Here is a 143,636-nt window from a genome sequence, read left to right on the forward strand (position 1 = left end):
CATTTTTAGTGCTATTATGAGTTTCATCTTTATCTCCACAGGTTTATTCACTAATTTTTATTTTTCTTATACGATTAATAAATATTCATTTCATCAAATATGGAAAATATTGTCAAACCAAAAGAAAAAAATTAAAATCACCTGGAATCCTACCATCCAGGAGAAACACTTGGACATTTTGTATATTTTAAAACATACTCTGTTTTAGTATATCAGGTCAGTTATTTCCTCAAAGACCACATCTCTAACTTGGACAGATCTTCATGTACAAAAGGAATGTCCTTGAGATTCATGAATCATAACCATCAAGATTTAACAATGTGGCACTAACGGAGAAACTGGAAAGGACCAGTGCTAGCTCAATTTCAAAACACAAAATTCCAAGCTGTGGATTTCAGCTGAAGATTCAGACAGAGTGAGGTTAACTTGAAAAAAAGCAATACCACACCATTAATGACACAGTTTAAGGGACAACTTCCAATATACCTAATTCACATAAGCATTTTCTGCAATTAAAATATTTACATTGATGTCAGTAAATCCACATCTTTAAGGGTAGGCTGTGAGTGATTTTACATATATTATTATTATTATTGATAATAAGTTCACGGTAATTCACCTTTAATAAGATTCTGACTTTTCAGATTCTTCCTGCTGTGGGAATGCAATTGGATTGTGAACAGAAGTGGAAATGTAATTTATTTTTAAAAACATTTATTTTAAAATTCAAATTCCAAATGTTTCTCAGAGAGCCCAAAGATGATGTAATTTGTTTAAAATGGGTTTCTGACTCCTTCAAAGATATTTGCAAATTAACAGTCTTGTGTGACTAGTAAGCTTTATAGCCTCCTAAGCCAATTTAATTACTTATGTGATTTTAAGAATTATAGCTATTAAATATTAATTTTACAATTTAAATTAATTAGTAACATTAAATTGACTTATTAAAAAATTAACACATAGGTCCGTTTATTTAATATTTCAACAAGCAAAAAAAAGGGAGGAATTGTCTTAAGGTAAAATATAAATTTGAAAATAGTTATACAAAATTTCATCAGGATAAAAAAATTAAAATGCTTTGGATGTGCTAAGAATAGAATTAATCTCATGACATCAGAGTAATGTGAAGCCACTTGTTAAAAAATAAAATCTCTTACTAATTTTATTAGCTATGTATCCTATAAGCATTTGTCACACAAATATTATGTGGAAAAACTCTGTACAGGGTGCTAAGGATGCAAAGAGAAGAGAAGAGCTCCTGCTTCCAAGGAATTAGGCAGTGAAACAGGGAAGGGAGCATTACAAAACAATTGTGGCAAGTATGCTAATCAAGCTAAGTACAGGGCATTGAGGGAGCATAAAGAAAATAATGTTGCCTTAAGTCCATCCCCTCAGCCAGCTTTTTCTGTAGACTAAATAATATAGCTTGCACATCTGTGGCATTTTTAAAAGCATAGATAGATGTCTCTTTAATAAAATTAACAACCATCCATAGCATTTTTGTTTCATAATATTTTTGAGTAAACATATAAAAAAGTCAATGACTGTCATAAGGATGATTCTGTATAATAAATCAGCATACACATATCCAATTTGTTAATTTAATAAGGAACACTCATAAAAATGGAGATCCATTATTATGTCTCCTGAATTCTTTTTTTTTAAATACACATATTTTAAATGAGAATGAGTAACCTGGGAACAGTGAGTAGGTTTTAGCCCAGATTGATCGCTAAAGACTATCTGGAGTGCCATGATAATGGGAATTCTAAAGATGTCAGGACCAAGTGGGAAAGGATGTGGTTATTGATTGTCTATACATGCCGTGGGCTCAGGGAAGTGGAATATTGACGCCGTGCACTCCCTCCCTGGAGTAGGTTAACAATAGAGATATTACGTGATTTGGTATCAAGGACATGGAAGCAAGCAGAGGGAAGGGAGTGCAGCACATTAAAATTAAATGATGGTGGGAAAATTAGTTATGAACAGGTATTGAGGGATGGGTACTCCAGTAGGACACTATTACCGAGGAGGCAGTTCTCATGCATGAGGGAAGGAAGGCAACGGTGGAGGGACGATGGAGTCCTGCTGAAGACCAGCTCCACTTACCCCTCATTTACCCCCTTTCTGCTCAACCCCCAAATCATGAGGAGAAACAAAGACAAGACTGGAGGAATAATGCTCTGTATTTGGGTGGGGTAATTTTCATGAGTCACCCTTTGGGGGAGAAAACAGCTTTTTACCTACACAGATCCATTGTGGTCATAGATTTTAAGTTTCAGGAGACTTTAGGGCAAGAGTAGGGGACAATATAGTATGCTGTGCATTTATATTCAAACCTTTAAAAACTGGCATGAATGAGTCACAGATTTAATAGCAATCTAGATTTAATCACTAATAGATACAACATTCTTGTTGAATATAGAGTCTAATTAACACTAGTAGGTTAAATGGTAAGACCTATTTTTAGTGTAAATTTTTCCCTAGGCATAACCTATCAAGCTTGACATTTCCTGTCTCTCTGCTCCAATGTTTTCAGTCCCTTCGCTCATGCATTTTTATGCATACAAAATTGAGGTTGACAAAAATATTACTCCCACTTGCTTTCTTTCCATAAGCATGTGTATATGTGTGTTTATTCAAACCTATGGAGGCTCTTAGACTCTTACAACATTTTGAAAGGGTATGCATCACGTCAGAAATAAATGTCCAAAGTCAAAGTATGATACTCACTTCAAAGCTTTAATTATTGCATAGTAATCAGAATGTCAAGAATATCTTATTTGATCTGAACTCACTCCTAACATCTATTTTCATGATATCTATTGATTGGTTAAAAATCACTGTAGTTTCTAAGGAAAAAAACAGTATATATATGTATATATACATTTACACATATATACTATTATATATATCAGTATTATGTTATATATATAACAGTATATGTATGTATTTATATATATATATGTGCAATGCCGCATTTTATAGATGTGTGTGTGTGAGCATCCATTTAATCCCCAATTATATAAGTGGGGCATTGCTATTCTTTGAAATTCATATGTGGCTTCTTATGTTAGGAATAAAATTACCACTTGATTACTTTAATGAAGTCTTTCTTAAATTACAATTATAGTGTTAGAAGTGACCTCAGATGGCTATTTTCTGAACTCTATATCCTTGGAAGAAAAATGAAAACCAGCTCTTCTATTTGCTCTAGCAGGAGTATGGTGAGCCTCACTGGTGGTAGAGTGCGGTGGAAATCCCCGAGCAATGAGGTGGTGGGAAGATGAGGGCCTGCATTTGTGAAATGGCAACAGAAAGGGAGTGCAAAGGACTACAGTGAAAATAGTTGCCCAGTTTTGGCCACTGATTGGATTTAAAAGTGGGAGCTATACTGAATCAAAATAATGACACTGAGGCCTCATGTTTGAGTAACCAGGAAAACACGTAGAATTTAAATATATATATATCTTTATTGACTTCAGAGAGAGGAAGGGAGAGGGAGAGAGAGATAGAAACATCAATGATGAGAGAGTCATTAATCGGCTGCCTCCTGCAGGCCCCAAGCCCACAACCCGGGCATGTGCCCTGACTGGGAATCGAACCTTGATCTCCTAGATCATAGGTTGATACTCAAACTCTGAGCCACGCTGCCCAGGCAAAACACATATACTTTTAAAAGAAATAAGCAAAGAGATTATTTTGTGGAAAATTAGATTTCAGTTTAGACATAAACCATAATTGGTTCCCTTAAATGTGGAGTTCTTGGGAAAGAAACACAAATCTTATTCCAAAAGAGTGAAGATTTCCGTAAACCTCTAGCCGATCATGAAATCATAAAATGTTTGTAATGGCATCTTGACTCATCTTCTCTTGCTCCAGTATATCTATGACAGTTGCTCAAAAACTTACTTCTCTTACAAACTCTCCCCAGCTTTTAGAACACCCAATTCCTTGTGATAGAATAGCTTGGAGGCTGATTAAAAGGAGACAATAGTAAATAAACCTTATAGCATGGGGTCTTATTCTAAACACTTTACATATATTATCTCATTAATTTTCAAAACAACTATGTAAATTATGTGCTGTTATTATATCAACATTAAAAATAAAAAAATCTGAGGCATAAAGAAGTTACACACTCGAGGTCACTCAGTGAGTTGTGGAGCTGGAGTTCAGCCCAGCTTTAGAAGGCCCACTTTTCACCACTATCTCTATTCTCTTTCTAATGAGCGTACTATCTTCGTTTTTCGAATGGGGAGACTATCGGAGGAGAGCTTGAGTCACATGCTAGCCCCATCACCCCTAATGTTGAAAAGACACAACCTGGTCAAATTTCACAGCTCAAAGTTTGGAAAGTTAATTGCTGTGTCGAGTCAATCAGTGAAGGGGATGCACAGTCAGTACGCACTGGTTCTGCTGGACTTTTTCTTTGTTTGACTGGGCAATTGGGTTTAAGAATCCAAAGAACAATAGGAAGTGATCTGATGCTCCCTTCCCATATAGTTGACTTTGTCCTCCACAGTGTGTGAAAATATATATATGGGAGTGCCTTGATTCACTGGTGCTCAAAGCTAGTCAAACATATAGACAGATTTGAAAGTGCTGAATGTCATGGAATTGAACCTGAGCCTGGAATAGCTGATTCTAAGAAATCTTGATTTTAATGACCAGAGCCACAGTATGATTGTAATAATGGATTAAAACAAGCAAACAAAGAATGACATCCTGCTCACTCTCACCCTCTAACTTTGGTCTTCCTGCCTACTTTTTGCAGGGGAATAGAATGTAGGAGATTGGCAAGAGAAAGTTGATAATCAGGAAGTCACAGTTTCAGAGTAATCAAAGATATGTCACCACATTTATGAATATAAATTGCAGAGTGTGCAGAGTGACTCAACCTACACTAGGCAATTTGATTTTCATAGTCACTCTTTTAAGCACATAGAAAATATTTTTATCATCTCTAATTTAGAAAGGAAGAATATGGAACTCAACAAATTTAAGTGACTTGCCCAAGTGAAGAAAGCTATTAAGTTGGACTTTATCCAGGTCTTCTGAATCCAGTTGCTGTGCTCCTTTGACTATAGCCTTGGGATTTTTAATTAGGATAGGCAGTAACAAAACAACCCCAAATCTCAGTAGCTTACTCCAGAAAGCTTCCTTCCTCACTCCTTATACGGCCCGTATGGTTTGGCAGGGTATTCTACTCTACATGGGGAGCCCCGAAGATGAAGCTTCTCTACCTGGAGCTACCCATCTGGAACTTGATGTCTCCTCAGTTGCTGCAGCAAAGGGAGAGAGGGCTGAAGTGTCTCATACCAGCAGTTAAATGCTTCCCCCTTTCTTCTCACAAGCCGTTATTCAGACATAGTCACATGGTACAAAGTCTCAGCCTTCTGTGAGCCCAAAACGGGTGGAGATTTGGATGTGAGTAAGCGTGAGAAGGCTTGTGCTGTGGTGGCCTTGGGTGAATAATATTCACAGGTATGAAAATGAGCATTAAAAACCATTTTGAAATGACTTTTCATACCCGAGTTTTCTGCAATTAATTTTGATTTCTACAAATGATAGAATCACGGAATAAATTTTATTTAAATTCAAGACACATCATGTATACTAGCCAGGAGGTGAAAGAGGGCCTAAAGGGGATAAATAGTGATGGGAAAAATAAAATAAAATCATAAAATAAAAATTAAAAAAAGAAAACCTTCCTTATACTCTGGGAAACGACAGCCTGGATTGTCCTGAGATTACTGGCAATCCTTGTTTAGAAACTGAGCTTCTAGGTGGATCCAACTTAATGTCAAAACAGAATAAATACACCCAGACAGGGTAGCTCGGTTGTTGAGCATCGACCTAGGATCCAGGAGATTGGGGTTCGATTCCCAGTCAGGGCACATGTCTGGGTTGTGGGCTCAGTCGCCAGTGGGGGGCAATCAGAAGGCAGCTGATCAATGACTCATCATTGATGTTTCTATCTCTCTCCCTCTCCCTTCCTCTCTCTGATATCAATAAAAATATATTAAAAAGACAGAATAAACATAGCAGCAGATGTGCTTATTAATTAATTAATATTTTTTCCTGTTAGCAAAGCATTGAAACTCCCAAGATCTATATTACTTCAGCTAGGTAGAGCTGTGCTATATTTTGTAGCTAGAAGTATTGGGCAATTATAAGGAAGGGTTATCATTCAGTATTGCCTTGCACTCTGGAAGCTTGAGAGAGTAGCTAGGTAAATGACCAGAGCAATTTTATGTCTTAGAAATCAAAGGAACAGTATGATTTAATAGAAAAAGGGTGAACTATACAATCAAATGTTCTTGCTTTGGCTCTTGATTGTGCCATTCACTGAGCCTCAGGCTGGTTCAATATAAAAAAGATATAAACATTAACACCTGCCTTACTGGGTAATTGTGAGAAGCCAATGGGATTTTTTTTAAATGAAAGCACTAAAATAAAACTTAGTGGCTATTCAAAATTTTTTGGTTTGATATAGAGGAAATAAATACATAAATTCTAGGACACATGGAAACCAGGGCCGGACAGTTAAAAATGTGGCCAGAGAAACATTCCATTCTCAAGTTAGTTTTTCTCTTAGTTCTGTTGCTGGTATTCTAAACATGCTATACTCTGTTCTTCCTTCCTCTATGCAGGTACAAGAAATTTTATGGCTAGGAGCAGTGATCACTTTTAGAGCCATTTTTTTCTGGATCTTATTTTGCATAATCAGTGAAAATCCCAGGTATGTAGGAAAAAAAGAAAGGAATAAGCTTTAAGTTTTTAAGCATGCTGAAAGGATGAAATAGTTAAAGTTATTTTGTCCTGAAACATTCACCTATAAAGATGTTCCACATGATCACTATGATGAGATTAATCCATTTTAAGGAAGATATAGTTCGCATATTTGTCTCCATCAAGTAACATGAAATCTTTTAAATAAAATGTATGTGGGTAGGATCCTGCAATGTAAACTGTAGAGGTGAACTGGATCAAATGAATAAGTAATTTAAATAAAGAAACTAATAATTCATTAAAATTAAACTTTACTAAATAAAAGATGTGACCAGTGTTGCAAAGCAATATGCGGCGCTAGAATTTTAGTTCAAGCTAATGGGGTGAAGAACAAATATGGAAAACCTGTGTTTTGGGGTTATAAACATTGCTTTATATGAACTAATTGCTTCTGAAATATTCTCATTTTCACATTTTTTCTAGAACTGAAATTTTAACATGTGCCATTTTTAAATTACCCAACCAACCAGAGGGTTAGAGATTTTCTAGAAATAAAGTGCTTCTAAAAGCAGGTAGTAACTCACATCTCCAGCCCACTTAAGGATATTTTCATATGGAGAGATTGTCATGGGCAAAACTCAACCTTGCTGTATCTCTCCTCTCAGCTGGATTTGTCCATTTGTCCATTCATTCAGCATATATTTGAGATTTTTTTAATTTTAATTTTTATTTTTTGCCAGGCACTCTTCCAGCTTCTGGAAATGCAGCAGGGAAGAGGATGGAAAGGGAGGGTGGGTATGGGGACCTTTCAGAGACAGAGCTGAGTGAAAGAGACCTGAATCAATCAGCCATACAGAATGGAAAGTGCAAATTTGGAAGCACAAATTGCATTTGTGTCTGGAAGGAGAATGTTCCACACCAAAGCCCAAGGTCAGATTGCCCTTGATGTATTTGAGAAAGAAGCAAATATGGTTACCTTGGCATGAGGAAGTGAAAGCTAGGTCCTTGAAGCTAGGTCCTGGAGGGCCTCATAGATCGGAACGAGAGTTCTGGGTTCACTTTGAGATATAATGGCAGCCACTGAAGTGTTTGGGCCAGGAGAGAGGGGCACAACTAAATTTGTGTTCTAAGGACTCCCCTGGCCAAAATCTGAAGACTGGACTAAAGAGATTTAAGGTGCAGGCAGGGAAGCCAGTTAGGAGACAACTGCAGCAAGCCAGAAGCCCACCTCCGTATACCAAAGACATTAATGACTGTGATTTAAGAGGCAGATTAAGATGCAAAATTGTCTAAAGTCTGGAAGCTCAAGAAGCCTGGTTTTGATATGGCTGAACTTGGTGACTCTGTTTGATTACTTGCTTACTACTGTTTGGGGAAGTTAAGAAGTTCTGAAATCTTTAAATTCTCAGTTCTGTGTATCAGTGAAATAAAAAGATACCTGACTTTCCCTCCATATGTCATTGTGACCGTATCAAAGGAGCTGATGTGTAATAAAAGCACCGGGTAAACCATAGACTTCAAAGCATGGTGCTCTTCAAATGCCGGGGGTTATTATGAGTGATTATTGGTCCCGATTTGATTTTTAGCAAAGAACTGTTTGTTTTCTCTAGACTGGTCAAAGAGAAACCCAACATTATTCTAAAGTACAATTAAGTCTTGCTACCTATTACCCCAAGAAAAGTAAGTGGAGTCTGAAGATGATCATCTAATATCTTTTTTGTTTTGTTTTGTTTTTTTCCAGAAAAGGAGCCTTTCCTTGAAAATTGGGAGGCATAAAATTGACCATTAGAAATACTTAAATCTGGTGGAGTCACTTTTAAAAAGTATCTTTGTGAAATGTCACTGTTGTTATCATAACAGCCACGGTCATTTCACTGACTATATTGAAATGATAGCTGCATTTCAGAAACTCAGACTTCTGCCCATGTCTGGGCATCCACCCTCCTGTCCACACAAACAACAAAGCTCATAAAACGGTGCTCCCGATTTTGAAGAATTTATGCTAATTGCCTTTTTTTGAGTGACGACAGAACCCATAGGATATTTCTCCCAATCTCCCCATCCTTCCTTTCATCTTATTTATCCACTCTCCTTTTTTCCTCTCACTATATTGAAAATATTAAGGCCTACAGAAAAGTTAAAATGAATGGTTAAGGAATTCCAGCCTATTTCTGAAGAGCTCTGATCTATTAGGGTGTCCTTTCCTCTGTATTTGACTAATTATTTCCTCATAATTAGATTCAGCCCTTTCTCCAAGCTCGCCTCCCTCAGATCTTCTTGTCACGGTTTCCCAGGAGATGACTCTACAATCAAAAGCCTTTCATTTCAGGGGAGAAGGGAAGGAAAATCATTTTTAAAATGTTGCTCTTCCCTCCCACCAAGCCTTTTTTAGATAGCACCACAAAATATTCTTTGCAATCACAACTACTGTTCATGGAGATTTAGATTTTATAAAATACCTTTAATATATTATCTGTTTTTAAAAAATATAAACATACAGAGGCACAAACTGAAGCATGTACACAGAAGTTGGGGGTAAAACCAGATAATTAACCTTTGTCTTTCAATATTCATTCAGTTTTTTTCTACTGAATCATAGTTGCCTAGAAAAAGTATGTTCATATAGTTGCGAATGTATGCTCACAAAGGATTTAATATTTTAAATCAGATACAGGTGTATCTGCCCTGACACAGATTAGGAACAGAGAGGAAAGGAGGTCCTGTTAGGGGGTGGCTGCACTGGGTTGGAATTCCTGCTCCTTCCCTCACTAGCTTTTTAATACATTCTTGTTTATTCAAAAAGTGCTTATTGGTCACTTATCAAGTGATGGGCATTATGACAAAGACAAGTGCCAGAAACAGCTAAGCCTCTCATTTTCTAGATTAGAAAACAGGAAAAGCAAAGCAAATTACGTAAGTGTAGGAAGTGAAGTCAGGAGAAGGAAATAGTCCTGAATTCCAGTTTAATTCTCTGTCCATATGCCATCCTGTGGTTCAAATGTTAGTCAACACCGGTGGGGCAGAAGTAGACTTAGAGATGCAAGTACGCGAAACAGTTTCTTCTTGTATGATTACATATTAATTATTGTGTGATTTTCAAAATGAACAACTATAAACCTACTTTTGCCAAACCTCATATACTAATTTTATATTTTAAAGAATATATCTTTTGAAAAAAAAAAATCTGTAGAAGGGCTTATTTCTTTAAATTTCTATGTAAAATTTAAAATAGTTATGGGATGTTTGGATCACCATATATTCCTAAACAACCACAGGTAAATAGTGGTTAGAAAATAAAGCTAGAAATAAAAATGATTTTAACAGATATCATATTAGTGGTGACTGCTATACATACACGTTTAGAAGACTGCAAATATGAGATATATAGAGAGAAACCATTGCCAGAACAAGAGTAAAAGCTATCAAGGCCATATAAAATATATCCAAGGATTTTTTCTTCATAACTTATAAGACAGAAAACCAAGAAAGGGGAAATACATTGTAAATTTTTGTCGGTGAAATGTTCTACGTTATAATCATCAAAGAAAAGACTGAAAAGTCCAACGTGGTTAATTAAGTAGTAAAAGCAAGGTGTAAGGAATGTCAAACAGAGCATGAAGTAAATCATATAGTGAGATTTATCTTCACCAAATCTTAAACATTTTAATACAGAGAATCTGTTCATCTTTAAGAAAAATGTTAGCATTTATGAGAGTACATTTCATCTGGCCATTTAATTTTCTAAAGGAGACATTAGTGGCATGTTTATTTCCTTGCACACAAATCTGGATGTCAAGGACTTTTGAAAACCTCAAAACATAGGTATTTGGTAGAAGACAAATGTGTGTGTGTGTTTTATTTTTTTGGCATAGTTCTCCAAGTGTTTGATTTTGCATTTTTTTAAATTAAAGCAGTAGCACCAGACTAAAATGGACACATCAAGATTTAATAATAAGGTACACTTTTCCAGCTGTGCATTTTACCAGACCTGTAATTCTGAGTCATTCACATTTTTCCTAATCAAAGAAGCACCTATGATTCAAGCCTATTAAAACTGGTCAACATCGCAGCCGGGCGTAGCTCAGCAGTTGAGCGTTGACCTAGGATCCAGGTGATGGCTGTTGGATTCCCAGTCGGGGCACATGCCCGGGTTGCAGGCTTGATCCCCAGTTGGGGGTGTGCAGGAGGCAGCCGATCAATGACTCTCTCATCATTGATGTTTCTATCTCTCTCCCTCTCCCTTCTTCCCTCTGAAATCAATAAAGATATGTTAAAACAAAACAAAACAAAACTGGTCAACAGAGAGAATATTTTGAGGCAAGAAGATACCACTTTTGAAATGTACGTGCTTCTGTTCCCATAACAACTCAGAACCTGTGCACAATCTACAAATAGAGTCAGGAGGTAGGTGGGTATATAGGCAGATAGGTAGATAGGTAAAGATGCCCTTGCATTACAGGTAAAATGTTATGCATAAAAACTTATTTCTAGATAATCAGTGGGAATTTAAACTATTGAGTGAAATGTGCCAGTTTAAAAACTTTTTAAAGTTAGTAGCATAGCAGTTTCCAGTATTTTTCAATTACCAGCAATCAAAGAATGTTCTAAATAAATTGACAAGTCATTCCTCAAATTCTTTTTTTTTTTTTTTTTTAATGAACCAGCTTTATTGAGGTATGATATATAAAGAACTGTATATTTGTAATGAGTCTGGGTCTCTTAACTTATAGTATATTCTAGAAATGCAAATTTGTGGTTTAGAAACTCTGCTGCCCTTATCTACTATATCTTACTGTATTTTTTCCTTAGAAGACAGAATAAAATGCTTTCCTCTAATTTCTGTAATTATTTCAATACAATGGAGCCCACAGAGCCACCATTTGGGTCCTGCTATTGACACTTTTATCTTAAATGCTACTGCTTTTCCAAATGCAAGGCTAAAAATAAAATTAAAAAATAAAACTTATTCTATACTGTAGGTTTACCAGAAACTTACTGACTTGCTTAGAAAAGGCTTTCTATTTCTTTTTGGGTTTTTTTGTTTGTTTAATTTGAAATTTTTGACTGATATAACCTTGGAGGATCCTAGCCAAGCTAAAGAAACATTTTGTTTACAATAATAGTGAATGTGCTTTGTGCCAGTTTTTTCTAAATGCTTGACATTTAGCATCTCATGTAATGCACAATAATTGTATGGAGGCTGGTGACAATGATATACACTTAATACACAGGGAAATGAGACTAAGAGGGAAGTAAGTACTGTACTCAGGATCACCGTATACAGTGGGTAGAGCCAAGCTATGAACCCAGGGAGGCTGGCACCAGGCCTAGCAGCCTCGCTCTAACTGTTCCATGATACGGATTGAAGCCAAATTAAGTAGCACTGTGTTAGTTACTAACAATTTTTGTTATATCTAGGCTCTTGTATTGGTTTTGTGGAATTATTAGGCCCTTCAAAAAGGAGTGCATAGCTCATGGACACAGACAACTGTGTGATGAAGGCCAGGGGAAGGGGGGAAGGGGCTGGGTGGAGGGAGACATCTGTAATAGTGTCAACAATAAAAAATAAAACAATAGAACTCATGACTTAGTCATGTATCGTGTTTGGAAGCATGAAACAGCAACAGATCTTGACTGGCATGTGTTTCTTCTCAGTCCTATAAAAATTTATTTGTGCCCTGGCCAGCGTGGCTCAGTTGGTTGAGCTTCATCCCATGCTGCAAAAGGTCACTAGCTCGATTCTGGTCAGAGCACATGCCCAGGTTGCCGCTTGGTCCCCAGTAGGAGGAGAGCAAGAGGCAGCAGATCTGTTTCTCACATGGATGGCTCGCTCGCTCTAGAAAATCAATAACATTTAAAAAATTTATTTGTGATGTGACTCCTGTTGCTCTCACTTTATCGCAGCTCTTTCTCAATGTCTGCAGAATCATTTTCTTCCACGTATTCAAATATAAGTGGTCTACAGCAGCGATATTTCAACCTTTTTCATCTCAAGGCACACAAACTAATTACTAATATTGTGTAGCACACCAAAAATATATAATATTTTTTGCCAGTCTGACAAAATAAGTATAATTTTGATTCATTCACATGGGATGGCTATTTTTGTGTTGGCTGCTGTCTTTATTTATATAATTATGGTGTTAATCTCTTTTTAAAATTTTTTTTTATGTTTTTATTGATTTTAGAGATGGGGGAGGGGAGAAGGTTAGAGAGAAACGTGGATGAGAGACAAACATCCATTGGCTGTCTTCTGCATGCTCCCTGTTGGGAATCGAGCCTGAAACCCAGGCATGTGCCCTGACTGGGAATCGAACCAGTGACTTCTTGGTTCATGGGTTGATGCTCAACCACTGAACCACCCCAGCTGGGCTATTATTTTTTTTTAAATTTGTCTTTATTGTTGAAAGTATTATAGATGTCCCTTTCCTTTCTCCACTGACCCCTCCTACCCCCCCCCCAGGCCTTCACTACACTGTTGTCTGTGTTCATGGGTTTTGCATATATGCATATAAATTATTTGGTTAATCTCTTCCCACCCACCTGTTCGTCCCCCACCTTCCCTTTAAGATTCATCAGTCTGTTTTATGCTTCTATGTCTCTGGATCTATTTTGTTCCTCAGTTTATTTTGTTCATGAGATTCCACATATGAGTGAGATCATGTGATACTTGTCTTTCTCTGCCTGGCTTATTTTGCTCAGCATAATACTCTCCAGGTCTCTACATGCTGTCTCAAAGAGTAAGAGTAAGAGATCCTTTTTTAAATTTTTTTTTTATTTGACAATCTAAGGGAAAAGAGTCAGTGCCCCTGACTAAATAGTAAGGTATTACAGATTTTAAAAGTTCTTGCGTCACACTGGTTGAAAATCGCTGGTCTACAGGATGTTACTTTCAGGTCTCTTTTTCATCATTTTGAGTAATATGAGCCACTCAGCATCAGTGGCCATCTGTGTTCATTAATAACTATGACTTCTAGTGGCTAGACCATGCTTTATTATTATTTTAAGCATGACCAATTTTTTTAATTAAAACCTTTATGTTGACATAATTGCAGGTGTCCGGCTTTTCTCTGCCCCTTGCTCACCTCCCCCGGCTCATGCCTCCCTCTCCCTTGGACTTCACCAAACTATTGTCCAAGTCCATGGAGTATACACATATGTTCTTTAGCTAATCCCTTCTCCTTCTTTATCCAGTCACCTCCGCACCTCTCCCCTCTGGCACCATCCAGGCTGTCCAACATATCCATGCTTCTGGTTCCATTTTGGTCATCAGTTTATTTTGCTCATTAGATTCCACATATTAGTGAGATCATGTGGTATTTGTCTTTCTCTGCCTGGCTTATTTCCCTTAGCATAATAATCTCCAAGTCCCTCCATGCTGTCTCACAGGGTAAGAGGTCCTTCTCTTTTACAGCCGCGTAGTACTCCATGGTGTAAATGTCCCACAGCTTTTTTATCCACTCATCTACTGATCGGCACTTGGGCTGTTACCAGATCTTGGCTTTTGTAAACTGTGCTGCTATGAACATCGGGGTGCATATATCCTTTCTGATTGGTGTTTCAGGTTCCTTAGGATATATTCCCAGAAGTGGGATCACTGGGTCAAACAGCAGCTCCATTTGTAATGCTTTGAGGAAACTCCACACTGTTTTCCACAGTGGCTGCCCCCGTCTGCATTCCCACCAGCAGTGCACAAGGAATCCCCTTTCTCCACACCCTCGCCAGCACTTGTTGTTTGTTGATTTTATTGATGGTGCCAATCTGACAGGTGTGAGGTGATATCTCGTGATTTTTATTTGCATCTCTCTGATGATTAGTGAGCTTGAGCCTTTTTTCATATGTCTAGTGGTTGGACATATCATTGGTGACTATGTTCTCCCATACAGTGGGCTCTCTTTTCATCTTGTTGATGGTTTTTCTTTTTCTGCGAAGCTTTTTAGCTTGATGTAGTCCTTTTGTTTATCTTTTCCTGAGTTACCCTTGCCCTCAGAAATATATCAGCAAAAATATTGCTGCAAGAGATGTCTAAGATTTTACTGCTTATGTTTTCTTCTAGGGTTTTTATGTTTTTGTGACTTATATTTATCCATTTTGAGTTCACTCTTGTGTATGGTGTAAGTGGGTGCCTATCTCTCTACCTTTTCTATTTTCCCAGTCATTAAGTCCTGTAGATTTTATTGCTCCAATGCTTTTTACTGTGTTGCTTCCTTCCCATTCCTTTGATTACTGATGTACTTTATGTCCTTATATGCTGATATGTAGACTGTTGTAATAAGCCCTACTTGGTCGTCATTGATTTTTTCCCCCTCAAGCTGTTCCACTTTCCACTTTAAAATCCAATATTCTTTCTAAAATGAACACTCTCCTTGATGTTGCTTACATGTTACAGCCTCTGACAATTCCACATGCCCAAGGAAAATGGCCTGTCTCCTTGATGTGATGTGTGAGGTCTCAAAGCAATCCTGCCCAGCCTTCTTGCTCACTTCCTTGACATCACCTCCTCTCATTTTATATTATAGCCACACTAATATACTTTTCTTTCCCCAAACATGCTATCTTTTTCCCATGTAAAAGAAAAAACAAAACAGACAGAAAACCTGATGTCCAATCTCTCTCTGCTCTCTCCATTTATTCAAAACAGAATAGTCATATCTTTTATTCATAATATAAATTGCAATCCCTCCATAGAAGAGCAGCCATTGGTAGGAAAATTTCCCCCTCTTCTCTGTTGAATAGCCCTCTGTTCATCTACCTACTGTTGCAGTTGGCAAGCTGATTTTTCCCCCTTAAATTGTAGCCTGCCCAACCTAAGGTTTTTTCTCTCTTTCTTTTTCTATATTCATCACAGATATTGGCCTATAATTTTCTTTTCCTGTAGAGCCCTTTTCTGGTTCAGTATCACAGCAATATTAGCCTTCTAAAATAAATTTGGAAGTGTTCCCTTATTTTCTATTTTTTGGAAGCATTTGGTACTAATTCTTCTTTAAATATTTTACAGGACTCACATGTGAAACCATTCAGTATTGGACTTTTATTTGTTAGGAATTGTTTGGTTACTGATTCAGTGTTCTTACTTATAATTGTTCTGCTCAGATAGTCTCTTTCTTCATGATTCAGCCTTTGTAGGTTTTATGTTTCTAGAAGCTTATGTCTTTTAGGTTGTTCAATTTGTCTGTGTATAGTTGTTCATGTGATCCTTTTTATTTCTTATGATCCTTTGGATTTTTACAGTATTAGTTGTAACATTTCCTCTTTTATATTTGATTTTATTTATTTGCGTCTTCTCTCTTTTTTTTTTTTTTTTTTTTTAGTGAATCTAGATATAGGTTTCTATATTTTATTATTTTAAAAATACCTCTTAGTTTTATTGATCTTTTCTACTGTCTTTTTTGTCTCTATTATTTTCAATCTTATTGTTATTTCCTTCCTTCTACTAACCTTGGGCTTCGTTTGTTCTTTTTCTAGTTCCTTGAGGTGTAAAATCACATTGTTTACTTCAGATCTTTCTTGTTTCTTAATGTAGGCATTTGTTGCTATGAACTGTCCTCTTAGAACTGCTTTCATGTGTCCCAAAGCTTTGGTAGGTTGTATTTTCATTTTCATTTGAATCAAGTTACTTTTAAATTTCTCTTTTGGTTTCTTCTTTGACCCACTGATTATTTAGTGGCTTAGTCTTCATGTATTTGTGACTATTTCAATTTTCTTCTTGTACTTTATTTCTGGTTTCATACTGTTGACTTTGGAAAAGATGCTTGATATGATTTCTATTTCCTTTAACTTATCAAGGCTTATGTGACTTAACATATGATCTATCCTGAAGAAAATTCCCCTGTACACTTGAGAAATACATGTATTCTGCTGTTTTTGGATAGGATGTCTGTAAATGTCTGGTAAATCTACCTAGTCTAACATGTTGTTTATGTCCAATGTTTTCTTACTGATTTTCTGTCTGGAAGATCTGTCTAGTGAGGAAAGTAGGGAATTTAAATGCCCTCCTATTATTATATTTCTGTGTCTTTCTCCCTTTAGATCTGTTAATACTTGCTTTATATAAACCTAAGATAAACAGTATATGGTATTAATTGTACAGATTTTGTGAAAACTTCCCTGTAAAAATTTTTTTCAGTAGATAGTAGGCAAGCAGCAAATATTACCAAGCTAAAAATGATTGAATAGTAGAAAAGAATTGTGATTTGTATGGAATTGGAATATATTTAATATATACGTCAGAAAGTAACTTTATACAATATAAGATATTTAGTTCAGATGCCATAAAACATCAGAAAAGGATACTTGCATCAATGTAAAAGCAGTAATTTATTCACATAATAGCAAAATCTCCACATTGTTATAGAATTCTTATTACTACACTGAAAAGACATGCAGACATTAATTTTCACATTATAGATCTATAACAAAACTGACATTTTAAGGTCAGAAATTCTAATTGAGTCTTGGGCAAATGCAAGATGCCTTATTGAAAAGAAGGTGGAATAATTAATCTTGCAGATAAAGTACCTGATGTTGGATTAATAAAATCAGAGTATCAGTTTAGGGTAAAGGTTAGTGAAAAAAAATAAAGATTTCTTTTCTCTTTAAGATTACTGTTACAGACAATTTTGATGCCAATATTTTTGTTCAGACTATTTTCTGTATTATTCTGCTTAGGAACTTTAGTTAATTTATCTTTCAAATTTCAGTCAGTGTTTTTTAAACTTCAGCATGCATATTAATCACTTGGAGATATTGCTAATAATATAATAAACTGATTTGGTAGGGCTAGGGTAGGGCCCATGTTTCTGCTTTTCTCAAAGCTCCCAGATGATTCCAATGCTGCTTGTTGGAAGACAGTTTAACTTTAGAGGACTTAGGACGGTGGTTCCAAATTTTGTTGGGCATTGGTATAACCAGAGAATCTTTAACAATTGCTAGTGCTGAACTACAAAAGCAAAAATCAACAAATTGAGACTACATCAAACTCAAAAGCTTCTGCACAGCAATAGGAACAATTAATTAAATGAAAAGTAACTTATCAAGGGGAGAAAATATTTGTAAACTATATATCTGATAAAGGGTTAAGACACAAAATATATAAGGAACTTGTACAAGTCAATAAAAAGAAAACAAACAATCCAATTAAAAACTGGGCAGAGGAACTAAATTGAAATTTTTCCAAAGAGGACATACAGATGGCCAACAGACACATGAAAAGATACTCAATGTCACTAATCATCGGAAAATGCAAATCAAAACCATAATGAGATAGCATGTCCTACCTGTAAGAATGGCTGTCATCAAAACGACAACAGCTGACAGGTACAGCTGAGGATGTGGTCAAGAGGAAACACATATGTGTCATTGGTGGGAATGTGAATTGGTCCAACTACTATGAAAAACACTGTAAAGAGTTCTCAAAAAATTAAAAACATACCTACCGTATGGTCCAGCGATTTCACCTCTGGTTATAGACCCAAAGGAAATGAAAACAAAATTTTGAAAAAAGGTATATGGACTCTCATGTTGATTATAGCATTATTAACAATAGCCAAGATATGGAAACAACCTAAATGCCCAGAAACACATGAGTGGATAAGAAAGATATGATGGAATATTCTTCAGCCAAGAGAAAGGAAGACATCCTGCCATTTGCAAGAACGTAAATAGACGACACATTAGGATAAGTCAGAGAATGAGAGCACTATATGATATATCAAATGTGCTCAACAGAAAAGATGGATCCATTTTAATTGTAAACAGATACAGATCCTAAATAAAATATTTGCTGGTTAAAAAAAATACTAGTGTCTGGCTCTCACTGCAGGACATTTTTATTTAATTTATATGGGATTTACCCAGTCATTGCGATTTTTAAAATTCCCAGATGTTTCTAATAGGCAGCAAATTTGTGAAACCATCAGTTTAGAAGATATTTAAAATGATTGCATATTTATTTTCTCACAAAATAAGTTAATTCTTTATTTTGGTTATTTTATTTTCATTTATTATATTTGTAGTATACCTATGAATCAATATGGGGATTAAAGTATAAAATATGAACTGATCCATGAAATTTCATCCCAAATCTGTATAAGTGATGAAAATAAATATGATAATCATGGCTCTTTTGTACAGAATGTATAGGGAAATATGTGTTAATTTAATAATTAAAGCTCTTGGCCTAATAAAAAATATTACATAAGTCTGCACATACACATGCACACACAAATAGTTGTTGATTGCAAGTTACAGGAAAAGGAACAATTTCTTCTTATATCAAGTTACTTTCAGGCATTGACAGCCTTACCTTCTCTCCATCTACCGTCTTTTTCTCCAAGTGTTTACATCGAACTTGAGAGAAACAATTGTTTCAGAAGTAGGGGGCTAGAGTAGCCTCCAGAATGGGCACTAGGGAAACCTAACTCTGAGTTGTGATGGAAGCCACTTCCCTCCTCCTATTTAGTTTTAGTTTATGGATGCTACTTAATTTATGGCAAAAAAAAAAAAAAAAGGAGGTATATCTGTGAGACGGTTCCGATTGCAAAGATTTTACAGGGCTAGGGTTGTGGATTTGGAAATTCATGAATGGATTTCACATACTTAAATGTGTGTGTGAATCACCAAGTTTTAAGAACCACCACTTTAGAGAAATAACTTCATTCAAATGCCATTTTATAGACAAGGAAGTTGAAGTATAAGAAAACCAAATGCCCATTTCTGGTAGAAAGTTAATCTTTCTATTCAAAAATATTTGCATGAATACTTACAACCTACGGGATTTATCTAGTTGATTACTCCCATGTGAACATTACCAGAGGACCTTATAAAAATAAAACTTCACTGTATTATAGATGTTCAATCTTTTTGTTCCCTCCCATTTCTTATGTTTGTAATTCTTCTAAAGTTCTGGTTTGTTTTCTTTCAACCAAATACAGAGTTTGTTTTTTAGGGGGAAAAACATGCTTTAATGCTAAGAGTCCAAATCTGCTTGCTCATAATTTTTATTTTATTTCAAAAGAGGTCATCAATGCATCTAATATTTAGGCTAGTCTGGGTGACCAACAGGCTTTAATATTACACAGAAGGGCTTTTCTCTGATATAGTGTGCAGATGTGGCCACTATTTTTCAAGATCTTACCAACAAATGCAAGTGTACACAACTGAGAGTAGGAAGTGAGGCAGGGAAATTGCTATTATGATTAATTTTTGCTGTGCTTTTGCTCTTTTTTTCATCAAGAATAAATACAAGAAAGGTCAAGTGAGGACATCAAAACATCTTGACAAAGCCAAACATGCCATCATTAAATGAACAACAAATTAGAAATTAAGCATCAACTCTTTAAACACAAGTTTTAAATAAAGTGTGCCAGCCATCATTCATGCTTTGTTGTTGTGATATCAATGTCTCAACCATATAAGCAATTTAAAAAATATTCTCATGATAAAAATGAATATAAAAGATTGAAAGTATATTCTAGGAGAGGGGACTATTCACCTGTCCTGAATCTCTATCAATCTTTAATTATATCTGTATAGAACATGTTTATTTTCAGAAATTGTTTGGAAAACATTTTTAAGCAAGGCAAATGCACTTGTCTCTCAGGACTTCTAATTGAAAGTCACTTAGAACATTTGATAAGGTTATAACACTTCAGTGATGTACTTTGCTAAACTTTAAATTTCTTAATTCTGAGCACTATGTTTCACAAAATATAAAAAGTAAAAATAGTGATTGCAATCTATTCAGGACCCTGTCTTTGAGAGAATGCACTGAGGAACATTGCCAGTCATGATGTCCCGCTCGAGTCAATGCCAGAGTGCAGGGTGCAAGACCCATACATGCTTATTAACTCACTTTGTAAAGGAATAAATAAATTCATTTGCATTCTGCTGGGAACACATTGGCCATGTATATTTAATGCTATATATTTAAAGGGATTAAACTAATCTATGGTTTTACTGTCAAGCATATTGGGTTTTCTTTTATTTTACTGATTTACCTCTATTAAACTTCAAAGTTTGGTCCCTAATTTTATGTGAAATACCAAATTAAAACTCCAGTTAAATAACAGAAATATTTTAGAATTCTGAGTCTCTTTCAATTGCCATATTTGCATTCAAATAATGTTTTACATGTTAGCACAAAAACCAGTCAAGGATGTCTAAATCCACCCCAATTCTCATCAGGACTAGAGATCTAAAAAAAATTAGATAATCGCTTTGTTGTCTTTAGAGGAAGATATTCGGCCATTGGTAGAAAATGTTTTCTATACATGCACAGTGTTTTATTTCAGAAACACTTTGTCTGAATTGCAAAGGCCTAAGAACTATTCACTGCAGAGGTGTGTGAGGATGGTAGTTAGACATTCTCAACACGCATAACATTAGTTCATTCTCGGTGTATAGAAAACAGCTTTTAAAGAAGTTACTTTTCAAGGCCATAGAAAAATTAGATAGACTCATACTTATTTTAATTTAAATCCATTGGTATTTTAGGAAATACATAAAGTTTTGGCATATTTGAATAACATTATACATAAACATGAGAACGATTCCTGGATGAGAGTGGAAAATGACAAACTTTGTGGGTGTTGCTCTGTCACAGACTTAACTGATTTTCCATGATTTCTGATCTGTGTGATCTTGGAAAATTTATCCAAACTTCAGGTGCCATCTCAGAAAATGAGGAAAGATAACAGCAGCTTCGTTATGGTATTATGAGAATGAAGTAACATACGTCAAGGTCTTGGGGCAGTATACATTCAATATATATAGCAGTAGTCATGTTATTGTTATCTCGCTATGCAAATAGGGTTACAAATGTGAGTATGCAAAACAGAGCTCATTCTTGTACTATTATTTATTATTATTTTCCATACCAAAGACTGCAAACCTGCTTTTGCCTCATCTTGTAGTTATATTATTGTTATTAATGTGGTTACGGTAACACAACTAGAATGATTGGGATTCGCTTTATAGATGCTGTGATGAAGGACAAGAAGAAGGTACAGATGTTGGTGATTCTACCCTTCCACTGGCAGCCATGATTCTGAACACTGACACCAATGCTTCTTATCATTTGATAGAAATATTGTGATTGACATTTTATTTTCTTATTTATTAAATAATGTGATTGACACATCATAATCTCATTTATATCCCTCACGAAATTTATATGGAGTTAATATTCAGAGGTGGGTCTAAAGCATTGGTGACTACCTCAGTTTCAAAGAGCGAGTGACCAATAAAACTGAAATCAAGTTAAGAGTCCCTCCATGAAGCTGGTGTTACTCTGCTATCAAAGCCATACAAAGATATAACAAGAAAGAAAATGACAGACCCATATCTCTTATGAATGTAGATGAAGATTTTATCCAAATATATCCAATATATTTAACAAAATGTTAGCAAACTGAATCCAGCGATATAGTAAAGGGGTTATATACCATGGACAAGTGGGATTTATCCCAGGAGACAAGATTGGTTAAACTCCATCACTGAGTCTAATACACCACAGTAACAGCAACACATGTAGAAACAAAGTTGACAAAGCCCAAGATGTTTTCATCATGAAGATCTTCAACAAACTAGAAACAGAAAGAATCTTCCTGCGTTTGACGGAGAGCACCGATGAATGTCCGCAGCTCAGGTCATGCTTAAGTGGTGAAAGGCCACAAATTTCCCCCGCAGGTCAGGAAGACGATGAGGCCCTCTCCGTACACCCCAGGCAGAGGGCGTAGACTTGAAGACTGGAAACTCCAGCGACTCTGCACACACAGATGTGCGAGGGCCAGGAATGGGCTCTGCAACGTTTCTGCGTGTGAGATCTACATGAAAAAACTAGTCTTGTTTCTGTATACTAGCGATGAATAACCTGAAAATGGAACTCACAAAACAATCCCGTTAACAATAGCATCTGAAAGAATAAATGCAAAAAAGACTGATGTGTTTCAGAGGGAAGGGGGAGAGATTAACCAAGGAACTTACATGCGTGCACGTATAGCTCAGCAACAGACAGTGGTGTGGGGAGGCCTGGGCAGGAGCAGGAGTGGGGTGGAGGGGGTCAGTGGGAGAAAAAAAGGGGGGCATCTGTAATACTTTCAATAAAGATAATTTTTTAAAAAGAATAAAATGCTTAGAAATAAGTTTAATCAAGGACTTGTAAGTTTTATAGATGTGAAAATGTAAAATACTGTTGAAAGTAATTAAAGAAGCCCTAAATTCAATTGAAAGGCATCCCATATTTTTGCATTGGAAGACTAAATACTACTACTATTACAATACTGTGAAAATTAATCTACAAATTCAGTGAAATCTCTAAAAATTCCAACCACCTTTTTGCCCACCTTTTTTCAGAAATGGCCAAGTAGATCCTAAAATTCACATGGAACCTCAAGGAATCCTGAGTAGCCAGAACAATATTAAAAAAGAACCAAATTTGTGGGCTCACACTTCTTGATTTCAAAGTGTACACAAAGCTACAGTAATCAAAGCATCGTTAGACTGGGATGAGAATAAAAATGTAGATCAATGAAATGGAATTGAAAGCCCCAAAGAGAATCCATACATTTATGGTTAACTGATTTCCAACAAGGGTGCTAAGATCATTCAATAGGAAATAAAGGTTTTAAATGGTTAAATGGCTATAGACTTACTGTGTAAAACCAAAGTAATCAAGGCAGTGTGGTACTGGTACAAGAAAAGATAAAACAAAAATCGACGGGACAGAATAGAAACCCAGAAATAGAGCCCCAGAAATATAATCAACTGAGATATGACAAAGGTGGAGGGGAGGGAAAACAATTGCTCAAAGATAATCTCTGAGGCTGGAATAACGGGGCATTTATATGTGAAAAACAGGAATCTGGACAAGGCCTTACATCCTTTACAAAAATTAACTCAAATGTTCCACGGCCCTAAATATCAAATGCAGAACTGTAAAACTTCTAGACGATAACAGCAGAAAATCTAGATGACCTTAGGTATGTCTAAGACTTTTTAGATACAACACCAAAGGCATGATCTATGAAGGAAGTAATTGATGGACTGGACTTTGTTAAAATGAATTACTTCAGCTCTGCGAAAGGCAATTTCAGGAGAAAGAGAAGACAAGCCACAGGCTGGGAGAAAATGTCTGCAAAAGACACATCTGATAAAGAACTGTTATTCAAAGATTATAATAAAAAAAAAACTCTTAAAACTCAACAACAAGGCAACATAAAACCTGATATTAAAAAGGGCCAAAGATCTTAAATGGGCCAAAGACCACACCAAAGAAGATACACAGATGGCAAAGAAGCATCTACAAAAACGCTCTACATCATGTGTCATCAGTGAAGTGCAAATTAAAACAATGAGGCATCACGGCACACTTATTAGAATGCTGAATTCTAGAACACTGATAACACCTACTGCTGGCAAGGATGGGGAACAACAGAAATTCTCATTCACTGCTGGTGGGAATACAAAACGGTACAGCCACTTTCTTCTAAAACTAAACGTAGTCCCACTATATGGTCCAGCAATCCTGCTGCTTAGTATTTACCCAAAGGAGTTGAAAACTTATGTCCACACGAACAACTGCATGTGGATGTTCCTATCAGCTTTTCTCAAGGTTGCCAAAACTTGGAATTAACGAAGATGCCCTCCAGTAAGCAGATGGACAAAGAAACTGTGGTACATCCAGATAATATAATATTACCTACTGCTAAAAAAAGAAATGAGCTAAGACATGGAGGAAACTTAAGGCCATATTCCTAAGGGAAAGAAACCAATCTGCAAAACCTACACAGTATATGATTCCAATTATATGACACCCTTAAAAATGCAAAATTTTGGAGAAAGTAAAAAGATCAGGTTTCAGAAATTCAGAGAGAGGAAAGGCTAAAATAGGTGGAGCACAGAGGAATAGAGTAAACCCTCCACTTTGTGTACCTTGATTTAGCAAACTTTGGATTTAACAGACAAAATTCCCAGTCCATATGTCATATGTGAAAACACCCTGTTAATTTTAAAATGCTTTTAACCAAGATTTGTTTATAATTAAATTAACAGGTTACTTTTATTATTCACTGTTACTTTTTAACAAATTTTAGCAAATAGGCCATATGTTAGAAAAAACACTATAGTAATTTTGCTGACATAAATATTTCATATCTACAATCATAGTCTACACATTTAAACCCAAGGGTCACGACTAGTAAACAATGTTCAGTGAATGATTAGCACGTGATCACAGCACTAGCGATGATTGGTTCTGTGGTCACATGGTGTGACTTTCTGCAGCAGTTTTTTAAAATTTTTTAAAATTTATCTTTATTGTTGAAAGTATTACAGATGTCCCCCCTTTTAACCCCATTGATCCCCTCCACCCCACATCCACCCCACCCCCAGGCTTTCCCCATACCAATGTCTGTGTCCATAGATTATGCATATATGCATATAAATTCTTTCATTAATCTCTTCCCACCCACTCCCCCACCCCACCTTCCCTCTGAGATCCCTTAGTCTGTTCTATGCTTCTCTGGATCTATTTCGTTCATCACTTTATTTTGTTTATTATATTTCACATATGAGTGAGATCATGTGGTACTTGTCTTTCTCTGGCTGGCTTATTTCATTTAGCATAATACTCTCCAGTTCCACCCATGCTGTCCCAAAGGGTAAGAGATCCTTCTTTCTTACAGCTGCATAGTATTCTGTGGTGTAAATGTACCATAGCTTTTTTATCCACTCATCTAAGAGGACATACAGATGGCCAAGAGACATATGACAAAATGCTCAGAGTCACTAATCATCAGAGAGATGCAAATTAAAATCATAATGAGGTATCACCTCACACCAGTCAGAATTGCTCCCATCAACAAGTCATCAAACAACAAGTGCTGGTGAAGGTGTTGAGAAAGGGGAGCCCTGGTGCACTGCTGGTGGGAGTGCAGACTGGCGCAGCCACTATGGAAACAGTATGGAGGTTCCTTCAAAAACTAAAAATGGAGCTGCCATTTGACCCAGTGATCCCACTTCTAGGAATATATCCTAAGAACCCTGAAACACTAATCAGAAAGAACTTGTAAACACCCCTATGTTCATAAGAGTGCAATTCACAATAGCTAAGATCTGGAAACAGCCCAAGTGCCCATCCGTAGATGAGTGGATAAAAAATCTCTGCAGCAGTTTCAATGTATGCCAGCTGATGTTCCACGTGCACTAAACCACACCCCAATTATGTGCATTTGTTTACTCGTGGTGACTGGTGAATGCACATATTTAATAAACCTGTTCAGTATAAATTAAAAATTACAGTAATGCATATAGATAACTTTTCTGCGAAATTAAACTTTTCATACATACTTAATTTTAATTACATAAACATGTCTACAAAAGTAAAAGCAGGTAAACTAACAAATTTGCCAATTTTTTAACACATGCATTCAAAAAACCTACTTTATTATGTAATGGACTTGTGGCTTTAACGGACACCCCCTCACCCGAATTAGGGATTGAGATTTTGCTGTACTCTGTATAACAACATAATGGTGGATACATGCTATAGATTTGTCCAAACCCAGAGAATGTGCAACACCAAGAGTGAACCCTAATGAAAACTATGGACTTTGGATGGTTAGATGGGTCAGTGTAGATTTATCAATTGTAACAAATGTACCACTCTGTGTGTGGGGCGGGGGGTTGTTAATGAAAGAGCCTGTGCATGTGTGGGGCCGGTCATATGTGGAAATCTCTGTATTTTTCCTCTCAATTTTGCTGTGAACCTAAAACTACTCTAAAAATAATAAAGTTTTTAAAAATAGAATTGTTACTTTTAGAGACACAATAAAATAGATAATTTATTTTAGATGGAGCATCAGATCATGTGTCTTAATGGTTACATGCTAAACCCATCCGTTACTACTAACAGCAAATTTCTGTTATCTCAACCAAGTATTATTACTTTTAAGGAAGAAAACTCAGTTAAATGAGTTCAAGGAAAAATAACACTTATGAAAAGAACATAGGGATATCTCAGTGAACTCAAGCCCAAGGGTAAAGTAGGATCTCGGGGGGCCAGGGGCTGGTGTCCGGAAAGGCAGGTATTGCACTTGCACCCCTCTTCTTGGGAGGCCGTCCTTCACGGTGGCCCAGGGTGATGACTTTCTCAGAGGAGGGTGCCTTGAATAGGAAACCATCCCCCAAAGTTACAGTCTGCACTTTAGGACTGCGTTGAAACTTATCTTTTTCTCCTCTCTCTTATTATTTTTCCATTTTAACCACTTGCCATTATTAAAAAGAAGAAGAACCTTTAGGCTATGGGAGGAAGTGAATTAATAGAGTAGCACATTAGACAAAAAGATGAAGTTCTTTCTAGGCTAAAGATTTAATAATAAGCAACAATATATTCATAAATTCAGGAATTTCCGTGGTCTTATATAAACCAAGGTGACACATATTTGTAATTTTTCACAAAAGATTCTGTTTTTGAAAAGGAATCCTTCCCTTTAATCCAGCTCAGGTCTGCTAAAGAGGTGGTGAGTGACCTGTGGCTACATGCAAAGTGCTGTCCTGAGCTCTGGCGATACAACAATGCATTAGACCACATTTATGCCTTTCAGTGTATAGTATGAGCAAAAACATTTACACCTGAGAGAACAGAAGGAGACTGGTTTGTTTTGGGGGAGACGTCACCTTGAGCATAAAAATTTTACCTGCCATTCTGCTCTTCGACATTACTTTAATAGAAATGTTTTAAATATATGAAACTTATATAATTCTACAAATGTGCTATTTAAGAATCAAAACTTTGTAATATATTACTACTAATAAAGTCAGTCACTGATTATACTAATTTGGAGGGGGTTACTATGGAAACAGAATAGAGAATGCCAAAAAACACACCCCACCATATATCTAGAATTGAATCATGACAACTCTGCTCGGGGACTCTGGCGCTCTCCAGCTCCGTGACCTTGGACAGCTAGTGAACCTCTCCGTGTCTCACCTTCTTCGCCTGCAAGGCAATACAGCGCTTCGTCTCGGTTTAGTTAATGCTCGTAATGTGCTCAGCACAGAGCTTGGCCCCTGCAAGCCCTCAATGAGCGCCGACTGCTCGTGTCTCACCACCAAGTCACTTGCTTCCGTCTGGTACCAACTGTCTCCCAGCCCTTCCATAATCGGAATTCCACTCTCATTCTCCAGTCTGGAGCTTAAATAATATCCTCCGGATAGTCTTCTTGACCCCGCTTTGATAGAGTAGACGTCTCTTCTTGCTCCTCCAGTCCTTTTTAGGTGCACATCTAAGGGCATTTGCTTTACTGAATTAAATCACTTGCCTACTCATCTATGCTTTTCCTGAGAGAGAAAAAAAATACACAAAAAAGCAAGTAAGAGAGGAACGGTGCCTGTCTATGCTCACCCTGGGATAGAAATAGAGCAGGAGTTTCATATATTGTTAAAGGAAAGAACCATGAAGGGAAAATGTGAAACCTTACAATACAGGATAGAAGGCAAGAAGGAACAGAGACAACCTTATCTGAAATAAGATATAGTTAAAAGAGGGTGAAAGGAAGATGGAAAGAAAAATAAATAGAAATGCTTTGTAGTAATTTGCAACAGATGAGTTTGCTAATGTCCGTCTGAGATATTTAGGGCAGGAGGTTATTCCTTCTCAGTAACCCACGCAAGAGTCTCACCTAATAGTAACAAGTTATCAGAAGTCCTTTCCTTCTTTATCTGAAAATTAGATTTCCAGCCCCCCCCCCCCAATGATTCAGGGACTTTTCCAGAAAGATTTTGCTCAAGGCTGTATTATAAGAAAATGCGGTACTTAAGGCCTAGGGATATCAGGTAATTTCCAGGAAAACAAATGTATTTTTGGGGAGAATAAATAATCTCAGTAGAGTCCTTACTGAGAGTGCTCAGACTTGAGTTTGGTTTCATTCTGACAGATAAGAAGGAAGGATAACAACTTCCTTTCAAAAACCAGAAAGTCAACGGGGGACACCTCTCTGCTTCTTTCTTCAACTTATTCTTCAAAATATACAGAGAAACAAAACTGAACTTCAAACATACCTTTTCCATGGAGTCAGCCTTCCTTGGGCAAGTAATAAAACCAGATGCCTGCATTCTGAGTGACGCCCATTCAAACCTTTGAATAATACTCGGTTCCCCCTCAATTCCCACAACCGCTACTTTCCTCCCGCCAGCAGGAGCATTATATTAGCCTGCTACCTAGAGTCCTTATCTTTTGCCTCGCCCTTCTCAGATCCATCCTTCATGGCACTGCCAGAGGTCGTAAAAGCCCGACCTTGCTCACTTCCCCTTGCTTTTACCCCTACACACCATCTCTTCTCCTGCTTCTGAGTCTCCACGCAATGCTGCTCTGCCTGAACACCTGCCACCCCTGACCACTTAGTAATCTCCTCCTGAGCGTCAAGGGGTCAGCTCAAGATTGACTTTCCCTGGAGGGGAGCTATCCATTTTGGTTTTCTCCAGACTGAGTTAGGTGGTTTGTCATATTCCCATGACACTGTGCATCCCTCTACCCTAGAAATTCACAGTGATTCTGTCACCTAATTCACCAGTGGGCTGTGAGATCCCTGAGGCTGGACTGTATTTTAGTGATCTGTATGCCCCAGCTCTTAGCTAAACTCCTGGGCACATGGAACATACTCCGAAATATTTACTGAAATGGACCCATAATGTTGTTACAGAGCTGCAAAAAAATATGGTATCACATCAGGAATAAGAATGTAAAATCTGGGCCAGCCCATATAATCTGAGGTCTCTGAGCAACCTAACTCCAACTACTGCTAGAGAGAGAGAGAAAAAAAAAATAGTGCTGAGTGTTATTTTCCTTTTCTTTGTCATTTTTAATATATTCAGGTTAGCGAGAGAGCTAAAATAAAAATGGCAGAAAAAAATTAAGCTGGGTAGCTAAACAGAATTACTCAGACTATTGTGAGCTACATTTTAAAAAATATTTTAACACTCAGAGTAATTGATATGTATAGCAAATAATATTCACACCACGAGAGCACAGAGTTTTACATTTTGTTCAGCAAACATTTTCCAGATCACTTTCTATATAAGAGACACAGTTCTAAAAATATCAGTTCACTTAATTCTTGTAACAGCCTTAAGAGGTCATCACAGGACCAATTTGGAACTTTCTTTACTGACTTGTGATAATGAGCTGACTCCTTTTTCCAACATCCAGGGGAAAGAGTTTACACTGAAGACAATAGTAACATCTACAGAACTAAAAGTCTTTTTCAAATGTCCTAAGAGGCATCAAAGGATCTAAGGGAGGAGATCACATGGAAATGGGTACTGCAATAGTTATCACCTCTAATGCACTTGCAGAAGATAAAACAAATAATAAATTGAAGTTTTGAGCGGGATTTTTGTATGGCCTTGGGGCACCACACATTTAAAATAAATCACCTGATAAATCACAGACAGAAGGCAATAGGATACTCAGAGGATCAAGATAAATCCAGGCTTGTCACAGCATAAAGCAGATAACAACAGAATCTTGCAAATGGCCTTCTTATTTACACTCTGAGTAAAGAGTGATGATGAATTGCAGATGGAAGACTTCAAAAGAGCAGACTGAAGTGCACACAAGTTGAAGTGCTACAGAGTGAAAGCTAAGGGCGCTGAGTCCCTAGTGAATAGCGTACTGGTCCGCATTGATGAACAGTCAGTGGCACGGGATTTGCAGACATCAATGATTATAGATTGGTACTAAAGTGGCAGCAACCTTTCCCATTTTGAAAAGAATAGTACATGGGGGAGGAAAATACAGATATTAATAAGTCAGAGGAACACCTATACCACAGGATAACGTTAGCAGAGTTGTATCAATGAACTTGAATGAAGCTGCCGGATGCCTGCTTGTCAAATTTACTGATGGCTGGAGGTCTGGAGAAATGGCTCATGCTTTGGATAATAGGGTCAGCATTGAAGAAGATCTGGTTAAACCTCAAATTAACAAATATATGCATGTATCAGTTGGATATCCTATTTGTATGTCACCTCTTCACAAGGACCTTTTTCCTCCTCTTTAACTGAATTTATTCCTCATATGGCCTTTGGGTTTCTCCACTCACCATCAAATGACCCTGTTTGGTTTTCAACATAGCACTTATCCCTTTTTGAGGTTTTTCTTATGTTTTTATTAGTTTATTTGCTTTCTTCCTAACTTCACTGGAAAGTAAAATGCGTGAAAGTAGTAACTTTAATTAACTTGTGTCACAGAGTGGAACAGGGGCACTAAGTAAATATATGTCAAAAAAATTAAAATGCCTATTTATTCCCTTCTCTTAAAAACATATTTGACTAGAGGGAAATGAGTAAACATCACAATAGTAATTCTTGAGAAATATGATATCTGTAGAAGCACCAAGCTGGAATCAGAACTGGGTGGTTTTGCCACCAAGTGGTCATTTGACCTCTGGTCAATCATGTAATTTCTTCGGGAACTGTTTCCTTATTTGTGAACAGGAGTGATAATAGCCCCTCAGAGGTTTTAAAATAATGTATGTAAATGAATTTTATAAACTGTAATGTAGAAAACAAACGTGAAGAATTATGATTGGGGGTCAGGGTAAAGGGGTGACTAAATGCTCCATGTGAACCCTCCAATGTCTTCTGACTTTTTAAAAAATAATTAGCAGTGAACATTGGTTGCATCTAAATAATAGTAGACATTTTGTACTCTCAAGACCCAAGCCAGATTATTGTATTTCCTCTTAGCTGCATATTAGGAAAGGTATTGACAACTGTTTCAAGGGAGACCAAGCAAACATAGGTTGCAGAGAGAGTGTTATTTGAAAAACAATGGAAACAATTGAAAAAGTGAGAGTAGGGAGCATGGAACGGGAAGGGGACTGTGACGGTTATTATGAATTTGTGCAAAATTTGTTCCATATAACACCAAGATGCAAACTATCTTGAATTGGGTATAAAAGACTCAGAAAGACAAATGTTGGTTAAAGACCTTGTTTCAACATAAGGAACAGTTTTCTAACCTTTAGAGCAGTCCCATATGGTAGAAGTAATAAATTACGCTGGTCACATCTAAACTAGGTAGACACAGATCAGCAGTGTTATCAGGAGGCGCCCAATACTAAGCTGAAGTTTAGCCTAGATGATTCCACAGTCCTTCCCAAGTCCAAGGGTATAGTCACTCAAATGCAATGTTCCTATCATGCTTATTGAGAATGAAAGGATCCTGAACTCAGACTCAGGCAAATCCCCGAATACTTCCCTTAGAGACCAAATCAATTAATGAGAGGATGACAGGTGGAAGCAGTCCTGAGTCCATGGGAAGGATGGCCGGCGGGGTGTGGTAATCACCCGAGAGAGCACTTCTGCTTATGCCACGCCCGTCCTGCTGAGGATCTGCAGCCGCTGTCCGGTGTGTCTCCTTGGCTTGACAACAGTAACTGTGAGCACATTTAAGACCCTTAGCGTCCCTTAAGGATCCGCTGCTGCATTTCACATGACACTTGCTGTTGCACATACAAATTCTAACTGTATCTTCAATAGGGTCTCATGTCCAGTTTTGAGGAAGAGATGCCTTAAAGATGCAGCAAGTGCTACACTGGCAAAGCCAAACGCACGTTAAAATGTTTCCCTGAAATGACTTTTGCGGAGTCCTGCCGGGGAGCACAGCGGCTCCCCCTCATTACCTCTGTGTTTACGTTACAGAGACAAACGCAACAGTGTCCACCCTGTGTCCGCAGACCTACCCGTGTGCGGTTTATAGAAACTGCAGCTGAGAAGCGCAGGAGAAAGAAAGTAGCAAAGCCGGAGATTGGACCCAGAGAGAAACAGGTAAACATCGTTTTCATTACTTTCCCCCCTCCCTCCCCCTAGGGAGGCGGCTGCGGTGCGGGCTCAGTGCTGGAATGAGGGGGAGCTGAGCCGAGCCGAGCCCAGGCGGCGGCTCCTCGGGTGTCACCGCTGCAGCCGCCGGCGCCGGGTCCCTAAGTCCCCGCGCCTCGCTCCGGGTGCGAGACCGCCCCGCACAGCCAGCCCCGCACAGCCAGCCCCGCACAGCCCGCCGCGGCGCCGCCGAAGTTGCGGAGCGCAGGACTCCGGAGGCATTGGCTCGTCAACTTTTCACGTCATTCGCTGCTCGGGGCCCCCTGGTCGCCTCTCCGCGCCGCCTTTCCCACCGCCAGTGCCCAGTGCTCATGGGGCAGGGCAAGAGCAGCCTGCAGCACTGAGCCGAACCGGACTCGAGCCCGTGATGTCCGGCACCAAATCGGACGACTCACCCCCTTGTCGCAACTGGTCCTCGGAGCTGAATGCAACTCAAGAGCCCTTTCTGAGCCCCACCGACTATGACGACGAGGAATTCCTGCGGTACCTGTGGAGGGAATACCTACACCCCAAAGAATATGAGTGGGTCCTGATCGCCGGCTACATCATCGTGTTCGTGGTGGCCCTCATCGGGAACGTCCTGGGTGAGTCTGGCCCCCGGCCGCCCTCCGGGGGGCTGCCACGTCCCCTTCGCCCCAGAGGCTGCAAAGGCTCCGCGAGCCTCCCTCCCCCTGGGATGCAAACAAAGAGGTCGCTGCTCTCCGGGTGGGGTTTTCTATTTAATAAAAGAAAAAAAGTTTTCTGATTGTAGGAAGCAGGAGCGAGCCCTGGGATGGCGATTCCTTTTTTTTCCTGCGGAGAGAAGCGGGGAACCGCGTTCCCCTCGCGAGCACCTGCGTTACAAGTGCCAGCAGGGGGGCGGCGGCGGGTGGCTGTCCCAGGTGGCCCCTGAGTCGGGGAAAGGGGCATCCTTTGTGCGGCGGGGGGCAGGGGCGCTGGGGAGAAGTGAAGCTGGCAGGGTGAAAGGCTGTGCCTCTGAGCAGCAAGCTGCTTGGGCTTTTGAAGTCATTGAGGATTTGGGGGCGGGCGAGGCAGGGTGCCCTTTGGCGACGAGGTTTAAGCTCCGTCTCGGGTGACAATAAAAGGGCAGGGAGTGGAGACAGAGGCGAGGCTGGGGGTGCGCTCAGGCACTGAAGCTGAATGACAGGGACCATGCTGGGAGCAAGCAGGAGGGGCATCTGAGAAAAGTGCCAAAGACACCCCAGCCATTCATCCATTCATTCAACATTCATTCATCCGTACACGCGACCAATATCCCCCCCCCCCCCGCCCCCGAACATGCTTGTTGCCACGCGTTGGAAATATTTGTAACTGGTTTTGTTTTGTTTGTTTGTTTTTCTCGGAAAACGAGACCAAGCTTAATGCTAGGCTGGCTCTATTTGTCCCCGCCTAGGTTTGCATGCAAACCTCCCCACTCCCCATCTCCGCACAACTCCTGAGGACTGGGGAGTGGCTGCGATGGAGATATGGTGGCTGTGGCGGTGCAGTTTATTAGAGCAGCTGGGAGATCCACTGAAAAGAGCTTTGGGAGGGCCTTGAGGACTTAACATGAATTGTGAATGGGCCGAGCATGTACCTTGATGAATGGAGAGTGGGAGGCGGTTCATATGTAGAGGGCGGTGTGGAGGGAATCTCTACTGAAGGGAACAGGAGGAGATGGTGGAGGCTCCGAGATGCTCTTTTGGTTATTAAAAAAAGGGGGTGGGGGAAAGAGGGGTACGGAGAGAGGCTGGGAGGCTTCGAAGCCCAAAGCAAATAATTTGTAGCTGCAATGGAGGGTGATAAGGAACTTACCAGGCTTCAGCACTACCCTCAACCTCTCCCCACGCGTGTGAGTCTGGGCAGGAGGCACTCAACATAGCCTCTGGGCAGTTCAGCAGGCAGAGCTGCCTGCAGTGTGTGGCTGCGAGGCGTTCTGGAGAAAGTTGGAAGATTGGTATTTGATAAGAGAAATAAGACCCCTGTGAGAACTTTAGTTCCCTCTTCTGTATTATTTTAGACTATTTTTCTTTCTTTCTTTCTTTTTTTTTTTTTAAGGTAAACCTAAGGGAATCTTTTGGGGATGCACCTTGAAGGTGGAAATACACATGATCGGGGCTCTTTGTTACGAGGATGCCTCTGTTAATAGTAGTGCCTTTCCTGTTTTCTTCCTTCTTGGGATTCATCCTTAGGGTTACAACTGTTAAGACACATGACCACTAGTATAGCAACATTGCACTGCGTGATGCCAACACTTAATCCAGATTGAAAATCTGTTGAGTACCTAATGAACGCCAGACCCCTTCGTATACACCCTCCCCCTCAGACCTCAGAGGAGCCCACATTTGACAGAAGGAGCAAGATTTAGAGAAATGAAGTGACTTATTAAGGAACATGATTCGGATTCAATTCCATTTTGTCTGACCTCATATCCAGAATCCTTCACTGATATTCCACACTAGAGCTAGAAAGCATATAGAGAATGGGTTCCTTACTCCTGATTATCTGCAAGCCTATTAAATGTGCTTCCTATTCGATTCCGTACCTATGTTCAATTCTAATGAATTACCACAAGGGGTTAATGGCTCTGTTATTTTCTCCAACAAACACCTATCCATAGAGAAATGTTATTCCATTGCAGCAAAATTTTGACATGTTTTGCAGGAATGGTTACACATCATAACTAGTCCCCTTCTCTGATTTTATTTCAGACTTAATCTCTGATAAAATTTGCTCCTCTATGCTGTTATTTCATTTTGGCTCTGCATGGACCTGGGATGCTTAATCTTTATATCCTAATTGAATAGTTTAGGGGTGCCTGCTTGAGAGCCTGGCAGTGTCTTAATCTCAAGAAGGAAACACCTCTACAGTAAGACAACTCATTTCGTTACCTAAAGGAAGGGGGCACTGTCCATAGATTCAAGTGCTGAAATGGCCAATTCCATTTAGCTTAAAAAAGAAAGCTTCACTCAAAGCACTCTGCTTTCAAGATACTGACAGCTATTTTGTTTCACACTGAACCTCTCTGGCTGAACTGAAACTCATTTTTACTGACATATTCTGAAAGTTGATGAGGTTAAGTTTGACATTTAAACAAATGAGCAGTGTCATTACTCACAGACAACTTCCTGCTCTTTGATGTCACTGTCAAATTTGCAAAACAGATTAGATTGAGAATTGCTTTTTGCCCCTCTGGTATAAGTAATTTTATGCCGAGAATGGCAGGACAAAAAAAAAAAAATCACATTATTCTGCAGGATAAAGAGGCAACATTAGGTTTGAAGGTGAAATACCACAGCGTAGGTAGCAGATGTAATCGCTGACCCTTCAGGTCCAGTCACCATTTGCACTTGCATGAAACTGACTACTTGGAAAATCTCAACCCTGTTGAACTTACAATATAATGTACCGGTTGGAAATCATTTCTGCCACAGTGTCCTTCTGTAAAGTGATGTAACAGAATGACAAATTCTTGGTCATCCAACATTATTTTCCTTACTCCACAGTTCCTCTCTTTCATTATATGCACTTTCCACTATCAGGTGATTTTTTCCAGAGATGGAAAGCAGTTTCCTGGAAAAAATGTGACAAAATTCATTAAAATAAGGCAAATATTACTCCACATGGAATTTCATAAGTATATGCATTCTAATAAAAGTCACACTCATATTTAATTATAGAATTTAAGTCCTAAGGGGAAAGGCAAGACAGGGTTCTTTTTGGAAGCAGTGTTTTTCCAGTATCTTTAAAATGTTGCCCCATAAAACCTATTCCTATGTGTATCTTCTATGGTAGCCAAGTAGATACATCCAATTATTTGACCAGTACATTTTGAGCAATATTAAGTTTTTAAAATTAATGTGTTTGGGGAGAGAGGGCTCTTGGGGACACTCAAATGAAAATATTTGATGTAATTCCTACTTTTTTGAGTTGAAACTGGATGGAGAGATCGGTTCTAGTCAGTCCAAACATTAAACGTTTGGAGGAAGTGGGCAATTCTCTGGCTCTATTCTGCAATTAACGATACCTTAATTTTTACCCGAAATGCTTCTGTTTTTCCTGTTGTTGTTTCCACATGAAAATTAAGAACATTCAACAAATGACCTGAGTCCAGCTGTGTTTCTTGCTTCTTGTGTGACCATTAGCATGTTATTAAACTCTCCAAGTCTGGCTTTTCCAGTTGAAAAGTAAGAGTGATAATGCCTACCTTGTAGAAATCTGATGAAGATATAATATAAAAATATCATATGTATAGATATATAGAGAGGAGTATACACACACAAATACATATGTCTGTGTGTATGTGTCTGCACAGTAGGTGTGCATGTATATATACCATATGTAGGGTGGGGCGAGAGTAGGTCTACCGTTGCTCATGTGGAAAATAATATAATAGTAAATAATAATACAAGAATAAACTCTGTGTTTTGTGTGCTTACAACTGTAAACCCTACTTTTGCCTCACCCTGTATGTATGTATGTGTGTGTAGATAGATATATATATATATTTTTGTTGTTGTTCCTCAACACAAAGTAAACACTAAATGCCAGTGTCTATCCCTTCGTTCCCACTGTTGAAGTTTCCCCCCAGTGTGGTTTGCAGCCGTCTTCTGCCTCCACGGCCAGTCTGTGGTCCTGCAGCTCTTTACGGCCTCTGCTCTAGCTTTTTTCTGAATTGAGCACTTTACTAAAAGGTATTCGTAAAATGGATCTAGGTTTTTTCTCAATTGAGCATTTTGCTAACAGCTATTAGTAAAATAGACTTGGCACATGTTACTCTCATTTTCCATTCCAGCCCCCCCCCCCACAGGTGCTTAGTGCCTTTATACTGAGTAATTAGCAGTGCCTTCCCACCCCTCTGTGAAAGTCCTTCCTACCAGATAAGTGCTTCTGTCTCTTTTACGGGTTCAGTTTGCCCGCACTGGGTCCCATTCACAGAGCTTTTGAATTGCTAGCTGGTTGGTCTCTCACCGTTAATGTCTTAGATAGAACCCCCCCACACACAGACACACACACTCGGGTAATAATATGCTGACTTAACTGCGTTAAAGCACACTGCCCACCAAGGGTTTACCCAGTAAGAGTTAAGCTAAGCTGGGTAGGTGGGATGGGAGGAGTATCCGTAACAGGGTTGCTCCGCACAGAGCAAACCTGATGTCCCAGAGGTGGAGATGGCAGAGTTAGAAGTTCTCAGTGCTCCTAAGCCTGAGGGACATTCTTTGCTGCTGCTTCTAATGCCCAGTTGAGCTCTGTGGGTGTGTCAGCCCAGCCTTTCCTGCCCAGGAAGCGGGAGAGGTTAGACACAATACATCATTTCTCTCCCCCACGACTCCGAAGGAGTCAGGAGTAGTGACTGCTAAAGGTCATTTTAACATGCTCAGTAAGCTTGAGGCGTGTGTGTTTTTAGTTACAGAATGTGAAACATGCTTATTTTGAATAAGAATGAAAGTGGTGCCTCTATGTTTTTACTAAAATTATAACCACTTAGTTTTACTGTGTAAAATAATTCATGGTTTTGACTTGAACAAAATCTCGGTGATAATTTTTTCAATGTCTGTCTCATAGATAACAGCAACGTTTATCACGAGCAGACACTAATGGAATAACACGTGCTACTGATAATTTGAACATAATGGAGTCTTCCTATGTTTGAAAAAAAATGTATGAGTAAAGTGAAATATCAAAATAATACCAGCGCCCAGCCAGCCGTGGCTCAGCGGTTGAGCATCGACCTAGGATCCAGGCGATCGGGGTTTGATTCCTGGTCAGGGCACATGCCCGGGTTGGGGGCTACAGCCGATCAGTGACTCTCTCATCATTGATATTTCTATCTCTCTCTCTCCCTCTCCTTTCCTCTCTCTGAAATCAATAAAAATGTGTAAATAATAATAATAATAATAATAATATAATACCAGTTAGCAAAAGACGCCCAATCGGACACACAAATGCAGTATTCCGGTTTTATATTGTTCTTCATTTTATTAGAGCATGCATATGCATTTTATATATTTATATGATTTTAATTATTTCACATTTTAGAATATATTTCCAAATCCTAATGTACTGCAGTTATTTTAGCATTCCAAAGTCCCTGAATTCTCACTCAGCTCCTTAAATTTCAGGAGTATCACCACTGGTGTTATTTCACTGATGAAGGATCTTTCCACGTTTCTTCTTATAGCATTCTGACATATCCCACACCGAGTAATGCTGGCCCCAGTAAGGAATGGCTCACTAGTAGGTTCCAGTCAATGTCATGTGATGAAGGAAGCTGAGGGTGTTCATTTCCAGCTCCTTTTCTCACTGCAAAGGAAAATAAAGAATATTTATTGAGTACTATATGCCATGCTCCACAAAGTATGTATTGCATTGACACCTCATAACAAGCTTTTACCGAGGAAATTACTAGCATTTTTTATAAATGAGAAAAGGGGAATTCAAAAAGCTATTTTAACTAGTTCCAAAGTTTCATCATACAGTAAGTACAGTAAGTTGCAGCACTAGGTTTCAAATACAAATTTATCGGGTTCCATGGCCGACTTGTGTTCCATTATTTCATCCTGTCTCTCTCCTTTGCTTCTAATTCCGATTAAGAAACACAGAAGAAAGGAAAGTGGAAACGATACTGAGGCGTGCCCTCTGGACAGTTTACAGAGCTGTCCTGGCATGTTGCCGTGGCATTTCTCTGACAGACCATAGCTGTGAGCTCATCTGATAAGCTAATCAAGGTCAGGCTACAGTCACTTCACAAGAGAAAATTTCAAGGTAAAATAGGTGCTGCCAAAAATGCTTTTGCCTGGTCAAGGAGGTGACTCATTGGATAGATGTTAGATAATTGTGGCTAAGGATTGTTTTGTTATTGGAGGTGCCCTGTTTAGACATAATTGAAGAGTATCTATTATTCAAGATCTCACATGATCTAAAGATCTAGTTTTCTTTTTAAGTTTTCAAAACTACAAATGCATTTTATTTTTCTTCCTATGATATAATTAATGTTAACTTTTAAGAAATTATAAGCTTCTTTTGATTTGACTAAATCAATCTTTATATCACACAATATTGTTCCTAGCGTATAATGGTGTTACATATCTCCAGAGTCACTACCCATCACACCAGATATGAAATGACCTTTAGACACTGGCAATAGAACATTTTGAGATGCTACTACATGAGATACATGACATATATGACCAGTATTTTAATAGATGACTTATAGGAATGAATTTGTTTATTTCACCTTTGTTTTCAATGAGAGATGAACTCTTAACCAAATAAATGGATTTTATATATATTTAAAATAGTGTTAAGTTTCTTGCCAGCAAAACTTTCCCAATAAACAAAAAACAACCTGTTCAGAATAAGTACGCACTGTATTCTTTAAAATATTTTGGGATTATTAACATTGAGTCTTTTTCAGTAATTTGCTTTCAATATCAAAAACATGTGAACAATGTTTACTATCTATACAATATTTTACCCTTCAGAAGACATTGTTACATATATTGTCTCATTTACTCTTTGTAACACTTGTATCAGGTAGGTCTTAGTTAGTAGAAAAAACTTTCAAGTACTCAAAGTGATTTAAAATCACCTTAAAATAAAAGTTTGAGGACATGGAAATATCACGGGATTGTGTGTGAGCCCAGGAAAAGTTTGCCAGGTTTCTGTATTAGAAGAGGCCAAGACAAGGGAAGCTAACTACTTTGGTCTGGCCTTCAGCTGTGATGTCTTTGATGCCTGATTTTGGCAACATTCTTTATTCAGATACACATTAACCAATTCCACACACTTGGCAAAAAAGAAAATAAAAGAGAGTTTCTATGTTTTAATGTATAAAACAAGAAGTCACTTGCAGTGGTTGAACGTCAACCCATGAACCAGGAGATCATGGTTCGATTCCCAGTCAGGGCACATGCTCAGGTTGTGGGCTTGATGCAGGAGGCAGCCGATCGACGACTCTCTCTCACTGATGTTTCTCTCTCTCTCTCTGTCTCTCCTCTCTTTCTCTCTCTGAAATCAATAAAAGCTTTAAAAAAAAAAAAAAAAGTCACTCTCACAAGTTCTAGAATACTTGAAGTCCTTTCAGTCATCGCAGCCTCCTTCTGTAGGCATATCTTTATAAGAGCTTTATTAGTTTGAATAGTCTATACCATACTAGCAAATAGACCCTGAATTCTCATTGGCTTAGCATCACAAAAGTGTATTTCTTGCTTATTTAATATCTCATGTGGGTTGGAGAGTCTGCTCCATCCAATAACTCATGGTCCAGGTGTCCTCCACGCTTTACATCCCACCTTGCAGGTGGCCTTCATGGTGACCAGCCTCAAGGTGGCTCCCAATGTTCCTCCATTTTCTGGTCATCACACCCTTGTATAGTTCCTTTCCACAGTGTGCCAGGATTGGTCTGGGTGACTGACACCATATAGCAGGAGTGATCGTATGTCACTTTCAAGGTTACATTATAAATGATCACAGCTTCTGTCTTGAGTCCCCACTCTCTCTCTCTTGCTCTTGGATTTCTTGCTCTAAAGAAAGTAAGATGCGTCCTTGTGAGCAACCCTTATGGTAAGAAATTGAAATATCCACCCCACAGCCGTAGAGGAAATATGGCCTTCTAACAACCCAACGTATGATCTTGAAAGCAAACCCTTCAGCCAGATTGAGTCTTACGGTAACTGCAGTTGCAACTTGACTGAAACTTAATAACAGGCCCTGAGATAGAACAAGCTGGCTAAGTTTCTCACAGATTCCTGACTCTTTAGGAGCTGTAAGATAATACATTTGTTGTTTTAATTTTTTTTTGAATTTGGGGATGTGTTTATACAGTCTCTTAAGTTGTCATGGTAGGAGAAGTGCCAACTAGAAAGAAATATACTGGCATTTAACTACCTTTGCCCAAAAGCTACACATGTTCATTGTACCCATGATTATTTGGCTAAAACCAATCACATTGTATCACCCTAACTGCAAGAGCGGCTGAAACGTGTAAAGGAGCCCTGTATCTGTCGTAGGAACCACACAGCAGTTAAAAATTTTTTCGACTTGCATAGACTCAGAACAAGAGAACTTAGAGGAATCATGTACTTAATGGCATAAGGCTAAGAGAAGCTGATAGGTATATCCACTTTACATTTTGAATCTCTATCGATAAAAGTAACTTATAATATTGGGATACTTTGCTAAGTTGATTGCTGTGCTAAGAATTTGGGGTACAAAGATAATAGAAACCAAGGAACCTACACTCTCGTTGGAGAGACAAACATATTCATAGATTATTTCAATATAATGTGGCAAGTGCTCGGACAGATGGTTATAGGGTGCAGATGGTTATAGGATGCAGATAGTTATAGGGTGCAGGTGGTTATAGGGTGCAGGTGGTTATAGGGTGCAGGTGGTTATAGGATGCAGGGCACTTCCTTCCAATTGGCCGATTAGGGAAAGATCCAGGAGAGGCTGACACCTACATTGAGTTCTAATGCATAAATTCAAGTTACACAGGTAAAGAAAATTGGGTAAGGATGTTCTAAGCCGAGGAAACAACATAAGCAAAGTCAAAGTTGCGTGAAATAACACGGGCCACGAAGGGAGTGCTGAGCAGCTGGGTGAGTGGAGTGTAGCTGCAGGAGAGGAGGGTCTCAGACGGCCGGGGCCCAGAAGGCCTGGTGCACCGTCCCGGAGGCCGAGGCCGGCCTTGGCCGTGCAGTTTCAAGGGGGCCTGCAGAGGTTTTAAGGAGAGCGCTGCCACCGGTTTGCATTTTCCATGACAGCATTCTGGGGGTAACGTAAAGAATCAATCCCCAGTGAGGGACACTCGTGAAGGTTTACACTGGAGCTTGAGTCCTGTGTGGGCTCATTAAATCAAGCCTCCTTCAAGGAAAATGAGTCAGTAATAAAAGACAATCGAAATTCTCGGAATCATTACTTCGATGAGGTTCCCTACATGCTGTATAAGGAAGGAAAGGAGGAAAGAAGGAAGTGAGAAAATGAAGAGAAAAATGAAAATAAAGGAAGGGGAAAGGAAGGAGACTGAAATATAGGAAAAACGTTTGCCATTTTTGTCTTGCCCAATATTTAAATTTTAGAAGAAATTTCTGTTTAATCTTTCATGTTATTTTCCTGAAAAATGTATGCATGAATCTTACATGTCTTGGCTTTATTAATATTTCCAATACTCTATACAGATTTTACTAAAATCATTTTTATAATAACTTATTTGGGGGGGTTTCAGAAAGTTACTATACTCCTAGCCACCCATCATTTTGGCCTTTAGATCATTTTTTAACCTCACACTGAGATGCAAAAGATGAAGAATTCGAGATATTTAATAAATTTTTTTATATGTTCCAACGAAGTCGCCAATTCTTCCTCCAACTTACTTGCAATTTTCTAAAGATTCTCATTTGAAAATTTATTCTAAATGTCATTTTTATCATTCAAATAATCATTGGAGATATCACATTGACCCCAGGTCATCCTTAAGGGAATTACAGGGAACATTTCTCTGCAAGTTGACATGGTAACACTTCAAAATTTCTAAAACTGTGGTTAGCTTAAAAACTTTATACAATGGAGTATAGAGATATTGTATTATAAAGTTAAACACCTGAAATTTACATAATGTTATTAACCAGTGTTACAGCCAATAAATTTATCTTTAAAAATTAAAAAAATATATATAGAAAGTTCTAAAACTGGAAATATATAAATACATATTTTTTTAGAAAAACTTTTATTTGCTATTTCTAGTTCACAATGGGAGTACAATGGGGATTAAATATTGTAATATTCTTACCTAGATTTTCAGTGAGTTTTTCTTTCTACTGAGTGACTTTACAGTGAATTTATAAAGGACACAGCTGATAACCATGTGGGGCCTTGTTGTTATCACTCTATTGCTAGAAATAGGTTTAGAAATGCACTATCTATAATAATTCATTTCATCAATTCATAATGAATTTGATGAGTCATCGGCTTTGGTAGAGAACTGTATTGCTTACAAATATCATTTTGAAGCCAATGTGTCTTTCTTGAAATGTACAGATTGTGCTAGTCTTTCCGGATAGAAGTGAGAAGGTGTGGTTAACTGCTTATGGGGCCATTTTCTCACTGGGTGAAACCGAGTCAAATTTTCCTGATGATAAAATAGCTTAGAACTTAACCTCTCCAAGTAGGATACTTAATATAAAAGTTCCCCAGTTTTAGAAAGCTTTAAGAAAATACATTAACAAATCTCACTAGCTGGTGCAGGAAAGGACTTCATAATTATTGGGACAGTTACATGCTTAGGCTTGATTTACATTTAGACACAGGAAGCCTAGAAAGACCTTGTTCTTTAGAGTCATCAGAGATGGTGATGGTGACTCATAGATTCCTGAAATTCAGGAACCCTGGTTTATAGATTTATGTGTCTTATTTTCCCCAGGCATAATGAACTTTGCAACTAATCACTGAAAGGAAGCCAAACTATCTCAGAGGAAAATGGGAAGAACTTATAAACTCATAAACACCAACATGTGCGTGTGTGCGCGCACACACACACACACACACACACACGTTGGGGATTGCATTATATGGCTTATAGGATTTTCATACACTCTAGTTTTATCATGCAGAAGTAAGAAGCTATCTTTGGAACTTTAAATATGCCAAAACTGATTATAAGGCCTTGACTTTCCCAAAGTCAAAAGATATTTTCAACTATCCCCTGAGTAAAAGAGCTAGCTTTTAGGGAAGCAAAAAAGATTAATACACTAGAGATGAGTAAGTCCTTGAATTAACATTCCCATAAGAAGGAACACCTCTTGATCTCTTGGTCATTGTACAATAAGTTAATTCCCTTAAAAGATTCAATGTTGTCCTGCTTTAGAGCCTTCACAATTTCTAATCCCCTCTGACCCCTCATGGCTGGCTCCTTCTCAGTTCATGGGTTACATCTTCAGACAAGGCCTCTATGAAGACCCAGTCTGAATCATCAGCCCCTCATGTACTATAATACCATCCCACTTTATATTTGTCATAGAACTTATTACTATTTGAAATTATACTCTTGGTTTATTTGTTATTTTTTCTATGTCTCCCTTAAGAATCATGTAAATTCTATGAGGATAGATCTTTTATTTTTCTTTTGGGCAGGTGCATCCTCAGTGTCTAGAAGAGTGCTAGGCATGCAGCAAAAGTTAGCTATCAAATGAATTAAAGTAGTCAACTTCCACCAGGAGAAATACTTTAGTTATAAGTATATACGTTTTTTTAAAAAAGGCATTGTGGGCTTTAAATTTCTTCGACATAAAAAATTAAAATAAAATCTCAGTAATTTGAATTATGTTTGTGATAATTTATGTCAGTATCTTAAGGAACACCACACCTCAAAATGAATATTATATAATGACTAAAGTAATGATTTGGGAGAAAATTTGCAAATCTCTCCCCAGCACTGAAATGCCCTTGACATTAACATGAAACTATTTGGCTCTTGTCATGAAAAACAAGTGGGGTTTACAAACTGTGCAGGGTTTTTTCCCCCCTCAAGGAAGTTATACCAAGATCCTTCCAAATAACATGATGTATTTCTGCAATAACTGAGAAGAGCATGTAAGGTACAAAATTCTTACTTAAGCCCTCTTTGCTCTTTGTTTCAAAGTAATTCTTAGTTGTTTCTTTTATGTTTTTATGAAAGTCTAAGGAAACATTTGTGTCCTAGATGCGGTAGAGAGCTGAGACAGAATGTTACCAGGACTCCACACTTTCTGTATTAAAAAGGGCCAAACATATCCTCCTCTGAGCCCCGGGTGTTTCAGGAATGCCCACAGAGCCTCGGTGTTAGGAATCCTTTGTCATTCTGCCCATTGCCAGTGACAGGACAATTCTGGTCATAAGTACACTAGATGGTGTAGACAATTGAAAAAAATCATGCTTTCAGATGGAGCACAAGAGCAGTGTTAGTAATAGCTAAATAGTTCTAGACACTTCATTTAATGGGAAATCAGAAAAAAATAAACCATTTCAACTTGCTCTGGACCTCAGTTTTCTGAAATATTCATCAAATTATAAATTTTTAAAAAGTATCTGTATTGCCCGGAGAAGAAAGGCATTGCTAATTGTAAGACACTTGACTAATTATACCAATTTTATCAATATTTCTCATTATTGTGAATCAAGTAAATTACAGTAGAATTTACACATTAAGCTTTTTGGAGGTGTTTTATTGCCTTAATTACATAACTCTTCAACGTTTGAGTTAAACATGGTGTGATTGTGCTGTTAGTCACTCTTTTTCCCAGGTAGTGAGTGACATTTAATATCAGAGAGCTGCTGTTGCATTGTTTGAATAGCTTCCTGTATTAGCATGTTGCTTTCCCATTTCTGAACACTAAATATCGCATTCGGTTCTCCATTTCCATTTCTTCTTGGATAGTAAAACTAAGCTAGTGTGCATCATAAAAATATAATGTGTGCAATTAAAGGAAAACAGATTTTTCATGAGCATTCTTTTATAAACTCAACTGACGGGGTCTGGAATTTCAGGGACTAGTCACCGCTGCCCCGGTGATCTGTAGCTCATCGTAGCTACCTGGCCACAGAGCAGGGAAGAGGGGCAGCCGCAAAAGTCAAGCCTGGTACAGATTCTTTTCTCCTGCTAAACAGGAGTTCCTAAGACTTCTCTGAGTGCCCAGTCACAATCAGCAACAATGGCAGTCTCTACGGTGGTCGGTTTGAAGTCATGAAAATAGATCTTTATCATCCAAATGTAGATAAAGGCAACATAGAGAAGCAAAGGATTGAGTCCAACTGTAGCAGCAAACTGTGCACACAAAAAATAAAGCAACGGAACCAACACACAGGTTTTCTAGGGCTTATTTAATTTGGAGCTATTTCCTTTTCTTATTTCATTCAGCAAATATTTCTTGAACACCCACAACGTGTAATCTGTTCTATTACATTCTGTGGAGGAAACACAGAAGTGAGTGAGGCATGGTGCTCACCTACAAGAATTTCTAATCTTGTGGGAGAGACTAACATGTGGACAGTAGACTACAGGATGAGGGTTACTGAAGGGCCATACATGCTACGTGTTGGGACATGGAAACATAAAAGTTGGATCAGACTTGGGGTAGAAAGTACTCCTTTGCTTAGGAGGTAGCATTTGAGGTATTGTTGGCACATGAGTATAATTTTGAAAAGTTCCAAAGGATGAAAAGACATTACACCTAAGTTGATGAAGCAGCCAGAGTAAATTTATGATTGCTTGCAGATATATAAATAACTGTGCTGAAAATACCACTCAGGAAATTCCAGTAAAACTCAGGCTTTCATGAACTTTTCTGGGTAATATCATGTAAAAGAGACCTCAAGTAATCTTCTCTGATGCTTTGTATTGCTTTTATGGCCTTCTTTATTTTGTGGGTATCTGCCACACAGATACCTGCTACGTTATATCATGGTAGATTCATTGTAAAAAGTTTAAAATCCCTGGAGTTATTTGAAAATAAGTTCTGATATATCAGAGCACCCAAAGGAAGATTAGTCTAGGGCAATGGTAAGAAGTGAGTTATGAGAGACCAGATACTGGGAAGCCAGTCAGAGCCTGTTGAGACTTTTTAGGAAAGTGATTTTAAGGGTAAAACCAAAGCAGTGGAACTAATATGAAAAAAATGAAACAACTATACAAGATACTCTGGAGATAGATATTGGCAACCCGTCAAATGTACAGATTTGATGGGAACAGAAAGTAATCTTCTGATTAATCTACAATTTTGTCCAAAGAAAGAATATTGATTGTCTTGTCTGTCTTTTTCTTAACATAGACTATAGAAAGAAAATTAAGTGTTGTGAAGAGAGGGGTCAACATGAATTCGGCCAAGGCAAGTTGAGTTAGAATTACTAGAGAACTGTACATGTGGAGCTAGCTGTTCAGTAGGAAGTCGGTCTTGCTTCCCCCATACCACTCACAATTAGTTTGCTACTCAAGAGATTTTTTTTCCTTTTTGGTTATGCAAGCAATCTCTGCAGTTTATGTGAGAATTCCTTATGCAATGTCTTCTGGAATAATTAAAAGCATACAAGGAAATATAAATTTGTTAATAGTTGAATCAAATGGCAAGACCATTTTTTGCAACATTAAAATTCATTGGTTCAAAAAATAGCTGTTGTATGCCCAGAACAGCTAAACAAAACAGGCAAAGTTCTGCCCTAAGGAAACTTAGATTTTAGTGGTGACATTCAAGATCTATTTTGACATTAGGCCCAACAGGATTTGCTAATGGATTGCAAAAGGGTGTGAGAAAAAGAGAGGAGTCAACAATGTCATGACAAGTAATGGATGTTGGTGCCATTTATTGAGATATGGGATGCTGGTGAAGGAGTAGTTTTCAAGTGGGGAGGGAGAGAGAATAAAAAGAATTATATATTTTGAGATAGTTCAGGGAGGTGTATGGTGAGCATTTGAATATAACGTCAGGAATTTCCTTATTAAGTCAACTCAGATAAAGTAAACTTGTGATTTATAAAAAGTCATCTTTTATGTCCATGTCTTTTTACATATTCCCCATGGATATGAAAGACTATAGGAGGAACTGTGTAATGAATACAAAATTCTTTCTTACATATTATTTTACTCTTGGCTTTCTTCTGTATGATATCTTCACAGATACGTTTCCTTAAATTGGGAAACGGATCACCTTGAGCAATGCATCAAGAAACAGATAAACAAAAAATTAGGGTGCATGGTAGAAATTTTATTTCAGGGCCTATGCGTGACTTACTGAGTCAGATTTTAGGGTGTAGTAACTCTAGAATCGACATTTTAAATAGGGCCCCAGTACACTGAGCATGAGAATCCCTGACATAAGAAAAGGTAAAAGGAAGCTTCCTGTTATATTAGGTCTTGTAGTTTTGGAGGCCAGTTTGAAAGTCAGGTGATTTTACATTTGACACAAATTCAAGGGTGCCTGTGAAGGGCTGTCAAAGGAGGGAAGATGAAATGACCTGCTTTGAAATGGAATTAGGCAGAAAAACAAGAAAATGCAGCCAAGGGACCAATAGGAGGTGTTAAAGGATAAATACAAAGGAAAGGTTAAATGTGTGGGAATCCCAAAAGTCCAGTGGTAACTTTGAAGTAATAGTTACATAACATTTTGAGCAGAGGTATCAGTGGGCACATTGGCTCAACTTATCATTGTTGTAGTCAGTACACATTGTTTGTTACCCAACTTTACCAAAAAAGGACATTTTAGAATTCTGGCATGACAAGCAGAATTCACTGCATACAGAATTAGTAATACAGAGATTTAGAAAAATTCTAGAGAAAAATAGAATTAGTAGTGCAAAGTTGGTTTTTTTGCATCTTTTTATTTATGATTTTCTATATGAAGTCATTGTTTCAGGACTGAAATGAAATTTACTTTCTTTTACTGTGTCCCTCGAACCATTAAACAAAATCTACACATATATTTGTATGCATAATAAATGTAGCTAATGAGTTATGTCATGGAAGGAGTCTGAGGCTTGCTCTGAAGAGGTGTTTGACCACCCAAATGCATGTGTAAGACTGGCTTTGATTTAGATCTAGTAGTTCTGATTTATTAAATTATAAATTCGAGGAGTTGTTAGTCACAGAATAAATACTAGGATTATGTGAAATCCTAAGAACCTCAAAAACTTTCTGGCAATAATATTAAAGATATGAAAATACTGGATGAATATGAATGAAAACAAGGAATAAAACCTCTCCTCCAAGGGCTTGTCCACACTAAGGTTTGAGAAATTCAGTTTTTCGCTGAAATAGCCTTAATCCCGTGTATATAAACAAGGAGGAAACAGGACTCTAGCAAGCTCCATCTAAACCCACCACAGACAGATGGTTACCTACCCTTTTCTTCAATATACTGAAGTTTGTAAAAATTCTACTTCCAAAGATTAGGTGTTACAAAAATATTGTGAAAGATTCATAAGACTTGAGATATATTTGGTTATAGTCAGTTAGAAAAGAAACATTTTTATTATGGATTATAATAATTCAGATTTGAAATACGTAAGTCTAAATTTTTCCTATAGAATGCATATATGTTGTACATAAACATAAAATCCTAGGTATACTCACATGTATTTTAAGGAGTTAGTGGCATTAGTTACAGATAATCTGGTTCTCATTTATATGTAGTTCAAGCTGCTTAAATTTAAAATTTCCATTTTAATTTCAAGAAGAATATTTAGGATCTACCTTGGCTTTTATCGAGAAAGCCATTATCTTCAACTTTCCTGCAACTGGATCCCAAGCTATTCTGTTTGTTTATTTAGAGTACTGATTAAGTATTGATCTCTAAAACATTTTAAACTCATTCTCTACTCAATCTGATTGTCTTCCTCTTTTGCAAGAGATCTCCAAGTATTATATGTTAATCTCCATACCCTGACTCTAAGGCAGGGACAGGATATGTGCTTGTCCTTTTATGAACACTTTTCTACTCAACATTCTAATTAAATGCTTCAAGTTCTACTTTTAGCACTGTGTGAAAATAAGAAGACATGATCTGTGCTCAGGTTTTAAAAGTAAAGAAAATTTCCTGAGGGTTTCTGGGTAATGATACAAGGTCACAGGGACTGATTCATCAGGAAGGCCACGGCCTGCCATTCTCTTGAGGGAAAATGTCAGCTGCTGCGGCCTGAATCCTGATGTTCTCCAGAAAGCTAACGTGGGTGGTCTGCTACTGTTGACTGGATATAAGAGGACGATGAATAATAAAGGAACATTCCTTCATTCGTTCACTTAGGAAACAGTTCTTGGTTGGGCATCTGTTTATTGCCAGGAGCTCTCCTTGGCACCAGGAGGAACCGAGCAAGGTATCACTTTCTTCAAGGAGGTAACGGTGCCCCGGAAATGACAGAAATGCAGTATATTAAAGAAAAACACAATGTGGTATCTACTATTAAATAGATACGAAAAGCATACTGAAGTATAAGATCTACTGTGTAAAATTAGCTTAATGAATGAGAAAGGAACAGTAACACCGGAGCCCTGGGCATCAAGGGAGCGAACGGCAGGACAGGCCAAAGGTGAACGAAAACGTGCTGTTGAGGCAGGGCACGAGCAAGCTACACTTTTGCCACTTTCGGGTTTTTGTATCCTCAGAATGAGAAGAAAGGAAAACAAACTGCGTCCTTAAGAATTTTTTGCCCCTTTGCCTCCAAGCGGCAAACCTTGGGGTTACTCGCCTCTCTGCCCAGCCACAGCCTGCAGAGGGATCCTCACTGTCCCCATCCCGGCCACCTGTCCCGCTGTGAGCCTGGATGGGAGTCTCGCTCTCTCCAAATCTCACAGCAAATGTGATAGTTTGGCTGTTTCATTATTACTTTCTTTTAAGTTGATTTTTTTTTAAAAAATAAGTCCTTTAGAGTTAGCATCATTAATTTTGCCAGTGTAGGCTGCAGGCCTGCAGCGTTCATCCCACTGAGGAATCCAGTACCGCTGGCCTTCTGGCCTGTGTTGTCTTTTCCCCTCTTGCCTCGGGACAGGCTGGTTCTCAGCTCTTACCTCCTCAGCCACGGAACATGAATGGGCAACAAATCATCCGTCGGTTGTCTGCCCCCGTAAGCTTTTATTTATTTCGTAACAGGTTTAAAAATAGTGGCCTAGAAATGTTTTTGTTTCATTTGCCTAAATTCCCTTTATTTTCCATGGTCGTGGATAGTTGAGTTACAAGGACAGTGTCTCCAACATTATTAGGGAAGGGGTAGAACATTGCACGTCTTAGAATGGGGTTTCTGTCACTAGAGGAAAGGCTTAGGTTTTGCTTATTTTCAGTAGGTTTGCAATGATTCTGATGTGTTTGGAAACATTGGTTCATTTATTTAAAATTCTAATAGAAGGATATGCAGGCATAGACAAATGTAGATTTACAGTTGTATGTGAAACACAGAGTTTATTCTTGTATTATTATAATCATAACCTGCTTGTCTTTTTCCATATGAACAACTATAAACCTACTTTTGCCCGCCCCTGATTTATGTTAAGTAACTATGTGACTTCCCCTTGAAAGAGCATGATGCTTTATTTTTGAACAACAATGGTAAATGAAGTAGAGTTCATTTTAAACATGTTCTTCATATTATAACCCATTCTCTTTTTAAAACTAATAAGTATGTCATCTGGAAACACTGATTACTTAGTGGAATTTTGAAAATGATTTATATATGTAATTAAATATGGATGTTCATGTTCAAATTTCAAATCAGAAAATATGTCTGAGGTGCTAACTGATCTCAAATTATGTGTTATTTTTACTTTACTACCAACATGATAGGACTTAATATTAACATTAGGGTCTAATTTTATAATAAACATGATGAATAAAGTCAGAAATTAACTTGAGATTTACTTTGGGAAATTCTGTTCTGTTCTTTTTAGCTTCATAATACTTAGTTCCATAAGTTTGGTATTTAATTGTTTCTTTGTCACTGAGTGGCCTGGAAGTATGACCATTGAAACACCAAATCAATGAGATATTAATGGCAGTTCCTTATCTTTAAATCTGGTGCTTTCTCAATGAAAGAGATGTTGGTTTCTTGAATCTCAATAAAACTAAAAGAAATTATGGCTTTTAATGAAAATATCATCATATAGGATGAAAATTAGATTAAAAAACAAAGATGGAGTGAGTCATATAAAATATTTAAAATCTAATAATGCAGACAGGGACACATTGTTTCCTCTAGTCATGTTTTCCAGTAAATTTCCCATCAAAAACACTGTGAAAATAATAATTACGAAGTCATTAACTTTCAGAATGAAGGGCAGGAATGGAAAAGAATAAATGAAGAAAGTACCTAGTAACGATATAGAACAAAATACGTAAATGAAGATAAAATGAAAAATCAATAAGGTACTGACTTTTTTAAAAGACAGAAACATCACAATATTAAACACCTCAGGAGGGGAACATATGCACACACACACACACACACACACAGCCAGAATAATAAAACAAAATGAAAAGCCTATCGAAATGACCTGAACAGTGACTTAAAACTTTTGAAATGTAGTTAGGTAAAGGTGTCATGAGCAAAGTGTTGTTTCAAGGTGTTCTGGGCACAGACTCAAGATAAAGCCAGAGGAAATGGCTTAAATTAAAATCAGAGAGAATTACAATAGCTAAAATAGGCATAGAAGCATACAGAATATAAAAAGGAACACAATTCCGTACATCCCAAGGATGCCTAAATGTTGCTGTAGCCTAGGGATCTGTTACAGATACCGTTTGCTTTTTGTCTTCCCAACTACCACATCTCCCCTTCTTCACACATCACATTCTCTCTTCCCTCAGGAAATTGTCCCTTTGCTGTTCCCTGTAAATGTAGAAGAGAGAGAGGGAAAAGATGTCAACCACAGGACCGCCTACCCCCCACCCGTCCCCACCACTCCCACTCCAGACACTTAGAATCACTGAGAGATGGGCCTAATCATTTCCTGTCCCCCAACCACAGTGCTTGGCAAAGGGAGGTTGATCTGATCCAAGTCAAAAGAACTAGTGTTGGGGTTTTTTTGCTACTTGGGATGATTAGGTCCTAGAGATGCCTAGGACCTTCCCCTTTGCCACACAGAACAAAATCATCCGTCATAGGAGAATTAAACCAGCCTCCAGAGATAGGGAATAAGAGGTGGAGAGAACCCTAAAGATATTGTTGGAATCCCTAGGACTAGTTAGACCACCCCTCTCCAGGGGTGTGAGCTTCATTTGTTTACATTCATTAGATTTGGATGGTTGTTCCATAAAGTGCTGATTAAAACAGGAACCAACCTGCATGATCCAGGTCACGGTGAGGAGGAAAACGAAGACAGAAAATGAAGGGAACAGTGGGGAAGGAACGTGAGAAACGCTGACTTCCTTTATTATTTGACATAGCTCGCACTCCCCAGCAATTGTTGTACAGAAGTCATGGAGCTGGTACATCTGGCTGTGGCCTGCTTGGTTCTCCAGAGAGCCCTGACTGAGCCAGTCAAGAGCATGTTGCGCCCTCAGCAACCTTAAGTCTACCCTTAAGTCTCACCATACCGTTACCCTAACAAGAAACCTGATCCTTCCTGTAACCCTAACTGTACCCTAACCTAAAGTAACCCCCAAACGAACTCTGGTTCTGATTATAGCCATAGCCTCACTGTCCTCTAACTTTGACCTGAAAATCAACTGCAAATCTAAACTCAACCTTACCTTTAAAACTTAATCCTAAAACTAACCACAGTCCTATCTCTGTATCTAACCATGAGGCTAACCCCAGCCATAGCTCTAATGCAAGCCTTAACACTAACCCCACAGCTGTCTCTAGTCCTGCCTCTAACCATAACCTGAACATTGACCCCAAACCTACCTTACACTAATTAACCTAACCACAATCTTAACCTCAAACTTGCCTCTAATTCTAATTCTAACTCCAACCTACCCCAAACCTACCTCAGACCCCAACCATAATATAAATTTCAATCCTACTCCTAACCCTAATTCTGACACTACATATAGCCCCAAATATAACTCCAATTGATAGTCTAAAACTAAACACAACCCTATCTTGAACTCCAGCTCTTACACTAACTTCAATTCTACTTGTAATCCTAACTCAAATATTGGTGCCAAATCTGTCTCTAACACAATCTATAACCCTGACTCTAAACTAATCTCAAGCCTAACTCTAATTATAATTATAATCTAACTCTGCCTCAAACTATAAACCTAAAAATAATCCTAAACCCTTTTCCTATGCTAATGCTAACACTAACCCCAAATCTATAAACCTATAAATCTATCCCTATGACTAACCCAGAATCTATCTTTAACCCTTTCAAAGAAATCACACCTACCTCTAATTCCACCCTAATTGCAAATTACATAGAACCCTAAGCCTAATGCAAAGTTTACCTCAAAATTTAGCCTTAACCAAAACTCAAGTCCTACCTACAGTCCTAATCCCATACCTAACAATACACCTAACCCTAAAGCTAACCCCAATCCTTATCTGTACCCTAATCCTACTACTACTCTCAACCCCATTTTTAACATTTACCTTAAGTGTTAAAGTAACTCCAAACCTGTCTCTAATCCTAACCCTAACATCATCCCCAGGTCTGTTTTTAAATCTATGTCTAACTCTAAAAGCTCAAACCTAATTCTTAACCTTAATATTAATCCCAACACTATCTCTAACTCCAACCCCAACTTTTACTTCAAACCTACCTCTTACCCAATCCTGCCTTAAACTCAACCATAATTCCAAACTTGATCCATAAGTTATCTTAGCACCCACTAGTGTTCTGAGCATCACTGCTTTGCTTCACTCTCTTCCAACTTTCCTCACTTCATTTTGATAATGAATCAGAAAACAGCACTGTGGAATCAGGGTCTTAGAGCTAGTCTATTATCCAGAATCTGTTCTGCTGCAAGTGACAAAACACAAAACACTAGCATAACAAAATTAAGTAAATGTATGCTTTGAGATGGGACAAGGGTCGGGGGTAACTGGCTCAAGGACCTGAAAATTTCAGATTGCCTGGATGCAGAAATACCTGGATCCAAAGGTCCCAGTACTGCCATCAGGCTTTGGTCTGTCTCCAACTCCAGACTCCTCTCTGTTGGCTTCATTTTCAAGTTTCCTGTGACAGCGTGGCTGCCAACAACTCCAGGCCTATAACTTACCTGGACCAATTCCAGTGGTTAAGAGCCTCTTTTTGGCCCTGGCTGGGTAGCTCAGCTGGTTAAAGCACTGTCCCTATACACCAAGGTTGTAGGTTCATTCCCTGGTCAGAGCACATACAAGAATCAACGCATAAATAACTGCAACGACAAATCTCTCTCTCTCCCTCTCATCAATTAAAAAAAAAAAAAAAGAGTCCTCCTTTTTTTCTGGTTTAAGCCTAAATCCCAGGACTAATTTAGATTGAACCTAGTTTATTTTGCTTGGGTCAAATTGCCATTCTTAACTAATCATGACTAAATTGTAATTATGATCTGCTTGGCCGGCTGTGAATGATGCCCACTCTCAGAGACAGGAATCGAGGGGAACAATGTCTTTGGAGTCATTTATATAAAGAGTGGGAGGCTTTCTTCTGAGTTCCCCAAAAGAAAAATAAAGTTACTGTTAACAGGCAAAATAGAAACAGATGCTCGATGGCAAAAACCACCAATGTCCACTACAAATTTTGGGGAAGAATTTTTCTTCATTATGTCTAGCCCAACTTTGTATTTTTAGGAATGAGGATATTGTGGGTTTGACCATTTTAATGCAACATGTCACAAACTTGGGGATGGATCGGCATCTTAAAAATTTGAAGACTACTTAACTAAAGAGGTTTAGAAAGTAAAAGATTTAATACTTTCAGGAATGTAAACAGTGGCTTCCCTTGGGAAATGTAGGTGTTTGCTAGGAAAAGCTGACTCATGATTTCATTTTCTTTCTAACTCTTAATACTACTTTTTGTCTATAGAGTTATCTCCTTTCTTTTGCTATTTACCCCAAGTACCCATATCCAAGTTTATGCATCAGATTGGTTTTTTCCTAGTGATACATTATTTTAAAAAGCAATGGGGAGGTATATACAAAACACAATCATACATTTAAGGATACTAGTGTTCAGTGTCTCTTTCGTGCACTTGAAAAAAATTACATTTGCTTTATTTTGGAAAAAAAATTAAGAAGATATAATTGGGGGATAATTTAAAGCTAGCAAAAATGTTCACTATAACTGATGGTGTGAGAAAAATATTATATTAAAATTCCAGGTTTCTCCTCTGTTTCTGTGAATGAAATGAAAAATTCATAAGGGAAGGATTTTGTTAACAATCTAAATCTGTCATAACATTATTTATTCACTGCACACTCTCAATGTGTTCAGGACTTGTATGAATATTTTTTTTTAAATGTTTTTATTGATTTCAGAGAGAGGAAGGGAGAGGGAGAGAGAGAAACATCAATGATGAGAGTCATTGATCGGCTGCCTCCTGCACGGCCCCTACTGGGATCGAGCCCACAACCCCGGGCCTGTGCCCTGACCGGGAGTCGAACTGTGACCTCCTGGTTCATGGTCGATGCTCAACCGCTGAGCCACGCCGGTGGGGCGTGAATGAATACATTTTAAAAATCTGCATTTTGTGCTATGAACATGAATGAGAACAGCAGTGGTTAAGGGTTGGTCTTTGGTGCCTGAGGAACCTGAGCTCTGCCTCTTGCTACCCCAGGTGACTATTCCCAGCCATCCGATTTCTCCACCTGGAAGATCCACTCTGATTGCAGCAGTCAAGTTGAAAATATTTATCATTTATGATCCTTTTGTAAAACATTTTAGGTGAATCTAGATGCTTTTACTATATGTATTCTCTATCCTTATAATGCCCTTTTAAAAATTCAATTGTACTATAATTTTTGTGCCTGTTTGTTTTCTTATTTCCTAAAATCTTTATTAGTGATTTTTGAAAGTGGGACTTGAACGCTTAATTCTTCAATGGTTTTTAAATCTATCAATTGTTTAGTAAAGCCACCCATCGCTCTTCCTCCCTTTGCCCTGCTTCTAATTTGTCATGATTCCTTATATCTCTTTATAATTTTCTTGATCCTATTCTCAAAATTAAAACCTATAGAGTAATTTTTAATTTTTGCCATTCATGAAAAGACATTTAGTATAATTTTGACTCTTGTTACCTACAATTGCAGGCTCAATATTTTTTACATAATATTTTATATTCTATAGACCTTATTCTGTATAAGAGCTTTCAGTTTCCTTTGAATTCTATATGCATATTTACATATTATTTATTGTTTTTCTTAATAATATAATTGGTTACACTATTCAAGTATAGTTTTTCATACTTTGTTTTTCCAGGGTTGATGTCTTGATTTTGATATATTTACTAGTTTTGTGGATCCAAATTCCCCTTTCCTGGCAGACAGTGTAATTTTATTAGCTTTGCAAGTGAACATAAGATTGATTGGACATGAAATTCCTTAGTAATAAAGTTTTAATGTCTGATTCTGTACACGTTTGCCCAAACGTCGTTGCACTTTAGTGCTGTGAAGAAATAATTTCAGTCAAACCTGCTCCTTTTGATCTTGGAGAAGTAATATGTTTTCTCCCTCCCTGGTAATCATTCATATTACATGAACTCGTATGAATATATTCCATCTGATTTGAGGCTTATTTTAGAAAATATTTTTATTCTTTTCTGCATTCTTTATTTTTGTAACGGTGTATATAAATCTTAAACTGTACCTAGGCCTATTCTATTATCTCCTCTTACATAGTTTTATATCATTCTCTTTTTCTACTGAATTCTGGAATGTTTCTCTGCACAGTGTTGATTCCAGAGTATAATGCTTTTAGTGTGTTTTTACATTCTTCCTTCGAATTTCACGCCTCATTGTACTATTTTTAATTCATCTACCTTTTGTTCTCTGTTTTCGTCTTAGCTCATTCGTGAATCCTTACTCTTCTTCCAGAGAGGTCACCATACTCCTTCATTTCTGGAAACTCAAGCAAAATGTTCCCCAAGTTTTCATGCTTCTTAGAAAAATTTTTAACTATGTGCTGTTTTTGAGTATTCAGTCCAATGTATAGTTCTTTCCCCCATCCCATCATTCATTTTTAAATTTAAGAACTGATACCCAGGCCCCCCAATCATGTTTTTCAGAGGAGTTTTACCTTTCCTTCCTGACCACTTGAGTGTTGGCAACTTTTTCTTCTTAGATTCAATCCACAATGTCAGGTTTATGAGCAGAGAACCTACCTAAATTTATAACATTTATCAGGCAGTCTTCCTGGGCTAGTATTGAAGTCTTTTCTCTACAAATTATGAGATACTCTAACTGAACTAGAATTAGCTATGGTTTTCTAATTCTTGAAATAAAGTTGAGCCTAAAAGATTAAATTGAATCATTCAGCAAACATTGATCCTACTTCATTCTCCCTTGCTTGAGTAGCATTTATATATTTTTCACTTGGATAAATAAGAACCTCGTGTCCCTGCTCTTTGCCTCCTCCAAGTTGCTTGCTGTCTGGGTACAGAAGGAGTTGAACTGATGAGAGTGACAACTAAGGTAGACATGTTTGGTAAGTTTTCTAAAATTTTAGAGGATGACCATCTTCTTCTCTTGATCATTGAAGCTCTTTATACCTTGGAATTAGGTGCAGACAGAGCAGATGTATTAGACTTTTTCTGTCTTCTTTAGTGCCATTTGTCCTGTTGTGCCTTAGGCAGAGAAGCATATGTAGCCCAAGAATTTCCATCCAGCTGCATCCATGTTGCAATTAGTAAAATTCCATTCAGACTTAGAAAGGTGCTGTCCTCTTTTCTCTGTGTTTACGACGTGCTAATTATTCAATCATGAACAGAAAGCTTGGAAAAGGTAGATCAAAATATATGTAGGTTCACTTCAAAAACGTGTGTGTAAAATTCTAAAAGTAAAATTTCAAGGACACAATTCTAATTTATAATGGGAAAAATGAGATGACTTTTGTGCATTTATATATTATTAAATAGTAAACATAATACATAAATTATTATTTTTCTTGCTTTGCAACATTGATTTATTAGTAGCAAAAGAAAAGCCAAGGCAAAACTAATTTTTCATGGGTATAAATGAACCCATTAATGATACATAGAATGCTTAGGAGGACTTTGCATAAATTTAAGAGTTGTTCACCTCCTACTTGCCTGGAGGTTAATTTAATATTCTATACCTCAAGAAAATTTTGGGTAGCTCTAGTTTTTACCAGGTTATTTAGATCCACAAGCTGTAATTTTATAGCAAGTATCTAGAAAATGGAGCCAGAAACATCTATTAACTTCTACTTATATTACTCAGATTTATGATATGACTACTGTTTTTGTTGATTTTGAAATGTTTTTTGACCATAGACCTAAATAATAAATTTACTTAAGAAACAATTTTAAGAATCTAATATTAGAGAACTAGATATAAAACAATATTAAAGATTAAATAAAAGTTCCTGCATTCACAGTAGACGTAAGTTCATGGTTATATGAGAGCCCCTGGACTCTCAGATCTGGGAATAAGTGTAGAGAAAACTTTTCAAATCAAATAATATGTTAATTAAATCTTAAAGAAAAGCTTTGATAATCTGGATAAAACAAGATTTTTTTAAATTATATTTTTGATATTCAGGCAGAAAATAATACTTTGTAGCTATGTAGATGTGTTTCTTTTCTTTCCACCACTTATTCTTGCTAACTCCTTTTTGCCCATTCACAAAATTTAATCTCATTTGGAAAGTATTTCTTGAATATCCATAAGTGCAGGATGCCACCTTTTTCTGAAGGTGATACCTCCACTAAAGAAAGAGTCAATCTAAATCCTAGCCTTCACCATCTTGGCTGTATATGAACATGTCTGACTTCAAAAGCTGAACTATTTTCATGAAATGACTTTTTTCTGGATAAAGTCCTGTCTAAAGTGTGGCAGGAACAAATTGTATGAGAGACAACACCCTCTATACACACACCCAATTTGAACTTCGGCAGCTCAACTTTTATCTATGTGCTATTTGGTTCAACATCAAAGTTGTTTTCAACATATTTCCACTGCCTTAATAAAGCAAAAACAACTGGCTTAGAAAAAGAGTCACCTTACATTGTTCAGAGTTCTCCATGTTTGATTGATATGACAAAATTAGAATTGCAATACCAACATTATTGGGTCAGGATACCATAAAAAATCCCTCTCTAAAATTGCCTCTACAAAGAGATAAACTGTGTGCCTTAAGCTTTACGTTCTCTCTGTATATGACTGTATAACATAAAGTTCCTCTCAGGATAGAAGCCTGTCCTTTGTTGTATATATAAAAACTTATTCGACAAATAACATGCATAGGTTGAAGCTTGAGAAATGGTTTATTTTTTTTCAGATTACTTGCTCTATCTCTTAGTAAACAATGGTATTCAATACTTACTATGATTTGGGTTTTTTGTTTTTGCTTTTCCCTTGTGGGCCTATTATGTGCCAGTTTGTGCTAGAAGCACTGGGGACAGAGAAATGAACAAACAGAAATAGTCCCTGTCCTTGTGGAGCTCATTTCTGTTGGGAATTGAGAGACAGTGAACAAAAGCAGGAAGTAGATATGTGCATTAAAATTTTAGATGAAATTAAATGCTAAAAAAAACACAAAATAAGAGAGGAATTAGGGAATGCCTGGTGGGTATGGGTTCACTTTACAATTAGATGGGAAGAGAAGAGCTCATCTAGAAGGTAGCTTTTGAGCAAAGATCTTAGGAGGGGAGAGAACAACCCATGCAGATATTCTAGGAAAGAACATTCCCAACAAAGGGAAGAGCTAATGCAAAGGCCCTGATGCACAGTTGCACTTAGGTTATATGAGGAAAAGTAAGGAGTTAGTGGTAGGAAAAAGAGATATAGGCGAGGACCGTATGGAACATCTGATAAAAACTTGTAAGCCATTGTAAGAACTTAAGTTTTTTGTGTTTTGTTTTTCTCCAAGTGAGATGGGAATCCACTTGGAAAGGTTTGAGCAGAGAAGTGATTTACATTTTACACGATCATTCTGTTTGTTTGGTTGAAAATAGACTGCAAGGGCACCTATCCGATGCTGTATTGACCTTACCTTATCTGCTCAATGCTTAGCTCTTCAGCCTGACTTTCTATTTTTGTGACATTTTGCATAAAGCCTTTTTCTGTGTTTTCTGTGTCCTCTCATAAGGGCTGTACATATTTTTCTTACTGCTTTTGTTCATTATATCTCAGTTTCCACTGGAATGAAAGTACCATGGACCACAGACCAGAAGTACTGTCAACATATGACTCATAGTAGTTGGTGGATAAATGTGCCAGCTTTCTCTCCCTCCTGGGTGGGAGAAGGCTGAGGTGTGTGTCCTACAGTATCACCATGAGGGCAACAATCTTAATTAAGATCAACCTATGGGCAGGGGTATCTTGCTCCACGACATTATTTTTATTAATTTTCTCCCCTTCCAACCTCACATCTCTATTTTGCAACAGTATTTTTGGGGAACACTTCCCAGATAAACTACATTTGCTCAAATGCTTTTCTTAGAAATTTTTTCCAGGGGAACCTGAGCTGAGACTGGGCCCAAGAGTAGAAACAAGGAGAGGATGGGAGAGAGACAGAGAGAGAGAGAAAGAGAGAGAATGACAATTCAGTGGTGTCACCAAAGTTGTTGCCCTAAGCAAGTGGAAGCCTGGATTTGGAGACTTCAAATGTTCAAATTCAAGAATATCAAAATTTCACTTTCAATTATTTGAATTTGAGATGTCTATTAGATATCCAAATGGAGAGGCCAAGTAGGTACTTGAATATATATGAGAGTAGAATTTGATAGAGAAATCCAAGTTGAAGTTACATATTGGGGAAATGTCAGCAGGTACTTGGTATTTAGTGAAGAGTCTGGATGAGATCACTTAATTAATGCACATAGATAAAGAAGAGAAAACACCCAAGGACTGAGATATGGAGTATTTTAATAAATGTTAGGGAAACAACAAAACATGAGAGAGACTGAAAAGAATGTCCACTGCAGAAGAAATCTAAGGGAACCAAGATATTTAACTGTTTTAAGAAGAGTACTATCAGCTGTGTCACACGGCACTAAGTCAGGTGAGGTGTGGAATGAGAGTGGACCACGAGGCTTAGCACTGTGAGGACCATTAATGACCTTAAGGAGAATGCTTTTGGGGTAGTAATGAGGTAGGTAGGGGAAGGATAAATAGAGTGGATTCAAGAGAAAATAATAGGAGAGGAATCAGAGATATTGGTAGAGATCAGTGATTTTCAACTGGCGTGCCTCAAGAATTTTTTTAATTGATTTTTAGAGAGAGGAAGGGAGAGGAAGAGAGAAAGAGAAACCTTGATGTGAGAGTGACCCGCTGATTGGCTGCCTCCTGCACACCCTCTACCAGGGATTGAGCCCACAACCTGGGCATGTGCCCTGACCATGAAACCGGTAACCTTTCAGTGCACAGGACGATGCCCAACCAACTGAGCCACACTGGCTGAGGCTGGGCTGAAAGAATTTTTAAAACATGCAATACCTGACTGTTTAGTCATGGGGATGCACCTCTTTCCCTTAGCTTGTCAAATTAAAAAATGGCAACAGCCAGCACAACAATAGCCGTCCAGTGTGAATGAATCAAAATTATACATTTTTTTTTGTCAGATCAGCAAAAAAGATATATTTTGGTGTGTGGCAGAATTTTAGCAATTAGTTTATGTGTGCGATGAGATGAGAAAGGTTGAAAATCACTGATACAGACAATAACTTCAATGAGGTTTACAATTAAAGTAAGAAACAAGAAATGGGAGGTGCTTAAAAGGCAGAATCATCTAGAGTGATTTCTTGCTTTTGGTTTGTTGGTTGGTTCATATGCTTATTTTTTAGGTGGGAGAAATATCATCATTTGTGTTCGTATCCATGTTTTTATCCTTGCTCTGGCTGCCTGGTACAACACATCCATGTTTGTTATAGTTCACCTAGCCTGGATTTTCTCATGCACTTATTACATTTGCACTTTCTTTTATAAAACTTTCTGTGATCTTTTTACATTTGTTAAATAATGTTTATTATCTTTATCATTTATTGAAGCCATTCTCTCTCTCTCTTTTTTTTTTTGAAAAACTGAGGCTGAAATAAGTATTTTATATGGCTTTGAGAAGCATTTAATAAAACTAAAGGAAGGCCATTATTGTGGAAATTTTCAGATATTTTGATAGTAGAAAGGACTAAGTTATGGCTCAACCAGTTTTAATACAAGTATGTGGATATAGTTATACAAATTACCGATTCATTTTTATAAAAATAAAAATCTTTATTTTAATTTATAAAATTTGAAACAATTTGAAAATCGGAACTTCTAGCTATAATTATAAAAGTGTAAAATTGCAAGATCATTATAAACAAAAAAATTACCTAATTACTGAGATTATACCTGGGAATTTTCTTCACCTTCTTTAGAAGAAAAATATTTAATCTCCTCCTTGTATTTCTTTTATGAAATTATCTATGTGTTCATATTATAAGCTAAACTAAAGTATGAGAAAAGATATAAATTTTCAAACAGAAACTGGAAGTAATGGAAACTGTGTGAGGCCAATCAGAATTAATAAGGTTTGTGGTAAAAGAAAAATGACTCCGAGGAGTATGGTGAAAATAATATCTACCTATCAGGATTTGCAAAGCCGCTAATGCTTTGAAAATGTCAACTACTGGGAAGCAAGGTTCATGTCCTTGGTTCATTCTAACCAGATCAAAAATAATGGCTGCAATAATAAGATATGTGACATTTATTGAAAATAAGAAAGGTCTTCTATGCATTATTATATATCAGAAAGATTTTATCATTTAATTAATTTCCAAAAAAAATTTAACATGACCTGTTCCTCTTGTAAAGATCACATCAGAGAAGGAAAGAATAATTGAATGATTAGAGTGGGATAATTTTCTGTGAGTATTATCGAGTTAGGGTCAATTTCCAAGTTCAGGATTTATCATGCAATGAAAAAAAATCTAGAAGACGGGAGCTTCATTATAATCCTGTCTTTAAAACTAATTGATGTGTGACCATATGAAGTACCCTAACCTTCTTGGCCTTGGTTTGCTTTTCTATAAAATGGGAGGATTGTGGACAATGTCCACATTATCTCATTACTCAAATAACCCTTTCATTTAGGGATGACATTTATATTCATCAATAAATAAACAGGGTTTACTGAAAAGGTAAGGAAAATCTATTTTATAGGTGTGTGTTCCTAGTTTGTAAAATAAAAGCACTCAATTGTGAAAGCATTCCTTGGCATTTTAGATAAAACATGTAATATGTGAAACAGAATGCTTTCTTTGTTTTGAACTGTTACATGTAGAAATTAAGTTAAGGATTTGAGTTTTCCATGAGTTTAATGGTTATTTTCTCTCTTTTCAATGGTTTCCATATCAAGTCTGAAAAATATGAATGTGATTTCTTTTAAACTTGCCATTTGGAAAAACTTAAAAGTCCAGTTAGATTATGAGTATGTAGAACACAAGGACCAAATGGACACTTTTGTGGGTTGTATTAGGGACAAAACGGGGTGGAAATGAGAGGGAGGAAATTTGAGCTTACAATAGGAAAGAAGTCCTAAGAATTATTGCAAATAATGTAAGAGGCTGAAATAATGGCTTCAGTTCCTAAATGCTTTAAATGTTTAAATAATTCACTGTAACAGGGATATTTTACTAAAGATTTTTACTTTGACTGGGAGGTCAGAAAGGTGACCCATAAAGTTTCTTCTAATGGTCAAAATAGTTCCACTCACTTTTTTCTATCCTCTAAAAATATCTGGTGTCAAGAGAATTCATGCAATAAACTATTGCTGAAATGCCAATATATCTGTTTTTATGGGGGGGGGGATTGCTACAACTCCAGATCTTGAAAAACACACACACACCGGTTTCTAATCTTTGTAATCCTAGAACAAATTTAGCTTTTAAAACCATGCCAACCTTTCTTGACTTAGTATCTTTTTCTTGGATCTAGCTGAACTTTAATGACATCAGAGATTTTTATGGCTTGAGATTTTTATTTGGAAAAGCTTTGAACAACCATGGATTGCTACCTTAATGAGGCAGGACATTCAGTCTTTAACAAGAGCTATTTTTTTTGTTGAACAAAAGAGGTAGAATTCTGAATTTTATCTGTAAACTTCCACTTAAGAATGTATTACTCGCCCAGCCGGGCATGGCTCAGTGGTTGAGCATCAACCTAGGATCCAGGAGATCAAGGTTCGATTCCCCATCAAGACACATGCCCGGGTTGCAGGCTCGATCCCCATTAGGGGGCGTGCAGGAGGCAGCCGATCAATGACTCTCATCATTGATGTTTCTATCTCTCTCTCCCTCTCCCTTCCTCTCTCTGAAATCAAAGATATACTAAAAAAAAAAAAAAAAAGGTCTTACTCATAAATTTGCTTAATTGCCAATTACAACATCTAAACCCTCAGGGATATATGTTTTGAAGGGAGCAGGAAAGTTATTGAGTTGTTTTCCATACCATCCATTGATTTCTGCTCTGATATATATGGATAAATTTGCACCTCACACTTTAAGCTGGTGTCATTCTTCCCTTTGTGTGTGTGTGACGTTCATTTCAGGATCTGCAGATTAAATCTGCAATAGAATCTGGCAATATTACATATTTATACGTGTATACAGATGGACTCAATGCTGAGCTATATTTGAATCAGCATCAGTCTTAGGTGAACTATGTACATGAAATAACCATGCATTAAATTGACATGCATGCTAAAGCATTACTGACTAAAGCTCACATGGAGCTAAGCAGAGTCCTCAGAATACAAGGACTATGTTGCATTACACTTCCACTTAAATCATGTCTTTGGGACCTAACTCAAGGCCCAAATATGGCTACTGTGGCTGCAGAATCTCTCAGAAAGGAGATGGGAAGTACTGAAAAAAAATTTACAAGTTGAAAAATTATTTTTATTTTGCTTACCATGATTCTTTTATTATAAATGTATTTTTATAAGTTAACTCTTTGCATATTAACATTTGTGCTATGTTAACAGAATGATAAAATGATCCAAACTGTCTTTTAAATCCATTAAAGTGGAGGCCTCTAAGGGAGTATAAACAATTGTATTTCACCGTATGTTACTGATATGCTATAATTTAATCTCTAGGCTCCCTGAAATCACATACTCAGGAATCATATAATAAAAGACGGTTAGCCATGCTATTTAAGTATCATTGAAAAAGTTTCTTGATCAAGAAGATTTGCTTAGGAACAGATTATAGAATATCTCATTGAATGAAACAATTTTCCCAGAAAGTGTCTTTTGGGTTCTTTTTCAGAATGATACCATCGGAAACTATGTAACTCAGCATAACTTCTGTGATGTTTAATTAAATACATAGATAAGGAGGATTATTAGAAATTCATTATATTTACAGTAGGTATGATAATAAATATAGTATGGCTATATACCTTAAATTATTAAATACAAATTAATCACACAATTATTAGAATAGGAAAATCTTTATTTTGTTAGTGCTGTAATAAAACTTCTGGGTGCATTCCTACCTCAAAATAACACCTTTTGGGAGGGAACTTTCTCTCCAAAACCATAGGACTGGGTGGCCAGCAGACATACCCTGTAACTATAACTCTGGCCATCGCTGAATAGACCAGCGGTGGACATCTGCCCTGGGGCCCTCAGGTGTTTTCTTCTTTAAATTTATGGTATAGACTGAGAGGCTGTAGCTAATCTCTGCCATTACTTATATAAGAATCAGACCAGCACTCATATTCTACTTTTACAGTGGGGATCTGAGAAACCCAGCCCACAGGGACTGCAAAAAAAAAGAAAATAAAATAGTTAAGCAAGGACAGGACAGAGAATGAGACATACAGAAATGGCCCTGATGGTTTCCTATTTCCTGATCACTGTCCCTTCCTGTGGCCAGATACAGTAAACAAGTCTCTGGGTTCTGAAAGACATGCTGTATCTTTATAACACATTTCTATTTATTTTCATAAGCTGGAGTTGGTTTCTTTCATGCAACAAAAGACCTTGACCAGTACAGCCTGACTTTGCCACATTGTCCTGGATTTAAAAGCCCTTTTGGACATCTATTGGCATTGTTTTTACTTCTTAAGAGTATTATGAAGTCTGTTTTATTCTCTAGCATTACATTTGATCATGAGGTCATTGAAAATATATACAATGTTTAAACTTACAGTAAATTTTCGCCAGCAAATGACCTGGCCCATCGATCTCACATGTATTTTGCAAAGCGTAAAATGATTATCATTCACATCCCTGCTAAAAGACCTGCAATTAGTACTCTGCTTGGTTCTGGAAAGGGCATATTGCCCAAATGTTTATAGAAGAAGATGGGCCTTTCCCCCATCTCCATAATCTCCATTTTGCTCACTACTTCATTTAATTTAGGGGTTATGTGTTGCCCGGCCCCATCTGCTCTTGAGTGACAACAAGATCCCAAAGTCTTGGTATTTTTAAAATCCCTTTGTGGTCTGGTCCCAACTTTTATGACTTTCCAACTTTTTTCTCCACCCTATGGATATCCCTCAGATCATTCCCCCTGACCTTTGAGCCTTTGCATATATAACGATCCTGATGTAGAGTTTCTTGCCAATTACTACTCCTTTAGGTCACAGTTTGAACATTACTTCCTCTGGGAAGCTTTCTGTGATTCCCAAGATACTGAGATTTGTACTCCCACAGTGTGCTGGACTATATGTCACAATCTCCACCTCATTTTATTGGTATTATTGATTCAATGATGTCTTACAGCTGGGCCTTGAGCACTGTTAGAGCAGAAGCGGCATTGTCTTGTGCTCTGTCTAGCACAGGGTCTCTCCATAAGTAAGGCTCAACAACAGAACAGCATGTTAAATGAATTAACACTCACATAGAGAAATACCTGTCTTTACTGACATCCCATGAGTATGCTGAATGCATTTGTTCATAAATTCCTATGCCAGTACTAAGGATGGAAGATGAATATGGCATCTGCCTAGAACCTCATCATGGTTGGAGTCCTAGCCTGGGTGTGAGGTTTGCTTCTAGTGTGATTGGAAGGATTTTGACCCCTCAAGGCTACACATAGTTGGACATGACACTAAGGTGGACATGGTGAGACACCTACTCATGTCTTTTCACACTTTTCTTACTATAGGCATCCCAACTTTGTTCAAGTGGCAATATGTTCAGCTTCAGTGATGAATCATGATTTTTCCAAAGCAACGATATGAGTCTTGTTTCCCTTTCCCAAAGAATGGTATGGAGGTGGACACGTCAATAACTTCTAGCCAATGGAATTTAAAGGGAATTCGGTTTTGGAGATTTTGATAAAGAATTTGCTCCCCTTGCCCTGGCCAGGTAGCTCAGTTGTTAGAGCATCATCCCAATACTCCAAGGGTTGTGGGTTTGACCTCTGGTCAAAACATGTACACGAATCAACCAATGAATGTATCAATAAGTGGAACAACAAATTGATGTTTCTCTCGCTCTCTCTCTGCACCCCTCCACTCTAAAGTCAATCAATAAAAACAAAAAACACAAAACAGGATTGCTCTCTAATGGAAAACAAAAGCAGCACCAGGAGAAAATCCTTTTTTTAGACTCTTTTCCCTCTTCCTGGCTTTAATGCATGGAGAAAGTCTAATACCATGATTAGAGGTAGAAGTTTTTAAATTGTCTGATGACTAACTTGAGAAGAAAGAATCACATGCTGAAACTGCACAGTGGAAGAAAAGAAAGAAAGTGGGTTCTTTTTACTTCATGAACAGCTGACCTGAGACAGAATGTAACAGGATTCTTGTCAAATAATAAGTGTCCTTATAGTTTAAGCTGTTCTCTACAAATAAACACATCATAAACGATTAAGTCTTCCCTCAGTCTAATCAAAATGTACCTGACAAGGGGTGACCTAGTTTCAAAGTCTCGGTAAAGATACAATCAAGGTGCTCGTGCGTTCAACGGGGACAACTTCCTATGCTATTTTTTTGGCGTTGTGATTATAAATCTTGGTTTCCATTCAGTGTGGATCAGGTTGTGGCTGGGTGACTTTCAGGGGAGAGAAGAAAAATAAAGTACCTGAAAGGAAAGAGAGGTAGGAGGAGAGAAGGTGGACAGGAGAGAACAACAGGGCAAGGTCAAGCCTTGGGTAGAAATATGAAGGTGCTAGTGGGGGGTGTAAAGGCCTGAGGTGTGGGGGAGCCTGGGAAGGTAGAATGGAATGAAGAGAAAAAGGCCATGAAAGGGCTGCCTGTGGTGCCCTGGGGAGGGCAAGGGTGCTTGGCTGTTTAGTAAAGATCAAGTTTCAATAAGGTGACAATCAATCTTGTGACATCTTAAAATTATCAACATGTAAAGCAGACAACAGTTATGTAGATGATTTTCAACGGGTCTCTCCACCTATTAAAAAGTTGGGGAGAATTAAAAATGAACCGGCAAAGGGATGGTGACATCAGCTAAAGGGCAGAGAAGGAAGCCTCAGACCCTTATTCACCCAACAGAGACACCGACTCAGCAACAGTACATGGACCAGTTCCTTTTGCGAGAAATTTAGAAACCGATTAAGAGGCTCCCGCATCCCAGGCAAACATGAAATGAGCCACATTGAAACTGGTAGGAAAATGTGTGGTACTCACTCACCATAATCCATCCTCCTAGCAGACCACAGAGCAATTGGAAGGAAAGTCCCTGACTCTGATTTCTCTCTGGGACCAAAGAAGGCTGACACATGCACGTGACATTCAGATTTCAGGGGGTCGTGCACGGGAATTGTGTCTGTCTTGCCTGAACCTAAGCACGGATGGGGAAGTGGCCAGGTGGAGGCTGCTGATGATGTCAGTGTTTGGATCATCAGTAGTCACCAGAGTCCCTCCTCCAGCTTAATGTGGGAGGAGCTTGAGCAAACCCCCAGCACCCAGCTTCTCCTTGAGAAAGGAATGAGTTAGAGCATGTATCCAATGCTTCCGATGCTACTGCACATTAAAATTTTATTGAAACGAGAGATTTTATGCTATGTGGTTTTTGCCGCAATTAAAAAGAACCAGTTGCTAAAGAATTTGCCAAATGTACTTGCAGCAATTTCAGTAATTTGAGTTCACATAAGATACTGCTAGAAAAAAAAAAGAGAGAGAGAAAAGAAAAGAAATAGTAGAGTCTACTTAATTTGTCAATATATCTCTTTTGTTATTTTAGAGAATTTTTACTAAAGCAGAATATATAAAGTATCTTTTTGTTCTAATGACCCATTTTTTTTTTTCTAGTTTATTTCTATTTTTTTGAACTGCTAGTTAATTTACCTAAATCATTAACACCATATTTGACACTTTGTTAAAGTCTCCATTAGGAACTGGAATCTATTCAGCTATACTTATGTGATGCCAAATAGTTAGATTTGGTTAATTTGTGACAACAGTCCATCTGGTTACCTTGGTGAATAGGCCCTTACTCAGTTCTCCTTTATGTCTTCCCTGAATTTTGATTATCCTGTAAGCATGAATTAAAAACATAACATCATAAAGAAACTTCCTGAAGGGATTTTTACACCAGTAAATGGGATAAACTCCCTCTGTTTGGTTTTCTTTGATCCTAATTAACTTTTAGAAAAAAACTATCCTTGTAAAATCATTGTTAGTTGACTGGAATCAGGAGGGAACTTTTTCTATGTTAACACTGGGTTTTATACTTAACTCTAGGCTTGTTACCTATTGATATTTTATCACTTCAATATTTTTTATACTATAGTTTTTCAAATTTCCCTATGGTGTGCAGTTTCTCCAAATTTAGGGTAAACTGTAGATTCGATTAAAAATCTAGCTCTTGTGAAGCAAGCTGAAGAAAAACTCTCTGACAGTTCACCTGGCATAAAACGTAATCACACTTAATTCACATACACCACATATTCACTTTTACTGAATTGATCATTTTAGAATAATTTTGTTCATTATGAATAAGGAGGAAATTGCTCATTTAGCTCCATCAATAGCAGTAAGCCTGCAAGCCAGATATCCACCTGAGGAGCATAAGTAATAGTTGAACAAACACATATTTCTAAGTGGGTGCGTCTCATTTTCTGCAACGGATTTTAGAGACAGTTGCTGAAACTTTTTCAGATTTGTAATTTTATCATTTATTTAGATGATAAAGTATTTTTTTTTCAGACTTAGAGGTATCTTATATTATTTAGTCTTAATTTAAAATGTACTATTTTTCTTAAATAATTTTGGTTTCTAAACCTTACTATTGGTAAATGAAAAGCTTAGAAATTAGAATGTGAGACTTATTTATAGTGTATAATATTGGTCTATATTCACATAAGTGTTTTTTTCTATAGCTTTATTATAGAATTATGCAAACAGAAACATGACTTTACAAAATAGTGCATATGGTCATTTATGGCCACAGTTGTTGTTGTTTTTTTAGCCGGAATTCTTTAAAAAACAAAATAAAAATAGAATATTCTCATTCTCACTCCCAACCTCCTATGAGTTGAATTATTGACCATAATCTGGAGTAGTGGTGTAGTGCTCCACTACAAATGGTAAGCCAAAGGCATGAGTTGTTCTAAGCATGGTCTCTGTAGGAAAAACAAATAACTCTGAAAATGCTTCTTGAAAGGTTCTACTATGATATGTTCTATAACCTGTGCAAGGCACAGAGAAGAAAAATGTGAACATACTCAGTCACTCCCATTTATTCATTCAGCAATGCTCCAGTACCTGGAAATGCCAACACAGTGTATTTTAATTCCATATACATATACTTATATTTTTTAGATGCACAAAGAGTGATGCTGTAATTAATAAACAGAAAAGGTGTTTAAAGATTTCACTATAATCAAATTGCAATAATTTTTTAATCAACAGAAACTAATATATAATGTCTATTAAGTATAACTTCTTTTAAGTATATCTTTTATTAAATACCTTTGACATTCTTTGCTTTATATAAGGGTCTATGTACTTGAAATGTTTCATAAGTCCTACTTCATATGCTTATCAATGACAAAATTATTTTCACGTGGTCCCACCCCAACACTGAGAGAAAGGCTAGGATGCTTTGTGCTTCTTTCCTAATTGAGCATCAGTGTGTAACGGGAGGGGTAAACAAGAGCGTTTGAAGGTCAGGGACACTGGGCTATGGAATCCTTGGGAGATTTATAAGAACAGCAGTTATCCAAGTTCGCCAATGCATATATCTTTAGAGTGTACTGATCCTCGTGCCTTCTCCATTATTCCTTTTTAAATACACCATTTATTTTGTTTTATTTTATTGTTTTAAACTTTATTTTTAGTGTGGACACCATTACAGATGTCCTCATCTCCCCCCCCTTGCCCCCGCCTCCTCCCCCCGGCCATCCCCACACTGATGTCCATGTCTGTGGGCTATGCATAGAGGTCCTTTGGCTAATTTCTTGATTTTTCTCCTTTCTTACTCTCTTTGTTTTTCCCAAGGTGGCTTTATGGGCTTCATTAAACCCATATTCCAATGTAGGATGAATCAAAGGGCCCTAAAGTACTTTCTATTTGTTCAGAATGGACTCCGAAGAAAAGAAAACATTGATCCTTATGGCATTAATACTCACTGTACTTATGTTCAGTCTCTGAGCTATATGAGTTGTGGAGTGACATCAAATCCCAGGAGATGTTTTTGCAATATAAAAGAACTCATGAAAACAGGATGTGGGAATTACTGAAATATTTTTTTCATTAAAAATGTAACATTTTCTATTCCAAATTTAGTGCATCTATTTTACAAAAAGAATAGAATTGAAATTTAAAAATATAGTCAATGTGAAACAAGGGAAAATCAGAATAATCCAAGAACACTTAAAATTGATATTTACTGAGTATTTCCTTAGATGCCAGGCATTGTTCTCTTACTTGGATTTCATCACTTAGCCCTTAGAACATTCTGTGAGGTGAGTACTGTTTTGACCCGGATGTTACAGACAGGGCATAAGAGAGGTGTAAGCGACTAGCTAAGGTTATACGCTAGTGATGCCCTTGATACTCAGCTGGCAAATATTTATTGATTGTTTACTGGGAGTCAGGCATGGAGATATCAACATGCATTATTTCAATTAATTTTTACATTAAGTCCATAGGGTAGAAATTAGTGTCCCTGTTAGTTTTAGGCCATTAAAATAGGTTTACTAAAGTCACAGAGCTATGACATATTGGAATCGAAGTTAGAATCCAGTTCTGTCTGACTCCAGTTTCTCTTCCCCATTTCTTGACTGTGTGTGTGTGTGTTTGTATGTGCACAGCATAAAAACCCATTCTCATGTTCTGTAACACAAAAAGCATTAAGGTTTTAAGATACTTGTTTGAGAGGGGAACTTGGTACTGAGTAAAAGTTATCTTGTACAATGTGCCTCGTCAGTCACACAGAACCAATATCTGACTGTTGGCTGTCCTTGTGTTTCTGCAGTGGTTTCCCTGTTCCCATGAGAGCCACACTATTCTGAGCACAGGTACTTCATCATCTCTAGTTTCTCCACGGTGCGCAGTATTTGACTCAAAGTAGATGCTCTTAGGGGAGGGAGTTGTGGGGCTGGGTAAAAAATGTGAAGGGACTAAATGAAAAAACAAACAGATTCACAGACATAGAAAACAGTACAGTGATTACCAGAGGGTAAAGCAGGGACAAATGGTGCTGGAAGGGGCTGGACTTGAGTGGTGAACACACAATACGATATACAGGTGATGTATTACAGAACTGTACACCTGAAACATACAGGATTTTATTAACCAGTGTCATCCCGATAAATTCAATTTTTTAAAAGCAGATGCTATTGTTTACAGTTGGTGAGGAAAATGGTAGTGGAGGCAGGGATTAAAAACGATGAGTCCATTTCTATTGTGAACAACGAAGGAGAGAAAGGAAAGAGGTGTGGAATTGAACTAAAAGTGAAATTATGATTTAGGAGTATAGATAATGAAGATACCAAAATCCTGGACAGAGAGTTCAGAGAAGAAATATAAAGATGGTCATAGCATTGTTTATCCAAATAAGTAGTAACTTGACAGTTGGGAGACAGGAGATCACTTAGGCGCCGTAGAGCCTGAAAGATGATTCGGGGGGTGGGTTTGTCTGGGCCGAGGGCACTGTCGTGAACACAGGCGGTGAGGGAGGAGCAGGTGAGACTCAGAACAAATGCAGAAGCCACGGGCGAAGCAGCTAGAGGACTGCCAGGACAGTGATGGGTGACAGGGTCACGGCAGAAGGAGGACATGGACTTTGTCGTAACATGAGCAATGGTAGGACCAGGGGAAAGTAAGTCAAGCAGGCTGGGAAGAAAATAAGGGTTTGAAATTTGTACATCGAAATTCAAAAAAGTCAGTTAAAACCCAGAGAATAACGGATTTTAACTTCCAGTTTGGAAAGAAGAAAGTTTAATAGGCAAAAATCCAAATGTAGAAGTTCGATATGTCATATTGTCGGGTTTGGCCACCCTGAGCATGTGAATTCAGCATGTGAGGCTGCTTCATAGCATCATTAGCTTGAAACGTAGATTAAAATGTAAGACTTTCTGCATCTTCCGGTCTGTGACTGTTGAGAAGTCAGGGCCATAATATTCATTATATTCATTTTTTTCTCATTGGCACCACACTGCTTTCTTCAGTGCACTGCTGAACCAAAAAATTCTAAGTGAACCGAAAAATTTTCCAGTAACCTGTCCCAATGTTTTGCAGCAATCAAACAGCCCCTGAGCTCTCATCTACATTCCACTTTTCTGTGGAGGTCTCATTCAACTTGCTGGATCAAGTGGAAGCAACTTTCTAAAACAATAAGTGCCAATGTAGTCTTAAACCTTTTTAGATTAAATAATTCAATGTCTCTATCTTTTTTCTAAAATGACTTTCTTTAACATCATAACAACTGAAACATTTTCATGGTCTCTGCATTCCATTTAAAATTCTGTAGTATAGATCTAGATATAATAAACCACAATAATCTGACCACTGACCATAAATCTAATAAATGGTTTGTTTTTATGTGTCACTTTACACTAATATCTCTAATAATACTAACAAAGCAACAAGAAAGAGTTTGAGATGACAGGGTCCTTGGAGCCATATTACTAAAAATATATAGTTCATAGACCAATAGCAATAATCCTCTAATCCAGAAACTTCAAGAATTTCAAAATGTATAATATGAATGAAATGATGTTTATTCATGAATTTAAGTGAAATCAATTTAAATGAAAGTAAAATTTCAAATGTATAATATGAATTAACAAAAAGCTGAGTTATAGAAATGACATTATTTTTCCTGAATATATGTCCAAGGATGTGGAGGGAGAAGTGTTGAAGAGATGGCATCAGAACATCTTTCAGCATCGCCTAGCACGGCGATGCCTAGCTTAATAGCATGTATTAGTTACTATATAAAGTCCCACTTAATATGAATGGATGCATGAATACTTGGAAACAGATTTTTAAAATCCAAACCACAGTACATAGTTTGGTGTTTTGCACAAAATGAGCAATCATTTGTTAAAACACATGTAAGTTATTGTTGAAAACTAAAATATCTTTAATAAATTTGTGTTGAAAGAATGAGTTAATAAGAATTCAGGCAAAAACTCAAATGTGGGTCACTAATCTGAATGTCATTACCCAAGGCAACACTTCAAAGACTTCTTTCCTAGTTCATTTCTAGCCAATGAGACTGAGCCCCATTCCTCATAGTAGCCCCTGTACTTTCCTGTCTTCAGAACCAACCACTCACCCCTCACCCCAACTTCAGCATATATGCCTGGAGTGACAGAGAATTTACTTCACCTCTGTAAAAAATCCTTTATTAAGGGCTGTGACTCAGAAAGATTAAGTAATTTAATGTTTTCCATGATTAGCCCAGGTAATTGATACTTCCCATAACTCCCATGCCCTGAGGCTCTTCCCCAAGCCACGTTCAGACTGAAGTGTCATTCAGAGATGTGGTATGAGTAAGACCAAGAAAAAGACACTTTTTTCCTGGAAAATATAGTCCAATCAATACGCTACTTATACTAGTCATCTATACACATTTCAAGAGCTAAGCAAACATGCATATAATTTATAGATAGCGATTTCTTATTTTTTTAGTGATAGACATAGACTTGGATATTCTATTAAGGGTACTTTTTAATCTTTGACTAACAAAAATTTCAATACTTTCTTTTAAGAAGAGAACCAAGAATAAAATAGCTTTATAAAATTATACAGTGGATCATGTTTTTTGCTTTAATGGACAGCAGAATTAAAAAACAACAACAACACCTCCTTTAAAAACTAAAAGTGCCAGGGTTGTTGATTTCCAATTTAAACTATAATACTTGGTTGTTTTGCTGTTGTTTTTTAAGGAAAGGAAGCAGAGATTTATAAAAAAAAAACAAAAAACCAAGTGTCTATTTTGTGCCTTTTCAAATTAGAAATCTTTGACTCTAGTATGGAAGGTTCAATTATCATAAAGTAGTATATTTGACCAAAAAATATGAAAAGAAAAGATGAAAAAGCAATGAGTTTGCCCATTAAAAGGGAAAGATTGTCAAGGCTTGCAAAATTATTAGATGGTGAAATGACAAGCTAAAGACAAGTCAACATGGGCTATTTTGACAAGCCTTTAACAAGTGCTCTAGCATCCCAGGCAAGTCCCTATCTTTAATCATACATTTTGTTGCTCTAAATCTCAATACACCACAGCACATTTCCTGATGTAAGCTGCTTAAGCACATCACATTTAAATGTCCAAAATGAAACTCATAATCTCCTCACCTCCGCCCTGCTCCCCCTACTGTGATTAATTTGTCCATCTCTGTTAATTGTCCAACATCTTCCACAGAACAGATGTGTCCTAACCCATTTTCCTAAACACAATTTGGTATATCAAATTATTTCCTTTTTTTATTTCCAAGATCTATTCTAACAGAAACATTTGGCCTCAGCATATAATTAAAAGCTTAACAATACTAATAGTTGCTTCAAAAAACATCCCCTCTTTGTCAGTGTGCAACTATTTACATTCATTTGCATGTAATTCACTTTCATACCCACTCACTGGGGTATGAATATTACTTAGTCTAATGGGCAATTAATTAATACAATCTTTACATATTCACTTATTAGAATTCACTGCGCAATTCCTATTTCCTTGGGAGTTCGCACTGAATCCGTGGGATGTGAAATTTGAACAGCTGCGGCCATTGATGCCGTTCCTCTTGTTGCCCAGAAGAGCCAGGTGGAATTCATTGTTTTGTTTCCTCTCCTTGCATTGAGTTGAAATTTTAAAAGAATCCCACTTTCTCTGACATGCTGTCTGAAAGGATGTCATCTCACCTTCACAGTGCGAGCCCTAAAACTATGAAATGTTTATCGAACACTGATTGCAAGTCAAATTTTAAGTATTGAATAAAGATCAGAATCTTCAGTGAAATTTTAAAAATAGCCAATGTTATGTCTTTGTTGTTGGATGACAGAGATAACTTGTGGAGAATCTTATTGTTTTACCCTGTTAAAAAATATAATTTTTAGTGGATTCATGTTGCAAGCTCTGTACCAAGTACTATTATGTTCATTAAAATAATTCTAGGAGATGGGTACAGACAGGTGTCTCAGTCTGATACGTGTCAAAACTGAAGCACAGAGAGGTTAAGTAACTTTCCGAAGGTTAAAGGATACTGAAGCTGGAATTTTAGTTAGGATTTTTAAACTCCAAAATATATTATCTTTACCTCTATAGAATCTATTTTTGTTTGAAGAGAAAGTTTGTAATACAAATGGGTTGATCATTTAAAACTAGGCTTTTTTCTTTCTTTCTTCCAGAAAACAATACTTTATATCACTCCAGACTCTTAGCAGTGATTTGAAGAATTGAATGTTTTGTGATCTAAGAAAAGTGAGACCTATTTTACATAGCCACTTGGGAGACAAAGGTGCATTTAAAGAAAATTAGCTACTTTTTAAAAAAGGATCATCATACAGTATTATGAAACTTTGTTCAAATGTCATAATCCTGGACAAGCCTAACATTAGTAATATTGGGAGAAGATATAGTCTTGGAAATAGTCTTTCCTTCCACTTACTTACTCAGCTATTGTAACTACATTCAGAGCTAGTAAGTGTAATATTACCTAAATTATTTAGTAAAGTTAAGCATGTAGCAGATTCACTTATGTTCATTAAATATAAATTACTATAAAATAGAAATCACTATGGTTTGTAGCAGAGATTGGAGTTTTCCTAATTACAATGTACCTATGCCCCGGCAGAAAGGTTTTCCTTCCGTCTCTAGCTTAGGTGCAAACACATTTAGTGCTCTACATTCTATTATCTAAAAGGTCATTCGGTTATTTTCAGTCTTCATTCAAGACACTCTCAGACACTAACTCTATCAGGGATGTATGTGAGCAGAATGACATATAGTGCCAGAGTGGAAGTAGTTACTATGATTTACATATATTGAATTCTTTTTTTCTCTCCAGGATTAAATAGTCACAATAAATTCTCTAATGTAAAAAATAAAACCTGAATCATGCAAATTTTATGCAATCAAGCAATAACTCAGCAACCTTTTATTGGACATCTACTATATTCAGAATAGGGGCCCTGCCTTTAGAAAATAAAAAATAAAATATAGGTTCTTTAAAATGACACAATTTTAGGAAAGATAAACTATATTAGATGGTAAAACATATAAAAGTTGACAAACTACTATAGGAACAGGGGAGAGAAATGGCTAGAACAATTGGAGGGATACCAAGTTTTAAAACAAGTCCAGATTTAAATCAGGGAACCATCATATTAATTTTAAAATTAATCATATCTACAGGAGCCATCAAGTTGCCCCATAAAAATCTGAATAAGAATTCTTTAAAAAAAAAAAAAAAAAAAAAGCTCTGGAGAGTAACAGGCTCTTCCATTTCTAAATAGGCAATAACAATATAAATGTTAAACTTGAATCTAACATGAAAAAAAACTGACAGTACCCAATATTGGCAAAAATGTAGGGTGACCGAGACACTCACCTTTGTTTGTGAGGGTAAAATCTGGTGTTGCGACAGCATTTTGGAGCTCTTTGGCAATTATGTAGTAATGGTGGTCATATACACACTCTGTGACAGCAATTGCACTCTTAGATGTATAACTAACAAACCCGCACGCGTCTGTCAAAAGGCATATACAAGAATGATGCTAACAGCCTTGCTTACAGTAGTCCTGAATTAGAACCAACCAAAATGTCCATCAATAGTAGAGTACATAGATGGTAATCTAATCACACACTGAAATACTATACAGCAATGAAAATTATACAACCATATCTACACATACAACATGGATGACCTCACAAACATGATGGTGAGGGAAAGAAATCAGGCACAAAATCACATATGCATTTTGATTCCAGTTAAATAAAACATGGGTAAAACTTAGTCTATAGTATTATAAGTCAAGATACGGGTTTCCTTTTGGTCGCAGGGTGCATGTTGGTAGAGAAAAAATGTGAAGAGAGATTCTGGTATTCTAATCACATTCTATTCCTTGGTCTACAAACACTTGTCTGCATAATTTGTCTGGTGATATCTTTACGGTGTTTATACTTTCTACATGTGCTACTTCAATAACAAGTATATTAAAAGAAACAAGAACAGTAGCAGCCACAAAAAAGCCCATCAACTACAAGAGATAATGATAAAAATTGACCTTTTGTCAAATAAAGACATTGGAAATATCTTCTGTCACTCTGCGGCACGTATTTTTAGTTTAAATGTTGTTTGATTAGTTTGGATAGTTTCATTAGGTAGCTTTATCTACTGTGAAATCCGTCTGCTGCATTTCCAGTTAACATATTTGTAAGTTCTGCAATTTCCCTTTGAACATTTTTCCAATTCTTTATTAATATTTTACATAGTATTACATAATTACTTGAACTTAGTCTACTTATTTAAAAAATTTCAGAAAGCTTTATGCTTTTTCTGTTTTTTGTTTTTGGTTTTTTGTATGGACTTTTTGTCATGTGCCATCGCCATCTTGTATGCCTGATGATTTTTTATCGAATAAGTGACATTTTGTATGAAAACATGTAGAAATTACTCCATGCTCTAGAGAGTATCTTCTTCCATAGGCAATTTGCCTTTGCTTTGGCAGACAGTTTTGGGAGAGAAAAGCTCAATCTAGTCAAGTAAGTGAAGGCACTTGAAGCTGATCTTCCCTGTTTCGGAGAGGGGGCCGCCTTCAGGCTCATTCCTGCTGGCGTTTGCCCCGTGAGGTTACGGGTGAAGGCCGAGGCTGTTTACTCAGCGGGCAGGCCCCGAGCTCCAGTTGTTGCTCTCTGTTCGGTGAGACCACTCAGGTTCCTACTCAACTTCTCAGCTCCTGCTGCTTTTCCTTCTCAGTCCTTAGCCACTGCTTGCAAACTGGCAAAAGCTTTGAGAAGAAAAAGGGTGAACATCTGTCTCCTATTCTTTTCTCCAGGACATTGGCCCTTCAAGCTCTGGCTCACTGCCTTGGCAGCTTTCCCATGTCCTAATGAGGCGTGTGATGCTTCTGGTTGTTTTAGGTGGGAGGATTGTTCTGCAGCAAGCTTACCTGCCACTACCAGAAATGCAAACTTCTTTGTAACTGTAAAACCAACGGTAATATCTAGCACTTCAGAGGAAAGTTAGCCCCCCTTGAATATTTGCCAACCAAGAATATTTGGCTGGAATTGCAGAGTTTTGTAGACATGATTCAGGTTTTTCTCTTCTTACTCTAACTCTAACCCTGGTTGATCGTATCCACTAAACTGGCTTTAATCACTATCTTTATTCTGACGAACCCGAAATATTTATCTGTAACTGAAATATATCTCCTGAAATATAGACCCATAAATCCAAATGCCAAATTGATATTGACAGTAGGATAACTCACAAGTGTTTCAAACTCACATACATAAAATGGAGTTCCTCATCTTCAATCCTACTTCCAAATGATGCTACTTCATTCTCCTTTGCTCCATAGGTCCGGGAGCAACGTGACCTTCCCCCGAAATGCCAAGCAGGATACCCGGGAGCCACCCGTTCCCTTGTCCTCATATTGAATTCCTCACTGAGGCCTCATATTTCAACCTCATTATTGTTTCTTGAGTTCATCCATTTTCCCCTTTCCTTTGTCGGCACCTTATTTCCTTGGAATTATAAAACACTCTCAAAATTGGTCCCTCTGCTTCCAGTTTAAGAGTAGATATGATACCTGCATTCTCCCTAAATCGTCTTTGGAAAATAAGATTAAGGCCTTGTCACCCCCTTGCTTCAAATCCCTCAGTGATTCTTCATAGCCTGCAGGACAATATCCCAATGGTTTAACGTGGTATAAGTACATTTCATGGTTCATGAGTTGAATGTGAAATAAAGATTGAATATCTAGAAGGTTAAAAAAAAAAGTAATTAGAAATTTTGGTTTGGAAAGCAAGAGCAAACAAAATATAGTTATCGTTTTGGAAATTAGCCTCCTAGAGGTGAGAATTGAAGTTGTGAGAGTAAATAATAAAGAAAAAAAGAGCATCGGACAACAAGACAAGAGGCGAAAGAGGAAACGCAGTTCTTCAAGGAAGAACAAAAAAGCAGGAAGATAAACAGAAGTCAAATGTCAGAGGGAGAAGCGGTTGCTTTGCCTTCACTGGTGCAAAGGGGCCGAGGGCGAGGACCGGCCAGCTCTGAGGACGGGGTAGGGACCCAGATGCAATCCTAAGAGGCTGCACTGGGAGCAAGCACTTGTAGTGATTCACTTGTAAAGAGTAAAAAGACATGGGCAACCAGGAAGGTAATATTCTTCCAGAAACAAATTCTACTGACATGAAATTGCAGCTACTAGACGTCACAGACAGGGGACAAGTCACGCCTCGTTTTCCACTTTCCTCGCTGTGTTTTCCTCTCTTGACGAATTTTTTTTTTTTTTTTTGACTTGATTTCCATAAATCATCTTCTGCCTGTTGCCATTCTATAACATTCTTCTATGCACAGCTTCTCCTGCCCATCTGTGTGCGTGGAGATAGTTTTCCCAAATCCCTTCCCAGACGAACCGTTAATTGCGGCGTCTTAATTATTCCCCTCGCTGATATCAACACCGCAGTGACATCGGTTGGTCTCTGGGAGAATTCCTGCCTACATTAACATAATGAGCAGGTGCTGATGAAAACATATTTGCCAAATTATAGACTTTTGTATATTTTCTGGAGGAAACAAAAACTGAAAGGCATTTAAGACACATTGTTGCGCATGCATATATAATAACTTTTTTAAAAAAGTTTGCTTTCTGTCAGTATTAGATAACCTTTCGGGTGGCATATTTCACACTACAGATGTGGGTCTTGGCAAAGTTTCATCTGTCAGACTTGTTAAAAAATAATAATAATAATAAGTGGCCCCTTTGCCTGCTGGCCTCCCGAGTGCAGACAGAGGTTTGTAGGCGGCCCTGCCAGGCGGGAGGTGGAGGGGGGGAGGCCGAGCGCGGCCCAGGAAGAGAGGGGGCAGAGCTAGAAGAAGGAAGGGGCCTCATGCCAGAGGGGCGGGGGCGCAGACATGGGGAAAAACCAGAGGGAAAACCAATCTTAGGATTTCATGCCTTTGTAATGCCCCTTTAGGACTACTGGTCAACCTTGCTGCTTCTTCAGTCTACATCCTGTGATGATTCTAGGTGGATCCATGTCTACCTGTTTTCTCCTGGGGTTAAGTATAGGCTGTTTTCTATGTGTATTCTATTGCTTTACTTGTTTTTTAGTTAGTAACAATGTGTCATTTCACCTTAACTCATTCAATTGCATTTTGTTGAGAAGGCGGTGCCCATTTCATCCTTTCTAAAAATTCATTTGGTCTAGAAAATCCCTCTTGAAAAAAAATATATCTTCATTTCCACATTTTAAAGAGTATCACAGTGTGATGTCTGGAGTGACGGGGTAAGCAGTTTCAAGGGCTTTTGGTGACACAGTGTGGCAAAGGGTGGAACTGCAGCATTTTTCTAAAGCTGCTTCCTGACATGTTTGTTTATGATTTTATATGTGTGTAATATAACAAATGACAATCAAGAAGCTATCTTACATACCTATATGCATATATTTGTAAGTTAAATTTTAAAAATCCAAGAAACTGGACAATCTTTTATGGGCATATCTAAATTATATCATAGCCTACTATAAATAATACTTTGATTTTATAAACAAATAATTACAATTATATATGAAAGTCATGTAATTACTTTCTTCAACACTGCTATTAATATTGTGGAACTATGGTATTTTTGAAAATAGTGTTTTCTTTAACTATTTTAGCTGTTTGTGAATTTTAAAAATTCATAAAATGAGTGATTAAGAGTGCTCCTTGGCATTTCCACTCTGTGTTTAAGATTATTGAGGGACATCATTATGGTTTGGAATTTTATTTTCCATTTTATAGCCTCCTTTTTAATTGAAATTGATATTTTTAATTTTGATAAAATATACATAGCTTAAAATTTACTATTTTAACTGTTTTTAATGGTACAGTTCAATGGCATTAAATACACTCACATTGTTGGACAACCATCACCGCTATAATCTCCAGAACTTTTTTCATCTTGTAGAACTGAAACTCTGGTCACTTTAAAAAATAACATCCTCACGTCCCCTTTTCTCAGCCCCTGGCTACCAACATTCTAATTTGTATCTTAATGAATTTGACTCAGTACTTAGCATAAGTAGAACCATACAATCATTGTCCTTTTATGTCTGGCTTATTTCATTTAGTATAACATCTAAATCTTGTTTTAATGTTGCAAGATTAAATAAATTTGAAAATGCTTAAAATAAAATGGGTATACTTAAACAGATCTTTTCAAGATGCTCAGTAACACAATATACCATGCATAATTACCTCTTGATATCACAAAATCGATTATTACTTGACATTTAAGACATAAGTATACATTTAATAAGAGATACAACCTCACCTGTGCAGTTTACATGTTTTTAATTCAGTGCTATCACCAACAGTTTGACAGTATATCACCTTATAGAGTCTTAGTTTAACTTTTTCCAAGTACAAGTTATCGATTTGAGAGAGAAAGTAACTTTTTCCATATGTGGGTCTGATAGATATTAAAGTAGAAAAAACAAGTTTATTATAAGTGCAGAGTAAAATGGCGATGGTGTTTTTAAACTAATATTTCCTTTTCTCACTTGAAAGTCAGTTAAACCTTTGGCCCATACAATCACAGGGTAATAGCTAAGGTTGTATCTAATGACTATATCTACATATTATTGTTAAAATCCCTTTTTGCATCACAAGCTGCAGATGTTCTCATATATCTTGAACCACTTTTCCATCTGTCAGTCCTGCGGAGAAAAGACAGGAGATAAATATCATCAGATCCTTACAGAAGGAGAGTAGGTAAAACTAGATGACAAGGTGAGAGAGAGGGAATGAACAGATTTTTATCTTCCTGGCATCTCTGCATCTCAATAAAGTCTGTGCTAGAGCTGGAGTTTCACTGACCTCATTCTCGCCTTCGGTGATGTCCTTTCACCTCTGTGTTCCCAACTGTCCCTCCCTTGTTCCTGGTTAATGAGGGCAGATTTCTACATGTAAACTCACTACAAATGGACTTTAGTATTGGTGGATCACGATCATTCAGGATACTGATTTCAAAAGTAGTCCCAGTGTCATGCCTTGGGACCTACCAAAGCTCATCAGAATGTAGCATATGGAGGATTGTGAGCCAAGAGAGTAATTGACAAGCAACTAAGATATCTGTCAGCTGTCAGGCTTTACTCAAAAAATTATGCAAATAAATGCTTTATTCAGCCAGTGGGGCTCTTCTCTCCTTTTAAAGAAGCTCATGGGGAAATGTACCACACCAATATAAGTTTATAAACAAATCAACACCATGAATATTTATTTATTGCTAAATATATTCCAGGCAGTGTTTGTGTTGGGGGGAAGGGGAGCTATTGAAACCAAGAAGTGAAAGAGAAAGAGAAAGACCAGCTTAAAATTATCAAGAGCCTTTATACAAGTAGGAAAATAAGAAAAAATACAAATACCCATAATAATTCATAATAATTTTAGATTGTGATTCCTGACCAGGAAAGGTCCAACCTGTGGTAGGGTTTTAAAGAAGAAAGATGCCATATTGTGTTAGGCTAATGAAGAGAAGTTTTGTAAAACAAACTTTTCTGTTTATTTGTTTGATTTGTTTTGGATAGTTTTAGAGGAGTTTAATTAGTTAAAAAGTGGTTTAAATGGAGTAGGGTCATTTACAAACAAAGCAATAACATTTGCAATGCCCTGGGCATAGAATATGATACAAAGTGAGAACATCAAACTTACATTGTAGCTCTGAGTATTTTATGGGCAGCATTGCAAGACGTAGGAGGAAAATTCAACTAGAACTTAGTGGTAGGTAGAATGGCCATTGGAGGATATTTTTTTATCTAATGAGGAAGAAAAGGAGAGCTCCTGTTGAAATGAGTAAGTTAATGTAATTGGAGTGAATGGTATGAAGGGATAAAATAGGAATAAAGATAGGCAGGGTGCAAGATGGGCTATCAGAAGGTCATTGCTGCACTCTAGCTAATCACAACCACATTCTGACCGGATATTGGCAGCAAGAATAGAAAGAAAATTACAGAGGTAGGAGATATCCAACATAGGTAATGAGGAGGAAAAGAAAGGATATTATACTTCAGAGAAATGTAAAGTCCAAGCTGAAAGTTTAGGAAAAGATGGTGACTTTAACTTTGCACAAATGTAATGCACTACCAAGAGGAGGCGTTGTTCACCTCGCACCTTTAGTGCATTGAACAGGTGAGTGAATAAACAAAGGGAAATTTACTCAACACAAACTTAGGAAATGTGCACCTCAAGATCTGTGTGCAGTTCTCAATAGCTCATGTTGAGATATCTACTGGTAATATACAGGATTCTCATAATAGAAAGATCAAGGTGATAAAAGAGAAAATCCTGCTATTACGAATGAAGGGTCTAGTGAGATTTAGCCCAAAGAAGTAAAGTCTTGGGAAACAGGCTTGGCTATAGTCTTTAATATTTGAATGTACATAATGTGAAGATATTTTAAAATGACGCATAAAATTTTATCTAACATAGAGTTCAAATTCAATTTTCTTCAATTGTGCAAGTAATGTTCTATATAGATTTTTTCCAGTTTTCTTCCCAGGATTCAAAAGTAAAGAAACATATACACAAGAGAACTAATTTCTAGTATTTTTACACATATATAACCCCAAAAAGTATGGCCTGGCATTTAGGAAAGCTAACGTGACCTCGAGCTGTCTTAATAGAGAGATATTGACCAAAGCAATTGCCCTATTCCTTGCTGCCCTGGTTAGGTCACACTTGGAAACATGTGTTCAGCTACCAATAGTTCATTTGAGGCCATTACTGAAAATCTTGAGTAAGTTCAGGATACAACATATCAGGGTGATGTGGGATGCAAAACCCTACAGTTGAACATGCAAGTTTGGGAGATATTAGGCTGTGTAGGCAAATGCTTGGGGAATCATTATAGCTGTGGTCTTAAAATACTTGAATGACTACTGTTATGGGTTGAATTGTAGTCCTACAAAAAGATAAGATGAAATTCTAACCCCCAGAACCTCAGAATGTACCCTTATTTGGAAATAGTCATTGCAAATATAATTAGTTAAGAGGAAGTCATGCTGAGGTAGGTTAGGCTTCTAAACCAATAGGACTGGTATCTTTTCAAGAAGATGACTATGTGAGGATAGAAACACAAGAATATCATGTGATGATGAAGGCGGAGGAATACCAAAGGATTTCAAGCCAAGGAATACCAAAGATTCCTGGCAAACCACCAGAAGCTAGAAAGAGTCAAGGAAGGATGTCCCTACAGGCTCCAGAGGGCAGGGCCACCACCCTGCTGGCCTAGGAGAACAGAGCACCAAGCCTCAGATAATTAATCCTAAACTTTAAAACTAATGGGATTTGCCCTGGTGAGTTGCAAACTTGCTTTAGACCAGTGACCCTTTTTTCCTTCCAATTTCTCACCTTTAGAATGGGAACCTGTACCCTATGCTTGTCCCACCATTGTAGTTTGGAGAGAGACAACTTGTTTTCTAGGTGTCACTGGACCACAAATGAAGAGGAATTTTCCCCAGGGAAGAACCATACCCCAAATCCTACCTATTCTTGATTTAGATAATATTTAAATAAAATTTGGATTTGGGGTCAATATTGAAATGGGTTAAAAATTTGGGGACTGTTGAGGTCGAATGAACGTATTTTGCATATGGGAAAGATGTGAGTTTTTAGAAACCAAAGGACAGACAATTATGGGTTGAATTGTGTCTTCCCCAAGGATACATGTTAAAGTGCTAACAGTCTGCACCTCAGAATGGGATCTTATTTAGAAATAATTAGTTAAAGTGAAATCATACTAGAGTTGTGTGGGTGCCTAAACCAGTAGGACTGGTGTCCATATAAGAAGCCATCCATGTGAAGATGGAGACACAGAAGAATGCCATGCGATGATGAAGGTGGAGATTGGAGTTATGCAGCTGCATGTCCATGGAGCCAAAGATTGCCAGCAAACAACCAGAGGCTCGGAGAGAGTCAAAGAATTTCTCTGTGGGTTTTGGAGGGAGTTTGGCCCTGCTGACTCCCTGATTTTGGACTTCTAGCCTCCAGAGCTGTGAGACAAGACATTTCTGTTACTTGAAGAGACCCAATTTGTTGTACTCTGCTACAGGAGCCCTGGGAAACTAATAGAGGTGAGATGTAAAAAAATAGATGAGGTTTATTCCTTCGGGAGAACCCACGAGCAGAAAGAAAAGGGAAGCAGTTACCGACTCATCATCAACAGGAACTGGCTAGTCGTTACAGCCACCACAAAATGAACTCAAGGTCTTTAGAAAGCTAGGAATTCCGTATTAAAAATGTTCAAGCTGGCCCTGCCGGGCGTGGCTCAGCGGTTGAGCATCGACCTAGGATCCAGGAGATCGCGGTTCGATTCCCGGTCAGGGCACATGCCCGGGTTGCCGGCTCGATCCCCATTCGGGGGCGTGCAGGAGGCAGCCGATCAATGACTCTCTCATCATTGATGTTTCTCTCTCTCTTTCCCTCCCCCTTCCTCTCCCTCAAATCAATAAAGATATATTTAAAGTTTTAAAAAGTTCAAACTGGATGGATCAGGACCTTACTAAGGTGGCTTATGCGGCAAATGGCAAGTTCAACTAATGATCTGCTAAAGGCCTGTCAAACAGATGTTGGCAGTGTCTTTTCCATCTCCTGCTTTGATAAAAGGCATAATATAACGGCACCGCACAGCAAATAAATCTAAGCTCTAGCACTTACCAGCTATTTGTCCTTCGGTAAGTTTCATTCTCTAGTGTCAGTTTTCTACCTGTTAAATAGGATTATTAATAGTGATCACTTCATAGTGTATTATGAGGGTTAAACTAGTTAATAACTTACATTGCTTAGAGCAGTGCCTGGCACATAGCAAGTCGTGTAAAAGTGTAAAAATACTTGCTTTCATGTTGGTTAAACAGAATGCATTCACACTGCCTTTCTATCACTGCCGTTTCGCACATCCAAAATATGGAGAATTAGGAGACAAACTAGAACTGCTTTTATTATTTATTTTTAGGTCTTTTTTTTTTTTTTTTTTTTTTTGTAGATTCAAAATTGTACCATTTATTGACCAAGTATCCGCAGTATGATGCTTTTGACAATTTCCTCATAACGAGCTGTGATAATGCGTCAGTCACCTGCTAGGATGGGTTTGTGCATGAGAGAGAGAGAGAGGAGTTTTTGGATCCTACGGTGCTGGGGTTAGATAAAGATGTGAAGTTCTTCAAAATTAAACTCTCAGAAATTCAGGTATTTTATTAAATTAGCATCTGTTTGTGACTGAAGGGTAATTTCAGCTTCAGGAGCTAGTAAAAGCATTTTTCAGTATATAGAACTCTCAATAAATGGTACATAATTATCAAAAAAAAATCATCATTCAGTGACTTAAACTTAACAAAATGTGCTTTTATTTCTTCACTCTATAAGGGTACTAATCACTGCATCATTTGGGTGCATGGGAGACAGCTCTGGCAGGTTAATGATACCCCAGGCAAACTCGCAGTTACTTTCAGCGAAGCAAACCAGCAATAAATGTGGTAGCAGCCCTTGCACCTATATAATTCCGAAGCCGTGATTATGTAACCGTTGGATACACCAGACAGACGGAGGGCACAGAATCAAGGACTTCCATAAAAAGCAACTCAGTGAGATAGCACGGCTCTTAAACATAAGAATATACCGAAAGGCAATAAGGAAGGCTCAGCTGTGGAAGTATTGAAAAGTATGTTTGATTTAAGGTGATGTTTAGAGGTCGTCAAGAGTAATAGAAAGAAGGATTGCATTTCTAGAACTTATATGTCCTTTGTTGTAACATCTTCATTTTCACAAAAGAAGGCAACCAATGTAGTGACAGACCAGCTCTTCGCTTAGCGTTTAATCCCAGTTCTTCTGTGCTTTATAGGCCATTTGTCCTTAGACAAGTACCATGAACTCCCAGTGTCTCAATTACCTCATGTTGGTCATGATGTCTTCCCTTGGGGTTGCGATCCAAATTAAATGACCTGAGTATATGAACCATCTAGCTCAGTAGTTGGCAGTAATAGAAGCTGAATAATTGTTGACTTTTGTATTTTAAGCCTCTTAATCTGTTGAAGTTCCAGGTGCAGAGTTTGAGATCAGATAAGGGCAAATGGCATAGATGAGGCAAACACTACAGTTCTCTGAAAATAGCTACCTTCTAATTCATCTCAATTCTGTAAATGTTTCTTGAGCACCAGGGGAACAGAAAAAAGAGTCAAAGATTGTTCTTTAACTTCTGGGAATCACAGTTCAACATCTAATAAAAGTAAATGCAGCCCTATGATCCGTAGAGAACTATCTTGCAGGGCAAATGAACTGATTTTAAGTTTATATTCAGCATTCACACAGATTGACCAATTTAATGAAAATACAGCACAACCTTAAATTATCTTTCCTTCTCAATATTTGTTTGTGGACTTTATAGAAGTATTGACTAGCTTGACAATGTTTCCTCATTAGTACCTATTTTGTTTGTTTGTTTAGTTTACTGAGTTATTCTGTTTGCGACTGTAACAGAACACCGTAATCTGGATGGCTTACAAACAACAGAAATTTATTTCTCACAGTTCCAGAGGCTGAAAAGTCCAAGATCAAGGTTGGCAGATTTGGGTCTGGTGAAGGCCCACTTCCTACTTTATAAACAATAGACTTTTTGCTGTGTCTTTACAAGTAGACAGAGATAAGAGCACTAATCCTATTCATGAGGGCTCCACCCTTATAACCTAATCACCACCCAAAGGCCCACCTCCTACTATCACATTGAGGGTTTGGATGTAAACATCTGAATTTTGAGAGGATACAAAAATTCAGTCCATAATAATTACTATTCGTTTTTCTTTCCAAATTAGTTTGTGTGGCAGTGTGGAAGAACCATCACATGAGGACAGTGACCAACTACTTCATAGTCAACCTTTCCCTGGCTGACGTGCTCGTGACCATCACCTGCCTCCCCGCCACGCTGGTTGTGGACATCACCGAGACCTGGTTCTTTGGACAGTCCCTCTGTAAAGTGATCCCTTATTTACAGGTAATTGTTTCTGAAATTTTTGATTCAAACACAAAAGCTAGTGAAAAGTATTTTCAATTAGAGTCATAGTGCTATGTTAACTAGTTAGCTAAGAAAGAAATAGACTTGCCCAAGGAATTGGCAACCAAGGAAAATAAAGGAATCGGTAAACTTAAGAAAAATAATACTTGAGAATTTATGTGTAAAGAAATTAAGTTCTGGGTAAAAATAAAGCAACAGAATCCTCAAGACATTATTATATGCAGCATAAACCTTTTATTTCTTTCATCTCTAATTTTCTGATTATAAAATAAGGAACATGAACAAAGTAATGGTTGAACTTCTCCCAGTTCAAATAATTGAGGGCTATTTGTTTTTATAAGTGATTTCACTTCATGCAGAAAAAATTAGGAGGCATGTGATCAAAGCAGTACTGTAAAGAGGCTTTAGTGTAGGTTCTGAATCAAACTACCATGTCTGGAATATCTGTCCTGCCATCACCAGTTGTATGCTATCAAGCCAAACACAGAAGCTTTTTGTGACTCACTCATCTATTTAAAAAGGATAATAATTTTAATTATAGCTATAGCCTATGGTTATTGGTCTACTTACATAATTTATATAAATCACTTGGCACAGTGATTACCCTCTGGAAAATGATCTTATAAAAACATAGTATGTTCTCAGTAACTATCAGTCATCATCATTAGATGTTTTATTGTTTAGTAGTGGAAGCAGTGTTCCTATGACTAATTGCCCTACAAGAAGATAAGAACAAATACTTCAGAGAGTAATTTTCTAACTGATATTCTGATAGCTCTAAAATAATTTTTTAAAACTTACTAAGTTATTGGCTACTACCATAAGACTCAAAGACATGGATTCCCTTAGCAACTGGGCTGTGAGTAAAATGCTTGCCACTCTCTACTTGTGTTCCCATACCCCAGACCCATGTCCGTCTCCCACCCTTCAGTCTGTATTCCATCTAGTCTCCCAAATGGTGATCATAGTATTTGGAGGAAATAAAAATGTGCTCCTAATTATAAAAATTTAGCATAAATAGAACAGCTGGACATTGACAAGCAAAAAAAATAATAATAATAATCTAGACACAGACCTTACATACTTCACAAAAAGTAGTTCAAAATGTATCATAGGCCTGAATATAAAACTCAAAAGTTTAAAACTCCTAGAAGATAATATAGGAGAAAACTTAGATGACCTTTGGGCATGTTGATGATTTTTTTTAGATACAGCTCCAAAGGCATGATATTTGAAAGAAATAATTGATAAGCTGACTTTTTAAAAATAAAAAAAATGTGTGTTCTGTGAAAGACAATATCAAGACAGCGAAGAGACAAGCTATAGACTGAGAGAAAATATTTGTAAAAGGCAAACATAATAAAGTACTGCTATCTAAAATTATAGGAATCTCTTAAAACTCATTAAAGCAAACTTCCCAGTTGAAAAATGGGCCAAAGATCTTAACAAACGCCACACCAAAGAAGGTATTGATGGCAAAGAAGAGTATGTAAAGATGCTTGTCTTTATATGTCATCAGCAAAATGCAGATTAAAACAACAATGAAAAAACAAGAACAATGAAATATCAGTGCACAACTGTTAGAATGGTTGAATTCTGGAACACTAACAATGCCAAATGCTGGTGAATATGTAGAGTAATAGTAACTTATCCGTTACTGCTGGTGGAAATGCACAATTGTTCAGCCACTTTGGAAGATGGTTTCCTGTTTTGTTACAAAATTAGACATAGTCACACTATATGATCCAGCAATTGCACTCCTGTATTTATTATTATCAAAGCTTGGAAGCAACCACGATGTCCTTAAGTAGATGAATGAATAAATAAACTGTGGTGCATATAGACAATAGAATGCCATTCAGCACTAAAAAGAAATGAGGTATCAAGCCATGAAATGAGAAAGAGAAACCTTATTACTAAATGAAAGAAGACAACCTGAGAAGACTATATATATATTCTGTGTCATTCCAATAATATGACGTTCTGGAAGAGGCAAAACTGGAGAAAGTAAAAAGATCTGGAGTTGTCAAGGATAGGAAAGGATGAATAGGCAGAATTCAGAGGATTTTTAAGGCAGTGCAATGATGATATATAATGGTGGATATGTGTTATACATTTATTTAAACCCATAGAATATACAACACCAAGAATGAACCCTAAAGTAAACTATGGACTTTGTATGATCATGACGTCTCAGTGTTGTTTCATCAATTATAACAGATGTAACAGGGGAGGCTGTGCATATGTGGGGGGAGAGAGGTATATTGGAAATCTCTGTACCTTTTCCTTAATTTTGATGTGAATTCAAAAGTGTTCCAAGAAATAAAGTCTTGATAAAAACAAAAGTTGGGGAGAGCACAAGTAGCCCATTAATAGAAAGTATATTGATTAGTCTTTTGAATCGGAAATGTTACAAAAAATATTTATAGCCCAATAGTTTTTCAATGACCTCTTACACAGAGAAGCGATCATTTTTTACATCAGATTCTTGATAGAATAGTGAGAAATAGTATGTGGAAGTTATAAGTTTCATTGCAAGCATTAAGTTTAACTATGAGGTTGGTTTGTGTCGGTTGGCTGAAAATCATGAATGGGTTACAAAAATAAACTGTAGCAAAATTCTTTGAGAGAAATAGTACATGGAGAAACTGAGAAAAAAATATCCTAATTAAAAAATCATTAAGAATGGGGTCTCTTGGTGTTTTCATGGAAACACAGGGGAAATCATACTAGCAGAGGATTCTAATATTTCACCATCTCTGTGGTACTTCCAGCAAGCTTTGTATTTCTCTTGGTTCCAGTAACTATCCAGGGGGAAATTGAGGGAATCCTGTTAAGTTCCAAGATGGCTTTAGTTGCCCAGAATCTTCTGTTTGCTGAGAGAGACTATTTCAAGCTCTCTTTATGAGACAGAAGATTCCCTTGTTAAGAGTGAGGTGATGCGGGAGGAGTGTACCACCCTGTGGTTCTGCTCTAATGCACTGTGACCCCCTGTAATAGACTAGGTATTCCAGATTCTACTGTTGGCACCTGAGGACAGGCTGGAAGCAGTGGGAAACAGTGAGTGATGTAAGTCCTACCATTGAAGGAACATTTACCTCCTAATGGAATCTGCTTCTTTATAAACAGTGTCCAGTCTGATCAACTTCTCAGTTGACCCTCTTCTCCATAGGCCAAGGAGACAACTACAGAGTAGCCACAAGATCTGAGTCAGATGGAAAAGACTAGATCTATTTGTTACCGCATTCAACATTATTTCTTGATGGAAAGTTGTAAATGTACAAAAGTATTGACACACTGGTAAAAATAGCATCTACAAATTCTCACAATACTTATTGCCCATTTTCCATAGCATTTTCCCACATGGAATGAATGATGTCAATGGTAAATAAGCCATTCATTTAAATCTGAGTAGTATTTTTTCTTAATTTTAATATTCTGAAACTGGTGGCTTTGTCTCTAATGTGATACGTATGTCCTACTGAATATTTTAAAACATTACAAATTGCCCAGCCAAATTTAAGGTTATTTGGTTGTGTTTAAGATCTTTTGAAAATGTGCTAATTCTCTATAATTTATAGGTTCTTTTTCTTCTAAATATAATACAATACAACCTTTAGTTTTATGAATGATGTTCTATAAACACTTTGGCAAATGCTCAAAAATATTTAAAATCTCACAAATATAACAAATCTTAAATGAATAATTAAAATGAGATCTCTGTATCTTTAATAATTCTACAAATCTAGGCCATTAACATTTATTGGGCTATTTGCTGAATAATTAATTTCTTGAAAATTATATATATATATTTTTTTCTCACACTTACAGAAGCAGTTGGTTCCTTTTTCAGAGTGATTATTTGTTGTAAGTACAGAAAAGGCTCTGCATAGGAAATGCCAGGAAAAGAACAAAAGCCAACAGAGATGTGGGTGGTGGGTACGTGGTGGTCAGACAGGCTCCTTCCCTCTCAGTTCCACATTCGCACCTTCCAGTCTGTTAGTGCCTGTCATCCAAATCTGTGATGAGGCAAAATTTCCACTTCTGCCTGTCATGGATCTCTGAGGTCCTTTTGTCATTTCTATGTGCAAATATAAAACACTCATTCTCACCAAAGAAAGTCTCCAACCTCACCCTGACCACAGGGTGCCCACAGGACGGGGGGGGGGGGAGACCAAGCACCTGACAACAGAAGAAATTCACATCGTCTCACTGCACTTAATTCACAGCACTCATAATCCCCTCTAGATTCATTTTTCAAGTGATTAATGATCTGGCTGATTTGAGCTAATACCAAGATCTAAATGAAAAAGGCACCCAGAAGGGCAATTCTAGAAGTGAAAAGCAGCAATAAAACTTCATTTAGAATCACATATGATAAGATGCAATGTTATATCCCGCCCCCCCCGAAAATCATGTAAGTTGAACGCTAGTGTGTATTATACAGCAATAGGTATAATCGTCAAACAGTAAATATTAAGTCACTGATTGCCAAGGGTCCATTCAGTGGATTCTACTGCTCGACTGGCCATAGCAGCAGAGTCTCTCTCACTGCCCTGTAACAGAGATGGCCCTGCACTTTGGCCAACTGTTAGCACCGTAAGACTGTCTTTCAATGAACTGTTTTGAATTGATTATTCTCGCTAAAAGTAGAGGGAAATGCTGGAAATGACTTTGTAATTTGAGCCACGCTATGACTATCTCATTCACCCACGTTGATTAGAATTAATGGATAATAAACCACTAAGCCTTGTTGAACATCTAACACTCCTGATTTCTCGATTGGCTAAAGATAGCCCTCACCCAGCAGCTATGAAAGGTCAACGGTGCAGTTTTGGACTGTAACAATTCTGTCCCTAAATTATCAATAGTATTGAGGGGCTTTGGGTGCTTGACATATTGGCAGGGAAGTAATGGATGTTGAGAAGAGAAAGGGACTGGTTTGGGAAAGGGGCTTAAATGCACTCTAAGGTAGCACCAAGAAATTCCCAGGAGTCATGAACCAATCTAAGCCTGCTCTGATAGAGTTCAGCCCTTTAAGATTATACCTAAAGTGAAATTAACCTCTGAGAATTTAACACAGTTTAAGTTTTACTTGTGATTTCTATGACTGTTCTTCACTGAAATGTGGTTTGTTCCAATTAAAAGCTAGAATTCCAAGCTTGAGGATGAAAGAGAAAACTGATGGTATAGTCATCATTATCGTTGCCATAATCATAATAAGTAACCACAAACCCATAGCATTTGTATGCCAGCCCAGAGCTAGGCATTTCACATCGCAACTGATTCTCCCTACCATTAGCATCCAATTTTACAGATGAGGAAACTGAGGCATAGAAAGGTCAAGTAACTTACCAGGATCCCACATTTATTAAGTGAGACGGGATTCATGCCCAGAAAACCTGGTTGCATAATTGACTCCAACTATACTAGACTGCCTTTCCCAGAGAGAAGCAGATATCATAGTGGCAAGAACCTTATCCTGTCAATGTCACTCACTTAACAGAAAAAAAAAAAAAAAGATAACTCATACATATTAGGCCTAAAGTAATGTGAGTGACCCAACATTGCACAGCTGGCTGTGGGAGAGTGAGAATAGATGGATCACCCTGAGCCCTTTCTCCTGCGCTATGCTGGCTCTTAGATCCCTTTCACTCAGATGCTCCTACAGTCAATGCATCGGCCAGGAAGGCCCTGATGTAAGACGCAGAGCGACTTGCCCTTCTGCATATTGTGGGATCAATACAACTAGAAAAAGAAAAAGAGAAAGATGACTAGACACTATAACCTTAGACTAAAGCTTAGAACTACTTATTAATTCAAAAAAATATATCTATTTATTAAGCACATAAAACACTGTGCCCAATACTGGGGACACGGTGGTGGAAAAATACAAATACAGTAGCAATTCCTTTTGCTGTAGAGTTTTGTTCCAATAGAGAAGACAGATAATAAGTTAATTAACAGATAATAAGTTAATTATCTGTCTTCTCTATTGTACTATAAATACTTAAAAAATAAATAGAAATTTGTAATAAAACATGACTGAAAAGAGTATGAGATTTTGAGAGTACTATCAGAATCAATGGTTCATCCGGTACAGGAATAAATTAAATATAGCTGCCTAAACTGATCAGGTGGGTGTAGGCACGCTTAACATACTTCTTTAATATTTCCTTAAATTCCCAAGTCAGAATGTCATTTGTGGTGTTATTAATTAATGAAGCCTGGACAAGGGGAATTTGTTTGAATTTTAGAAGCAAGTTGCTTGTCCTGCAATGAGCAAATTATGGTAAGGAGATCCATATACAGAATTTTATTTTAACATAACTCTTGCCTTTCTTTAGGTGCAACATATTGGAAATGAACTGATGCACCAATAGCCTTTGTTATTTGAAAATATGAAATGAGATACCCATAATTCAGAAATGCCAATTAAATGCAATTACAAATTCCTATATGATAATTTAAAAGAAAGACATTTCATATTATTCTCTATACGTGAAAAAAAGTTTTCCAGTTCAGACTAAACATTTGTGTTTTATTTTTTTCAGTTGAGGATAAGATTTCCTCTATCAATGGAAAAGTTTCAAGACAATGTAATGATAGTAATCACTCAAAGACTGCGAGGTTATAAATTAAAACATTTGGCATAAAAAAAGTTTACAGTGTTTTCATGGTACCTTTTTAATGTTTAATAAGAAATACGATTTTTTGCACGGATTTTTTTAAATTGTAAAGCACGGCATGAAATGTTTTTTAGCAACTTTAAATGTGGTTATCTGTGGTGACTAGCTTTCTAATAAGGTAAACATAGATTAACAGTGATCCATCCTTGCCCGGCTGGGCGTGGCTCAGCGGTTGAGCGTCAACCTAGGATCCAGGCGATCGGGGTTCGATTCCCGGTCAGGACACATGCCCGGGTTGCGGGCTCGGTCAATGACTCTCTCATCATTGATGTTTCTATCTCTGTCTCTCCCTCTCCTTTCCTCTCTGAAATCAATAAAGATATATTTAAAAAAAAAAAAAAGAGAGTGATCCTTCCAATGCCAGGTGCTTCTCTTAACTCTGTCCTTCTTTCTCTAGACTGTGTCGGTGTCAGTGTCCGTCCTCACACTGAGCTGCATCGCCTTGGATCGATGGTACGCGATCTGTCACCCTTTGATGTTCAAGAGCACGGCCAAGCGGGCCCGGAACAGCATCGTCATCATCTGGATCGTGTCCTGCATTATAATGATCCCCCAGGCCATCGTCATGGAGTGCAGCACCATGCTCCCCGGGCTGGCCAACAAAACCACCCTCTTTACAGTGTGCGACGAGCGCTGGGGAGGTAAGCGCATCTCGGCCCACGAGCTGACGTTTCTATGACAGCCGCAAACTGAAAATTTAAATTGCAGAGCCATTGCGAAGCTGGCCTCGTGTACTTCATTGGCATTGGTTAGTACTGTGTAAAAGCATGAAAACAAGTCGAAGCCTAAAGCAGTTTCACAGAATAGCTCCACCTGTCTCGGTCCTTTTATGTATTGTTATCTAATTTTCAGATAAGGAATGAAAGGGGGAGTTTATTCCGCAATTCAGATCTGATTATGTTAGTTTTTGTTAAATGCTCTAAAACAAAAAGGACTCATTTATTTGAGTCCAAGTATGCGCATTTTATAAGATGGTACAACATTATCTTGCCTCGTGTCAAGCTCCCCAATGGGCTTCACATGTCCTGCCTGGAAACATGACTAGAGTTGAGTATGTGGACCAATGCTGTTCTCTGAGTCAAATTATCCAAACTTGCTGTCTCTGCTCATAACATATTAAACTGATAAAATTTATCCCTGGCACAATTATTATATAATTTAAGAATTATATGACTTATGAATCCTTTTTTCCCCTATCTGATGTGTTAGGAAGTTAAACTCAAACAAGAAGAAGCTTGGAGGTTTATATTCCTTTGGTCTAAAATTCTGAGTGACAGTCTTTGAGGTTTTTCTGCACCAGTGGAAACACTTCTATCAATGCCTGGTAATGGCACAGATCTGAACCCAGCAAAGAAGGACAGGGAATTTTAAAATCCTGCATTTCAGCATAGCATGCACTAGTTACAAAATGATTGCATGAAATTTGAAGAAAAAAAAATCTGTCTTCTTCTGAATAAGTGTGTAACAATGGCTCATAATTATGGAATTTAAACATTAGGAAAGCGTTTGTTTATTAGAAAGCTGTACATTTATGCTCATTAGAAAGATGTATCCAAAGACAAAGAGTGCACCCAAGGGATTGCTTATGAATCTGATATTTTTAAGTATTTGAATTTTTAAATTTATGTTATTTCCTACCCTGATACTTTTATTGGAACACTGAAAAGAAAAAGAAAAAAAGTCAGGAACTAAAAAATTTCGCATATGCTTTCACTATAGCAAGATAAAATTTAAAAGAAACTAGGATTATTTTGTACATTATCTGAAGTCCCATAATAACTAAATTTCACAATTTGCTTCTTCTATTACCCCAAATATTAAATGTCCTTTTTGTTGCTGAGATTTGCTCTTCTTTTCTAACATTTGGACAAAAGTTTACAGAGGGTCTCATATTTCAGCAAAGCATTGAAGCATCTGAATGCTTCAGACAGGGAAGAGGTACAGGGCGTCCCAAGAAGCAAGAAAATTCACACAATGGACACTGTCACTGGAAGAAGAAAGGAGGAGGGTCCTAACTGAAGGCTTCAGGCATGTAGGGTTGTGTAGACTAGTGAATGGATTGTATCTGGATAGGAGGTGGGGTGGGGACCTATTGGGATATGTCTCTTACGCAATTGCTTTACAATGGGTTAGATTTGGAAGCAGCCTGAAGAGCTCTTGGTTAGAATCCTTTACTTAATTAATGATGAAACTGAGCCATACATTTTATGAAGCAAACAAGTACATTTAAATCTAAGCTTTCAACTCAAAGTTGGGATTCTTTAAGTTTATGGAGATGGTAATTAGATAAAACGCCCTCTGACTGTTCAATATGTGTCAGTAACGTTTTTACTAAAGTATTTTAGTAGTTTCATTTAGAAGTTTGTGGGCTTTTATAAACGTTTCCTTTTTTATATTGCCCTGAATAATCAGGTAGCATTAATCCTCATTAACAAAATGTTTACAAAGCTAGGGAATTTTGACAGTTGTTATGATTAAGTAAATAGCCACATCACCTTCTAATTATCTTTGAGCAATAAATATATAAAACTCATTTCAACCTTGAGTATTTTTATTATCTAGCCCTAGCAGGGACATTTTTTTTTAGAAGCAATTATTATTGTTGAATGCCTAAAAATCTAAACTCAGCCTTCAGAAGTCATTTAGGAAAACTATTTAAAAGTGATTTTATATTAGCCCATTATTGCTTAAAATTATTATAAAGACTAAAATTAAGTGGTGCCAAATTGAATTTGGTCATCCTCAAAATCAAACAATAAAAGCTATAAAATTAGCTTTTCAAATCTTAAATAAAATTGTTAATCACAATGTTTTCAAGAAGAATATAAAAGAATTCAAAGCAGGTTTTTAGTTTGCTCATTCGACATTTAGTTTATAATATTTTTTACATAGCATAAGCTCTGTCAATTTAGGCTATTTATAAGTCCATGTTCAACTTAAAATGTTATAATTCAGACATATGTCTGATACTTACGACCTTAAAACATCATAGGAATTATATTTTACAGCGTCAAGTCTCTAAAGTTTAAACATCTTTAAAGTCTAGCACAGTTTTTTAAAATTTGTTGTGAACTGTGTTTCTTCTCTTTATCCTAAGTTATGTCAATAATGTAGTTATAAAATTTGACAGTGATATCATGGCTGTCTTGCAACCAATAGTACAGTGTGAACCGGGGCAGTAAACAATGCGGTCACTTGATTCATATCTATCAGATCGCCTTTGGGAAAGTCTGAAAAGTGCTGTCTCATTCATTGTGCAAAATAACCGAGAGCTCTGTCATACTGAAAATATTACCGGAAAGATGCAATATTTTATGGAACTCATTATATTCATCATTGCCTATGGCTTGTTGAGGGAAACAAAAAAGACTACAAACCATAACTTTTGGCAGGCACACTCAACACTTAAAAACAAATAAAATGCGTTAATATTTATTTTAATGGTCTTAAAATATGTCTTTGTATATATTCATTGTTTGCTTCAATCACATCAATTCACACTTTTAAAATTTAAAAATTCTTCCAGAATTACAACCATACTTTCTTGATTGCTTGGTTTATAAATGCAGTTTCACCAGATGGATCCTATTGGGAGGAAAGCAATGTTTCCTTTTTCACTCACTCAGTGATATAATTGTCTCATCCTTCAATCATCCCATTTTTAATGATCATGTACTATTTGTCAGACATAGTTCTGGACACTGGAAATTTCTTAATTTCTCTCCTTTTGGATTTTATTGCCATATTGTTCTTCAGTGGTCTGAAAAAAAAAAAAAGAATGGGTCTCTTCTTTTCAGCCAAATTTATTATGGCATCTGGTCTTTTATGAGATTTTGAAAATATATAGATATGTATGTATGTGTATTAAAAGGAACATTAAAATGTTTATTAGGGAGAAGATAAAATATATTAAAGATTCAAGTAAACTTTAGTGGGTCCATAAGCTTTGATAATGCAGTTCAAATTACATATTTGGGAAATTATTTTTAATTTACTTGTCCATTAAATCTCTGATATGTGTACCATGCAGGAGAAAATGTTTGTAGTTTTTAGCTTATTAAATTAAATTAACATGTTGGCTCAAAAATGGACTTTAACTTATCTGAGAGAAATTAAGTTTTGCCTAATATATGATATTACGCTTTATTTTTTTAAATATGTTTTTATTGATTTCAGAGTGATATTACCCTTTAATCTCTGATTTCAAAGCTGAAATAAATACCCACATTTGCTCTTTATTTGTTGATTTGATATGTATGCAAGAATTTATTCAGATATGCCTATTCATCAGTTAAGTATAAACACCAATTTTTAATGGTTGTCAATCTTCAAAATGCTGTTTTATAATTTAGATTACCCTTAAGTGGAACAAATTTCATGTAGCTACATTCTAGATTATAGATAAATATTTTAAAATATATTTAAGACATTGCTCATCAAGTGCAGAGAGAGGCCAAAGACAATTTCAACACAGACAGTTTCCATGGTGTTTCTGGATTCCCAATCAGCTTAGACTCTAAGCATGAAATGAGGAATTTAAGATTATCATGTAACCCCAATTATCTATAACAATTTCTTTATTAAAACCAGCTATCCTAGCCTGAATGTATAATTTTGCTAATCAACTTTTCTGTGTGGGTGTTATCATAATATGCCTTTACCAGCCTATTACATGCCTTTCCAAGTATTTATATAAATATACTGACCTCTGAATGAGCTTTCTCTGCCATCTGTTTAAAACTTCAAACTGTTATCACAGTGATGGTATCCATAGCTGCAGTTTAAAAAAAAAAAAGCCTATCAAAATGTACCTCCCTCCACTCACTCAATTTAGCCTGATGCAGACATCAAGGCTTCGCAGGTATGTAAGCTTCAAAGCCGTATTTTTATGTGGGGAGCTCATGTGACACCTTTAAAACAAACAAAAGTTCAAAGCCACATAGGTGTCTGGAAAGTGCTGAAGTCACTCTCTAGCTTGTTTGAAACTGCTCACCAAGTGCTGCTGGGGCTGTGGCACTTCAAAGGCAAAGGTTGTTTGTTATTTTCCAGTCAGGCTGCTGGGATTCTCTCACTTTTTTTTGGTAACTGGCCTATTTTACCGGATAAAGTTGAAAGCGAGCTCGAAACTGATGAGCTAGGTGTGAGCCACTTGGGCCACAGAGAAGCTCGAAATGCCACATTGGGCCCTTAGACCCCCTAACTGCACCCTGCTGTCTCCTCTGAAGATTACGCTGGGGAAAAATATCTATCAGAGAAAAAAGACAGAGTTTTAGAAGAAAGAAGAAGACGAATATTAAACTCAACCAACCCTACAAGATAAGGTTCTGAAATCAAGTGGAGATTATTCAACTCAAAGATATGTCTAAAATATATATTCAGTAAGAACTAAATGAATGATTGTTCAATAAATGTTATCGTTAGTATGATGACCATCACAATTATTATTAGTTGACCCTGACTGTAAATTGCCCTCACCCCATTTGATGGCATAACTGAGTCTCCAGGCTTCCATATGCCCTTTCTGAAGTAATGAAAGTAATAAAATGCAGAATGATATTTAGGATTATCATTCAGTGATAGTATGGAACCAACCCCATTGCCAATATCAAAGTCAAAGTAACTTGTGTAATTTTTAGAAGTGAATAAAAAAACCTTTGCTTTATTAGCTTTCGGTTAGAATTATGTCTAACTTTTGCATTTCATATCCATGAAATCCATGTAGGATATTTTCTGGTTTTTGTTTTACATTTAAGTAAAACTGGCTGGATCACTGTAATATATTCAAATACTAGTGTAAGAAAAATACCCTTTAAATCATCTAAAAAGTCAGTGATGGATATATTTTAGCAAAGCCAAAAAAAATTAATGTTAATGCCGTTCATTAATTGATGAATCATTTAATAAATACCTAATCCGTGATAACTCTCACTTGTGTTCATAGAATTAAGTATAAGTAAGAAATAGCAATAATCCTACAGATGCTAATTAGTAATAAGTGAGATGGATGTGAAAAGGACAATACCCATGTCGGTTTAAAAATTAGCTTTAAAAAACCATAAAAAATATCTTATTAAAAGTAAATGGATACATACATATACACACACACAACATACTTAATGATTAATTTTGTATATGTTCTTGTAAGTCAGCAAAAAGAATTATTTTGAATGTTTGCTGAATTCATTTTTCTGAATTTTTCCACATTGGAAGGTCCAGTTGGGAATAGCTTCTGATTTCTCAAGAAAGTTATATTCTAAGGAGGAGGAATCAACTGAGTTTCCATTATCTTACTATTTTAGCAAAAGCATTAGTAATTGGGTTTGGATTGAGTCCTGTCCCTTCTTGTAAATGCAAGTATAGGAAAATCCAATTTAGTTTTTATTAATTAGCCACATGTAATCAAAACAAAAAAAGGCTTTCAATAAATGAACAATTGACTGGATAGACTTTGGCAGCACAAATTAAGAAATAGCTAATTGTTATTCCTCTCTAAGTCATTAAATGGAATTACAACTTCACATTTAGTACATATACAAAGTGAGTAAATGAAATAGTCAATATTGTAAATTATTTTTCCCTTTTGTGCATATATGTGTCAGTGAAATAATATAGAAGGGAAATCTGTACTTTGAGAGCAGAACATTGACAAAGTTACCTTTAAAAATATTTATGAATTATAAGATTTTATTATTTTGACTTTCATTCCAGGTGAAATCTACCCCAAGATGTATCACATCTGTTTCTTTCTGGTGACATACATGGCACCACTGTGTCTCATGGTGTTGGCCTACCTGCAAATATTTCGTAAACTCTGGTGCCGACAGGTATATATTTCAAATAATTTCCTTGTTTTTTCTTTAGGATGTGCTTAAAAACAAAATTTAAGAGTGGATTGAGCCAACATAGTATGCTTAGCAAAGGATTGTGTATTTTTCTAAAACAAGGCTCTAGCCATGGCAATATGTCCAGGCATTATTTAGAGTGATATTTAGGGAATGTATTTTATGAACTGCCTTAATGACTTTAAATTTTAAACCTCTATGATTAATTGACTTGATTTTTGTCTAGGACTGATATTATAAATTTTACTTTTTATGAAAAATAACCAATAAAAATTCCATTAAAGTTTCCTGAGACTGTAAGTAAAGAACATTACATTTTTGATGGGATTTATGTGATACATTTTTATTATATGGGTTAAATCTCCAACTTCAAAGACTTTTTTTTTTTAGAACAGTAGAAGAATCAAGCAGAATTTAGTGTTTTAGAAACTGTTTATAGTGTTGATTTGGGAGTACTAAAATTTGTTAGATAATGTTGCTTTTTCCAGTTAATGCGTTAAATCACTCAGTTGCTCATTCATCAAACATTTATTGTATTTTTTGTATGTGTATCTGATGAAAAGCTAAAAGTCTATTCATTGATGAATTCATTGTCTACAGAAAGGAAACAGTCAGATGCAGAGTGAAAATTGCCTTAATAAATATAAGTATGGGGAATCAGAGGAAGGCTTAGCGGAGGGGAATCTGTTTCAAATCAGGAAGCATTTAAGCTGAACCTTGATTGGTGGGATATCACCAGCCAACACATGTAGTGGTGTATAAAGGTATAGACAAAGGATACAGCTCAGCCTCTTATATTCATAAATTGTATATTAAAATGACATTACTTTCAAATGTATATCTCTGTCTCTAAATTTATTGCCAGGACTTTGAGCTTACCTGGCTTGGGAAAAGCCATTCCCTTAGTCTCTTTGCTCTGACACATTTTACCCAACTGAAAGAATTTGTTGGGCCACTTTAATTCATTAAAATAATTTCACACACCTTTTATTTGGTTTTTGTCTGAGGGCAATTCATGTGATTCTTCTTCAACCCCTGCCATACAAAGCAATTTTCAAGATCATCTTTTAGTGGTTGGATATGAGCAACAGTTGCATTTTTCAACACTGTATGTCTCATAATTCCAAACTTTTTCTTTTCCTCTATTTTTGCAAAGAAGTCCTTTCTTTTATGATCTCATAAATGCAACCGGTAGCAAAACTTATTAGCATTCTGTTTCCCAATTTTCTTTTTTAACTAAAATAACAAATGTGTACCACTATAAAACACAGGTGGTGATTTTCCAGATCCTAATGATAGTTTCCTCATCACTCTCTACCTGACCATGAAGCCACAAGGAATCTTTTTTTTTTTTTTAAATCCTCACCCAAGGATATGTTTTTATTGATTTTAGAGAGAGAGGAAGTGAGACAGAGAGAGAAAAACATTGATGTGAGAGAGAAACATCAATCAGTTGCCTCCCGTACTCCCCCCGACCAGGATCGAACCCGCAACCTAGGTGTGTGCCCTGACTGGGAACAGAATCTGCAACCTTTCTGGTGTAGGGGTGATGTTCGAACCAACTGACCCACCTGGCTGGGGTACACTGGTCAGTTTTTGCTAGGTTATTCTACTCTTATAAAACAAAACAAAACAAACCCCTCCAAAGCATGTGGCTTGCAACAGCAGCTTGTCCCACTCCTGTTCCACGCCGCTGGGGCGGGTGGGCTGGGACTAGGCTCGCTGGTCCTCTCATTCCCAACTCAGCCTGAAGGGGCGGCGCTTCCTGGAACATGCCATTCTGGGACTGAGGGAAAAGGCAAGGATGCTGGAAGAAACATGTGATGTCTCTTAAAATTCTGGTAACTAGTATATGTTATGTCTCCCCAGTTTTCATTTGTCAAAACAAGCCATGTGGTTAAGCTCGACCGTGAAGGGAAGTGTCCTTTACTCACAGAAAGACCCTGCGAGTCAAAGGGCAGTGGGGATCCTAGAAGCCTGGGAGTGAATCACTGGAAATGAGAGGGTGCAGACAAGTCATAACATAGACTCAAGGCCCAGACTGTATGAGTTTAAGTCCTCACTCTACAACTTAATCCATACATGAATTTTGTTAGTTCCTTCCATTTCTGTGTCTTGCTCTGATCATCTTTAAAGTGCAGTTATATAGCATCTACATCAGAGTGTTGTTACATTTAGTAGATGAATTAATTCAAGTGCTTAGCACATAGAAAGTGTTCATTAAATAACATTTGCATAGTATATTATTTAAATAAAATATTTGCATAGTAAATGCTGTTATGCAACCTTTTTAAATAATTCTGCTTGTATTTTTAAAATAACAAGCATGGGTTGAATGAATGTATATGACTACTTTCTTAAATAGTACTCTTTTGTAGCACTTTTAAATAACATTATAATGTCTTTTTTGTCTATCTCCCCTACTCTACTAAGTTGAAAACAGTACACTCTCACCTTCATCTTGTATCTTTCCAATTCATACATGCTTAGCCCATATTAGTTTTTGCTCAATAAATAGTTTATGAGAAAAAATTGAGTAAAAGAATAAGTGCTAAAAAATGTTTAGATACAGGAAAACAAGGGGAATCCATTGCCCGGTTACTCAGAAAAAAATGTTCAGAAGAAAATTAGAACTTGAAAATATTCTTAGAAAAAGCATTTAATGAGCCTGTAAGAATAAAAATATTTTAGATTTAGACAGATTTAGATTTAGATGTTCAGTGTTAAGAGCATTTCCTAGTTTTATATATATTTTTATTGACTCGATCTTTCGGATCATAGGTCAATGCCCAACTGCCGAGACACACCGGCCTGGCCCTAGTTCTATATTTTTACTGGTTAGGATGCATTACATACAATAGATGTTTATGTTTTATTCACTTATTTACAGATTGACATAACTTTAAAATGATTTGCAGGTACCTGAATCTGTCTTGTTTATAATTGCAACCCCAGCAATGAACATGGTACCTCACATGTAGAAAGTATTCCAGAATGTCTGTTGAATTATTGGATAACTACCAAACCCCAACCAATTTATTTCTTTGTTGTTTAAGCTTATAGTTCTCCATTTCTCAAACTCTAAAATAAGTTCAAAATTGTATTACAAGTTTAGAAATAATCCACATTCTTTGGATGGATTGTCCTGGTTAGTACAAGCCACATGATTCAGAAAATTTGCAGTAAAACGCCTGGGCTGCGAAACTAAAATTTACAAAGCATATCAGAATAGCAAGTGGCAAGTTCAGCTGAGTTCACTTTAGCATCCACAATAAAGTAAATTAACCCCAAATGGGTGATTATATAGAATTTTGCTTGAACAGTTCTCAGTTTCCAACTGTTAATGTGTATAAACAGAGTTGCAAGGCATGGAGTGCCATAGGCTAAATCAAGTGAGCCATCCATGGAGAACTTTCCCATTTGCTCATATCACAAAGATGCATCGACTCTGTTACATACTTTGGAATTAATAAGTGTAAGATTATTAGTGAGCTAAGTGTGTGTCCTTGTCTAACTTTCTCAAGATCTTTAAGCCCCATTAAAAGAATTATCCAATGCTTTGCTGTAATCCATGGCTTAAATTCTTTCTTTGACAGTGTGACTCAGAGAACTCACTTAGTCTTGAAATTCTAGACTCTTTTCTAAAATTCCTCTTTTTAAAGACCTGCTTAATCTTAGTTTACTTGGCCCTGTGTGCCTGTCAACATTCTTTCCAGTTCTAGCTCTCATATATTTTAACATTTTGATCTTAATCAACATGTGGACTTATGTTAATTTATTCCATAAACGTTTATTAAGCACCTACTGTGTGTCTGGTACTGTGTGTGGAAATGGAGATGGACTATGATACATATTTGAGTCTGAAACGAAATTTCAACATTGCAAGTTCACTTCCATTTTGAAAGACCTTCCCTTCTTAATTTTTTTTATCAGTCTCTTCTACTTCCCTTTATTCTTTTTTTCTTTTTTAAAAATTTATCTTTATTGTTGAAAGAATTACAGATGTCCCCTTTTTCCCCCCATTGACCCCTTCTACCCGGTACCCACCCCCTACCCCAGGCCTTCACCACACTATTGTCTGTGTCCATGGGTTATTCTTCAACACTCTTTTAAGATTACCCAATTAATATTAGGTGATGACAAGTCCATCTAGTGTGACAAAATAGACATAAAGTTGTAATTGTAAAGGCAGGATCAAAAGGAGATAACTCAAGTCCACACATAGAAATAAAGAACATCAGTAAAGGTAACTATGTATGCAAATAGAGAAGAGATTATAAATGTATTTTGGTTTGTAATTATTTTCTCCTCCTAGTTGACTTAAAAGACAACAGCATGGAGCAATAATTATAAAACTCTGAAGATTCAGCTGATAATTATAGTTCAGAGGAAAGAGAATAAAACAGAGGAAAGTTTTTACATATTGTTGAAACTAAATTAGCATTAATCGGTGGTATTTGTCTTCCTCTGTCTGCCCTATTTCATTTAGCATAATACCCTCTAGGTCCATCCATGTTGCTGCAAATGACAAGATTTCATTCTTTTTTATTGCTGAGTCGTATTCTGTTGTGTATATATACCAAATCTTCTTTATCCATTCATCTATCGATGGACACCTAGATTGCTCTCATATTTTGGCTACTGTAAATAATGCTTCAGTGAACATAGGGATGCATATATCTTTTGGAATTAGTGTTTTGGATTTCTTCAGATAAGTAACCAGAAGTGGGATTGCTGGGTCATACAGTAGTTATTTTCAATCTTTTAAGGAGCCTCCATACTGTTTTCCGTAGTGGCTGCACCAATTTAGAATCTCACAAACAACGCACAAGGGTTCTCTTTCTCCCACAGCCTCCCCAACACTTGCTGTTTATTGACTTATTAGTGGTAGCCATTCAGACAGGTGTGAGGTGATATCTTGTCGTGGCTTTGACTTGCATTTCCCTGATGATTAGTGATGTTGAGCATCTTTTCACATTCCTGTTGACTGTCTGCATGTCCCCTTTGGAGAAATGTCTATTCATGTCCTCTGCCCATTTTTTAATCAATTGTTTTTGGGGTTTTTTTTAAACATATATATTGAGCTATATGAGTTCTTTACATATTTTGGACATTAATCCCTTTTCAGATATATCATTTACAAATATCTTCTCCCATTTAGTTGGTTGTTTGTTTTATTGGTTTCTTTTTTAGTTTGATGTAGTCCCACTTGTTTGCTTTTGCTATTGTTGACTTTGACTTAGGAGACATACCAAACAAAATATTACTAAGACCAATGTTAAGTAGAATCTTAAAAACAAAACAAACAAACAAAACAGAAACAAACTCATAGACACAGAGAAAAAATTGATGGTCTCAAGATGGGAGGAAGGTTGGGGGGATGAATGAAAATTATGAAAGATTAAAAAATACAAATTGCCAGTTATAAAAATAGCAATGAGGGTAAAAATATAGCATAGGAAATATAGTCAATGATACTGTACTAACTATGTATGGTGTCAGATGGGTAGTAGATTTATCGCAATGATCACTTGGTAAGGTATATAAATGTCTAATCACTATGTTGTACACCTGAAACTAAAATATTGTATGTCAACTCTAATTGAAGAATATTTTTTGTCTTAGTTATTTAATAAAGGGTAAAATTATAAGTTTTGTTATGTAGATTTAACCACAATGATAAGAAAAGTAGATGGAAAATGTTGGCATTAAACAGAAAGAAACAGTAAGATAATTAAATTGATCTACTAGAAAATATCTATTTAACACAAAATAAAGCAGCAATGGAAGAATGAAGGAACAAAATAGACATAATATATTGAGAGAACAAATAGCAAAATGGCAGATGTAAATTATACCTTCTCAATAATTCCATTAAGTATAAGTGAATATAACACTCCAGAGATTAGCAGGATATGCAAAACAAACAAAACACAGTGATTCAACTCTATGCTATCCATAGGGGACACAGCTCATATTCAAAGACAAATAGGTTATATGCAAAATATTGTACCCAAAAGGAAAGCTGGAGTAGCCAAACTAATATTAGACAAAAGAGACTTAAACAAAAAGTACTGCTATAGATACAGAGGGACATTTCACAATGATAAGTCAATCTCTCAGGAAAATATAAAAATTATAAACTTATCTGCATTTAACAGCTGACACCCACAACACATGAAGCAAACACTATAGAATCAGAGGGAGAAACTAAAATTCAACAGTAATAGTTGAAAATTTCAATACTCCTTTTTCAGTAATAGGTAGAAACACTAGTCAGAAGATCAATAAGGGCATAGAAGACTTTAAAGAACTATCAACCAAGTAGACCTAGAAATATCTATGAAATAATTGTGAAAAAACAGGAGACTGCAGCATTCATCCCAAGAGCACATGGAACCTTCTCCAGCCCAGATCATATGACAGGCCATAAAGTAAGTTTAAAAACACTTAAAGTGATTGAAATAATAAAAATGTACATTAATAAAATGATTGAAATAGTAAAAAGTACATTATTCTATTACAATGGAATTATACCCAAAAAAACCCATAGAAAAAAAATTAGGAAATTCACAAATATATGAAAATTAAACATTGAGCTTTTAAATAACCAACAGGTAAAAGAAGAAATCATAAGAGAAATTAGAAAATACTCTGAAATGAATGAAAATGAAAACACAATTACCAAAATTTATGAAATGAAGCAAAAGAAGTGCTTGGAAGGAAATTTATAGCTGTAAATTGCTATCTTAAAAAAAAATCTCAAATCAATAATAAGATTCTACCTTCAGAAATTAGAAATAGAAAAAAAATTGAAAACTAAAGCAAAGAGTAGGAAGTAAATGATAAAGATTAGAGTGCAAATAAAGTATAGGAAAACAATAAAAAATTCAAACAGGCAGGGAGACAGTGTGGTGATTGGGGGGGTGCGGGGTGGGGGGAGGAGAGTGTAGGGGGGATAAATGGTGATGGAAGGAGACTTGACTTGGGGAGGTGAAGACACAATACAGTGTATAGATGATGTGTTGTGGAATTGTGCACCTGAAACCTGTATAATTTTATTAACCAGTGTCACCCCAATAAACTCAATCAAAAGGAAATAAACATTAAAAAAGTCAAACCAGATTTGCCAGACCTGATGCTTGCCAGAGGGGAGGGGGTGGAGGGATGGGTGGAAAAGGCGAAGGGGAATATAGTCAGCAATTCTGCGATAACTGTACGGTGACAGTTGGATCCTAGACTTATTGTGGTGATCACATGTTAAAGCATATAAATGTCGAATCACTATGTCGTACGCCTGAAACGGATACAATATTGTATGCCAACTGTGCTTAAATAAACATATTTATTAAAAACTAGAACAAAAAAATTCAATAAAACTGAAAGTTCTTTTAAAAGATCAGAGATAATGATAAGCCTTTAAATTAGCCAAGAAACAAAAGGGGATGTTATCAAATCTTTTTTTTTTCCTGGCTGCTGGGACCAGAGCCATACTCCCTGTGACCGATTCTCTTCATGGGAACTGTTTGTGATGGTTGCAGAAGTCATCAGATGCAGACTGTTGAACCTCTCCTTCAGGGGAGCACTCCATAATACAATTGCTAAAGTTCAAATGATCTCTCAGAGATCATTTAGAAACAGTTCAAGGCCATTTAGCAGACATTGATAGGGTTACTCATGCTAAAGGTCTTCTGGAACTTCCCATTACAGCTTCTACTCAATTTGTTTTTTTAATGTCTATTTAAAAAGAGACTCACAGAGTAGGAAAGATTCTCAACTCCTGTATCCTGCCAACCAACGGTAAGAAGATGGAGGGGGCCACCACTATATGAAAAGGTCAGTCTGTATAGAGTCAGAAGAGAAATTATTTTCTAATTTTTTTTCTATTTAAGGGCAGGTTTTTATTAACTTCACTTGCTCCTTTTTGAGAGAGAATAGTTATGGTCAAAAGGAGCATCATATTAATTCATCCGTGTGAGCATCAGAGTAAAATTCTGTTCTCAAATTAGAGATTATCTAACAGACATGGATCTTGTGATGTATAAAGCAAGAGAATCCACCAACATCCATTCTGAGAGGCCACAGGGACACATTGATCTGTCCGGGTTTGCAGCTCAGTCATAAAAACAACAGCTGAATGATCTTAATAGAACTAAGACTGACCCTGTGGTGTGCTTGCTGGCACATTTTCCTTTTTGAAAAATTACACATGCTGAATTTTATTGTTTTGCTCACTAAACCCTATCAATCAGCATGAGCTTATAATTAAGAAAATATTATACTTGGAGGGACTCCCTGCTTTTATCAAATAACTTTGAAAAGAAATGGAAAAGTACAAGTTGTATAACTGTCTTTACAAATTCCAGGTATTTGAAATGTTAATGTAAGACCACAAGGGATTCTTAGTGCTTTTGTGTGCATGTTAAAGTGCCAGACCATAAAACTGGTTTCAAGCAATTTCATAACAATATGTAGTAAGCAACATATTCCCTTCGTTCAAAGGTTTGCATTGGCCAAACTTGAGAAGCAGAAAACCTAGTAAAAAGCAAAAGGTTGTTATATCCCTCCATCTGGCAGCAGGTGGCAGTAGTGATACATAAAAAAAATCCATTCAGGTGACTTGCAGTCACCTGCCAGATTTTCCTTCTCTTTAAACTTAGGTATTGGAGCTGAACCAGGATTCCTAAGTAGATAATATGGTTGTTATCCCTTTACTGTTCTAACCCAGTTTTCATTTTTCTCTCTTTTTTTAAATTAAGAGTTTGCTTGTTTCTATTTTGTTTTTTGTTTTGTTTAGAGCTCTTTTGGTTTAGAACAAAACTGAGTAGAAGTTACGGAGAATTACCATTTGCCCCACTTCTGCTTATGCACAGCTTCCACGTTATCAGTGTCCCCCAGCGGAGTGGTTACAATCGATAAACCTACACTGACACATCATAATCACCCAAAGTCTATATTTTACCTTATGGTTCACTCTTGGTGGTGTACATTCTATGGGACTGGACACTGTATCCAAACACATTGCATAATAGATCCATCACTATGTATCCATCACTACGGTATCATACAGAGTATTTTCACTACCCTAAAAATCTCCTGTACTTTGCCTAGTCATCCCTCCCCGCTTCAGCCCCTGGTGATCACTGACCTTTTCAGTGTATTCATAGTTTTATCTTTCCCAAGGTGTCATGCAGTTGGAATCATATACTCCGCAGCATTTTTAGGTTGGTTTCTTTTACTTAGCAATACGCATTTAAGGTTCCTCTTTTTTATGGCGTCATGGCTGATTTCTTTATAGCATTGAATAATATCCCATTGTCTGGATATACAACTTCTCTTTTTATAAAGAGATCTATTTTCCGTTTGCAGCTCTCTTTAGACCTTGACAAAATTGTGATGTTTCCACATTTTTTTTTTTTTTCCATTCAAACTCCTATTTGGCACTTGAATGGATTACTCAAGAACAGCTCCATTCAGCAAATGTTCTGGGGAAACAGGCCCTCGAACCTCTCAGACCACCGGTGTCTGGGACACTCTCTGTACTGTGTCGTACAATTACTTCTCCAAAGTGGGACTTCCCGAAGTCAGATAGCAACAGAGGGTCTCCGCTTCTTTCAGATCCCTGGGACGTCATCTGTCGTTCAGAGGAAATGGAAGCCGCTGCAGCCGGCTCCACAGCCTCGAGGGCCAGGACAGCAGACCAAGTCCAGGATCAGTGCAGTGGCTGCCGAAATAAAGCAGATCCGAGCCAGACGGAAAACAGCCCGCATGCTCATGGTGGTGCTTTTGGTGTTTGCAATCTGCTATCTACCCATTAGCATCCTCAACGTGCTAAAGAGGTAAAGTTCACCTGCTATTTGAAAATGAAGTCACCTGTCATTTCTTGCTCCTTGAGAACTTATTTTTTTAAGCCAGGGAAACACCGAGCCCCTCTGTCTAGATAGCTTGTCGGGCTTGATGACCGTGTTGTCGTTCCCAACAGGGAAGGCAAACATCCTTCCAGAGGGCTGAGGCTGGAAATGCCCTTGTCCACGCAGATTCTCCGTCCATGGCAGACACAAAGCAGACGTTCCCCTGACCTCTTCAAGCCGATTGCAGAACAAATTTCTAATGAAAAAAAAAACACAACAAACTTATTTACAGCTTGGAGTTCTCTTTTGATCAGAGCAAATGGGTTTCCCAAGGTTTTCAGAGACGTGGGGGACCGTGACAGAATTCTATCTAAAGGATAAAAAAGAGAGAAGAATATTTTGTTAGCATCCTAATTAGGCTTAAAAGTACGTTTGCGAGCACATGCACCAAAAAATGAGCTCACGACACGGGCTGTGTTCTGAATGTTTAAACAGAAAGAAAGAAAATCCATTCCCTAAAGTCATCGAATCAAGCGCAGGGTGAATATTAATAAAAAAACAAGTATGAACATTTTCAGCCAGGGAAACTATGTTATATGTTACACTGCAGACACACTATTAAGTTCGCACAATTGGCCACCGCGGCACAGCCGAGGCAGGGGCAATGGGGCGCCTGGGCCTCACTGCCAGCCAGCTTTAGGGGAGTCATCAGAACCGCTGCACAGAGGCTGCCCCAAGGTAATGCTAATTCTGTTTATAAGAGACCTAGAGCTACAGTAGGATGGCCTCTCCCCCGTCCCGATTCCGAGGCCATATCACGTTCCTCCCAGCTGGGGACTCTGGAGAGAGCTTTGGCTGGAGGCACCCGGGCCAAAGGCGGCAGACTCAGCTGTGCGCATTTCCCATTCTCTTGGCCCTTTGTGGATGCTCCATGGCTCTTGCAAGGGCGAAACAGTAATATTTTGTTTAGTAATATTATTTACTACAGACACAGCCTTAAATGTAAAAGATTTCAGCCGCCTGGGTCCTTGAGACATGTACTGGCTCGCAAGAAAATGCCAGACTTGACTCTCCATATCTTTTCACAGTTTCCCCCTGGTTTTTTTCTCGCCCGCAACAATCTTTTACACATTTATTGTGGTCTTTTGCCAAATGACGTTTTCTGCCCCTTAAGAGCTTTGTAAATGTGCTGTGAAACTGGATGGGTTTTCTCTTTTTATTTTTTATTTTCTTTGTTGCACTTTTATTTTAGTCAGTCTAAATTCAATGAAAATTAGATTTACTGCTCTCTGGAATGCTCATTTGGATTCTCTGCCTCTCAGCACTTGTACTTTCCTTCAGTTAATTCCAAGTACGTACCTACTCGTCCATAATATTTCTCTTATTCTTCCGACTTAAATACCTTCCTTCCCAAGGAAAGGAAATTGCTTTCTAAGGAGAAAGTCCATGTTTAATTTAAAATATTTTCAATTTTTCGAGCATCCCGCTCTTTTCCGCAAAATAAAATAAATAACCTTGAAAATAATTTTTCTCTTTACGACACACATTTTCTTCAAATGTGTATCTCTTTGTTTGTCCTTGCATATTATACTTATTTTCTTTCTCAAGTAAGTTTCTAAATTCCTTTCCAAGGAACTTAATTTTTTGCCTGACTAGCCAAAACTGACCTTTTCAAGTCATTCTGATTTGACCAGAATTTTAAAACTGTATTTTGAGAGTCATAACATTACTAATTCCCTTTGGTCATGTTTCACTCCATATTGTAGTTTAACAAAACTCCAGCGCTCCACAGAGCAACACTTTATTCCGGAAATGCATTTCTATCACGTACACAAATTATACAAAGGCGAAATTCTGGCAGGGAGCACATGTAATCTTTAGCCTATACATGTATTGGGTACAGTAGTTGAAAGTTACCCTCTGTTGGCTAGTGAATAGAATTAGATAGACATGATATTTTTAAAAATGAAAGAAATCTCAAAACTAACCATTAAGGATATCATAACGAAATATTTTTCAGAGTTAAAAATAAAAACATTAAAATGTGTGAATTTTAAGAAATTACCAGAATTTTGCCTACTGAAAGCCAGTTCTTCTCTGGGTATAAAGAAATCCCAGACACAAATTTCAGCATGCCTGGAAATATCAGAGCTGAAGAAATTTAATACTTTGACCAATGCACAAAAGAAAAATGGAACGAAGTTTCTATAAGACTAAAATTTAGGACTGCTTTTTAAACGACACACACAATGGAATATTAACAAACACTGCTCAATTGTATTTAGAGACAAATTTAAAAAGGGAGATAGATAGATATGTAACTCCTGTAGTTACCTGTATGAAGTAGTATTGCATTTGCTGTTTACAGGGGAGACCTTCTTCTCTAACCTGATTTGACTTTTTGATTTACTAATTGTGCCGTAGAGCTTTTGTTCATGTGCTGAAGTTATTCTAAACCTACTCTAGTGCCATAAACCTATCAATGGTCAATGCAGCAGGGGTCAGGCAGCTTCTATCAAGGGCTTTTTCATTTTGATTTTAATTATTAAAAAGGCATTTGCCAGAATCACAATTGATTTCCTGTTATCGTTTCTTTTCTCACAGAGTATTTGGGATGTTTACCCACACAGAAGACAGAGAGACTGTATATGCCTGGTTTACATTTTCCCACTGGCTTGTGTATGCCAATAGTGCTGCAAACCCAATTATTTATAATTTTCTCAGTGGTAAGTTTCCAACTGTTTCTTCTGTATAAACCACAGTTCTAATCAAGGTGAGGGACCAATGACCAGAGAGGTTTTGAACACTCTTGAACTGGATGGAGAGCTTAGATGTTATATAACGAGATTTTTTTCCCCCAATCTGATCTGTCTTGAGGTTTTTCCCTTATGAGCAGGAACACGTAGCCTAAGCCATCAGAGAAAATTATCAAAGGGATTATCCCCCCATAAAATTTAGAAGATATGTGGAAATAGTGTTACCAGGAAGCCCCAGTGGGGTTCAGGCTGCCTGTCGCTGTGTCTAATTCAACGGAGGCAGGGTTGAATCCTATAAGGTGCTTGTAGAGAAGTCCAGCCAACCAAGGAGACAGGGAGCATACGAGCATCCAAACCTGTCTTAAGGGATGGCCTGAGGGATAGGGTTATATAGGGAAATGGGGTAAACTGAGGCTGGGAACAGAATGCAGCTATGTGCAGTCCCGGAAGTGTGCAGAAATCATCCTTTTGTTCTTGGCCGTCTGGCGATGTCTCTGTAAGATGCTATCTTGACTCCTTGTTGGGTTGGCCTGACCAGGCCTGTTCAGTGACACACTGTTCACAGCTATGTCACCTCCTTAACTGCTTCGTCTGGGATCAAGGGGAGTGTATGGGCCCCAAGGCCTAGGAGAAAGACACTTAAGGAAAAAGAAACTAAAACCACTGCTCACATATGTGTTCTACAATTGATAAGTAATATGATTATATTTCAGATTAATTCAGATGCTCAATCTATGGAAATTATAAGTGCCTCTATCGATAGGAGGAAAGTGAAAATTGTGAGAACTGAATACCACAGAATCTTGCTTGCCATACATTTAAGTTTAATTTATAAAAATGTAAAATAAGTTTATCTGAAAATAAAACAGCCATGCTATATTATTTCCTTGACCAACATATGTAGCTGAATGGAGACTGAATTAGAACCTTTCCACGTTTAGGTGCTTTTCTATTTACAGTAATCTTGTGGGTAACATCTCTTAGGGTTTTCTCAAGATTTCTCACTGACCACAAAAAATGATATTCCTCCTAAATAACACCTAAGCTAAATCACACACACACACACACACACACACACACACCTGTAACTTATATAACCTGTTTATGAATCTATACAATGATAAAAAATTATTTAACTAATTATTGTTTTATTTACAAGCATTTTGCCTGATTGACTTTTAGAACTGTGTTTTAATTACCTTCATCTTTACATCGTCTTATTCTCTAATTGGGTGGCTATTTCTTTTTCATCTCTACCTCCAAATATATGCTAATTATATAGAGAGTAATAAGCAAATTATTTTATTGCACATTTAATAAAGCATGTACATTTTTAACTTCATATTCCTTCTGGGCTATAAAAATTTTTAAAAAAATAAGCTTTTAAAAATAACTTTGTTTTATAAACATTGCATATACCCTATGTGTATTACATCTCTTATTTCACCTTGCAGAAATAAGGTGAGAGGATTGTTTTGTGTTCAGTTCCCCCTTGTCACGCCTTCCCCTGCCCCACCCAATTCTCGTTTCCAAAACAAAGACTACATTCCACCTGAGACAACCAGAAAAGACGCTCAGGTGCTGCTCGGAGGGAGAAGGGGCCGTGCAGAGCTGTGGCTTAGAAAGCACTGGGAAAGCAATTGGCAAGGGGGTGGGTGACTAAAGCCCCGAGCCTTGCACTAAGCGGGTAAAACTTATTAGGAGGTTGTAGGAGGAAGTGTTTGTGAAACAGAAGCCACAGAGCAAATCAAAGTGCTATTATGCGGTTAAGAGAGAGGCAGAGAAAGCGGCTGGGAATCACTGGGGACCTCTGTCCCTGCTATTGTGCCGGCCCTTAACTTTTATCTTCACATTTAATCACTCAATAACCCGGTCTGGTCATTGAGGCTCAAAGAAAATATGATTCCCAGCACTGCCATTTCCCCTTAGAAAGGTAATTGTTTCATTTTCCTACCTCTCTAATTTCATGTTAGTAATTCAAAGGCAGTAATTCAAACAACTTCTAAAGTTGTTTTTGTTTTAAGTCTGTGGTTCTGCCTGTGCAGATTACAAAACTTCAGAGACTTTGTAGGTATTTTCAGATATTTTTCTAGATATTTTGTTCAATTGATTGTTTCAGTGGAACAGTTTCTTCAGAGTGCAATTAGATAATGTCTGTATCGTTTGGGCTGTATACAACATAAGTTTTATCATTTTTGAAATTATTAAATACCTCGGGCATTCTTCTACTGGTGATCACTTTTATTACAGTTAACTACTTAAAAACAACCCACATTCACCAATGTAGAAGGTTTGACTCAAAAAAGAATGAAAACAGGCTCCAAATATCATATATGAAAAGCCGTCTCATTATTTTATGAAAATACCTCATTGTTTCAGGCGTCTACCAAGCTTCCAATAACGCAATTTCCTTTTCCTATTTTCCCCATCTTTGCAAAATGTGGCACCTCATTGTTCGCTTGGCTCAAGGGAGCAACTCACTTGTACCCTACTCAGGATTTGTTAAAACATATTTACGCACAATCCTTTTTCCTTTCCTTCTCTCCGGCTTGCCAGGAAAATTTCGAGAGGAATTCAAAGCTGCGTTCTCCTGCTGCTGCCTGGGGGTCCAGCACCGCCAGGAGGCCCGGCTCGCCAGGGGGCGGACGAGCACCGAGAGCAGAAAGTCCCTGACCACCCAGGTCAGCAACTTCGAAAACATATCAAAACTCTCAGAGCAAGTCGTGCTCACCAGTATAAGCACACTCCCGGCAGCCAACGGAGCAGGGCTGCTTCAGAACTGGTAGAATATTTATTTACAAGGATACCTGAGTAAAACGATTCTTTTTTTTTTTTTTTTTTTTAAACGCTGTTCACAGAAATTTTATTATCTGAACAATCTGAAGCTAAAATTACTTTGTGGACCCATTTTTGAAAAAGAGAAACCTATTGCTCTTTGGAAATAAAAGTCGGTTTAAACGAATTTCTCAACTTTTGATTTAAATATGTTAGATGTTTAACCAACTGAATTCACTTCAGGCTATTTTCACTTTCAGCTTCCTGTATGATATGATTTGTGTCAATGAAATGCTTAAGTATTTCCAATTCGAATTGTTATTTCAATTTCACACTTAAACTGGTTGCTGAAAATTACCAAAAGTTCTCCAGTAATTTTCTCTTGGCAACTAAAAGAAATAGCAGTTACTAACTGAACTAAAGACATGTTAGCTGCCTTCATCGTTTTAAAAAAATCACAAAGGACTGTCATTATGATGTGACATCTGAGAGAATATTTATTTACAAAATAGCATATTATATTAGATAACTCAAAAGCTACCTTTCAAAACTATAAAAATAAATACTATTAAACTTTATTTTTCATGAATTTTATTGCTCAGTAACACAATAAAACAATTTTCTCAGGTTTGTAACTTTGCCATTGCTAACATTTCTTATCTCAACATATGGTCAGTAAGATGCAGTATTAGAATAAAAATTTTGGAGTGATTACAAATACATAATAATTTACATCTCTAAAACTTCAGCATTTAAGCATAAGATAAAATCACATTCTTATACACTTCTAACCAGTGAAAGCGATGTAGTTGGCCTTGGTGGATTAAATTAAAAATGCAATGGACAAAGCAAAGGAGTAGTGGACTGCTAAATCACACCTGGGTTCCGTATTGCGCAGGTCAATGCCACGAGGATTTGATGGTAAACATTTGCCTTTATTTAAATCCCATAAACATTTATCAAACACCTACCAGACAGCACCCTCTGGACAGGTTAATGCCATGGAAATGTGATGGTAAACCTTTGCATTAATTTAAATTCCATAAACATTTATCAAACCCCTACCAGAAAGCACCAGCTGTGCTAGGTGCTAGGAAAGGAGGCGGGGTGGACGTAAATGTGCCTTTAAAAGAGCTCAGGTCTGCTGAGGGGGACGGGCTGGGGGAGGCCGCAGGGCACGAAGCGGCCCGGGGACGGATTCCACGCCCAGGAGCAGCGATGCAGCCACAGGCTGTTCCTCACCGGGAGGTTGGCACTTTTTCATTTCTATTTAGTTACAGTGACACTGTCGATGTCAGGGAATTGCGCTGAGAGCCTGGTGCTTAGGCTAACGGAGGGGCTCGCCCTCGCCCTACAGGGGGTGGATGAGTAGGACCGCAGCATATTTTGTACAAATGTAAAGCCCTGGGCTTCAAAGCTCTGAGTAGTTCAGATTTCTTTCCCTGCAAAATTTTTATCGTTCAAATATTCACTTCAACATTAAATTGAAAGTAAAAAAAAATTTTCATGAAAACTTGCTCTTCCCGTATGATGGTAGCAGGTGTTCTGATTTTATTGAAACTGAGGCTATGGGGCACAACATTTAAGAAAGATTTTCAGAGGCGGTAAAAATTATCTTGTTCTTTTCTTGCTTTTACCCAACTCATCACTTTCAGAAGTAGTAATACAACCAAATTATCCACAAGCCGTTTTCATAGTTTAGAATTGGGGATTACCTTGTGCTTTTTACTACTCAAAGCAAAAGCTGCTCTCGTATATGAGGTTTATTGAAATTATATTGCTAGTTAGCAAAACAATATCAATGAAAACAAAGTATTTTAAATTTCTTCTTTCTCCCCTTTGTACGGTTGAGAATGATTTTCTTATTTATGCTGCACGGAGAGTTGTAACTTTCAGTTTGTGATGGAAGCTAGCACTTTAAATACTTTAAGATAACTTCAGATAATATTGATGAAATGCCTTAATAGCTAAGTAATATCTCAGAGTAAGAGCTAAATCCTTGAGACCCTAATATATCTAGTTCTTTATCATGTAAGAATGAGAGAACTTGAGAAAGGAAGAGAGAGCAGGAAGGGGAGAGAAAAAGAGAGAGAGGCCGCAGGTATGTGATTGTTTGCCGAGGACAGACTCAGAAGTCGGAATTCCTTTGCTCTAAATCAGTGATCCTCAAAGTGTGGTTCCTGCATCATCAGCATCACCTGAGATCTTATGACACATGCAAATTTCTGCCCAATCCCAGATCTGCTGAGTCAGATCTGCTGCTTCAGGAATCTGTGTGTTAACAAGCCCTGCAGGTGATTCTGAAGCACATTTGAGAACCAGTGCTCTGAACAATACCACCTGGCACCTGTTTATCAGCCGGTGGGATGTATTTTACCGCACAGGTATCTACAATAAGGGCCACTCTCATCCCTGCTGTCATCTGGTTAGAGGTCTGAAAGAAGAGGCTTTGTATCATTGTTGAATGTCACTCAGTGTCAGCTCAGCCAAAGAGATTATGGTTCATGAAACAATTGTCCCTGAGCTACAAGTGCAGTGTGAAAGAAGGCTGATTTTAAAGCCCATGTGTGCTTTACGGCTGCCTGGATGAGTTGAGTTTCTAACAAAGAAACTTTCGAGTTTCCAATTTTATTTATACTCACTAAGGCTAAGTTTGTTCTAAGAATAAATATTACCTGGGAGGAAAAGCAAACAAACACCAGTTTTTATGAAAAACCAAGGGAGTGGAATAATAGATTGTGCACATTGCTTTCAACACTTGCCTACGGGAATCCTTCTAAGCTAAGAGGTCTGGATCTGTATCTTCTTCCCTTGATGGTTACCTTCGTGGAACAAGGTAAAGAAGTAGGTGTTCCCCAAATCTGCCAATCTGGAACAAAGGGTCAACTACTTACCTCATTATGTGCTAATAACACAAATGAGAAGAAGTCTTATAAAAAGAATGTGTTGTGACTGTTTTATGCTGTACATAGAATATGTATTTTTTTTATATTTCAAAGATTTAATGTAAAATGTCATTAATGTTACTGAAATCTGTTATCAATAGAATGAGATAATAATCTTATCAAATATAGAATCCATTTAAATTTCATTATTTCTGAATTTCTACAAACCCATGAAGTTTCATAGTTGAATTTATTTATTTTTGGCAAAATATGACTTCAGTTTCTGAGAAAAATGACTTCTAAAATCTCCAAGGCTTGGAGCATTTCTTGGATATTAAATAACTTACAAATCATTGATGGGTTAGTTGAAAAAGTATTAGGCACAATGATATTGAATTTCATTCCCAGTATACATTGTTGTAATGACGATACAGGTAGATGTGCCTTTAAAATATAGTTTGAATATACATAAACCGGAAATATCAGAATGACAACCCCCCGAAGAAACTATGGTCACAAATCCTGAGGAGAGCTATTATTATTTTAATACCAGCGTAATAACAGAATGTTTCACTTGATATAAATCATAATAGTAATCACATGCATTTCAAAAAAATCTGGATAGTGATTATAATTTAGAGCGCTTTTCAATTCTAGTTAATACAACAGATGACTTTTCTACTTCCTAGAAGTTACAAGTCAAAAAAAGAGTACATTCAATTAGGTCATGTGCAATCAGTTTCAAATGGCATGAAGCAAAAGAATAGATGTTAGATTTTTTTTTAAGAGACAATAGGTAAACAGAAAATACTGTTAATATAAGTCTATTCTCTTACCTTATGTACTACAAGAAAATGAACTGCAAAGGCATGGAAACACTGTTATCTCCCAAAATTCAATTGGGATTGTTTTCTAGAGACCACTGCAATTAAAGAGGGACAAAAAGCTCCCTCCCAGTTGCCACATATTTCTATTATCTTACATTTTCTTTATAAACTTTGGAGTTAGAGTGTCATTAAGTTTTTCATGAAATGTATTTCTATAATTGTTGTATCCCATGTGTGTAGCATGTCACTTGTTTAACAATTATCTTATACGCTTAAAGTTCTTTATGCCTGATTTACTGTGTCTTCATGAAGAATTTTTTATCAAATTCAATGTGATAGCACACCAACTACTGTGAAGGATGCTTGCTATATAGTTTTTAAGTAAAAACCATATTTAGAATTCAATAATTACATTCACACTGTCCTCTGTATTGTATGAAAAATTCTTGTTGTTGTTGATTAGATAAGTTGGATTTTCACTCATAACTAGTGTCAAATTTTTGCAGTTGAGGATTAAATTAAGCCCTCTGGTACAGTACTTAATAACCAAATATTTTCCCCAATAAGTTTATATAACCAGGGATAATCATGATATAAAAGGTTTTTAATGTTGTTTCAAGAGCAGGGACCATAATAAAGATGGTTAAGATTAATATGGTAATATTTCATAAAAATTATGTAAAACCACATACTGTCCATAGAGCATTACATTTTGGAGCTTTTATCTGAGTCAAAAGACATAGAAAAATGATGACCTTGTGATTTTAATTTATTATTAGACTAGTAAGTATAGCATTTACAAAATTAAGCAATTTATTTTTTCTTGGTCATTATATATAAAACTTTTAGCACTATTTCAAGTTTAACGATAAACTTTAAAAATATATATTTTCTGCTTTTCATTTACCTAAATGCTTCTGAGACATCACAGAATCAACTACCAAAATTTTTTATTTAAAATTCATTTTTATCCAGCAGTTTATTTTAACTCGTATCAAAAATGGAGCTGAAGTACCCGGGCAAGGTAAATACTTGACTCCTTCTAGGGAATATAATTTGAGGAGGGGGTGGTTTACAAAGACAAAGTGACGTTCTCAGTAAACATCCCAAGAAAGACTCACTATTTCAGTAGTGAGGGTGTTTTACTTTGAGGAATCCATTAGCACAGGCTAGATGCTTGCCACTCATCCTCCCAAAGTCAGCCCTGAGGAGAAGATAACATCTTCCCCTTCACCTAGACCAGTGGCCATGAATGGGAAGTAGGGTATCGAAGAAAAGTTTTTTGAAGCATCTCTCTGGCCTGGCCCTGCTTGCGCTGTTTCTCCCTCTGCAGCTGCTGCTAAGCATGGGCTGGCCTCCCCCAGAGCCTGCCTTGCCCTGTGGAGCTCCCTGACCTTCCTTCGGCCCAACCCAGACAATAGGTTGACTCATTGCCTTAGGTTGTTATTTCCTGTGGCAAGTGGCTTATTTGAAAACAAATGAAGCAGAGCTCAAGGAAAAAGGAAAAATCTTCACATTTTTATATTCAAAAATATATAATTTTACATCTTTAAAAAAAAGCAGTTTATTTTCTTCCCAGAATATCTATGTTTATCAGTGGTCTCTGGATCAGGGTCAGCTCCTTTTCCAAGCTCCAGCTAAGCTTGTTGCCTCAACTTGGAAGGGATCCCAGTTTTGAGATTCTAAGGCCAAGGTCATGGCAGGTCACTAGGGACATATGCCTAAGGAAGTACTGCTTGTGCCACTTTTGGAAATAAACATCTATTCCATCCAGAGGCCCTGCCTCTAGGCAATAACAGAAAGATAATCCTCAATTGAAAAAAATACAAACTGTTGTTTATTATGCAATTTCTAATTAATTTCACAACATTTGAGTTAATATAATTTCCCAAAGGGAGAATGGTGCAGACATAATGTTTGTGAAACTGGGAAATCCTTAACAATACATGGCAACATGCAGCTTAATTTATTGCAGATGTATTAACAAGAGCATCTCCAGAAAGAAGTGGTGTTCCCTTCTACAGGGGTTCAGATATAAAAGCTCTCCTTAGATAGTTCAGGTAAATGAGGTGGAGAACTTGTTTATAAAGCTGTGTCTAGATCATGCAGAAAAATCTATTAAAGAATGGGAAAATGATCATTTTAGAGTATTACCAACCATATACATATGTGTATACATTTGTGTGTGTAACTGAGCTATAGGTAACTGAGTGATTGCGATAGGTGATAGATGTCACTCAGCTATTTAGTCTGAGAGTATCCTACAATGAAAATTAAGTTTCTATCTCAGCATTTTTAAGATCTCTCTTCTTTAGCTAGTTTACACCTCTCTTAAATTATACCTTTTAGTTTGGTGGCTAGTTTTCCTCAATGTTTACAAATATCTAGGTTCCATATTTCTGCTATTCTGGACAGCTTTTTCTCTAAGATAATTTCCTTCCTTCCTTCCTCCCTCCTTTCCTCCCTCCCTTCCTCCCTCCCTCCCTCCCTCCCTCCCTCCCTCCCTCCCTCCCTCCCTCCCTCCCTCCCTTCCTTCCTTCCTTCCTTCCTTCCTTCCTTCCTTCCTTCCTTCCTTCCTTCCTCCTTCCTCCCTTTCCTTCCTTTCCTTCCTTTATATTTGTTTATTTAGCTAGCACTCCTATGGTTATAACAATTTGGAACAAATGAAAAGGAGAAGTCTGTAAACTGCCTGTGTCCTACAAAATTTCATGTAAATAGTCAATAAGAATCTAAGGTTCTTGGTGCATGACCTTCTCTAAGTTGTTTAGTGCTATATCTCTAGTTTCTAGATTGGTGACCCACAGATAGAAGTTACTTTATAAATATCTCTTGAATTAATAATCACTTGGCAATTTTTTCCCCATTTAATTCTTTTGTTACATTTTCTATCAATTCTTTCCATGTGCTCTCTGGAATTTCTTTTCCACTGAGAGCAAAACGCCCTATATTCTCAGAGTCTAAGCCACTCATACTTTTTAACTTTACCAAAATTAAGCCAGATGTTGAGAACACTAATTCCCATTCTCCAACCACCACCAAATTAGGAAGTTGCACCAGTTCCCCTCTCCAATCCTAAACCCAGATGACTACCCTTCCATTCATAAGGGCTGGCCCCTTTGTGGGGCTTTAGCGTTATTGACCTCCTGCTGCTGGCATTGCGACTCTGGATCTCTCTTCCTTTCACTCACATACGTTAGCACCTGGCTTGAAGGCAGACTCTCCAGCCCTGGGTCCCTGCGGATTATGCACCCAGAATCCAGCTTTACATTTCCTTGACCTTCTTAATGTGAAAGACTTTGACATCCACTGTTCTTCATGAAACCACTCTCACAGCTTTAAATGCAGCTCCTGGGCTGTACCTTACGCCTTATCGCTTATGACAACAGGTTCTTCTCTGACATGCAAACTCTAATAGTCTATTCTGAGCCAACGATCACTTATCCATCCTTGAATATCACACTTACGTTCCCACTACAACTTTCCTTCTCAACCCCAGTGGGACTGCTGGATTCTTTACCCTTTTATTTTATCCCAGTTCGCTAGTCTCATCCTGGACTTACCTTCTTCCCCAGCCAGAGAAAAAAAAGACCACTATTGCTATTGCACTCATTCCCATACATTATTTACTTAAAAAAGCATTTTGCCCTGATGAAGATCATGATAGTTTTCATATAACCAAGAGTCTGTTGTCCTGTAGTACTGGAAATAAATGCTTTGAGCAAGGTGTAAAAGCCTTATTGAGTTAGGTGCCAGGCCAGCCTCTCTTCTCTTCTATGGGATTGCACTCCAGAGACTCATATCTCCAGGTGGAAAGTCTGCTGTGACATTAATTACAGCCCTTTCTTTACCCCTATCTCAGCCATTGTCAGCCCTTATTATTCTTTCTCTTGCATCAGAAGCTGTTCTGAAAATAATTTCATTATTTACAAATTCTCTCTAAGACCATATAAATTTGCCTGCTTTCATTTTACAAATCCCTTAGTACTCTTCTTACTGTCTAACCTTGGCTTTTAACTTTGTGTGTTTGGGAACAGGAGTAAGTCATCTCATTTTTTTCTTGAATAGCTAATATTAATTTTTTTATATATTCATCTTGTTAAAATAGTAACTTAACCATTTCAAATCCATCTGCAGCTGGCTTTACTCCTTCTGTTGAGAGCTGTAGTAATAGAACTTATCTTCCCATCCTCTGCCATCATGAAAAGACGGCAGAGTTCTGTTCATTTAATTATAAAGTTAATACTATTGCATTTTTCCTATTCGAAAAGGAGAATTCTCTATGTGCACTGTCAAACATTTTGGCTTTTAAGAAATGACTTAATTAAAATATTTATTAGGAAACTGTATCTTTCTCTTTACAAAGTATGTATCCTCTCTTACACCTATATTTGACCAATTCTAAAAGCCAGCTTTCCTCTGTAAAAACCTAGTCTAGGCTTTTAGGATGTATTATTATGAGGGAGCATTTATAAACCAGGTTTTTGTTCATTTGTTTTATCAAAAGAATCTGAATATTTAACTTTAAATGATACTCCATGATTTTTATACTCCTGTTGTTGAAAGAGGCCTTCTCTTTACCTTCTTGACCCTAAATTTGCTGTTATAATGATTTATTTTGCACATACTGGAATGGAGTAAGATCATGGAGTTCAGAAGACTGAGAAAGACAATCAGTCCCTTAGCAGAAATCTGTGGTTCAAAAGTTAACAACACTCTATGTATTCTTGTGGGCGATTCTTTCATGCTTATCACTCATCAACAACTTACATGTGGGTAAAAGCCAGCCCTGGATGCAACTAGTTCAGGAAACCAAAACCCTCCTCCTATCTCTGTTTCAAAGAGTTCAGGTAAGCCCCAAGAGTGATGCTTATATTAGTTCTGAGGCACAGTATTTTCTCCAGAGTCAGAATCTGCCAAAGTGTTCCCCTGACAAGGTTTTCCAATGGGATGACACATATTTGAAAAAATTGGTTTAATACAGTATTTAGATCTGATAGATATATGATACCTTCCCCTGTTATATAGCACAAAATAATAGTCAATATTTTATATACACATGACAAAGTCACATTGCTCATAGAATTCAAAACAGACCATTGAAATAGCTTTCTAATGACTACCATCGAAAAGAGCCTTAAATAAAATATTTTAAATAAACATCATTATTTATATAGGCATACCCCAATAAGGCCACCAACCAAGAGTTGTACAATCTGATGCTCTTGACCTAAGATTCTAGCTAGTGTAAATCATGGTCACTCATACAACAAGACACCTCATCCAGTTAAGTTTGTGTTTATTTTTCAACTAGATGATCTTAGCATCAACATAGTGATGCTTAAAGCTGGCATTCTGTGAGTGATTTACTCGGACATTTAAAAACAGTTTTCATGGTTGATGATACTTTATTTCCAAGCTCAAATTATTGTGGCCAGGATTTCATGGCAGAGACTACCAAGCCATCTCTGCTTCAGAATCCCCTGAGATTCTTGTTAAAAATGCAGATCCTCTGACACCACCTCCAATGCTCTGCTTTAGTCGGTCTAGGGTGAAACTTGGGGACTCTGATTTAGCAAACCTAGGCTGAAATTGACCATTGATATATTCCCTAGGACTCTAGGGGGTCAACTGCTCACTTTTCTGTTTTAGAGCCTACTCTATCATATCTTGAGGAGAATATTTATAGTCTATGGGCCTCTCTGCCCACTTCTGACTTGCAGAGGCAACATTTCATTTGAGCCCTTGGTCTTGCTAGGTTTCTTATTTTCAGAAAATGTCAACCCAACACCAGTTTCATGAGAGCTAAATTATATGGCTCTGCTCTTTTCTGTTTAACATCACTGCGTTGCAGGCTCTTGTCAAGATTCACGGCTATCCTCCCAGTTACAAATTTTCAACTGACAATATTTGATAACAAAAAAAGTTGTAAGTCAAAGCAAAACTTTACCACCACCAGATGGTATCTCTTGGGACTAACCTATAAATAGACTTCCAAATGGCCTTTTAGAAACTAACTGGAGATAATTAGAAGATAAATAGAATTTATAGAACACACTTTTTTAATTTCCATATCAAAACCTAAGACAGGAAACAATACCTTTGGAGAATTTTCTGTAGGATACGCAGTCTGTTTTTTCCTCCAGTTACTTTAAAATTCATCCTTACATGATCCCCAAGTGGAGCTGCGTCCTCTCCTTCCTTCTTAGTACAGTAAACATACACGCACAGAATAATGCGGACGTTGCATGTCTTATTGTACTTTGATATGATGATAGCACCCTTCACTGAGAAGCATTGCAAGAAGAGCACTAAGAAGAGTGTGGAGGACATTGTCCATGGCATTCCAAGGTATCTTATCAAGGAGTATATAAAACAAATTTTCTGCCTGGACTTAGTCCAGGAATACTTGCTTTCATCTTAAGAACATTGCACAATTTGCTATTTAAAAAGAAAATTGTACTCCCTTTTCCAATTGCCTGCTAGAAGGATTAGAGGCAAATCTGTCACCCATCCACTCACACCTTAACAAGTATACAGGAGGTCACGGCCAACATTGTATGGATTAATCCTCATGTAGCTTCACTTTGTTTACCTCTCTTCCTTTCTACTTGCCTCCATTCCCTGGCATTTTAATTTTTATACTGTACTTAAATTATTTTTGAAACAAATAAGTACAAATAAATCTGTTTGAGAGCACAAAAGACAAACATACCTAGAAAAATGTAAAAAGATTAATGTTAAGCAGAACTAAAATTAGCTATAGATAGGCACACAGTGTAATATACAGATCTTATAACATAGAAATGTACACCTGAAACCATACGATCCTATTAACAGATGTCACCCCAATAAATTTAATTTTAAAAACAACATAAATTTATATATTTTAGCAAACTATTTCTTTTAAAAAATTAATAATCTGTAACAGAGAAGAAGGACTTGAACTTACAAAAAATGTAAATAAGGTACAATTGCAGAGCTTGGGTCTCAGTCTTCCTGACTGTGGATTCTGTGGAAGAGATTGTGCCTGCTCAAAATTCCACAGCTGATTGGATAAGTTGTCCCTGCTCTTGTCACAACTGAAGAGTGCACACCCCTGCTTTACATATCTCAGATCTCTGAAGGTAGAATTTGGTAACCCTCTACACCATGAGGCAATTCACTTTCATCATTTTTGTTTAAAAAATATTTCCCAGATGCCCAGCCGGGCTTGGCTCAGCAGTTGAGCATTGACCTAGGATCCAGGAGATCGTGGTTCAGTTCCCAGTCAGGGCACATGCCCGGGTTTCGAGCTCGGTCCCCAGTAGGGGGCACACAGGAGGCAGCTGATCAATGACTCATCACTGATGTTTCCCTCTCCCTCTCCCTCCCCCTTCCTCTCTCCGAAATCAATAAAGATATATTTAAAAACATATATATATACATATATATATATATATTTCCCAGAAATGATTTTTGAAATGTCAAATCCATTTAAATGCTTTCCCAATTGATGGGTTTCAAATCCTAATGAACATCTCAGTTATTATTTTTCATAGCACTATGCAATAAATCTAATTTTCTTCCATTTCAGGGTTTTTCCTCCCCAAAAAAACTAACTTCTGGGCAATTAAGTATATATTAGACTTAATATCTACATTTTTTCCCCATACCCCATTCTATCCCCTTTGGAAACCATCAGCTTGTTCTCTATATCGATGGATCTGTTTCTTCATTCACTTATTTATCGATGGATCTAGTTTTGATTTTTTGAGGAAACTCTGTACTGCTCTCCACAGTAGCTTCAGTCTTCATTCCCAATAGCAGTGCAACAACAGTGCAAGAACATTTTCTCCAAGTCCACACCAGCACTTACTGTTTGTCGATTTATTGATGATAGCCATTCTGACGGGTGTGAAGTAATATCTCACTGTGATATTTTTTATTGTTAAATACATTTTATATTTATTTTTTAACTTTATTTTTATTGTTGACACTATTACAGATGTGCCCATCCCCACCCCTTCGCTCACCATCACCTCACAGCTGTCTGTGTCTGAGTTTTGCATATATGTACTTTGGCTAACCCAGTCACTTTCTTTTTTTTTTTTTTTTTTAAAATATATCTTTATTGATTTCAGGGAGAGGAAAGGAAAGAGAGAGAGAGATAGAAACATCAGTGATGAGAGAGTCATTGATCAAGTCAGCAACTGGGCATGTGCCCTGACCGGGAACCGAACCTCGATCGCCTGGATCCCAGGTCGACGCTCAAACGCTGAGCCACGCCCGCCGGGCCAGTCACTTACTTTTATCCAGTCGCCGCTACTCGCCTTCCCCCTGACAGCTGTCAGTCTGTTCCGTGTATCCATGCCTCTGGTTCTATTTTGTTTGTCAGTTTATTTTGTTCATTGGATTCCACATATAAGTGAGATCATATGATAGTTGTCTCTCTCTGACAGGCTTATTTCACTCAGCATAATACTCTCCAGGTCCATACGTGCAAAGGGTAAGGGTTCCTTCTTTTTTATAGCCAGGTAGTATTCCTTTGTGTGAATGCTCCACAGTTTTTTTTATCTACTCATCTACTGATGGGCTCACTGTGATTTTAATTTGCATTCTCTTGATGATTAATGATGCTGAGCATCTTTTCACATGTCTGTTGGCCATCTGTATGTTCACTTTGGAAAAATGTCTATTCAGATCCTCTGTCCATTTTTTAATCGAATTGTTTGTTTTTTGGGTGTTGAGTTTTAAGACTTCTTCATAATTTTTTTATGTTAACCCATTATTGGATGTATCATTTACAAACATTTTCTCTCAGTACGCTATCTTTTCACTATGTTGATAGTTTCCTTCATTGTGCAAAAACTTTTTAGTTTGAAGTAATCTCATTTGTTTATTTTTTCTTCTGTTTCCCTTGCTCAAGGAGACAGATCCAAAAGATACTGCTAAGAACAACGTCAAAGAGTTTACTATGTTTTCTTCTAGGAGTTTTATGGTTTCAGGTCATGATTTTCTGAAGACTGAAAACAAACATTTTTTAGGAAGCATAAACAACAGTCCTCTCAAAAGTTATAGTTCAATAATCTACTAGATATCCTTTCAGAATCCTGCAGTGCCAGTTATCTTCTCACTAAATTGTAGTTTAGGTCTTTTCATTTAGGCATTTTTTCCCTATTAGAACATAAACTATTTGAAGGAAGGAACTGGGCTGTATTCATAAGATTTGTGTGCCAACCGCTGGGACTAGCACAGTATCATTTAAGATGCAGGCACTCAATAAACCTTTGTTGAGTAAGTCAATAAACGAAAAACACCTATCCAACATTGTGCTTTATTTCATTAATTTCTGAAGAGTGTTAGGATCAATATAGATATTGTCCATAAAGAAAAATAAAATATTGAGTGTATACTACTTACCTAAACATTGTACTGAGATGGAAATACAGATGAAAAGTGCTAAATCCCTGCCCACAGTAAGCTCACCCATTGGTGAGGAAGAATGCAGACAAAGTTTAAAAAATCAATCTTTAGGTGCTAGATATTAGGCAGGATGAAACTTTTAGCTCTGCCTAGAGAAAGGTAGCTTTGGAAGAAAAAGGATTTGCTGGAGTTTGAAAGCAAAAATAAGAAAGGCAGAATTCTAGGAAGAAGGGACAGATGCGCAGTGGGATAGGCATGTGGAACAGCATGACCCCTTAAGGAAGTGCACTTAATTTAAAGAAAAAATGGGGGACAATGGTATTAAATGGGTGGGAAGGGGCAGATAGTAAAAAGCTTTTCATAATATTTGAGGAAATTTGAAACTTGTGTTAGGTAACAGGAAACAATCTGGGAATTGTATCCAGAGAACTCATATTATTAGATTTGATTTTGGAGAGTATAGTAATAGCCCTGTAGCTGGGAATTTGAGAGTTGGATGTTGTAATTTCAGATATCAGATAGGATCTTATGGAACTCTTCATCTTCAAGAATAATGATTGGACCAAAACCAAGGCAGTGTCGATGGGGCTGGAAAAGAAACATTAGATTTAATATGTAAAGATTTGTGGAATAAGAGAGGTCACATTAATGTTTAATTCTATTTACAATGGATCCACTCCCCCAACCACTTTAACAGAGGTAATGCTCTCCCAGTAGCTGAGGTGCTTTAAATACGTTTTGAACTTGTCCTCCCCTTGGTAACATGCTCTTTTCTGACTGTGCGTATTTATGAATGAGGCAAAGTTAGATGTTTACTTCATGAGCCACCTCTTTCTCTTTTACCCCTAACCAATCCCCCCTCCCTCTGGGATATGTCAGGTACCCTAACTCTACTTCCAATTTGCTACTCTTAGAGCCAAGAACCTGCCACTAACCTTTACCAGCCTGCTCTGCTAGCGGCTACCCTGCATGTAGTGGTCTTGGAGTACAAGCATGGCCATTGAGGGTTCTCTTCTCTCTCTCTCTCTCTTTGAGTGTGTGTTTGTGGGTGTGTGTTTGAAAGTCTTGGTGTGTCTACTGAATATATAGAAGAGGGCTGGCTACGTTTTCTCCTCTGATGTTTCACATCAAAACCTGTCTCAGGTCCAAGTCTTAGAGGCTCTTTAATGGTACAGCTTATACTGGGCTGCTGTTTCTCCAGGGGCCACTCTGCTATCAACTGAAATTCAAAATCTTTGATGAAACGCTGACGAAGACCCAGCAAACATCCAAAGGCATATCGTGTTCATGGGTCACAACTGTTATTGTTAAAATGTCCATAGTACCCAAAGCAATCAGTAGATTCAATGTAATCGCTATCAAACTTCCATTAGCATTTTTCACAGAAGTGGAAAAAAAATCCTAAAATGTGTATGAAATCACAAAAGATCATGAATAGCCAAAGAAATCTTGAGAAAGAACAAAAAGCACAAGGCATCAGCTCCTGATTTCAAACTATATTACAGTGCTATAGTAATCAACACAGTATGGTACTGGCAGAAAGACAAACCTATAGATAACTGGAACAAAAAATGCACTAGTATTTTACAAGGGAAACCATCTTTTCAGCAAATAGTGTTAGGAAAACTGAATAACCACAGGCAGGAAAATAAAATTGGGACTCCGGTCTTACATTACGTACATAAATTAACTCAAAATGAATTGAAGACTTAAATGTAAGATCTCATATCATAAAACCTCAAGAAGAAAATGAGGAAAGAAGGTCTTCTACACTGATCATGACAATGATTTTCTGGATATAACACTAAAAGCACAAGCAACAAAAGCAAAAAATAAAGTGGATTATACCAAGCTAAAAGGCTTCTTAAAAGCAAAAGAAACAATTAAAAAAATGAAAAAGCAACCTATGGAATGGGAGATAACATTTGCAAGCCATATATTGGATAAGGGGTTAATATACAAACTGTAAAGGACTCACACATCTCAATAGCTAAAAACTAAACAGCCTGATTTAAAAATGGGCAGAGGAACCGAATGCTCGTTTTTTCTGAGGAAGACATCCTAACAGCCAACAGGTATGTGGAAAGATGCTCAATATCACTAGTCATCCGGGAAATGCAAATCAAAACCACTATGAGATATAATCTCACGCCTGTTAGGATATAGGATCATCAAGAAGACGCAAGATAACAAGTGTTGGCAGGGATGTGAAGAAAAGAGACCCCTAGTGCACTGCTGGGGGGAATGTAAATGGGCGCAGCAACTATGGAAAACACTGTGGAGGTTCCTCAGAAAACTAAAATGGAACTACCATAGGATCCAGCAACCCTCCTTCTGGTGATATATACAAAGGAAATTAAAACAGGATATTGAACATTTATCTGCACTCCCATGATCATTGCAGCATTACTTAAAATAACCAAAATATGGAAACAACCTAAATGTCTACCAATAATGAGTGGATAAAGAACATGTGGTATATAAATGTATACAATGGAATGTTATCCATCCGTTAGAACAAAAGACATTCTGCCTTTGCAGCAACAAGGATGAAACTTGAGGGCCTTATACTAAGTGAAATAAGCCTGACAGAAAAAGACAAATACTGTCTGATGTTACTTACATGTGGAACCTAAAAAAGCCAAACTCATAGAAACAGAGGAGAATGGTGGTAACCAGGGGCTGGGTAGGGGGAAGGTTGGGGAAATATGGTCAAAGTGTACATGCAAGTAGAAGATAAGTTCTGGAATCTGATGCCCAGCAAAATGATTATAGTAACAATACTGTATTTCACACTTCAAATTTGCTGAGAGACTAGACCTTAAATATTCTCACACAAAAAAGAGATAATAATTAGGTGATAGAAGCATTAGCTAATGCTATGGTGGTAATAGTGTTAGAATATATATCAAATGAACACATTGTACATCTTAAGCATATACAATACTATGTGTCAATTATATCTCAGTTAAAAAAGAATGTATTAGCAAAATACAGAGTATAAAAATAAGAAATAATAAAATTCAAATTATCAGGCAATGTTAATATGTTAATTGTAGAATGTAATTTATCAATTAAAAATATGTGTGTGTGTGTATTTAAAACCTACATGTGTATACTACTCAAAATAATATAAATTATATTTTTAGAAGCTGGAATATTTAAATTGGTATTTTTTTAGCTGCTCAGAAAACTTTGACAAATCTAGGAAGGTAGAAATATAAGCCAATAATAATTTAATAACATTAGGTATAAATGACAGCAGTGTAAGTTGTTGTGAATCATAAACTGTAGTTAGCCTAGTTTTGGGGTGGAAAACTTGAAAAGTTTTTACTTAGTATAATGCCCTTATCTTCTCTCTACCTCAGTTTAATTCTCACAGTATAGGAATAATAATAGTTTCTATAACACAGGGCTCTTTTGAGAGTCAAATGAGTCATTAGATATGAAGCACTTAGAACCATTGTTGGAGTATAGCATGTGCTAAATACACGTTAGCTTAAAAAGTTAAGAATCATGCTTTTAAATAATACTTGATTTAGATGAAAATTAAACCTTAACTGACATTATAATTTCAAAAATTTAAGAGAACACTTCAAACCAATGGATGCAAAAGAGCTATATCTATAAAAAAGAAAAGAATTAGAGTATTACATAATATTTCTTAAAAGTGAGGAAAATAAATAAAGTAATATCTGATTTTTAGAAATTAAATGTTGGAGGTATTAAATCAGAAAAGAAGAAACATTTCTGTTAAAAGAAGACCAAAGTTTTGGCTGATAGGAGAGAGTTGTGAAAAGCTAAAATTTAGAAAATGTTTGCAAAAGCCATCTTTGAGAATGGGAAATATATATGTTAGTTTAAATAAGTGAAGATTTTTGTAATGTTTTTATTACAGTTGACATTCAATATTATTTTGTATTAGTTTCAGGTGTACAGCATAGTGGTTAGACAGTCACATACTTTACGAAGTGATCACCCTGATATTTCAAGCACCCACTTGGCACCATACATATTATTACAGTATTATTGACTATATTCCCTATGCTGTGCTTTACATCCCATGACTATTTTGTAACTACCAATTTGTACTTCTTAATTCCTTCACCTTTTTTTCCCAGCTCTGCAATCGCTCTCCCCTCCAGCACCATCAGTCTGTTCTACATTTATGTCTCTATTCCTATTTTGTTCATTTGTTTATTTTGTTCTTCAGGTTCCACATATAAGTGAAATCATATGGTATTTGTCTTATTCTGTCTGACTTATGTCACTTAACATGATACCTTCTAGGTCCATCCATGCTGTGACAAATATTAAGATTTCATTCTTTTTATGGCTGAGTAATATTCCCTTGTATATATGCACCCTTAATATTTTACCCACTCATCTATTTATGGTCAATCAGGTTGCTTCCATATCTTAGCTATTGTAAATAATGCTGCAAGGAACATACGGGTGCATGTGTACTTTCAAATTAGTGTTTTGGATTTCTTCAAATATATAACGAGAACTGAAATTGCTGGATCATAAAGCAGTCTGATTTTTAATTTTTGAGGTAACACCATAATGCTTTCCACAGTGCATGCACCAATTTGTATCCCCGCCAACAGTGCACAAGGGTTCCCTTTCCACCTCATTCTTGCCAGCACTTGCTGTTTGTTGATTTGTTGATGGAGCCATTCTGACAGGTGTGAGGTGATGTCTCACTGTGGCTTTAATTTGCATCTTCCTGATGATTAGTGGGGCTGAGCATCTTTTCATAAGTCTACTGGCCATAAGTATGTTCTCCTTGGAGAAGTGTTTATTCAGATCCTCTGCCCATTTTTACATTGGATTGTTTGTTTTTTTGGTGTTGAGTTGCATGAGTTCTTTCCAAATTTTTTATATTAGCCCATTATGGGATGTATCATTGAAAAGTATCTTCCTCTGCTCAGTAGGCTATCCTTTTGCATAGTTTATGGTTTCCTTTGCTGTGCAAAAACATTTTAGTTTGATGTAGTCCTCTTTGTTTATTTTTTCTCTGGCTTTTCTTGCCCAAGGAGATAAATCAGAAAAAAATATTGCTACAAGAAATGTCTGAGATTTTATTGCCTATGTTTTCTTCTAGGAGTTTTGTGGTTTTGAGTCTTACATTTAAGTTTTTAATCCATTTTGAGTTTATTCTTGTATATGGTACAAAAAGGAGGTCTAGTTTCTTTTTTTTCTTTTCTTTCTTTTGCATGTATCAGCCCAGTTTCTCAATACTATTTATTGAATAGGCTGTCTTTACCCCATTGTGTGTTCTTGCCTCCTTTATCATATATTGACCATATAGGCATGGGTTTATTTCTGGGCTCTCTATTCTGTTTTACTGATCTAAGTGTCTGTTTTTATGCCAGTACCATGCTGTTCTGATTACTGTAGCCTTCTAATATAGTTTGATATCAGGTAGCATGAAACCTCTGACTTTGTTCTTCTTTCTTAAGATTGCTGTGGTTATTTGGGGACTTTTGTGGTTCCATGTAAATTTTTGGATTATTTGTTCTAATTCTGTGGAAAATGTCATTGGTATTTCAATAGAAATTGTGTTGAATCTATAGATTTCTTTGGGTAGTATGGACATTTTAATGATGGTAATTCTTTGTATCCATGAGCTGCACATACTTCCATTTATTTGTATCTTCTTCAATTTCTTTCTTCAATGTCTTATAATTTTCTTTGCACAGGTCTAGTTTAAATTTATTCCTAGGTATTTTTTTATGCAATTGTAAATTACATTGTTTACTTAATTTATGTGACAGTTCATTATTGGTGTATAAAAATGCAGAGAATGGTGAATATTTTTAACTAGTAAAGAAAGAGTACTGCTTGGTAGGACCAAATACTCTGGTTGAGGACAGAAATCAATAATGATGATAATGTCAACAAACAATAATGAAATTTTCTCTATATGATTCAGCAGTGCGGAGGCAGAGATTATTTGATTTGAGGATTGATATATTTAGTGTATTTAAGGATCATTAGTAGAAGGCATCTGAAGAAAATAAAGAATGTTTAGAAATTCCTTACCATAGACTTCAGGATGGGAGGCAAGGAAGTGAAGTTAGGAGAGTAATGAGAAAATAAGGAAATCATGAAGAACTGAGGATTATGTTGAAATATAAGAACATAATTACAAGTAGAAACAAGATTTGGAAAGGAAGAAGATTAGTGCGCTTGGGAGGTGTGGCAGACTGTAATCTTCCACAGATTGCTGTACCAATACATATCCAGTTCTCTCATTACTCTCCTAACTTGAACTTTGTAATTCCCTGGACCGATAGAATGTAGTGAAAGTGATGTTGAAATGCTTCAGAGCCTAACTCACAAAAGGCAATACTGGCTTCCATCTGGCTTTGTCTTGGGACAAGTGCTACAGGAGCCCTGAACTGACATTGTAAGAAGCTCAGCATCCTGAATTTACTAGGCTGAAGAGACCATGTAGAGAAACTACACAGAGACAAAGACTATGTCTAAGGAGTACCAGGTGTTCAAGGCTTCACAATTCAGGTACTAGTCATGTGGTAAAGAGCTTTTCAAAATTATTTCTCTGAAATAACCCTTTTCAGTATCGAGAGAGTCTTGAGCCAGAACCACTAGCCAAGCCACTCCCGATTCCAGACCCACAGAAAGAGTAAACTATAGTAAATTGTTATTACTGTTTTTAGAAACTGGGTTTTGGGGTGATTTTTACATTGCAGTAGAAAAAAACCCAAAATGAATGAATTGGAGACATTGAAAAACATACAAAGTAGGATAAAATGGGCGGGGGGGGGGGAGGTAAAAGAAGAGAAAAATAATACAGTGCCCTGCAGGAAACAGCAATGGAATGGCTTTCAAAATGAAAAGTTTGGCTCTCGCCAGTTTGGCTCAGTGGTTGGAGTGTCAGCCAATGGACCGAAGGGTCTTGGATTCTATTCCAATCAAGGGCAAGTACCTCAGTTGCAGGCTCAATGCCCAGGCCCCATCTGGGGCAGGTGCAGGGGGCAACCAATTGATTTGTCTCTCCCACATGGATGTTTCTCTCTCTCTCTCCCTCCCACTCTCTCTGGACAGCAATGGAAAAAATATCCTAGGGTGAGGATTGAAAAAAAAAATTTTTAAAGAAAAATTTGTTCTGACATCTTAATGAGTGGTCAGATTACATGGACAGCTTCAAGTCCAAGTACCATTAATTCCAGGCTCTATTTGTAGTAATTGAACTATTAGGAAAATATGATTGGAAAATGAATGTTACATCAACAGAGATGATGAATTTATTTAGAAATCTGTAATGGGAGGGGAAGAACAAAAGCTGCTGGAAAAGTTCTTATAATGATTCCATTAAAGAAACAAAGTCCTTTTCAGGGAGGAATTAAAGGGAAATGAAGATATGATGATCTACATAAAATGATATAACATATTAATAGTTCCTGTAAAGCAGCAGACAGATGTAGAATATGGATGAGAGAGAAAAGCTAGAAATGACACCACTGGGGGGGGGAGGAGAAGCTAACCTCAGGTGGGTGCTTCTAATTTAGAGACAGAAAGGCTACAGGAAAGAGCCAAAGTTAAACTATAGCTGAGACCCAGAAACTCATTTCCATTTTATTCGCAGTCACGAAACGTGCGTTAGGTATAGAGCAAAATATAATTTAATATCTCCCAAATCTCTCCCTTGACCTCACATCCCTCCCCAGACGTTTCCCCAGTTCTGTTTCACTGCAGCAAACTTCCTTGAAAGAGGAAATACCTATTGTCAGAAATTCCTCTGCTTCCATTTTATCCTTAATCTACTGCGCCCAGGCTGTTGCGCCCCACATTTCACAAATGCTGTTATTGTCATCACCGATCACCTCCACATTGCTAACTTCACGCTCCCTTCTCATTGAACCTGAGTTATTAGCAGTTGATTACCCCCTTCTCCTGGCAACTCCTCTACTTGGCGTCTAGGGTGCCCCGTGATCATGGACTTACTTTCACTTCAGCGGCCACTTCTCCCCACTTTCTTGTATTTCAGTGCACCCCGCGGCCCAAACCAGCCTCCCAACTAGGCTTCCTGCTTTCCCCCTCGCTTCCTGTAGTCTGTTCTCCACACAGCAGGAATGGTGATCCATTTTTCATTTTATTTTATTTGTTTCTGTTTTATTTATTTTATTTTTTCCATTACCATTTACCCCCTCTATGCCTTCTTTGACCTGCACCCTCCCTCGAGATCACCACACTGTTGTAGATGTCCACCAACTCTCTTTTTTTCCTTTTTAGCTCAGTTCCTCCACTCTCCCACCCCCTCCCCCTACACACACACACACACACACACACACACACACACCATGCACACACACACACACAGCTCTCTGCCTGCTCTCTATCTATGAGTCTGTCTAGATTTTGCTTGGTAGTTCAGTTTGTCCATTAAGTTCCGCATATGAGTGAAATGTGATGCATTTTTTTAAAAGTAAATCAAGTCCTGTTACTACTGACCTCAATACTTTCCAATGGCTTCCCATTTTATTCAAGTAAAAAAAATCAAAGTCCTTACTGCAAACCTACAAAATCCCACGTGATCTGGCCCCAGAGCCCCTCTGACCCCTGTCCTATCACTGTCCCCTTTGCTTACTCTACCTCAGCCACAGGGGCCTAAGAGCTCACCTGTGAACACACCCAGCACTTACCTACCTCAAGGCTTTGCACTGCTCCTCCCCTGCCTGGCCCCTCTGCCCACTTGTTCTGTGGCTTGTCTTGTCCCTTCACTTACTTATCCTATATAAAATAGTAATTCTTGCCAGGCCGGGCGTGGCTCAGCGGTTGAGCATCAACCTGGGATCCAGGCGATCGTGGTTCGATTCCCGGTCAGGGCACATGCCCAGTTGCAGGCTTGATCAATGACTCTCTCATCATTGATGTTTCTGTCTCTCTCTCTCTCTCTCTCCTTTCCTCTCTCTGAAGTCAATAAAGATATATTTAAAAAAAAAATAGTAATTCTTTGGCCCGGCATTTCATATATCGCTGACCCTCCTTTTTTTTCCTTCTTAGACTTATAGATATCTGGTATAGATTATATTTATTTTTTATTTTGTTTATGCTTATATATCCCAATGAGACTATATAAAGGCAGAAGCGATGTTTTTTTCATTACCTATCTCCAAAAGAAGAGCTGTACCTGGAATATAGTAGGTGCTCAATAATTATTTGTTGAATAAACATATGAATTAGACTAAAAAAGTTCAAAATATCCCCAGATGTACATGAAAAGGTGTCCGTGGTGCAATGTTAAGGGAGCAAACCAAATTATAGAACAGTATGTGGAGTATAATGTTAAAACATATAGGGCATATATTTATAAACATGCCTAGAAAAATTTAAAAGTTGTACATTGAATCTTAGTATCATTTATCTCAGGGAGTAAAATTACATATTATTTTTATTGCCTTATTTATAATTGCCTATATTTTCGAAAATTTTAACAACGATTATAGGTTTACTTGTACATTTGCAAAATTCAACTGAGTAATTTCCACATATGGAAGAAAAGACACTACGTGGACAAATGTTTATTTTATGTGCTATTCATGAAATTTGGGTTTCTGTTTTGACATTTAGGATTTGGGAAGTCTGATTTTTTAAAAAATATATATCTTTATTGATTTCAGAGAGAGGAAGGGAGAGGGAGAGAGAGAGGTAGAAACATCAATGATGAGAGAGTCATTGATCGGCTGCAGCCCGCAACCCGGGCATGTGCCCTGACCGGGAATCGAACCCCTATTGCCTGGATCCTAGGTCGACGCTCAACCTCTGAGCCACGCCCGGCCTGGCAAGGGAAGTCTGATTTTAAAAAAATTAATATTTTAAATCCAAGAAGTAAATGTTGAATTTTAATGGAAATAGTGGAAAATTTGGAAAAGATACTAACTTCACCTCCTTTTTTCACAGTATTTTCATCTACAATTTTTGAGTAATAATGTGCTATCTATGCTTTGCAAAAATGACATATAGGGGACATATGTATTATGTATATTTGTTGATATGAAAAAAACTAGGAAAAAAACAAACATTTTCATTAGGTATCCATAAGTCATAGGATTATTATTTTTTCCCTCACATTTGCAACCAGGAAAAAAAGATGGCTTCAACATTTTAATGTACAAATGTATATATAAATATGATAAGGATGCTCTAAAAGTAATAAATATAAGTAAAATGATTTAAAGAAAATACAACAAAAGATAAGTAGTGGATATCTCTTAGTGATTTAAATATAAATATTTTCATTTGTTGTTTTTCAAATGCTATACTTAAGTACCAAATATTTTACGTGGAAACAAAATTTACCTTGAAAAGAAAAAGAAGGTAATTTAAACACTATAATCTGTTTCCAATAGCCTTGACAAAATATGAACAATAGCATGTTCCCGTATGTTACTGTCGGACATCTCTCCCATGGGATGTACAAATCCTTTCTCTAATACTTCCCTGGGAGAATTGATCTTACAAAAACCATTCAGTCTGTAATTCAACAGAAAGCTTTCCCTACCCCAGTCATTTATTTCTCTGGAGGACAATGTCTGCACCATGTGTAGATGACCTCATTTCAAGGGCTACTATATCTTATAATTAAAGAAAAAATATGTATTAAATTTAAATATAAATACACGGTGCTTTAAGGTTATCTGGTAATAAGTGGACTCTCCTCCAATGAATAATAAATTTGCCAAATCAGCAGACACGTAACATCTTTCCACCATGATGACTAGAATGTGCAGTAGACTCTAGTATTAGCACGAAAT

At 37.1% G+C, this 143,636-nt stretch overlaps 1 protein-coding gene across 1 annotated transcript; it reads left to right on the forward strand.

Annotated features, from left to right (window-relative positions):
• Nucleotides 1–32,502: 32,502 nt before the first annotated feature.
• On the forward strand, nt 32,503–120,315 carry HCRTR2 (hypocretin receptor 2). Its single transcript, XM_081140654.1, has 7 exons — nt 32,503–33,200; nt 90,626–90,804; nt 97,912–98,155; nt 104,223–104,338; nt 113,975–114,195; nt 116,812–116,933; nt 119,520–120,315. Exons 1-7 carry the CDS (start codon nt 32,984–32,986, stop codon nt 119,747–119,749), a joined length of 1,329 nt encoding a protein of 442 aa, XP_080996780.1. The 5' UTR covers nt 32,503–32,983; the 3' UTR covers nt 119,750–120,315.
• Nucleotides 120,316–143,636: the final 23,321 nt, after the last annotated feature.

This window comes from Miniopterus schreibersii, assembly GCF_964146895.1.
Source record: "Miniopterus schreibersii genome assembly, chromosome: 6".
In the NCBI taxonomy this organism is placed as follows: domain Eukaryota; kingdom Metazoa; phylum Chordata; class Mammalia; order Chiroptera; family Miniopteridae; genus Miniopterus; species Miniopterus schreibersii.

Coding starts and splice junctions, on each gene's coding strand:
- HCRTR2 (XM_081140654.1), top strand. CDS start 32,984: ATGTCCGGCACCAAATCGGACGACTCACCCCCTTGTCGCAACTGGTCC. Junction 90,805..97,911: donor AAGTGATCCCTTATTTACAG/GTAATTGTTTCT, acceptor TTCTTTCTCTAG/ACTGTGTCGGTGTCAGTGTC. Junction 98,156..104,222: donor GTGCGACGAGCGCTGGGGAG/GTAAGCGCATCT, acceptor CTTTCATTCCAG/GTGAAATCTACCCCAAGATG.